The sequence below is a fragment of the Euphorbia lathyris genome, chromosome 3 (assembly GCF_963576675.1).
Source record: "Euphorbia lathyris chromosome 3, ddEupLath1.1, whole genome shotgun sequence".
NCBI lineage: Eukaryota > Viridiplantae > Streptophyta > Magnoliopsida > Malpighiales > Euphorbiaceae > Euphorbia > Euphorbia lathyris.
Genome location: NC_088912.1, coordinates 63,271,799 through 63,415,977, shown reverse-complemented (window position 1 = coordinate 63,415,977; position 144,179 = coordinate 63,271,799). Strand labels below are relative to the sequence as shown.

The 144,179-nt window shown below is 37.5% G+C and overlaps 1 protein-coding gene, 2 long non-coding RNA genes and 1 other non-coding gene across 11 annotated transcripts; 1 reads left to right on the top strand and 3 right to left on the bottom strand.

The window, feature by feature from the left end:
- Positions 1–47,722: 47,722 nt before the first annotated feature.
- On the bottom strand, positions 47,723–50,171 carry LOC136223408 (putative receptor-like protein kinase At1g80870). Its single transcript, XM_066011374.1, has one exon. The coding sequence runs from the start codon at positions 50,002–50,004 to the stop codon at positions 47,872–47,874; it is 2,133 nt and encodes a 710-aa protein (XP_065867446.1). The 5' UTR covers positions 50,005–50,171; the 3' UTR covers positions 47,723–47,871.
- An 11,923-nt stretch (positions 50,172–62,094) lies between these two features.
- On the bottom strand, positions 62,095–62,201 carry LOC136225015 (small nucleolar RNA R71). The gene has a single exon (XR_010686755.1). It is a non-coding gene; the product is annotated as a small nucleolar RNA R71 (small nucleolar RNA).
- A 26,872-nt stretch (positions 62,202–89,073) lies between these two features.
- Positions 89,074–105,584, top strand: LOC136223409 (uncharacterized). 8 transcript variants are annotated; one of them, XR_010685957.1, is made up of 10 exons: positions 89,074–89,345; positions 89,495–89,523; positions 90,102–90,188; positions 91,560–91,997; positions 92,102–92,154; positions 92,652–93,031; positions 93,229–93,419; positions 102,187–104,561; positions 104,648–104,998; positions 105,109–105,584. It is a non-coding gene; the product is annotated as an uncharacterized lncRNA (long non-coding RNA). The 8 variants fall into 8 exon arrangements; XR_010685955.1 differs by having other exon boundaries at positions 91,560–92,154; positions 102,187–103,857; positions 103,935–104,561; XR_010685956.1 differs by having other exon boundaries at positions 91,560–92,154; positions 102,187–104,099; positions 104,172–104,561.
- Positions 93,391–97,386, bottom strand: LOC136223410 (uncharacterized). Its single transcript, XR_010685962.1, has 7 exons — positions 97,122–97,386; positions 96,791–96,880; positions 96,490–96,593; positions 96,330–96,399; positions 96,177–96,243; positions 95,341–95,622; positions 93,391–94,248 (listed from the first exon to the last, which is right to left on the bottom strand). It is a non-coding gene; the product is annotated as an uncharacterized lncRNA (long non-coding RNA).
- Positions 105,585–144,179: the final 38,595 nt, after the last annotated feature.

Here is a 144,179-nt window from a genome sequence, read left to right as displayed (position 1 = left end):
GACTCAGAAGTCGCTTTATGATGATGTCCAAGGGAAGGTAAAGGCTCTTGAAGGCGCTTGTCAGAAGGTTATGAGCGAGAAGGAGGAAGCTCTCAGATCCCTCCAGGCTAAGTCCGAGGAGCTGCAAAAGGTCCTTGATGATCTAAATTCATCCAAGGAGGCTCTGGAGATGCAAAAGAAGAAAGCTGAGGAGATTCTAGCCAAAGATGGTGCTCGCATCTATTGGCATGGGGAGCGAATTCATGCCGCTTATGAGCATGGGCATCCAGATCGAGTACTTAGCCGCCCCAAGGTTCCCATCCCCGAAAAGGATCTAACTGAGAAGTGGGACAAGCTGGAAGCCGAGGATGCTGATATGGATGAGGTACTCTTCTTAGATTGGCAGAACTCTCCAATTAGCTGCGAGATCCTTACTCAGAACGCGGAAAAAGAGGCACCACAAGACCTTTCTCAGCCTGAGCAAGAGATACCGCCCTCTGAAGCGGTTACTGATTCGAGGGTTGAGGATTCGCTTGAAGCAGATCCGCCCACTGGAGGAGATGAGGGAGCCGCTGAAGGCGAGGAGGGCCATAGGGGTGAAGGAGAGGAAGCTGTAGCATAGTTTGATTTATATCTGGACTGTTGTATGTAACAAACTGTCCGTATATATATATTTTCTTTTGCTTGCCGCTTTACCTATACGTGCGATTGTTGTTTTATTCCTTATTGCCCTTTGTTTTCATACGTGACCCTTGCCTTTTGCCGACTCCATATTTGTATTTCCTCGTAGTTTAGTTTCGTTTCCGCTAGGGTGGCCAGACCCTTTTTGCAATTTTTTGAGTACTCGTTAATTCGCTTAATTTTATGCCTTATCTTATAATTTTTCTTTCGAAAATAATATAATCATAAGGTTAATCATAAGGTTTTGCGAGTGATGCGTAATCATGCATCCGCCTTTCTTTAAGAGGCAACACATTTATGTGTTTTTAAGTTTAACCATAAGGTTTTTGCGAGTGATGCGTAATCATGCATCCGCCTTTCTTAATAGGCAACACATTTATGTGTTTTTAAGTTTAACCATAAGGTTTTTGCGAGTGATGCGTAATCATGCATCCGCCTTTCTTAATAGGCAACACATTTATGTGTTTTTAAGTTTAACCATAAGGTTTTTGCGCGATTTACCCGCCTTTTGTTTGTAGATAACACACTGAAGTGGTTGTCCTAAAAAGGATCCGTACTCAGACGCTGTATGCAACAATTGAATATCTTTATTGATAAAAGAAAAGACTTTTTGTTACATTGGTATATGAAATGTGTGGGATCAAAGCCTCATTAAAACCTTTTATCAGAAAACCCAGTGGGAAAAAACTCATAAAAGAAAAAAGAGTACTCGTCATTTCCCTGAACTACCCGGCCCGTTTATATAGGCGCAGATTTTCTAGATTCCAGGTGCGCGGGAGCTTTTTTCCTCTCATTTCTTCTATTTCAAAAGTTGATGGTCCCAGCTTCTTGGATACTCTGTATGGTCCGATCCAGTTGACGCCTAATTTGCCTTTGCCATCTTTGGATTGTATTTTATCCGCTTTTTTCAAGACTAAGTCATTCTCGTTGATTATCACTTTTCGCACCCTTCTGTCATGATATTTCTTGACCCTATTGCGGTATACTGCCATTTGCATGTAAGCTTTTTCTCTTCGTTCTTCAACAGAATCCAATGCATCTCTAATGTTGATAGGATTTTGTGTGTCGCAATAATAAATTATTCGATCTGTAGGCGACTTGATTTCAACAGGTAGGACTGCTTCGGCTCCATAAACCAGCGAGAAAGGTGTTTCGCCAGTTGCTGCTTTTACAGCAGTTCTGTATGCCCATAACATATGGGGTATCTCATCCGCCCAACCTGTTTTTTTATCGCCTAGCCGCTTCTTGATCCCTTGAATCATGGCCCTGTTGGTAACCTCTGTCATACCATTCGATTGGGGATGGTTTACGGAAGAAAAATGATTCTTGATCCCCATGCTTTCGCAGTATGCTTTGAACTTGACACAGTTGAACTGGGTGCCGTTGTCAGTTATAAGCTTTTACGGGATTCCAAATCACATGATAATGTTCTCTCGTAAGAACTCGATCATTCGTTCAGGTGTTTGAGCGGTTACTGCCTCCGCTTCTACCCATTTGCTGAAGTGGTCAACTGCGACTACCAAGTACTTCCTTTTCTTTGTCGTTTCTGGGAATGGACCCACTATATCGATTCCCCATGTTGCGAATGGCCATGCCGTCATTATAGAGATTTGTTCGGCTCCGGGAACGTGCTTTTCATTCGCATGGATTTGACAGCTGTGACATTCCGCTACCATCTTCTGGGAATCCTCCATCACCTTTGGCCAATAGTATCCCATTAGCTTGACTTTTCTTACCAACGCCGCGGATGCTTCATGTGCGCCGCACATTCCTTCATGGAGTTCTCGCAGTACGTAGTCTCCTTCATTGCGGCTAACACATTTCAACCATGGACATGTATATGATTTTCGATACAAAGTTCCATCTCGAATTGAGTATCTCGCTGATTGTCCAATTAGCTTTCTGGCTAGGCTTTTGTCATCCGGCAAATCTCCCTGCTCCAGATATTGGCGGATGGGTATCCGCCAATCTTCATCATCTTCCAGCTCTTCAATGACCATAATCTGATCGACTTCAAATGCCGGTGCGGATCTTATCTCCAAATTGCATGCTTTTTGATTCCATGGTTCTCTACTCGCCGCTGCTTTTGCCCGTTCATCAGCCTTTGTGTTTTGGCCTCTTGGAACATGCACCATTTCCCAGATGACTCCCTTGTGTGTTAACTCCTGCGTCAATCTGCCTACTACCTGATGGTATTTGACCAGATCTTCTTGTTTCACCAGATAGTTTTTTGTGATCTGATTTATCATGAGTTTAGAATCGCTGTAGATCACCACTCTTTCTGGCGTAAGTTCATTAAGCAGCTTCAATCCGCATATCATTGCTTCATACTCTGCGGCATTATTGGTAGTTTCGAATGTTAACTTTGCCGCATAGTACAGGCGAATAACCTCCGGACCTTTGATGACGACTCCTAGTCCAGCTCCATCCGTGGACAATGCCCCATCTGTGAACATGCTCCACTCTTCTTTTTGTGCCTTTGGACGTTCATCTTCATCCCACGTGAATTCATTCATAAAATCGGCAAGTACTTGACCCTTTAGTGCTGGTCTTCCTTCGTAGCGAATATCGAATTCCCCCAGGCGAATTGACCATTCCATTAATCGGCCGGATGCGTCAGGTTTCTGCAGTACCTTCCGCATTGGAATTCCGGTTCTCACAATGATAGTATGCGCCTGAAAGTATGGTTTTAGCCTAGCCGCCGTGGTTATCACCGCGAGAGCCATTTTGTCCAACTTCGAATACCGAAGTTCTGCATCCTTCAAGACTTTGCTCATATAGTACACTGGATATTGTTGGCCCTCTTCTTCTCGCACCATCACAGTGCATATCGCCATACTGGTGACGGATACGTAAAGAAATAAATCTTCTCCATCCTCCGGCCTGCTCATTAAGGGCGGATAGCATAGCAGTCGCTTTATCCCTTCGAATGCTTCTTGGCAATCCGCCGTCCATTCAAAGGACTTAGACTTTTTGATGGCGTTGTAAAAAGGTAGACATCTCCTAGCTGAGCATGATATGAATCGCCCTAATGCCACCAGCCGCCCGTTCAGTCTCTGTACTTCCCTTATGTTCCTCGGTGTCTTCATCTCCATTACCGCTTTAACTTTCTCGGGATTCGCCTCGACTCCTTTGCCACTAACAATGAAACCCAGGAATTTTCCCGCTCTTGCCCCAAATGTGCATTTCTCTGGATTCAATTTGAGGCCATATTTGATTAGCACTTCCAGGATTTCCTTAATGTCCTTCGGGTGGTTCTGCATCTTCTTGCTTTTAATGATCATGTCATCCACATAGATCGAGAAGTTCTCGCCCGATTTGTCTGAAAATATTTTGTTCATCATTCGTTGATATGTTGCTCCCGCATTTTTCAGTCCAAAGGGCATCACCTTGAAGCAATAAGTTGCCTGATGAGTTATGAATGATGTCTTGATTTCATCCGCCTTCTCCATGGGTATCTGGTGGTAGCTGGATTTCACATCGGTGAACGATAAAGCCTCAAATCCTGCAGTTCCATCTACTAATATATCAATGTTAGGCAGGGGATACATATCCTTCGGACATGCTTTATTCAGATCTTTAAAGTCGACGCATATTCTGTACGTTCCATTTGGCTTTTTGACTAGCACCACATTGGCTAGCCACTCCGGATACTTGACTTCTCGAATCGCATCCGATTTTAGCAAATCTGCCACTGCTTTTTCAATCGCCTTCTGCCGCTCTGGAGCGTGTCCTCTCTTTTTCTGTCGCACTGGGGTTGCACCTTTGTCCACATTCAACCGATGGGTTGCTATATCTGGACTTATTCCTTTCAGCACTTCATTCGGAGCGGCGAATGTCGACTCGCATTGGATCAACACCTCAGTAATGGCTTTCTTCGTTTCCTCGGGGAGTCCTGCCGCTATTCGTACATTCTTGTCATTTGAGATGGCGAATAGTTCTGTTTCTCCTAATGCTTCTGCCGGCAACTTCTCATCAACTTTATCATCTTCATCTGGCTTTGGTTCAAGTGACAATGTATAGGCTTGTTGAGACACAAGTTGATCTCCTTTAACTATGACTCGCCCTTGGTGTGTTGGCAAATGCAATGTCAAATGCTTCATTGAGATGAGCGACTCCATTTTCGATAGGAACGGACGCCCTAGAATTATGTTGTAGGCCAACGGGAGATCAACAATTGCGAATTCTAGATCACCTCGCCATTTTAGATTCTTATCGCCCATTTCTGCTTCCAACACCACCTGTCCACTTGTTTGAGATGATTGACCCCCAAAACTAGTTACATCCATGAATGTATGTTCCACTCGCTCGTCATTAATTCCCAACTTGTTGAATGCAGTCCGAGTAATAACATTACAAGAACTGCCGGTATCAATAAGGACCCGTTTAACGTCCGATCCTTCTACGGCCATCGTAATCACCAAGGCATCCGCATGCGGCTCCGTGATTCGCGCAAATAAGTAATTGAAGGCATCCCCCCTATGCGTGTTGCCTTTTCGCTGTTCACGGCGAGCCCTTTTTGTTGGCGGCTCGTAGATCCCGCCAGCTATCACGTTTATCACCCCTTTCTTCTGTTTCTTTTCGGGCCTTGCTTCTCCCTCATGCAGGAGCGTTGTTTTCTCATCAATCGTTTCTTTTCTTACGAATTGGCTTAGCTTGCCCCTCTCAATCAGCTTTTCTATTTCCTTCTTCAGTTCATAGCAATCGTTCGTGTCATGGCCGTTCAATCTGTGGAACCTGCAATATTTGTTAGGATATCGCCCCAAACTAGTTCGGCCTTTCGCCTCGGGGAATCGCACATCCTTCTTTAGGGGGTTCTTTTTGATCCAAAGTAACACCTCCTGGCGAGTCGTATTCAATGGTGTTTGATATCCTCCCCCTTGAAAGGAGCGATCGCTTCTGCGAACAAAATTACCCTTGGACTGGGTCTGGCGCCGATTGTCCGAAGTGGATCTAGCAGCATCTCTCTCTCTCCGGGTTTGAGCTCTATGTTCTCTGTTGACATCGTCCACTTCCATAAATTCCTTAGCTATCTTCATGAGTTCGGCCACTGTGCGTGGCTTGTTGCAGATGATTTCCTCCCGCATGCTCCAATCCGTGGTTCCATCCGCCATGATGTTGCGAATGCTCACGATATCCGGGTTCTGCAACCGCACCAGAATATCGTTGAATGCGACAACAAATTCCCTTAGGGAATTATAGTTCCTCTGTTTGATCTCCTTCAGCTGCCTATCCGTCACATCCGCTGCTTTACAGCCCACGAACTTTGCACAGAAATCACGACTGTATTGATTCCAGTTGTGAATAGATTCAGCAGGTAAAGACCGAAACCAATCAGATGCCGCTCCGCCCAAAGTGGTCGAGAATAATCTGCAAATTATGCTTTCACTCGCTCCGGCAACATCCATTAATTCTCTGTAGTTCCTGACATGAGCCTCAGGATCAGAATTTGGATCCCCATAGTATTTAGGTATCGCCGGCGCCTTTATCCTGTGATCTGGTATAAATTCCCGCAACGACGGAGCAAAAGGCGAATCACTCTGCACCTCTGCTCTCGCCCTAGGCGTGTACCCCATTCGCTCCATCATGTTCCGTAGTTGATCTTCCAACTCAGGATGGGGTATTCGCCGAATCTCCTCCATCCGCTGCAGGTGAACTCTGGGTGACATCCACCCGCCAATTGATGTTGAGATTTGTTCTCGCCGTGGTTCTAGCCGTCGTCCGGTTATAGGATCAAAGTTCCAAGTGTGCCCCTGCCCAGACGTATTCGCCCCAGACGTCATTAACTCTGAATGCCTGCAAACCAAAGGCTCCGTGTGTTGTAGTGGAAGGATTCCTGGTATTCCCGACGTCGGTTGGGATGTTTGCCAGGTCGGATGGATCGTCATACTAGGATCGTGATACGAGTAGTTGCCTGGGTGGCTGTGTGGGTTCATGCGACTACTCTGACCTATCTGATTTGGCTCTCGAGATGGCTGCGGAAGCGCAGATATGGTGGCAGTAGTCGATGGTTGTGTGGAGATGACAACAGGTTGTTGAGGAGCAGCCGCCACGGCGTTATTGTGATCAGCGATTGCGGTTAGTAAACCAATCATCCGATCCCCCGCCGCTTGGCTCATATTTGAAGCCAAGACTTGTCCTGCCATTTGGACGAAATCGCTATTGGACATCTCCATCTCAGTTTGCACTTGGACTTCCAATAATGGACTCAATTGTCCCGAAGGGTTCGTCGAGCTAGGCACCACAGGTTGTGTACTCGCAGGCTGCGAATTCGCAGTCCGTGGACCCCTTGAGTTCATACTAGTTGATCTGGTTGTAACGCCGGTCGTTCGTGATGGTTCTGACATTTTCTTTGTGTACCTTTAACCAAATGTTGGTAAAAAAGGTCCACGCTCACCGCACCAATGATAACTTGCTGAATCCGATTTGATGATCTCCGCCGGAGTTACCTGCAAAACAGAACCGGAGACGGGATCTCCGGGAAAACTCTCCGACGATCTAGTCAGTTCTTTGTATGAAGGTTGGTAATAATAGCATTACGGGGAAAAATGTGAACGTACCTCTCCCCTTTGGCCTTATGGCTTTTTATAAGTGTTCTTAAGTAACCGCCGAGGGCGGTTACTCCTTCCAGGCCACGTTCCGAGGACGGTTACTCCTTTTTAGGCCATGTCCCTTTCGTGGCTTTCGTGGCAACAAACGTGGTATCGTTTGTTCTGAGTGGGAGTTTTGATGCTCCATTTAGGAATTCGGGGCAGTTACTTACTTCACCCGCTTCCTCTATTCGGGCTCTATTCGGGTCCCATCCGATCCTAGACCATGGGTCTAAGTATGGGCTGGGCCCGTGTAATGAATTCGGCCCGGTTTGGCTTCACGGGTCATCAGTAATCCACTGTGTTTGTTCTGCCAAGGATGAACCGCCCTGTTGAATCCCTTAGAACTGCCCCCATACATGTCTGATTAGTCTCTGAGAAGAGTGCCATATCTGAGCAGCATGAGAACGTGCCCAACGGTGGTCTGTGCCAAAGTGAATCACACAGGGAGGCAGATTGAGGTTGTCGAGTTCCGAGTTTCAAGGCTTGTGCCTGCTGCCAGTCCGCTTGGCAACGCATCCCACCATGCACGATTTCAGCAGGTGTCATGGATACCTGACGCCATAGAAGTGTATTTCTGGCACGCCACCAGCTCCAAAGAGTAACCATAAATTTCTCGACCTGTATCCTACCTCCGGACCTGCACATAGCAAAGAAAAATGCAGAAAAATTTTCTGCATCAGCAGCTAATGCAGTGATAAAATGCAACAGTCCCGTCTCTTCCCAAACCTCTTGCAGCTTCGGACATAGAACAGATAAATGCCAGGAATCCTCAATATCCTCAGAGCACATGACACAAGATTCACATACATCAACACCTTTTACTCTCAAACGAACTCTATTAGGTAAACAGTCACGGACAAGACGCCAGCAGAAGTACCGGACTTTGTAAGGGACATTTGCTTTCCAAATGAGGTTCCAATCCCCAGTGATATGTAATTCTGCGTTATCCTCCAACCCCTCTTTAGCTAATCGGTAGGCACTTTTCACAGAATAACAGCCATCTTTAGAACCATGCCAAATGAGTGAATCGAGCCGTCTTGAAACCCTTACTGGTGTTCGTCTGATTGCATGTACATCTTCTGGAGAAAACAGTTCATGAAGCAATTCAATATCCCAATCAGATGAATTGAGGATAAACAAGTCAGCCACCTTCAATCCTTCCAAACCCGCAACATTGGGAGATGTAATTTTCTTTAGACCCTCCCCACGAAGCCAATGATCATGCTAAACTCGAATATTTTGACCATTCCCAATCTTCCACCGAACTCCTTGCTCAAGCAATAATTGGGAGCTCCAGATACTCCGCCAAATATAACTAGGTGAGTGACCCAACCGAGCACTCAAGAATTCTCCCTCTGGGTAGTATTTGGCTTTGAAAATTCTACTGACAAGAGAATCTGGGGATGACATCAAACGCCATCCTTGTTTACCCAACATTGCTAAGTTAAAAGCCGTGAAATCACGAAAACACAAACCTCCATCATCCTTTTGAACACACAATTTATCCCATGCCATCCAATTAATCCCCCGAGACCCATCCTTTTTATTACCCCACCAAAAAGAATTCAACATTCTTTGAAGCTCATCTGCAGTGGAAGTTGGAAGTAGAAAAACGCTCATAAAATATACCGGTATAGCCTGACCCACTGCACGGATGAGAATTGCCCTTCCTGAGTTAGAAATAGGTCTACTTCGCCAAGTTTGTAATTTCTGCCACAATCTAGCTTTGAAGTGGGCAAAGATAGCCTTCTTCTTTCTCCCAACAAGTGAAGGTAACCCCAAATAGCGACCAGTGTTGATTGGGAGGAATACACCAATAATATGAGAGATAGCATCAGCAAAGATAGGGGCAACGTTGCTGCTACAAAGGACTCCTGATTTCGCAAAATTTATCGCCTGCCCTGAAGCAAGCTCATACACAGACAGCAACCTCTTCACTTCCTTGGTTTCATCAATATTAGCCTGAAAAAACAAAAAGGCATCATCTGCAAATAATAAATGAGATATCGACGGGGCCCTACGGCATACCCTGACCCCATGTAATCTGCCTTTATGTTTCGCATCAGATAACAAGGCAGACAGGCCCTCCACACAGAATAAGAACAAGTAGGGAGATAAGGGGTCCCCCTGTCTGAGACCTCTCTCAGGAGAGAACGGGCCAACAAGTTGATCATTCACTTTTACTGAGTACTGAACAGAGGTGACACACATCTTGATCAACTTCAACCACCTATCAGAAAATCCCAATTTAGCCATGATAGCAAACAAGTAATTCCAGTCTACCCGATCATAGGCTTTGCTAATATCAATTTTCAAAGCAACTGCACCTTTTTTGCGATAACTATTCCGCTTCATACTATGGATCACTTCAAAAGCTATGAGAACATTATCATAAATGGATCGACCCTTAATAAATGCCGATTGATTTTCAGAGATAAGTGCAGGAAGTAAAGGTTTCAACCGATTCGCTAACACTTTAGCGATAATTTTATAGACAACATTACAAAGTGCAATGGGTCTAAGATCACGCATAGTTGTTGGTTCCTCACATTTTGGTATAAGAGTGATTATAGTATCATTTAGGCCTTTAGGAAATGTATCTTGCTCCAACCAATTACATCCAGCCTGAAAAAATATCTCGACCTAAAACCGGCCAAAATTTCTGATAAAAGGCCGGATTAAAGCCATCAGGACCAGGGGCCTTGTCAGGATGCATCTCGAACAAAGCACTACGGAATTCTTCAATGGTGAACGGAGTTAGAAGCTGATCATTTTGGGCAATTGTGACTTTAGGTGTAATTAGATCTGATATCTCCTGATGGTTACTTAAACTTCCTGCAAACAACTCGCTGAAGTAATCTTGTGCCATTGAGCATAATTCATTCTCAGCAGAAACCCATGTACCATCAGCTTTCTACAAGCGCCGAATCCTATTCTGTTTCCTTCTTCCGTTAGCAATCGCATGGAAGAGTTTAGTATTTGAGTCCCCTTCAGTGAGCCATAGTAACTTAACACGTTGTTTCCAATGATCCTCATGTTGCACAAGCCGTTCAACCAATTTTTGTCTAGTCAATTCAAACTCTTTCGCATTCAGAAGAGAATCCCCCAACCGTAATTGTTCCAAACGGGTCGAGTACTCTCTTATCTCACCTCTCTCGGCCTTTAAAAGCTCTCTACCCCAAGTGTTTAGGATACCAGCCATTTCAACCAATCGATCCAAGAGAGGAGATCTGACAGACATCGCCCAGCCGTTATTCACAATGGATACCAAAGCTGGTTCACTCATCCATTTATTTTCAAACATAAACCTTTTGCTGGAGCGTGATTGTATCTCAGGAGTTGTCTGAAGGAGAATAGGACTATGGTCAGATAATGGCGCTAACGTATTGAAAGATGATCCAATAGGAAATCGACTCAGCCACTGATTACTAACAAAAACACGGTCAAGTTTTTCTTGAACTTCATTAGGTTTTCCGCGATGTCTGATCCATGTAAACTGATATCCAAGCAAGGGTAATGCGAATAGACCACAATCTGAAATAGCATCCCGAAATCCACGAAAGCACCACTCCGGGTGGTCATGAATCCCATGTTTATCCTCAAGAGTTAGCAAATCATTGAAATCTCCCATAATAGCCCATGGTAACGTAGATGCCGAAGCCAAAGATCTTTCTATTTTTTTATTTATTATAATACAATTAATTAGATTTCTTGCCCATTAAAACCTTATATTTGTTTATCATCAACCATTCCATGAGTCTTAAATTCCATATTCAATTACTTTTAGTTTCCATATATTACATGAGCAATAAAATTTAGTAGTCATGGAATCATTTAGGGACAATTATAAAACTAGCACCTTTTAAAGGGCTAGTTTTCTTTTCTAACTCCTTTTGAGAAACTCACCAAAACTAACACATTTCATTAACTAAATTCCAACCTTGCCCTCATCTCTATCCTTTTATAACGTTGTCTTTCCCCCATTTGCTTCTTTCGCGCTCTCGCTCTCTCTCTCTCTCTCTAAAGAACAAATCGATTTACAGACAACGAACAAGAATCAATCCAACCCACAGTTTGTGCTTCAAGATTTTATACAAAATCATGTAAGTCTTTGATTTATTTACAAAATATAAAGCTTCGTCATATTCAAGGTTAAGATGTAGGATTTTGTTTCTCTAAAACCCAATGTATATTGTTGCTGTTGCATTTTCATGTTATTCCTGTTCATGCGAATCCCTAGAAACAGAGACATTGTTGTAGGAAGATGCATTTCGTTTTGAACTTCACTCATCAGCAATTTTTTACCGAAAAGGTCGATAGCCGTCGATATCTTATTCATAACGACAGACATATCGGCGCGTTAGATGATGAATATCGACGTATATCGACGTATATCAACGTGTGTTTTCCATTCTAAATCATAATATCCAAACACAAAACACATAAAACATAGACAATAACAATATTTTTATATTAAAATAAAGAAGAAATACAGAAAACGGGAAAAAACGGAAAAAAACACACTTAAACACAAAACACATACAGAAAACAGAAACAAACACACAAAACAACAAAAGTACATAAACATGAAAGACAAAAAATACACAAACTAAACATTCAGGTACTCAAGACCCAAAAGGGCGTCAGCGTAGTCCATCTTGGACTTCTCCAACTGCCTTTTGAGGCGCCTAATTGTCCTCCTGAGCCGCCTGTTTCTTTCCCTAAATGACTCTAGATGGTCAGCCATGGACTCAGCAGCGAAAGACATGGTGCTCGCCATGCCCCTCATGAATCGGACTATCTCGTCCGTGTCACCATCAAAGAAGGATTCGCCAAACATAGCTATTAAAGCTTCGAACTCAGGAAGAGGAGGTGGTGGTGGTGGCGCTTCCATTTCTGGATAAACTAGAGTGTTGAGAGTTTTTTGAGAGTTTACTAGAATGAGTATAATATGAACAGACAAAGCGTCTATTTATAGGAGAAAGAACTGTATTGTTCATGGGGAATCTCAATAGACAAGCCTCGTATTTAATACTTAGTGATATTCGAAGAAGAGTGAAAGTCAAAGTGATCATTACATGCATTTAAGGCACCGCTTAACAGATCATTCTAGAAAAACGTCTTTTGATCTTCTGTCGAAAACAGTCGATACATGATCACTATCGACATCTATCACGAGAATGCATCGTAGATATGTGCCGATATGTGTCTATATTTAAGGGGTATCGACATATATCGACATATGTCGACATATATCGACATATGTCGACATATATCGACATATCTTATAGTTTGAAGTGTGTATACCAATAATATATAATTTTCGTTAGCTTTCTTCGTTTAGTTACAATAATATATAATTTACTTCTGTGTTTATGATAATGCAGAAATATGTCCACCCCGAATATTTGTCTGTGTATGCTTTTGTGGGATGGAGAATGGAAAAAAGAGGGGCCCATGGACACTATGATATACGTTGGTGGTCAATCGAAGGTGCTCCATTTTTCAACGCCAACTGATTATCAAACTTTGAGAGATAGAATTCACGCTTCCTTGAATGTTGATGCAGCCTGTTTTGACATACAAATGGCAATGCACACAACATACGGTCCAAATAAAATTTTTAGAAGATTAGCACACATAGTGGATGACAGTGATATTGATGGTTTCGTTGATTTTTGTAGATGGAATAAACCCGATGTGATGCCATTATATATGACTATGACTTCTCGAACAAGTGTTGCGGAAGTAAGGCGACCAATGGTTGCTGAAGTACGTCGACCAAGTGTTGCGGAAGTAAAACGACCAATTGTTGCAGAAGTAAGACGACCAATTGTTGCTGAATTATGGCCACAAAATGTTGCTGAAGTAGAGGCAACCAGAATAAGTTATTGTGTACCTAACATAGCAATTGAGACTCGTGGTCCGGCAAAACATGTCATGAATCCATATACCCAATCTCCTCTTGGGCTAGACGATATTATATTGGATCACAATTGTGGGTATGATAATGTAGTGCACGGGGATGATCAACGATATGGTAATGGGTGTTATAACGATGACCATGGATATGATAACGACTACAATGGATTTGACAATGATGATCACGTATATGATAACGATGATCGCCAAAGATCCGTTTCAGAACCATCGATTGATAATGTTCAACCAAGTTTGCATGAGATTGATAATGGTCCCATATCGACTATATAGACGCCGATATGTTCCCAGCTGTCTTATTACCAACAAACGTCTATCACCAATAACAATTTACATTAATAAGTTGCCAACAAACGTTTACACTTTACAAAAGATTACAATCCAAGAAAATTAGGCCTTGTAATTAGATCATTCTGGTTGAACAATCGTTGGTTGAAGAGTTCCAAGCACACCCGCAGCCTATAGAAACGTCCATCAGACCCGGAGAATCCATAATCCGTACATAATGTCCCTTTTTCAACATAATGCTGAGCAAACAAGCATAGGAAGACACCACAATCATTGGATTTGCGCAGCTGTTGTGGGCACCTGCGAGCCCTCTCCCACTTTATCAATCGATTCAGGCCTCCCACTTTTAGTCCAATAATCGGCCTCTTCCATTGCTCTTGTCATAATACGAAACCGGGGTTCTAGCCATTTGTCTATTGATTCGTTGGATGCATTTGACTCCAGACTATTATAGAACTCCATCCTCATTTCTTCCACGTAGAACACACCGAGTAACCAGTGTTCTCCTTTATAGTTGATGGGTATTAGCACATGTTTAACCTCATACCAAGACCGAGTGTGAAACTCTTCCATCCCATTGATTCGTTGCACAAATGTCTTGGATTGTCCCCATTTTCCGGGTTTGTCATAATTCTTGGTCATATTTGCAAACTCCATAAACCCAAAGAAATTTGAGTCGATGGCAGTCCAATCCTGACTCTGATGGACGTATTTTCCGTTCAATAACCATAAAAATGCATTTACAAGCTGCAACACATGCAAAAAATAAGTACAAACACATACAAAGTGAGCAATATAAACCAAAACATGTAAAGTGAGCAATATCTTACTTGGTTGTCTATGTACTTTCCAGTTATCTCTGCCTCTTCAAACCACGATACAGTCTGTCCCCAATCGGTACCACCTAACTTCCTCAGCTCATCATGGGGGGTACTCTTCTTCCAGTCGTCATATGCCTGTAGAAGGTGTCCTTTTATATGATCGCGACCATCGTGTTGTTCCACGGGGTACTGATCATCATCATCATCAAAATGATATTCCATCCGAGGATCAGTGAATGGTGACTTAACGTCTTTCCCAGGTTTCTTTTCTCGTTGGGGTCTCCCTTTCACTTCTGCTTCCTCCTTGATGTTTCCATCCCTTCCTCTCCCTCTTCTTCCTCCTCTTGCCCCTCTTCCTCCCCTTCCATCCCTTCCTCCTGCATCCCTTACCCCCCCCTCCTCTCCCTCTTCCTCCTCCTCTTCCTCCTCCTCTACCTCCTCTTTTGCCCTTCCCTTCCTCCTCATGTTTAACCTCGATAGTCAAATCTTCTATTTCTCCTTTGTCTTCACGTTTAGGTAAAGATGATTGGACAACTTGGTTAACGAGAAGAGTAAGCTGTCCATGATCTATCTCAGCATCATGGCCGTCATGGCTCTCATCCTGTTAAAACAACAATTAGAAACACAGATTATATCATTATTCTATGTTAAAAGCACTAGATTAAACATTAAAAACAAACTTACATCAATCATTATAACAATTTCCCTCTCCTGCTGTTTATTCTCCCTCTCCTCCTACTCTTTCTTTTCCCTCTCCTCCTGCTCTTTCTTCTCCCTCTCCCCCTGCTGTTTCTTCTCCATCTCCTCCTGCTGTTTCTTCTCCCTCTCCTCATGCTCTTTCTTCTCCCTCTCCTCCTGCTCTTTCTTCTCCCTCTCCTTCTGCTGTTTCTTCTCCATCTCCTCCTGCTGTTTCTTCTCCCTCTCCTCCTGCTGTTTCTTCTCCCTCTCCTCCTGCTCTCTCTTCTCCCTCTCCTCATGCTCATTCTTTTCCCTCTCCTCCTGCTGTTTCTTCTCCCTCTCCTCCTGCTCTTTCTTCTCCTTCGCCTCCTGCTCTGTCTTCTCATTATCCTCCATCTCTTGTCCTCCAATCTCCATCTCATACATATCAACATCCCGTTGTGACTTCAGTTCCTGCACATCACGTTCTACAACGGACAATCTATTTACAAAGGCATTCATTTTCCTCTCTTGCTGACCAAACTGTTCAGTTATCATCTTCTCTTGCTCAGCAAACTTGTCATTCATTTTCTTCTCATGCTCATCAAACATCCTCCTCAGTAGTCGTTCCAGACCAGATTGTTTCTTCTTCTGGACAGGTACTCTAGGTGAGACAATGAAGGCATTTTCATCATTATCAGTCTCAGATTCACTGTCATCCTCTACATCAACATCTCCCCCTTCATATGTACCCAATCCCTCATGTTCCTCCTTTTCCATGCCTTTATCCTCTTGCTCCTCTTTCCCCTCTTCTTCCACCTCTTTCCCCTTTGCAACATCTTGCCCCTTTTCCTCCTCTTGCCCCTTTTCCTCCTCTTGCCCCTTTTCCAAATCGGTAAACACTTGGTCATAATTACACGGCAGACCATCCACATGGTTTACTAGATGTTCATACCATGAGCTTTCTTTCTCCATGTCTTCAGCTGTAAGTTGCGTGGCATTTGGTTTTATACCCGACTAAAAATACAAATGTACAAATAAACAAGTCAGTCAGATGTATAGCACAATAGTGACACATATAGGCACAATGATTGGTCAACTTACTTTAAAAATGGCTAGAACTTTGGGCAATTTAGCGATACTGGTCTTTTTCCATCGTAGCCATCGTGGGATGCGAGTGCCTTTCTTCTCATACCATGCCTGGGTGGCATCCCATACTTCGAACAACCAAGCCTGCAACAAAGTTCCAATTCATTATTTATGCCTATTACCAACATTTCCAGCATACAGAATATACACACATCATACCTGAAATACGTGTGCAAAACCATATAGGTTGTATGAGACACGGTTAGTCCTAAAATTCTCCCTATAAGCGACCAATTGATCAATTCGGTCTTTTCCACCATCTATCCCATTAACAAGAGACTTGTAGGTCACATCCCAGCCACAAACACCCCACGGGAACTCGTTAAACAATCTTGGAAATTCAGCAAGTTCCAACACCCAAGGAAGAGCTTTTTTTGCGGCAGTGTTATCCAACACACAACCAATGGCAGAATACAACATGGCAAATGAAACTGCATCCTGATCAGATTCATCCTTCCAAACAGTTTGCAGCATAATTGTTTCCACCTCTTTAAAGGTTGGTGTAGGGATGCCTGGAAAAAACTTATTCCTAAATCTATATGGCTTATTTATCGCACTGAACCTTTCCAGAAATGCTTCCATGTCTCCAAACCGTAACCCACTTAGGAGTCCAAACTCCCAATCCCCAAATCTTAACTCAACACCTCTAACTTTGAAGCAAAGCTCCCTGGGTTTGAGGTCTTCACGTATGATCTCCCTTGTTAAAAGGGTATGACAAAGGACTCCTGCAAATACTACATTGGTCATATCCAAATACTGGCCGAAGCAACTCTTCCTAAATAGATTTACTTGGTCTACTGTTAAACAATCCTTTATAACTTTTGCTGCTTCTAGGTTACACCTAACTGTAATGACGCTTTCCGTTCCAAATGCTTTTTTGTATTTATATCCAGATTTCTTCTTGGCTTTCTTCTTCGAAGGAGAGCCATGCTCATCTCTCTTCCTCTTGTCTACACGATCATGCTGAAAAATGTTGTAGACATATCATCAGGGAACATACAATTAAGCTAATTATAACGTTGAGCTAGAATGAGCTAGCGTATGCTAAAATAAGAGAGTTATCAGTAATAGTTCGTCGATATGAATGTTCTATCGGCAATATAACGTCGATAGGAATGTTCTATCGGCAATATAATGTCGATATGAATGTTCTATCAGCAATTAAATCGACGATATGAATGTTCTATCGGCAATTAGATCGACGATATGAATGTTCTATCGGCAATATATCGTCGATCTGGATGTTCTATCGGCTATTAGGCTGTCTATGACTATGTACTATCTACAATTAGGTTGCCGATGAACATACACATCGACGAATTTCATCCAAACCAAATGACTTCCTAACACCAGACGAACCCAGAAAAAACCCTAACACCAGAAGAAGTAAACGAAACGAAACGAAATATTCCTTCTCAAACACAACAAATGTACATGCAATACAAGAGAGAAACGCAAATGTAAAGTCAAGTTATTTACCCTCTTTTTCGTCCTTCCTTCTGAATTCGATTCGTTGTCTGAGCTAGGTGTTCTCGCCATGTCCACTCGAAGTAACAGAGATTCGCTGGATGAAATGTACAGAATCGGGCAATGAATCGCCGGAAAGTTAGAGAGAGAGGAATAGAGGGGTGTTAGGTTAGAGTGATGGAAGTTCGAATGTTGAAGAGCGGGAGCGGAGTGTTAGATATGAGGGCAAGGTTGGAATTTAGTTAATGAAATGTGTTAGTTTTGGTGAGTTTCTCAAAAGGAGTTAGAAAAGAAAACTAGCCCTTTAAAAGGTGCTAGTTTTGTAATTGTCCCAATCATTTATGAAAAAAGAATATAAAATTTTAATAGGGCAAGAAAACTAATTAATTGTATTATAATAAATAAAAAAATAGAACTAAATAAAAAGATAATATATAAAGTTAATGGAAAGAATATAATATGATTAATTTAATTATGATGTTTAGCTTAAATTGTATATATTTTGTAAAACGTTAAGCTTAAATTCATATTATTTTGTAAACGTTAAGCCTATATTAGTGTTATTTTGTACGTGAGGTCTAAATTGATTCTATATTGTAAACGTTAAGCCTAAATTGATATTATGTTGCAAACGTTAAGCCTATATTGGTGCTATTTTGAACGTTGAGCCTAAATTGGTACTTCCCCAAAAATCTTAGACATATTTTGGTACTTTATTCAAAAAAAAAAAAAACAGTTTATTAAAGTGCAACAAATAAAAACAAAATCAACAATTAAAATTCGGTCTCAATTAAAATCCGACTAAATTAATAATTATATATAATAAATAGGGCACTGAACTCTAAGATATATTGAATATATTATTTTGCTGGTGTTTAGAGTGTTTTCTTTGGATAATTGCTGCAATTTATTTGATTGAAATATCATTAGCATTAAAAAGCATTAGCAGATAAAGAATCTAGAGAAATTTTTAGAAAGTACTTTTTCATAGACCATACGTACAAATCAGATTAATCAAATAACAAATGGATACAAAGAGACTTGTTTTTGTTAGATCATTTAACTTCTAAGACTTGTTATGTATCGTTTTCTCTTCTCTGTATGATAAAATAAAAATCATAAATGTACAATTAGAGGTACCTATTAACGTTACCAATATTCATATATATGTACAGTTGATAAGCACCATGCTATCATCCAATTCATTTTCATCCTATTTAACCTTAGATAGACACAAAAGTTTTCATATATTCTGCAAAACCCAAAACCCAATTGCTCATGTTTGTTCTAACCAAATGCTAAAGAATGACCATCTTCAGTGACCGCCTCTCTGTGTCTCCTTCCTTCTCCATCTTTAATGATTGTATACCTTGAGACAAAAAGCTTTAAAGCATTAAACTTAGCTAGGACAGTTTGGAATTTTGTTGAATTAAGATTAAGAATAAGCAACATAGTTAAACATACCAGAAAAGTATTCCATGGCACAATAAGATGAAACTTTTTTTTATAATGAACCTTCTTAAAATAATCACTTTTATTATTAACCATTGTTTATTTTTTTTTGCAGAAATAGCTAAAACATAGCTTATGATTCTAAGGAATAGGCACCTATTTCTTTAGTTATAGCAAAAAATCTTCAAATTATTAACACACATCGAACGTACTTGGAATATTCAAGAACTTCATGACCTCAGTTCTGAGACAGGGTATGTTCATATTTACAGGCAAAAGAAGCACGAAAAGGATAAAAGACTATAAACACAAACAAAAAGCAATTTATGAGATCATAATGTGATTTCTATGAAAAATTGAAAGAAAATGATATATATTCAATGATAAAAATGTAGAAGTAGATAACTTTGGCTCCTTAATACAAAAAAGCAATTATATATAAGAGATCATATAGGTATCAATTATGTTAGAATTTATACTTTGCAACCAAAACTAATGTACCAAATAAACAACATTTGGAATTTAAAAGATAGTGATGAAATATATAAAATAATGGAATTAAAAAAACCACATTTATACCTCACCAAAGACACCAACGAAGAATAATCCACCATTAAAGTAGCTCCAGAGGTACTCATCTAAGAAAAAATAACAAATAAAGGAGTTAGTATTTCAGGCTTGCTATTCTCCACTCTTCAAACATTGATAAGTAAAGTATGCATAACCAAGTTATATTTTCAGAAGTAGGGTATGCATATCAAATTTTATCTACCTGCTTGATTACAATTAATAGAACAGAAAACCTGAGATTCACATACAACATTTTCATAGGGTAGAAAATGATGGACGAATTCTTATATACTATTATCTGTTGGAAGCAATAATATCTAATTGTGTAGAAACATTATTTGTTGCATCAAGAGAACATGAAAAGAGTACTTAGAGGTAATATCAAAAAAATATGTGCACCACAAGAACCACTTTCCTTCTTCAATTTCTTCATTATTTGTTCTTTAATCCGCTTTCTTAATTCAAGATATTCTTGTGTCTCAAGAGTCATATTCCTCCTCACCTTCTTCCTCTTGTTCATATCCTTCCTCCTCATATTCATCATAACCTTCATAGTCCTGCATAAAGACAAACATAACTATATATTTATTTAAATCACAGAACCAACTTGATTATAAGTAAAAGACCAACTTTATGGAGCATTTTTTTAATGTTAGATTTAGACATAAAACTTAGGAGACATACATCTTCTTCATACACCAGCGTGTTGAAATCAAACATTTTCTAATTACAGCTACTGGACGTCTGAGATATGAAAATTCACATAAATAAACATACATAAAGATATTGATTTATAGGAATTATTCTTCTGCTACCTTTGGTGCCCAAAAAGTACAGAGAAGAGAATTGAAATGCAACCATATTAAATCATATAAAAAATAACTAATTGCGACAGATTTTGATTTAGAATCCATGAATATGAAAGACATCGATAGACATCCTTCTATAACAGAGAAGCCTCAATCTAACGCAATGAAAGATAGTGATAACTTGCTGAATCCGATTTGATGATCTCCGCCGGAGTTACCTGCAAAACAGAACCGGAGACGGGATCTCCGGGAAAACTCTCCGACGATCTAGTCAGTTCTTTGTATGAAGGTTGGTAATAATAGCATTACGGGGAAAAATGTGAACGTACCTCTCCCCTTTGGCCTTATGGCTTTTTATAAGTGTTCTTAAGTAACCGCCGAGGGCGGTTACTCCTTCCAGGCCACGTTCCGAGGGCGGTTACTCCTTTTTAGGCCATGTCCCTTTCGTGGCTTTCGTGGCAACAAACGTGGTATCGTTTGTTCTGAGTGGGAGTTTTGATGCTCCATTTAGGAATTCGGGGCAGTTACTTACTTCACCCGCTTCCTCTATTCGGGCTCTATTCGGGTCCCATCCGATCCTAGACCATGGGTCTAAGTATGGGCTGGGCCCGTGTAATGAATTCGGCCCGGTTTGGCTTCGCGGGTCATCACATGCCTCCCCCTTAGTTTGGCAAGAGCCCTTTAGGGTCTTTTTATAGGGGACTCTTCGTTTTTGTCTGGATATTCAAAATTCAAAAATTATGAATTTCCTTGTCCATCGTTTCTTTTCCGGCATCGTCGTTTCTTTTCCGGCATCAACCTCTTCGCGTTCATTCTTCTCTGTGTAGTCTTTCATATGTAAGTTTTCCTTTCCACAACTTGTACCTCGCTCGACTCTTTACTTCTGTTCATTTTTCTTCATCAATATGTCGAACCCTGACCTCGACTTCACACCGTTCGATGAAAATTACTTCCGCGAGGTATCTCATGAGGTCGATGAGATGGTTGATGAAGCTTCAACCAGCTCTCCTGGGTCTGATTCTCATCCCGCCGACTTCCTCCACCTAGCGAATACATCCGATGAGGGTTTAGGTTTTGACCCTAAAAAGTTGATTCCGCCACCTGTCCCAAACCCTCGTTTGCTACCGAAGAAGGACAGATCGGGAAGCCTAGTTTGTCAGGAGACAATTGATGACTTGCGGGAGCAGTATTCTTGGCTTCAAGGTCTCGAAGCCCTCATTCCCGGGGAGGATAGAGGACCGGGCGACTACCCAAAGGGGTATTTCACCATTTTCGTCGCCCAGATTATCTGCGGTTTCACGTATCCGCTGGCAGATGAGATTGCCTCCGTCCTTGGCGGTTACGGAATCGCACCTGGTCAATTGCATCCCAACGGATGGGCCGACTTAACTATGGACAAATTTCTGGCGGATTGTCTGGAGGTTCCCTTCTCGCTCAACATTTTCTCCAAGCTTCATCATTTCAAAAGTTCGGCGGGGTATTTCACTTTCATCCGTCAGAGCGGTTACTATGGTTTCGACGAGAAGCTGAATAAGATCCGCGAGTGGGACCGATCTTACTTCTTTATCAAGTTTAATGAAGGGAATCCAAACTTCCTTCGCTGCTGGGGCCGGCCCAATGTAAAGAGTTTGAACTTCGGTTACCCCAGTGAGGAAGAATCCGCTGTTATAAAGTTCTTGAAGAGTACGCCTCCTTTCGTATGGACATATGATCAGGCCTTCCATATGCTAAGGAGCCGAGTAGCGATTGCCTACCGCGAGGGAGATCGCGTTGTCTATATCCCTTATCGCGTTTTTGTTCAAGGTATTTTTTATTTATTTCCAAGTTGATGATTTCTTTTAACCCTTTGCAGGGGTGATCCTTTATCTCAACTCGCTGCAGATCGGGAGGCGAAAGCCTTAGCGAGAAGGAAGAGGCGGATGGCGGGGACCACTTCCGTTGCAGGGGCGAATTCTCCTGGAGGGGCGATTACTTCTATTGAGGCGGCTTCTCCCGTAAGGGCCTCCGTTTCACAAGGTCCAGCTTCTGCTTCTGAGGACCTTCCCTTAACTAGGAAGCGGAAGCATAATGCGGATACAGAGTCTTCTCGTCCTAGAAAGAAAAACACCTCTGTGTCCCTCACTGTTGGCGGCACACCCGTATCCGCCCCGTCCAAAGGAAAGAGCAGTACTCCAATTCACGAGGTATCTCAATCCATTCCCCCCCCCCTTTTTTTATGTTGTTAAATTTTCCTCATGAGTTATCTGATGTTCTCCTGATCTTTCTCCTTATGCATTCGCAGCCGATTCCCGACATCAGCGGGTGGTGGACTAGGACCTTTGGTATGGCCGTGAGCTTTTCTTGTAAGGACATTGTCTCTTCCATATGCAATGTCCTTGGGCGGCTCCCCTCTGCTTCCCGTGTGCGAGAACAAGTACCGCTTCCTACTGCAATGGAGGGGATTGAGAAGCGTGCCATAGAGGTATATTGTTGTTTTGGGGGTAGAGGCTTGTCATTCCCTTTCAAGGATCTTGTGTCCATAGTAATCGCATGTTTCTATTCGCCCTTTTTATTCACGAGCCGTCTTATATGCAGATTATCAATTTCGCGGAGGGCGCTCTCCAAAGGGATGCTGAACGAGCCAAAGAGTTGGAGAACCTTGGTACTGAATTGGCGACTCAGAAGTCGCTTTATGATGATGTCCAAGGGAAGGTAAAGGCTCTTGAAGGCGCTTGTCAGAAGGTTATGAGCGAGAAGGAGGAAGCTCTCAGATCCCTCCAGGCTAAGTCCGACGAGCTGCAAAAGGTCCTTGATGATCTAAATTCATCCAAGGAGGCTCTGGAGATGCAAAAGAAGAAAGCTGAGGAGATTCTAGCCGAAGATGGTGCTCGCATCTATTGGTATGGGAAGCGAATTCATGCCGCTTATGAGCATGGGCATCCAGATCGAGTACTTAGCCACCCCAAGGTTCCCATCCCCGAAAAGGATCTAACTGAGAAGTGGGACAAGCTGGAAGCCGAGGATGCTGATATGGATGAGGTACTCTTCTTAGATTGGCAGAGTTTTCAGAACTCTCCAATTAGCTGCGAGATCCCTACTCAGAACGCGGAAAAAGAGGCACCACAAGACCTTTCTCAGCCTGAGCAAGAGGTACCGCCCTCTGAAGCGGTTACTGATTCGAGGGTTGAGGATTCGCTTGAAGCAGATCCGCCCACTGGAGGAGATGAGGGAGCCGCTGAAGGCGAGGAGGGCCATAGGGGTGAAGGAGAGGAAGCTGTAGCATAGTTTGATTTATATCTGGACTGTTGTATGTAACAAACTACCCGTATATATATATTTTCTTTTGCTTGCCGCTTTACCTATACGTGCGATTGTTGTTTTATTCCTTATTGCCCTTTGTTTTCATACGTGACCCTTGCCTTTTGCCGACTCCATATTTGTATTTCCTCGTAGTTTAGTTTCGTTTCCGCTAGGGTGGCCAGACCCTTTTTGCAATTTTTTGAGTACTCGTTCATTCGCTTAATTTTATGCCTTATCTTATAATTTTTCTTTCGAAAATAATATAATCATAAGGTTAATCATAAGGTTTTGCGAGTGATGCATAATCATGCATCCGCCTTTCTTCAAGAGGAAACACATTTATGTGTTTTTAAGTTTAACCATAAGGGTTTTGCGAGTGATGCGTAATCATGCATCCGCCTTTCTTAATAGGCAACACATTTATGTGTTTTTAAGTTTAACCATAACGTTTTTGCGAGTGATGCGTAATCATGCATCCGCCTTTCTTAATAGGCAACACATTTATGTGTTTTTAAGTTTAACCATAAGGTTTTTGCGCGATTTACCCGCCTTTTGTTTGTAGATAACACACTGAAGTGGTTGTCCTAAAAAGGATCCGTACTCAGACGCTGTATGCAACAATTGAATATCTTTATTGATAAAAGAAAAGACTTTTTGTTACATTGGTATATGAAATGTGTGGGATCAAAGCCTCATTAAAACCTTTTATCAGAAAACCCAGTGGGAAAAAACTCATAAAAGGAAAAAGAGTACTCGTCATTTCCCTGAACTACCCGGCCCGTTTATATAGGCACAGATTTTCTAGATTCCAGGTGCGCGGGAGATTTTTTCCGCTCATTTCTTCTATTTCAAAAGTTGATGGTCCCAGCTTCTTGGATACTCTGTATGGTCCGATCCAGTTGACGCCTAATTTGCCTTTGCCATCTCTGGATTGTATTTTATCCGCTTTTTTCAAGACCAAGTCATTCTCGTTGATTATCACTTTTCGCACCCTTCTGTCATGATATTTCTTGACCCTATTGCGGTATACTGCCATTTTCATGTAAGCTTTTTCTCTTCGTTCTTCAACAGAATCCAATGCATCTCTAATGTTGATAGGATTTTGTGTGTCGCAATAATAAATTATTCGGTCTGTAGGCGACTTGATTTCAACAGGTAGGACTGCTTCGGCTCCATAAACCAGCGAGAAAGGTGTTTCGCCAGTTGCTGCTTTTATAGAAGTTCTGTATGCCCATAACATATGGGGTATCTCATCCGCCCAACCTGTTTTTTTATCGCCTAGCCGCTTCTTGATCCCTTGAATCATGGCCCTGTTGGTAACCTCTGTCATACCATTCGATTGGGGATGGTTTACGGAAGAAAAATGATTCTTGATCCCCATGCTTTCGCAGTATGCTTTGAACTTGACACAGTTGAACTGGGTGCCGTTGTCAGTTATAAGCTTTTACGGGATTCCAAATCGCATGATAATGTTCTCTCGTAAGAACTCGATCATTCGTTCAGGTGTTTGAGCGGTTACTGCCTCCGCTTCTACCCATTTGCTGAAGTGGTCAACTGCGACTACCAAGTACTTCCTTTTCTTTGTCGTTTCTGGGAATGGACCCACTATATCGAGTCCCCATGTTGCGAATGGCCATGCCGTCATTATAAAGATTTGTTCGGCTCCGGGAACGTGCTTTTCATTCGCATGGATTTGACAGCTGTGACATTCCGCTACCATCTTCTGGGAATCCTCCATCACCTTTGGCCAATAGTATCCCATTAGCTTGACTTTTCTTACCAACGCCGCGGATGCTTCATGTGCGCCGCACATTCCTTCATGGAGTTCTCGCAGTACGTAGTCTCCTTCATTGCGGCTAACACATTTCAACCATGGACATGTATATGATTTTCGATACAAAGTTCCATCTCGAATTGAGTATCTCGCTGATTGTCCAATTAGCTTTCTGGCTAGGCTTTTGTCATCCGGCAAATCTCCCTGCTCCAGATATTGGCGGATGGGTATCCGCCAATCTTCATCATCTTCCAGCTCTTCAATGACCATAATCTGATCGACTTCAAATGCCGGTGCGGATCTTATCTCCAAATTGCATGCTTTTTGATTCCATGGTTCTCTACTCGCCGCTGCTTTTGCCAGTTCATCAGCCTTTGTGTTTTGGCCTCTTGGAACATGCACCATTTCCCAGATGACTCCCTTGTGTGTTAACTCCTGCGTCAATCTGCCTACTACCTGATGGTATTTGACCAGATCTTCTTGTTTCACCAGATAGTTTTTTGTGATCTGATTTATCATGAGTTTAGAATCGCTGTAGATCACCACTCTTTCTGGCGTAAGTTCATTAAGCAGCTTCAATCCGCATATCATTGCTTCATACTCTGCGGCATTATTGGTAGTTTCGAATGTTAACTTTGCCGCATAGTACAGGCGAATAACCTCCGGACCTTTGATGACGACTCCTAGTCCAGCTCCATCCGTGGACAATGCCCCATCTGTGAACATGCTCCACTCTTCTTTTTGTGCCTTTGGACGTTCATCTTCATCCCACATGAATTCATTCACGAAATCGGCAAGTACTTGACCCTTTAGTGCTGGTCTTCCTTCGTAGCGAATATCGAATTCCCCCAGGCGAATTGACCATTCCATTAATCGGCCGGATGCGTCAGGTTTCTGCAGTACCTTCCGCATTGGAATTCCGGTTCTCACAATGATAGTATGCGCCTGAAAGTATGGTTTTAGCCTAGCCGCCGTGGTTATCACCGCGAGAGCCATTTTGTCCAACTTCGAATACCGAAGTTTTGCATCCTTCAAGACTTTGCTCACATAGTACACTGGATATTGTTGGCCCTCTTCTTCTCGCACCATCACAGTGCATATTGCCATACTGGTGACGGATACGTAAAGAAATAAATCTTCTCCATCCTCCGGCCTGCTCATTAAGGGCGGATAGCATAGCAGTCGCTTTATCCCTTCGAATGCTTCTTGGCAATCCGCCGTCCATTCAAAGGACTTAGACTTTTTGATGGCGTTGTAAAAAGGTAGACATCTCCTAGCTGAGCATGATATGAATCGCCCTAATGCCACCAGCCGCCCGTTCAGTCTCTGTACTTCCCTTATGTTCCTCGGTGTCTTCATCTCCATTACCGCTTTAACTTTCTCGGGATTCGCCTCGACTCCTTTGCCACTAACAATGAAACCCAGGAATTTTCCCGCTCTTGCCCCAAATGTGCATTTCTCTGGATTCAATTTGAGGCCATATTTGATTAGCACTTCCAGGATTTCCTTAATGTCCTTCGGGTGGTTCTGCATCTTCTTGCTTTTAATGATCATGTCATCCACATAGATCGAGAAGTTCTCGCCCGATTTGTCTGAAAATATTTTGTTCATCATTCGTTGATATGTTGCTCCCGCATTTTTCAGTCCAAAGGGCATCACCTTGAAGCAATAAGTTGCCTGATGAGTTATGAATGATGTCTTGATTTCATCCGCCTTCTCCATGGGTATCTGGTGGTAGCTGGATTTCACATCGGTGAACGATAAAGCCTCAAATCCTGCAGTTCCATCTACTAATATATCAATGTTAGGCAGCGGATACATATCCTTCGGACATGCTTTATTCAGATCTTTGAAGTCGACGCACATTTTGTACGTTCCATTTGGCTTTTTGACTAGTACCACATTGGCTAGCCACTCCGGATACGTGACTTCTCGAATCGCATTCGATTTTAGCAAATCTGTCACTGCTTTTTCAATCGCCTTCTGCCGCTCTGGAGCGTGTCCTCTCTTTTTCTGTCGCACTGGGGTTGCACCTTTGTCCACATTCAACCGATGGGTTGCTATATCTGGACTTATTCCTTTCAGCACTTCATTCGGAGCGGCGAATGCCGACTCGCATTGGATCAACACCTCAGTAATGGCTTTCTTCGTTTCCTCGGGGAGTCCTGCCGCTATTCGTACATTCTTGTCATTTGAGATGGCGAATAGTTCTGTTTCTCCTAATGCTTCTGCCGGCAACTTCTCATCAACTTTATCATCTTCATCTGGCTTTGGTTCAAGTGACAATGTATAGGCTTGTTGAGACACAAGTTGATCTCCTTCAACTATGACTCGCCCTTGGTGTGTTGGCAAATGCAATGTCAAATGCTTCATTGAGATGAGCGACTCCATTTCCGATAGGAACGGACGCCCTAGAATTATGTTGTAGGCCAACGGGAGATCAACAATTGCGAATTCTAGATCACCTCGCCATTTTAGATTCTTATCGCCCATTTCTGCTTCCAACACCACATGTCCACTTGTTTGAGATGATTGACCCCCAAAACCAGTTACATCCATGAATGTATGTTCCACTCGCTCGTCATTAATTCCCAACTTGTTGAATGCAGTCCGAGTAATAACATTACAAGAACTGCCGGTATCAATAAGGACCCGCTTAACGTCCCATCCTTCTACGGCCATTGTAATCACCAAGGCATCCGCATGCGGCTCCGTGATTCGCACAAATGAGTAATTGAGGGCATCCCACCTATGCGTGTTGCTTTTTCGCTGTTCACGGCGAGCCCTTTTTGTTGGCGGCTCATAGATCCCGCCAGCTATCACGTTTATCACCCCTTTCTTCTGTTTCTTTTCGGGCCTTGCTTCTCCCTCATGCAGGAGCGTTGTTTTCTCATCAATCGTTTCTTTTCTTACGAATTGGCTTAGCTTGCCCCTCTCAATCAGCTTTTCTATTTCCTTCTTCAGTTCATAGCAATCGTTCGTGTCATGGCCGTTCAATCTGTGGAACCTGCAATATTTGTTAGGATATCGCCCCAAACTAGTTCGGCCTTTCGCCTCGGGGAACCGCACATCCTTCTTCAGGGGGTTCTTTTCGATCCAAAGTAACACCTCCTGGCGAGTCGTATTCAATGGTGTTTGATATCCTCCCCCTTGAAAGGAGCGATCGCTTCTGCGAACAAAATTACCCTTGGACTGGGTCTGGCGCCGATTGTCCGAAGTGGATCTAGCAGCATCTCTCTCTCTCCGGGTTTGAGCTCTATGTTCTCTGTTGACATCGTCCACTTCCATGAATTCCTTTGCTATCTTCATGAGTTCGGCCACTGTGCGCGGCTTGTTGCGGATGATTTCCTCCCGCATGCTCCAATCCGTGGTTCCATCCGCCATGATGTTGCGAATGTTCACGATATCCGGGTTCTGCAACCGCACCAGAATATCGTTGAATGCGACAACAAATTCCCTTAGGGAATTATAGTTCCTCTGTTTGATCTCCTTCAGCTGCCTATCCGTCACATCCGCTGCTTTACAGCCCACGAACTTTGCACAGAAATCACGACTGTATTGATTCCAGTTGTGAATAGATTCAGCAGGTAAAGACCGAAACCAATCAGATGCCGCTCCGCCCAAAGTGGTCGAGAATAATCTGCAAATTATGCTTTCACTCGCTCCGGCAACATCCATTAATTCTCTGTAGTTCCTGACATGAGCCTCAGGATCAGAATTTGGATCCCCATAGTATTTAGGTATCGCCGGCGCCTTTATCCTGTGATCTGGTATAAATTCCCGCAACGACGGAGCAAAAGGCGAATCACTCTGCACCTCTGCTCTCGCCCTAGGCGTGTACCCCATTCGCTCCATCATGTTCCGTAGTTGATCTTCCAACTCAGGATGGGGTATTCGCCGAATCTCCTCCATCCGCTGCAGGTGAACTCTGGGTGACATCCACCCGCCAATTGATGTTGAGATTTGTTCTCGCCGTGGTTCTAGCCGCCGTCCGGTTATAGGATCAAAGTTCCAAGTGTGCCCCTGCCCAGACGTATTTGCCCCAGACGTCATTAACTCTGAATGCCCGCACACCAAAGGCTCCGTGTGTTGTAGTGGAAGGATTCCTGGTATTCCCGATGTCGGTTGGGATGTTTGCCAGGTCGGATGGATCGTCATACTAGGATCGTGATACGAGTAGTTGCCTGGGTGGCTGTGTGGGTTCATGCGACTACTCTGACCTATCTGATTTGGCTCTCGAGATGGATGTGGAAGCGCAGATATGGTGGAAGTAGTCGATGGTTGTGTGGAGATGACAACAGGTTGTTGAGGAGCAGCCGCCACGGCGTTATTGTGATCAGCGATTGCGGTTAGTAAACCAATCATCCGATCCCCCGCCTCTTGGCTCATATTTGAAGCCAAGACTTGTCCTGCCATTTAGACGAAATCGCTATTGGACATCTCCATCTCAGTTTGCACTTGGACTTCCAATAATGGACTCAATTGTCCCGAAGGGTTCGTCGAGCTAGGCACCACAGGTTGTGTACTCGCAGGCTGCGAATTCGCAGTCCGTGGACCCCTTGAGTTCATACTAGTTGATCTGGTTGTAACGCTGGTCGTTCGTGATGGTTCTGACATGTTCTTTGTGTACCTTTAACCAAATGTTGGTAAAAAAGGTCCACGCTCACCGCACCAATGATAACTTGCTGAATCCGATTTGATGATCTCCGCCGGAGTTACCTGCAAAACAGAACCGGAGACGGGATCTCCGGGAAAACTCTCCGACGATCTAGTCAGTTCTTTGTATGAAGGTTGGTAATAATAGCATTACGGGGAAAAATGTGAACGTACCTCTCCCCTTTGGCCTTATGGCTTTTTATAAGTGTTCTTAAGTAACCGCCGAGGGCGGTTACTCCTTCCAGGCCACGTTCCGAGGGCGGTTACTCCTTTTTAGGCCATGTCCCTTTCGTGGCTTTCGTGGCAACAAACGTGGTATCGTTTGTTCTGAGTGGGAGTTTTGATGCTCCATTTAGGAATTCGGGACAATTACTTACTTCACCCGCTTCCTCTATTCGGGCTCTATTCGGGTCCCATCCGATCCTAGACCATGGATCTAAGTATGGACTGGGCCCGTGTAATGAATTCGGCCCGGTTTGGCTTCGCGGGTCATCAGATAGATATTCATATTTTGCTATCAGGAACATTCAAAACCATAAAATTATCTAAGATCGGTCTTCAATTTCCCGTAATTTAACGAATCCCAAAATTCGATTAGGTCGAAAATGAATGAAATTCAAAAGCTATAAATAACAAAATTAATGGAAATGAAGAGAATTGATGAGAAAATAACAGAAAAATAACTGTGAGGAAATATAAATCAAACTAAAATCCAGGACTTACCTAAATTATTTCCAGTTTCTTCATCTCCATTTCTAATGTCTTCTTCCGTTCTAAGTATTAAATCATTCTCTACAACTAAATTAAAAGAATCATACAGATCACAGCATATTTGGGTTAGAAAAAAAATAATTGCAGAAATTAATGACAGAAGAAACGAAAAATCATCGTGTTGCAGAAAGTAATGACAGAGAAAACGAAACATCATCGTGGAGATTGGCTTAAAATTATCAATTGGAATAAAAGAAATTAAAAGAAAAGGGGGAAACCTGTAATATAAGATGTCTTGAATTATAGTAACTGCTCCGAAAGTGCTTTCTGTCGGAGGATAGATGAAATTGAGAGAATGCATGGAGAAACATGGAGAAAGAGCCATGTGGAGAGGAAGAGAGCATCATTTTTCTAAGATGGAGATGAAAACCGTCTAGAGAGGAGCGGTTAGTTATGAAAACGATAAAAGAACGTGGGAAAATTTTTTGAATTAACAGATACAACATTAAAGGAAAAGAAGCTCTGTTTTAATATAATAATGGAAGATTTTCTAACGCAGACACATCAGCAAAACAATATTATTATCATGCCACGTGTATAATTTGTCTACAGATTTAGTATAGTTTATAGATAGATAGATTTCTTTTATCAAGTTCATTTGTATTTACATTGATCATTGTGAGTCCATTTGATCATTTGATCATTTTTTAATCAAAGAAGTTATTTTCATTCTGATTTTAAATAGTTTTCACTACAATATGCTATGGTGTAACTAAAATAATGATAAAAGCTAGGACTTTAAGTATCAGTTCAAGATTTTGGTTACAACACATCCATTTCATAAATCGATTGAACTAAAAACTTAATCTAATAATTAAAGTTCAAAAATAGTTTTACTATAATATCTTAAGTTACGATTTAATAGGGGGAATATTTATTTTGATAACAAATTGACATCAAGGATTTGCTTTACAGAGTGGAAAGTTAAAAAAAAATAAAAATAGAGGGTATCCATATTGAATGATTAGATATTGACAACATTTGAACATCACTCCATAATTCAATAGGAACATTATTATTATTATTAGCAATGCAATTCTCTTATGTTACGGTGGGATATGATATGATATGATTTGAGTCCATTAAATTATATATACAGCGCCCAATTTAAGTGGATTTTTATAAAGTTTGAAGTGATATCTCTTTTCAATAAAGAAGACAAAACAATGCATGCATGGGCCTAAAAGGTTTATACTTTAATTAGTGCTTAATTACTTTTTTCCTCATTTTAGCTTTAATGTGATTCACACATTTCTACCTATCAAACCCAAATTAAAGGACCAATAATTAACACCATTTAACTTTTTTTTTTTTTTTTTTTTTTTTTTTTTTTTTGTAGAAAATGAAAAGAAAAAACGAACAACAACAAACTACCCAGGAATTAGCCTAGGGAAGCTAACCCCAATCCTATCTTCTAAGAGAAGAGGAGAGATGAAACTAGGGGAAACAGGAAGGGTAGTAACGCCTAACGTCCCTTCATGGCCCGCCGCCGCCAAGTGATCAGCAACACGATTCTACTCTCTAAAAATGTGTCTGAACTCTACGAACTCAAAGGAGGAGCAAAGCCTTTTAATAGCTTTGATGAGGTTGCGACTGTTAAGACCCATAGAATGATTCTCAGAAATCATTTTGATTGCTTCCAACCTTTCTCAAATGCAGGATTAAATTCCAGAAACTCCAAAACCACTGCAACTGGAAGGGATTATCCCTCTACGACTGATGGCTTGAAAGACTCTTACTTGGATTGATAATTTGCTTTCTCAAAGGAGAGGGCCGGTAACTGGTATTGAAACTAGATGCCCTCTTTTCGAGAACTGCATATGCCTAGAAAGAATCGAAGGCTATTAGGAACTAAAAATGGATGGAGGAGGACTAGCAACCACTCGTTCAATGAGAATAGCGTGAGGAAAAAGAGTGCTAGCTTTCTTCTGCTTAGAGAAGATTGGATGCTCTAAAGGGCACTAAAATTAGATCGATAGGCTAGCTTTCGACCAGACGGGAGAGGCGACCAAAGGAAGCTGATTCACCTTCTCTCCTCCGTTACAACATAGGTCGTTCCAATCCAATCCTAAAATATTCCAAAACTGAAGTCAAGGAGAAAGGTCCAATTAAAATGCTTAGGACTGAAAGAAATATGATCCTATAAAAGGAACTATTATCATATCATAGATCGGAGAGCTAATTTGATATCTCACGAATGCAGTGATCAAGCATCAGGCGGGAATGTATTGCTACCTCTTCCTCCCTCCACCATTCTATAAGCAAATGCTTGCGGGTAGGATTTCTCTCCAGAACCATCTTAGACTCCGAGTTCTTCTAACTGATGACAAGTATATCTAACTCTAAAAGACCTCGCAACTTGAAGGCTTAGGCACCTTGCTTCAGCTGCTTTCCTTATTTCCTTACTTAACTTGCCTCACTGGCTAGATACCTTCTAGATACTTGACTTGAATGTGAAGGGATAAAAAGTACATACTTGCTGCTTGAGATCTTTAGACTCCACAGAGAGCCTCTTAACACCCAGCCTTTTAGCAAGATTGATTCCAGTAAGAATAGCCCAGAGCTCCGCAGAAAAGGAAGAACCCAACCCTAAATTCTGGGAGAACCCAGAAAGCCAGGCGCCCCCTGCATCTCTAAGCACACCTCCAGCCGCAATCTTACCGTTACTGAGGCAGGAACCATTAGTATTCAGCTTCACAACCCCCTCTCTTGGCCTGCTCCATCCCACGAGATGGACATCACAACACTGAGAGGCTCTGGCAAGGGACTCTCCTTTGAAACTATCGATAATAGAGAAAAGTTTTTTCGAGAAGAAATCAACTAAGTTTGTCATAAAAACAGTTTTATCTCCAAAAATCTCCTCGTTTCTCCATTTCCAAACTTGGTGACAGATAATAGCAAAGAAAATGTCACCATGCTCCATGTATGGAAGCAACTTTCCTCTAACACCATCAGAGAACCAGTCGACCTTAGAATGTGCCATGAAGGAAGAGAAAATATGGTGTGGGAGAATTTTCCTCCAAACCTCTTTACTATTAGAGCAATCTCTAAGAGCATGGCACAAAGTCTCAACATGGCCTCTGCATCTACTGCAAGCTCCAGAATCAGCCAAGTGCCTTCTATGCCTATCCGAATTAGTAAGAAGCCTGTCCTTAACGCCCAGCCACAGGAAACTCCTAATACGGAAAGGAACTTTAAGGGTCCAAATCGACTTCCACACATCCGAGGGAGGATCAGATCTAAAGAGAGAGAAAGCTTCAAAGGCCGATTTGCAAGAATAAACTCCATTGTTAGTCAGCGCCCAGCAGTGCCTATCCAAGTCTTCCTCTTGATTACTCACCTTCACTCCCCGAATTCTAAGGAGAGTCTCAAGGCTAAAGAAAGTATCAAACTTTGACCAGATCCAGTCCCCTTCCGAGTCAACCACATCGGCAATCCTCCAGTTGTGTATATCACTAGGCGGGGGGGAAGAACACACCTCAATTAACGGTTTATCCCCAATCCAGTTATCAAACCAGAAACTAATGGACTTACCATTCCCCACCTCCAGGCCAACTCCCGAGCAGAACTCATCAAACACAACACTAAGTCCTTTCCAGAGGAAGGAACAATTAGCAACTCTCTCTTTCGGGCCCCCGAAGATTTTGTCTTTCCGATACTTACCACAAAGGAGGCGAACCCAAAGAGAGGAGGGGTTTTACCACATACGCCAAAGGAGTTTCATTAATAAAACTTTATTATTGTCCTTTGCTTTCCTAATACCCAGACCCCTAGAATCTTTAGGCTGGCAAACCTCACTCCAAGGCACAAGATGGATCTTCCTCCCCTCCGCAGCTTCCCCCCACAGGAACCTACGGTTAATCTTGTCAAGATCACTAAGCACAGGATCCGGAAGCTTACAAGCCTGCGTGATGTGATTGGGAGCAGCACAATTAACAGATTGAATTAACGTGAGGCGGTCAGCGAGAGACAGAGTCTTGGCTTTCCAAGTGGCACACTTCGAATTAGCTTTATCCAAAGTCTCTTTGAAGGAGCCTTTAGACACACGCTCACTGTGGAGGGGAACGCCCAGATACTTCCCAAGATAATCAGTAAGAGGAATACCTAAGAGATCACTTAATCTCTTACAGACTCTCTGATTCATATTCTTAGAGCACATCATCCTAGATTTCTGGATATTAAGCTTCTGCCCAGAGGCCGAACAAAAACAATCCAGAATATCCATAATGACTCTCAACTGCTCCTCATTACCCTCAAGAAAGATAAGGACATCATCTGCAAAGAATAAGTGAGTCACCTGGGGACAGAAGTTGTTGATCGCCACAGGGTGGAAACTCCCATTATCAATCGCATCCTGAATCAGGTGAGAGAGCCTCTCCATAGCAATAACAAAAAGGAAAGGGCTCATAGGATCCCCTTGACGGATTCCTCTGCCCGGGGAAAATTCCTCCGACATATCCCCATTAACCATAACTTGAAACACAGGAGAAGAAATACATACCTTAATTAAACTTCTCCAGCTGTCCGGGATTCTAGCTCTCTCAAGGCTCTCCATCAAGAAATCCCAATTAATTCGATCATAGGCCTTCTCTAAATCCAGCTTCAGAGCCACAATGCCTTTCCTCCCCTTCCTAATCTTCATCGTCTGGACCATCTCTTGGGCGATCACCACATTATCCATCATTTGTCTACCAGGCACAAAGCTACCCTGATTCTGACAAATGATCGCATGAAGAATGCCACGGATTCTATTAGCCACAATCTTTGTAACAGTTTTGTAAAGAACATTACAAAGACTGATAGGTCTCATATGCAAAAAGGAAGAAGGCTTATCAATCTTAGGAATCAGAACTAGGAGGGTTCTATTAACCAGCTCAATATCCTTCGAACCAGGAGGGTTCTATTTAACTTTTTTTTTAATCAACACCATTTAACTTTTTTTATTATTAATTTAATTTAATATATCAATCAAACCCTTAATTGTGTTGGGCTTATGGAGACTAATATATATAGGCCCAACTGAAGCGATGGGCCCATCTGCAGCGATCCAACTGGTATCAGACAGTTAGGGTTTCAGGAGTATAAATGTAACCTCTTTCTCTGTAATCCGTATCTCATTCATTATAGTAAATATCCTAGCTTGGTAGTGCCCCCAGACGTAGTCATTCATATTGAGTGGCGAACTGGGTAAACAATTCTTGTGTGTTTGCTTATTTTCGTTTATCGTAATTTCAATTATTCCTAACAACTGGTATCAGAGCGAGGGTAATTACGACGGGAGACGGAAAAACCCCTGTGGAGAAATTCGATGGTTCGGATTTCAGTTTCTGGAAGATGCAGATCGAGGATTACCTGTACGGTAAAGATCTGTACCAGCCTCTAGGTGAGCAGCCGGAGGATATGTATAATGAATAGTGGAAGTTGTTGGACAAAAAAGTGATGAGCGTTATTCGCCTGTAGCTGTCCAGAAACGTGGCGCATCACACGGTGAAGGCAAAGACCACGAAGGAGATGTTGGAGATCTTGAGTTCATTGTACGAGAAGCCTTCCGCGGCAAATAAAATTCATCTGATGCGGCGACTGTTTAATCTGCAGATGACGGATGACGGAGAATATAGCAGTTGCGACGCACCTGAATGATTTTAATATGACAATCACTCAATTAAGTTCTGTAGATATTGATTTCGACGAAGAGGTATTAGCCCTAATTCTGTTATCTTCTTTACTAGAGAGTTGGAGCGGCACAGTTACTGCCCTAAGTGCTTCAGCAAGGAAAGAAAAACTTAGGTTTGATGATGTCAGAGACTTGATTATAAGCGAGGAGATTCGCAGGAAAGAGTCAGGTTCCACATCAGGATCAGCCTTGAATGCAGAGAATCGGGGCAGGTCAGATCGTAGGTCAAAGCAGAATCGTGGCAGGTCTAAGTCCAAAGGGAGAGGGAAACCTGTGAAGGACAAGAGCCACATCAAACGCTGGAATTGTAATGAGAATGGTCATTACAAGAGTGAATGTAAGGCACCGCAGAAGGAGAAGTCAGTGAATTCAACCAGCGAGGATTTTGGTGATGCGTTGATTCTGAGTAATTCAACTGCAGAAACAGTAGCAGAAGCCCTGGTATTGAGTGTAAGAAGTCCTCTGGAGTCTTAGGTATTAGACTCAGGAGCTTCGTTTGATTCATGTAGTAGTGCAGATTTGATGGAAAACTATACCCCTGGGAAATTCGGAAAGGTTTATCTTGCTGATGATGAGCCTTTGGAGATTGTAGGGAAGGGAGATGTTTCGATCAAATCCCCGAATGGATCTGTGATAAAGCTGTCTGGAGTAAAGCATGTTCCTGGCCTAAAGAGAAATCTGTTGTCAATCGGGCAAATGGATGATGAAGGTTATTGTGTAATCTTTGCAAGTGGTGCTTGGAAAATGACCAAAGGAGCCATGGTGGTTGCCCGTGGTGAGAAGGTTGGATCGTTGTACTTAACAGACAACGTTTTCAATAGCATTGATGTCGTGAGGGAGAATGTCAATGCAGATTTGTGGCACTGTCGTCTTGGTCACATGAGTGAAAAGGGGATGAAAGTGCTGTACTCAAAGGGTCTGTTGTCGGGTCTGAAATCTGCTGATCTTGGGCTGTGTGAGGATTGCATCTTTGGGAAGCAGAAAAGGGTCAGTTTCTCTAAGGGTGGCAGAACTTTGAAGAAAGAGAAGTTGGAGTTAGTTCACAGCGATCTATGGGGTCCTGCACCTATGAAATCTCTTGGTGGAGCTTTGTATTACATGACCCTCATTGACGACTCCACCAGGAAAGTGTGGATCTATTTTCTGAGAAAGAAATCTGATGCTTTTGATTCCTTTCAAAAATGGAAGGCCCTGGTTGAGAATGAGACAGGTTTGAAGGTAAAGTGCTTGAGGTCTGACAATGGTGGAGAGTATGAGCTTAGAGAATTCAAGGAATTCTGTGCTGAGAATGGAATTCGTATGGAGAAGACTCTGAAAGGAACTCCTCAGGAGAACGGAGTTGCAGAACGAATGAACAGAACTCTGTGTGAGTGTGCTAGAAGCATGAGGCTGAAGTGCGGACTTTCGAAGACGTTCTGGGCAGAAGCAGTTAACACTGCAGCATTCTTGATCAACAGAGGGCCTTCGAGTCCCTTGGAGAGTGGCATTCCTGAAGAGGCTTGGAGTGGCAAACAGGTAAATCTATCCTTTCTACGAGTATTTGGATGTGATTCATATGTTCATATTGCTCCCCTTGAGAGAAGTAAGTTAGATGCAAAGTCTATTAAGTGCACGTTTATTGGATACGGTGGTGATGATTTCGGATATCGGTTCTGGGACAGTCAGAACAAGAAGATTATTCGCAGTCGGGATGTTGTTTTCAACGAGCAGATAATGTACAAGGATAGTCTGGGTGCATCTGATACTGGTGATGCAGGACCAGAGGTCGTGGAACTAGACATCACGAATTCTGGTGGGAGCAAGGAGGTAGTTGTGGAGGAGACAGTTGTGGAGGAGGTAGAAGAACCCCAAACTCCACCGGTTACACTGCGCAGATCCACTAGAGAGCGTAGAGCACCTGATAGGTACACGCCTACAAGTAACTACATGTTGTTGACAGATAGTGGTGAACCAGAAAGCTACTTGGAAGAATCTCGTGGAGAGGATGCGAGCAAGTGGAGTCTTGCAATAGATGATGAGATGGATTCCTTGATGACCAATGGTACCTGGGAACTTGTTGAGCTTCCAAAGGGTAAGAAGGCTCTACAAAATAGGTGGATTTTCAGAATGAAAGAAGAGGCTGATGGTAGCAAACGCTACAAGGCAAGGCTGGTCGTGAAAGGCTTTCAGCAGAGGTATGGCATAAATTATACTGACATTTTTACTCCAGTGGTGAAGCTGACTACTATTCGTTTAGTGTTGAGTATGATAGCTGTAGAAGATTTGGAGCTGCAGCAAATGGATGTAAAAACGGCATTTCTTCATGGGGACTTAGATGAAGACATCTATATGAAGCAACCTCAGGGCTATGAGTCTGATAATGCTGAGCTTGTGTGCAAGTTGAACAAGAGCTTGTATGGTCTGAAACAAGCTCCAAGACAGTGGTACAAGAAATTTGACGGATTCATGCACGAAATTGAGTTCGTGAGGAGTGAAGCTGATCATTGTTGTTACTTCAGGAAATTGAATGAAGGCTACATAATTTTACTGTTATATGTTGATGATGTGCTGATTGCAGGGTCGAGTGCTCGAGAAGTGAGAAAACTGAAGAAGCAGTTATCTGAGCGTTTTGCTATGAAAGATCTCGGAGAAGCTAAGCAGATTCTGGGCATGAGGATTGAAAGAGATAGGAAGGCTGGAAAGTTGTATCTCTCACAAGCTGAGTATATCAAGAAGGTATTGATTAGATTCGGCATGCAAGATGCCAAGCCAGCTACGGTTCCTTTGGGTAGCCATTTCAAGCTATCTAAACATGACTCACCCAAGAGCAGAGAAGAGCGAGTCCAGATGGAGAGAACTCCATATGCCTCAACAATTGGCAGCTTGATGTATGCAATAGTGTGCACAAGGCCGGATATTGCACATGTTGTGGGAGTTGTTAGTCGTTTCATGGGAGACCCTGGTAAGAAGCACTGGGAAGCAGTAAAATGGATTTTGAGATACCTGAAGGGAACCACTGAACAAGCCCTATGTTTTGAGGGCAAGAAAGTTATGTTGACAGGATATGTGGATGCAGATTTGGCATCTAGTGACCTTGACAAGAGAAGAAGTACAACCGGATATGTCTTCACATTGGGTGGTACTGCTGTCTCTTGGGCTTCAAAGCTGCAGAAGGTGGTGGCTTTGTCTACTGCAGAAGCTGAGTACGTTGTAGTGACTGAGGCTAGTAAGGAGATGGTATGGTTGCAGAATTTCTTGCGTGAGTTGGGAAAGGAGCAGAAGGATCCTATTCTGTACAGCGACAGTCAGAATGCCATTCATTTGGCAAAGAATCCCGCCTTTCACTCAAGAACAAAGCACATAGAGTTGAAGTATCACTACATACGGCATCTCTTGGACAGGAAGATATTGCAGTTGATGAAGATTCCAGGCACAGAGAATCCCCATGTTGACTAAGGTTGTAACCTTAGAGAAGCTGAAGCTATGTATGGCTTCAGCTGGCCTTGGTAATTAAGTTAAAACCATTAGAGGACGGATTTAGTCTCCAGGTGGGAGATTGTTGGCTTGGTAGTGCCCCCAGACGTAGTCATTCATATTGAGTGGCGAACTTGGTAAACAATTCTTGTGTGTTTGCTTATTTTCGTTTATCGTAATTTCAATTATTCCTAACAAATTGTTCTTTCCTTTGGAAAGACCTTAGTGCTGTGTTTTCAGAGTTTTGATCTGGGATTGGTTGGGATGTGGGTAATGGTAAATCTATTAACTTTTGAAATGATATCTGGATTGACAATAAGCCTTTATTGGAGGTTTGTGTGTCCATGCCACCTTTAGACATCCGGAATTGGAGGATTGCTGATGTGGTGGATTCTGAGGAGGATTGGATTTGGTCGAGGTTTGACTCCTTTCTCAATCTGGAAATGCTTCTCAAAATTAGAGGAGTTGAAGTTAGTAGCAAGGAGGAAGACATGATAGTCACTGTTGGTCTTTGACTAACAACGGAGCCTATTCTTGTAAATCAACTTATGAGGCCTTTAGTCAAGGTTTGGAGACTCCTCACCCTGAGTTGTGGAAAAATATTTGGGCCTTGAAAGTTCCTTACCGTATTAGGAGCTTCATGTGGCTTGGTGTTAAAAATAGGCTGCTTACTAATACAGATAGAAAAAGGTGTCATTTGGTGGAGTCTGGTGCGTGTAGTAGATGCAGAGGGCAGGAAGAAACTATTTGCCATGCTCTTAGAGATTGCCCCATGAGTAATGAGGCGTGGAGGAAAATTATCCCTAACCAGCTGCTACCTGCTTTCTTTTCCCACTCCGATCTTGATTGGTTTGCAGATGGTGTTAGTGGGAACTTGTTGGCCAATCTAGAGTATGGTGACATTATCTTTGCAATTGTCTGTCACCAGTTGTGGAATTGGAGGAATTCTGAGATTTTTAGTGGAGAGATTGTTGTTATTCCTAATGTGGTTGAGTTCTTCTCTAAAAAATTCTGTACTATTGCTGATAGCTTTAAAGAAGACCCTCTTGTTAGACCTATCCAGAAGAAGGCTGTTCACCTCTTGGGCTGGAGGAGGCCTATTGAAGGGGTGGTGAAATTAAATACTGATGGCTCTTGCCATAAGGACAGTAAAATTGCTGCTGGGGGAGTTCTGAGAGATGATGGTGGTGCTTGGATTTCTGGGTTCACGCAGAACTTGGGTATGGGCTCCTCCTTTTCTGCAGAGCTTTGGGGGATCTTCTCTAGTCTTAAACTTGCTAGGAGTCTGGGTTTGAGGAAAGTGCTAGTGGAATCTGACAACCTTGAAGCTATAAAAATGATCTCTGATGATATTGCTATTTGTTTAAATAGCCAAAATTTAATCAAAGGTATTAGAAGGATGTGCTCTTCCTTTGAGTCTATCAATTTCAGCCATATCTTCAGAGAACAGAATAGAGTGGCAGATTGTCTGGCGGCAGAGGGCCATGAGAGGATGTTGGGAGTTACAACCTTCTCTTCTCCTCCTGATTTCTTGTCTTCTCTCCTTTTAGAGGATGTGGTGGGGGTTAGCTTCCCTAGGCTAATCTCGGGTTAGGTGGTTTTGGTTTTTTTGTTTTGTTTTTTCTTTTCTTTTCCTGCAAAAAAAAAAGAATGATGGCGCAAATCAAAATGAAAAGTATTTTTCAAATTAGAGTAGTGTATGGACCAATATTTTTCTAACAAAAAGAAATATACGCAAATAGATCTCAATAATAAAAATGAAGAACTAGCTATCTTTTACAGCGCAAATTACCCACAAAAATAGTAATTGAGAAATTGAATTGTGATTTTGTATTACCAATCAAGTAAATCCTATGCTAAATGGATTCGAGTGAAAATGCGATAGAACCACGAACTAAGTGCAATATAAGATAGGAGAGAGCGTCAAAGTATAGACCGCTAGAGATATGTGCGGTTAAGGTTTAAAAATGTGCAGCCTCCTATTTTACCACATAATCTAACCCAGTGCATTTTAGTTAAGGGCGTGTACTTGATTTGACCTGAATATATTTTCTACATTTTTCACTCGCACGTAATGGAACATATTCATTACCGCAGCTAATTATACTTGCAAATAGTTCGTGTGTCGAGACCTCTTAGGGATATATAGCTTCTCATTTAACATGTATCGAAAAGTTGCATGAATTATCTTAGATTACATACCACATATCTAAAAAATTTATTATCACAATTACAGACTTATGTATAATTACTCGAGTAGTGAAACATAGAAACTCAAAGATATGAACATGTGAAAATCTTTCTCTCTTACTATATTTCGTCCATCATAAACTAACCCGCTTTTCTAATTGGTCACTTCTAAGTCAAATAAGTCATGGCCCTTGTAGAGTATTCTTCCAAGATAGTCACACTAGATTGTACTTTCAGAATAAGTTAAGGGTCCTAGGCATAAAATTTTGAATAACCATTGTTTTACGAAGCAAGTCTCACACTAGAAAAGGTTGAGACCTTACATTTTCCATCTTAAGTCGCTAAGCACAAATGGCATGAAATCATGTGTTATAGTGTTCCTTCCTTTTCTTTTGAAAGAAGCGCATGTCTCTCATTAACACCATGAAAAAATGATGGTTCAGATGTGAGAAAGAACATCTAACCTTAGTCCACTTCCTCTAAGGACTACTTTCAGCTATAAGGACAAAAGTTCCAAAGTTTTTCTTAACTTTCCTTTTAGATTACACTTTATCTCTTACATACAAACACTCTTTGCATGTACATGTTTATCTTGCACTTTAGTGAAGTTATTTTCATAGTTTAAGTAAAATGGATCATATTATTATATAAGCTCTTGTTTTGTTATAAATTAATCTATCTTTATCTTTGTCGTCATATGAAATGAGGATAAACACTTGTATGAGTGAGTTACTTATCTGTTTGACATGCATCATAATTATATAATATTCACACTCGTGTATTGGAAAAATTGAAACTTTTTTGAATAATCATGTCCTAAAAAATACATGAAAAAGAAGTATGTTTAGATTCGACAATCCCTATGATCTAACATGTTTTATAAACCTCATTACCAAGTTCAGAGTACAACGAGTACAACCCAAGTGGAAGAAGTATTGTAAAAGGGTCAGTTTAGTCTACTTGCACATACATACGAACTGAATAGCAAAGCTCTATATTACAAAAGGGGGGATGAGTGTTGCCTTTCGGTTGTAATTCACGGTCCAAAGCTCCTTAGCTGTTTTGACTAGTGAAAGGAAATTTGGAATTGGAATGAGAACCACATTTGGAGCTCACAATGCCTTTCGATTCTCCTTTCATTTAGTCAAGACAGCTTAGGAGATTTGAACACCCTCATATTAAGCACAAACAGAGTCGTTTGTGGTGACAGCATCATAACCATCATTACCAAGTTCAGAGTACAACGAGTACAACTCAAGTAGAAGGAGCATTATAAAAGGGTCGATTTAGTCTACTTGCACAGACATATGAACTGAATAGCAAAGCTCTACATTATATTACAAAAGGGGGGATGAGTGTTGCCTTTCGGTTGGAATTAAAGGTCCAAATATCCTTAACTATTTTGAGTGGAGAAAGGAATTTTCGAATTGGAATGAGAACCATATTTGGAGCTCGCATTGCCTTTTGATTCTCCTTTCCCTCACTCAAGATAGTTTAGGAGATTAGGACACCCTCATATCCACTTTGCATACTCCTCAGTCCATATCTGGGTGAGCCCCTCATACTCTTCCCTGTTGCTGCGGTATTGCTCAACAACTGCTTCTTGCCCAGGATATGGCTCCTCATTATGGGGCTGTAGAAGTAGATCATATAGGTGTCACAGACACTACAAAATGCATAGAATAATTAGATCAAAAATATAATATTGTATGTTTATCAAATGAAATATATAAATGGTTGCATTATACCGTGGTAGTGGATAAGTGATGGGTATTAAGGATACGGGGAAGACGAATCAACCCCTGAGGACCCACGTTAGGATGATATATCCTATTCCAGAAGCGAAACTGAGAATAAGAGGAGAGATTTATTAGTGTATGTTTCATGTAGGTGATTATATCTTACTGATCTGAGTTAATATTTACTCTTGCAGGACTGTTTGGGAAATCCGGAGGGTAGCTGATTCTGATTTCAAATACACCATTTTCATATGGAGTGTATTGGGGGCCTTTCATTCTGATCGACCATTTGAAGAAGTTACCATTGAGAGGACATGTACGTTATCATCCAAGAAGAATCATTAGAAATACACAGAAGAAACCAGGAAGAGTTACAGAACAACTATGGATTGACATTACGTACCATCGATGGCCAGAAGCCACTCTGGGTTCTCCATGTACAATTTCTCCAAGTCAGCAATTATCTCTTGTGGAGTTTCAACAAGGGGATCCATTGTTACAGCGTAAGTTTTCTGGTTGTTGAAGGTATGGATTCTGAACAATTATGATGCATATATTTATAGTGATATGATTGTGGTAAGTGAAAGGTCGTGAAAGGGGAAGGGTCTACGTAATTACTGAGTTTAGGGTTGTGTGTAATATTAATGACCTGCTTGGCTTTTGCAGATACCAAGACCTTTGGGATTATAGGCCTAATTATTACTCCAAGATATGGATTGACGTTATGGAAGATTATTGGTTATTTTTTTGTGTTTTAATTCAGAAATGTATTGGTTATTCAAGATATGGATTGACGTTATAGCACAAATGTAAACATATTATGAGTACTGGTCTTCAATAAAATTAAAACCATTGATATACATAATTTCATCTTCATATTTTAGTATGTTTCAGTATTCAGGTATAAAAACCAGAAATTCAAACGAAGAAGAAGGCAAAAAGTGACATTTTAATTTTTAAAAATGTCATTTAAACAGCAATAAAAAAGACATTAAAATAAACGTATCTATCATCTGAAAAAAAATCATTTGACATGATTGATTAAGACATATGCCATCTAAACAGGCTATAACGGTAGAAATTATTATACGAACTGTTATCTCAAATTTAATATGTAAATTTCCCACACGCTAACCTGACGGTTTAAATTATTAGAATGTCATGTGATGACATTAAAGGTGACGACAGTAATAAATAAGTTGCATCGTAACAAGGGTAAGATGACATTAAGCAAATAGGCTAATGTCATGTGTGATGACGAAACATGACAGAACCTGACCGTCGTCTGAAGGTGCAATAGACGGCAGCGAGCCCCGTGACAGATTTATATCTCGCGGGATGACGGTTTTTAACCGACATCTGAAGAGGGTTTTAGCATAGTGGTATGTGAGGTATGTAATTTTCAAGAGTATGTGAGGTATGGTATTGGTTCTATGTGTATATATTTATGCACAATAGGTGTAAAGTTTATATAAATAATGGATACGTAAAGTTATATATGAAGCTTATAGCTTTCTTGTAATTGCAGTAGCACTTAATTCAATGGCAGTATGTACAGGTGCATGGAAGGGGTACATGTTATGCGACACAATTGACAAAAAAGGTATGTCGTCCATTGCAATATAGAATGAGCGCTAAATTAAAAAAAATGTTATATTATGATGCGTGACACGATACCAGGTTAATGAAATACTGTCATGACTAAAACGTTAAGATGACATAAACCAAAAATAACATTGTCGTCTAATAATTTACGTAGTCAAATATGACTAATCTGTGTGACAGTTTATTAAATGAAAATGTCATGTGAAATCCTCTCACAAGACACAAATAGTTAAATAGTCTGTCATCTAAAATACCTTCCCATGACAATAATAAAGATAAAAAAAAAACTATTGTCTTAACTTATCTACAATGACAGATACGAGGATAAAATATGTCGTATGACACGTAAAAGGTCTATTGTTTCACTAACTCCAGTGACAGAATATATATAAGATCTGTCATTAGAATGAATCCAATGTGACGGTTCCAAATAAAACTAACATTATCATAACGTGGAAAAGATGACAGAACGTTAGAAAGCATGTGTCATGTGTTGCTGCTACAGATGACAGAACTCGACCGTTGTCTGATGCATTATCAGACGACAGTGATCCCTGTGACAGATTTATATCTTACGGGATGACGGTTTTTAACCGTCATCTGAGAGGCTATTTGGCGTAGTGTTAATTGAATCTAGTGAGACTTTCAAATCAAATCTCCCGATACGCATTTGTATTGCTTTATTTTGATGAGGAGGTGTCACATACTCTCTATCTCTGAGAGTTGATTCGGGCTTCTACGACGCTACATGACAAAGTTATATTAACATGATATCAAATGTCCATATTACAACTACTTAACATGCATATTCCACTCCTTCATTTTGTGTGCTTCATTTGAGCTATTAGGTTTTTTTGTTTATTTCTTTAGTTTCGGCATATTAGGGTTGTCAAGACTCAAATCCTTAACCGTTTGGTCCAATAGGATCTGATACCATGTTATAGAACTAATTGAACTAAAAGCTATAGTTAAGGCTTAATCATAGATCTTATATTTATTCCTAAATTGCATCATCTGGTAAATTGGGCTTGAAATTGTACCGTTTTGTACGTAAATGCTAAATTTGCTCTTCTCAAAATAACCACATAGACAAATTTGTAATTTATCTCTATTATTGTTAAACTAGCAGTTGTGAAATGAATTTTTGAGACCCATATAGTACTATTATTAAAAGGTGGTGAGTGCAAAAAAAAAAAAAAAAAAAAAATGATGTGTGTATTATTGTAGATTTTTGCTTCCATTTTACCATATTTTGTATTTTTGTTTTTTTATATAGGATTATCTTTAAATTCAAATACGAGATAATAATTATTTATGTGGATAATTTTTAATAATTGAAATTTCACTAGTTGTTGTACTATAATTAAAATAAATTTTATATTTTATATATTTTTTAATCTAAGGCTTCCGTAAATTGGAGGTCCTAGACGGACGCCTAAGTCGGCTCTCCCTAGAGCCGTCCCTGTGAGTGGCAACTCCAACTCCACATACTTTAAGAAATATAAGTTTCAAATTGTTCTAGGATAATATCTTGACCGGTGCGCTTTAACTCAGGTGATGCAATGGACTCTAGTTGGGTAGGAACTAGAACCTGTGCAGCTCACAGTTACCTTTTTAGCCAAAATAAATTCAACAAATTCCTAATTGAACCAAAGTTATTCCAAAACTCCAAATTAGCTTCTAAAATATATAATTCCAAATGTTGTTAATGTTTGATTGATAATATAGACAGAAATTTTGATTGCATAAGCAAAAACTAGTAGAAGTTGAAATAGGTTTATGATGGTGACACAATACCCTAAAAACTGGGAATTTCAAAAGCATCTTCATTATTCTTGTATGTTCAATGGTAAATTGGCTGCATTCTTTAACTTAGAATATGCAATATGGACCCCCTCCTTCCTTCCTACCTAAAGAAGAAAGAAGAATTATTCTGTCCAACTTAACTTCTTCATTGTTAAGAAAGCAACATCAAACTAAAAGAGCCCTATATCCCATCCCATCCCATCCCATTCTACTATGCTTTTTGGATGCAATGCAAGTAAAGCAATTTCTTGATTTTTCTTTTCATTAGCAACATTTTAACTTTATGTACTCTATTCAACCTAACACAAATAAATAACATATGCCAACTCAAGTGAAGTTTCATTTCATATGAAAAATAGAAAAAGAAAATACTGCAATGCAATCTTATATTTAAAAAAATGATCTTGATACGCTAATGTTTGCATACAATTATAGACTATAGATTTACATACATACAACAACATTAATCTCAGATTGATTCAAAATGAAAGAATATGTACCAAACTCAAACTCAGCTACTAGTCTGCATTGGCATTGGCATTGGACTTGTGTCTTCTCCTTGACCTGCTAAACAATTTAGATGGCGGAGAGGGCGAAAACTCAAATGGCAGAGAAGGGAGATCCATCTCCCCTTTCAATATCTTCACAATATCTCCTATATCTGGTCTCAATTCTGGCATCTTTTGCAAGCAATTTAGTGCCAAGTTTATACATAAACTTGCTTGTTCTTTACTGTAATCATCCTTCAATCTCTCATCTACAAGTTCTAACATGTTCCCAGCTTGAGCAAGATGCCTGCACCAACTTATCAAATTAGCTTTCTCTAGCTTCATTGGCGAAGCAAGAACGTGCAATGGCCTTCTACCTGATACAATCACAAGAACCAAAACTCCTAAGCTATATATATCAGCCTTCTCCATCAAGTATCCACACCCACCGTATTCCGGTGCAACATAACATAGAGTGCCTCTCATGCTTGTTGTGCTGCTTAATTCGCGACTAAATAGATCGCCACTCGACATATCACTTCCCGAACAACGTACTTTCTTCTTCCTGCCTCCTCTTCTGAAGCTGAACTCCCCATTTTGCTCTGACTCAATTTGGTTCTCTTCACTGGCTTTCTTTCGCCTATGGAACTGAAACCGGCGACTCAGATGAAAATGTGGAGCTTTAAACTTCTTCTTCCACTTGCTTTCCAGTTTCTTGAGCTTAGTGTTCTTCTTGCTAATCTCATCCAAATGCTCTTCTTTCCACCACTCCTGCATCTTCCTGTTTTTCTTAATTCTACGGTTCTTCTTCCTGCCTCTTGATTCGTTCTCCTCAACCCCAAAATGAGATTCACAAGCGTCTTCTCCTCTATCTACTGGGCCTGAACTGTTCAATTCTGTGTTCTTAGGAGTACTTTTCTTCTCTTCATCCCAATCCGGATTCGTGGAAGGACAAATCTGGCTTCCTATCCATTCCATAACATAATCTTTACTACGTAATTCACCATTTCCATCCTGTCTCCACCACCAATCTTTACCCCATTGCTTAGTGCCATTACAATCATCAACAACAGTTGGAGTACTAAAGTTCAACTCTTTACTATGATCAATACTAGAAGGTTCGTCTTCATAAGGCACAAACTTAGAATTCCAGTCGTCCCCATTAACATCCAAACTAGAAAGCTCCTTCCCTTTCCCATTTCCTAGTGCTAACTTAACATCAGTCTCACTTGCACTTGCAATGCTAGCATTATAATTGAAGGAATTCAAGTTCAAAGCCTTGACATTATAACATGCTGTAGTGTTTTTGGAGGAAGAAGAAGCTTGTAAAGCAAGAGCAAAATCTACCTCATTACAGCTATCAACAGGAGTACCAATTGCAGGAGTCTCCGGTGTTAAGTTCCCTGAAAGTTCTTGACTTTTCCATAAATCTTGGCTAAACAAATCCACCCCAAACTCACCCTCCACCTTAATTCTGGATAACCCAAAATCAGAAATCCTGGCTCTTAGGTCAAAATCAAGCAGAACATTACTGGGCTTAATATCTCCATGAATGACAGGTGGATCACAGCCAAAATGCAAAAATTCAAGAGCTTTAGCAACATCTAGAATGATACTGAACCTTGTATCCCAACTCAAGCCCAAATGGGCATCTCCAAATAGCAATTCTTGCAAACTTTTATTAGGCATATACTCATAAATAAGCAAACGGTTATTCTTTTCAACACAATAACCCAATAATGTAACTAAGAAAGGAGATCTCAAAGCACCAAGAATGTGCAACTCATTCTGAAATTCACGTTCTGATTGTAAAGAAAGATTGTCAAGCCTTTTGATAGCATACAACTTGCCATCTCTAGCAATGCCTCTGAAAACAGTAGCAGAGCCACCTTTTCCGATGATATTTCCGTGGTGAAACTGATTGGTGGCAATTTTGAGGTCTTTGTAGGAGAAACGTTGAAGCTTAAAAGGAGTAGTGGAATCAAAAGGGATAGTTCTAGAGCGATTAAGAAGAGAGTGCCAGAGATGGTATAGAAAGTAGAGAATGGTAAAGATGATGACAAGAGAGGAAGAGATAATGAGGGTAAAAAACAAGATTCTAGTTTTAGTGATGAAACTGGGTGTGGGATGATCGAAATTAGGAGATAGGGGTCTTGAAGGCATGGCTCTGTGAGATTGAGGATTAAGGGTTTTCTAGGTTTGAACAGAGAAGAGGAATATGTGGAGTTTAAGATTCATATTATTTTTCTTAGTTGTTGCAAGTTTGATTGCTTTACAGTTGTTTGGGACGCATACTTTTAAGATTACGCCTACGAGGTCGAGGTTGACCTCAAGGTAAAGGTAAGAAAACATTGGATTCGATTTATTCCTTCTTCGCTAAACTTTTCATTACCAAAAAAAAAAAAACAGTTAGTTATTATTGAGTTTGGAGTAATTAAAATTAAGTAGTAGTAATAATAAGGATGAGTAGTTAGTTGTGTGATTGTGATTAGGAAATGAAGATAGAAGAGGATAGTGGTGGGGTGGGGTCCCATCCATAAGGTACTTTTTTGACTAAAGATATTTATTTTTATTCTTTTGTTAGTTTATTTTGATTCTTTTTAACCGAATGCATAAAGAAAATGATTGTAGGAAGAAGATAACATAGATTAGTGTGATAGTGGGGGGTAATTTTATTACTAGTACTACTTTACGCGCGCAACGCGAGGTACTTTAGTTTTGGACAATTCATTCATTCCTTCAAACACTCACCTCTCAGTGATTACTACTACTAATTCATTCATTATCAGAAAAGCGAGCCTTAATACATGGTGCGTGTCTAAACTTGTTTTTTTCAACTTTTAGAATGTTTCGATAGTTTTCTGCATAAAATATTTATTTAATTTCATAAATTTACATAAAATATAATTAATTAATCATTTGATCGTAAAAATATATTAAATATGAAAGATATATTATAAGTATTATTATATAATTCACAAAATAAATTAAAGGTTTAATTATAAAAATGGATTAAATAGAAGGCTCATTTATATATTTAACTCATTTATTCAACCTACTACATATTTAGACTGATTTTGTGTGATATTCTCATAATACTTTCACGGGGTGTTTGTTAGAAGGGATATAGGAGGTGAGATAGGGATAAAAAACACGAGATAAGTTATCCCGTGTTTGTTTGAGAGATAGAAAAGTGAGATATACAAGGGATAAACCTCTTGTCCCTCAAATCTTATACCCAAGAGGGGGTGGTATAAGGAGGTGGGATAAGCTCCTGCGATTTTAATTGGATGGAAAAGTCCGTCTTATCCTTCAAATTAATGTTACGTAGTTTAAATAAGGTTAAAATAGTAAAATGTATTATTTTATCCCTATCCTTATCCCACATACCAAACATTGAATAATAATTCTCTACTATCATATTTTTATCACTATCCTAACCATTTATCCTTATCTCTATCCCAATCTTTATCCTTATCCCTATCCCAATAGAATACCAAACGCCCCGTCAATATTTACGTGCGTCTCACCCCCTCCCGTCTGACTTTGCAGATTCCATATTATACGAAGCCTGCGAAGCTAGTGTTTGGGTTTACTTGATGAATTTAATTAGCATATGCGAAACCTGCGACACCAATGTTTGGTTTACTTGATGAATTTAATTCGCATATGCAAAGTCTGGATGTGTTTTGAAACTAATTCGCGAAGTGGTATATAACAAAAAATGGCAAACAACAACGGATTCTAACATTAAAATCATAACATTATCAAAATTTACAACAAGATTGCCACAATAACAACATTAAAATCATAACATTATCAAAATTTACAACAAGATTGCCACAATAAACTCCTAACAAAGCACTTCAAAGTGAACATAACTAATCTGGTACCAATTTTGAAGCGGATGAGTAATCTTGGTGTACATCATGGGACACATCCATCCCAAAAGGTCTGGACTTCCATTTCTCATCCAAAAAGGTCTGGACTTCCAGACCTTTTTGGATGAGAAATGGAAGTCCAGACCTTTTGGGATGGATGTGTCCCATGGTGCACACCAAGATTGGCACAATCTCTCCTAACCAACCATTTTAGGAGTGAATGTGCCAATCTTGAGGAAAATTTCTCCCTTTACAGGAAGGAAAGTTATCTCCCCTGCAGCCCAATATGTCGCCTTCTAGAAAGGGATGTTATGTAATCAACCACCTTCAGAAAAAATTAATCGTGTTAGGCAGGGAAAAAGAAGATTTTGGCTTCGCGAAATGAGGATTAGCGAAGCATGCGAATGTAAATGTGCAGGGAAAGAGGTGATTTTACTTCGCTAATCGATGTTTTCGCGAGGTATGCGAGGTCTGAAACGTGACGATCTACGTCGCATATCGATGCTTTCGCGAAGTCTGCGAGTCAAATCATGAACTTTTCTACTCGTAGACTTTGAGAACTAATCGATTCGCGAAGTAGATCCACACGTTTCAGGCTCTTTCTCTTCGCAGATCTTCGCGAAATCATTGATTCACGAAGTAGATTGTCACGTTTCAGGCTCTTTCACTTCGCAAATCTTCGCGAAATCATCGACTACGCGAAGTGTATTCATGAAAAAACGCAGAAAAAACAACAGATACTTACATTTTTCGTGCTTTTCACCCTTAAAAGCGACAATACAATATGATAAACTGGGAAAAACGAAAGAAATAACGTAGAATAACCATTTCTTTGATGGTAACAAGAAGAAAGAAACCAAGTAACTAGCAGGAACAAGAAGATGAAGAACCATGGCTTCGTTTTCTAGGATTAGGAAGTTGCAGAATCAAAAGATGGAGAGAGGAAAAAGAAAAATTCATTGTAATTTGGCGAAATGATGCAGATTTCGTGCAATTTAAAGGAAGATAGGAAGATCAAAAATCTTCAAATCATTAATGGAGGAGCAACTTTTTGCGTAACCAAGGAAAAGGGGGGAGCGACGTTCGCGTTGTGGGAAGGGGAAAGGTTAGGGGTATTATAGGAAAGTCACACAAAATCAGTCTAGATATGTAGTAGGTTGAGTAAATGTGTTAAATATGTAAATGGGCCTCCCATTTGACCTAGTTTTGTAATTTTCCCTAAATTAAAACATATAAAAAATATAAAACATTTTGTTTCAAAAAAAACTATAAAACGTTTTCCTCTCTAATATTCGAATCGCATACCCTGACATCAGGGTCGGTCCTGGGCCTAGGCCAGGAGTGCGGCGGCCTAGGGCTCAGGGCTATAGGAGGCCTAAAAAACAAATTTAGGAATATAAATATATAGAGTAATTTTTTATATATACATATATTAATACTATTTAGGTTTTAAAGAATCCAAATAATTGACATTTTAGACTTCAAAAGGGCCCTATTAATTTTTTTGAATATAAATTAAGAGTTAATTTAAAAACACTGTGAAACATTTTCATGATTTTGGATAAATAGAAGTATATTTTGGCGAACGTAATAATACATACCGTATAATTATTAATTTATTGAAATATACTTTAGATTTTTACGTACAATGTTTTTCACTAAAGGGATCCGTATTTCTTATTTCGCCAAGGATCCATAAATTGTCAGGATCGACCTTGCCTGACATTAGTCATTTCACTTTTTTAAGATACGTGCAACATATCATCCGTATTTTACTTATTTTTTTTACAACTGAGTGGTTAATTAATTACATTTTACGTAAGTTCAGAAGACTAACTGAATATTTTATATTTAAAAGTGTAAAAGACCAATCAAATTTTTTAGATAAATGCAAGGAACAGCAAATGATGTATTAAGAAAAAAAATATATCTATCGTCCTACTTTTAATGTCCGAATCAAGTTGTTGCCCACCAATTTCGTCCTAAAACTTTACTTATTGGAATATCACTCTTCAAACTACTTTATTCTATGGAATTTTTGGCTGGATATCCTAACCACACCTATAGAATTCTAACAAAGGATTGACCGGCCCTTACTAAAAGTATTTTTAAACCATTTCCAATGGCGAGTATTTAAAAAACATATTTGGTGATGTGGTTATTGTCACGACAACTTTCAAAGAGTGTCATCTATTAAACTAAAGGTTGTTGTTTAGTAAAGTTGTAACTTTTTGGAAACTTTACTTCAAAGTTGCCAAACATTTTTTAATATAAAAAAATAATTTATTTGATTACTATTTTTTTAAGGAAATACTTGATTACTATTGGTGCACCTTTTTTAAGGAGTCTCTCCTTTCATTATTGATAGACAATATTTATAATTAAAATAAATTATATATAAAATAATGATTTGTTGGTAATTGTGGCAACTTTTTAAATTTACTTATTATTGGAGCATTTTTTAATAGAAGTTTACAAGAATGGTGTGAATGATTAAATTAATAAAATATTTTAATTTAGTATGATATATTAAGTTTTGACACCTAATATACTTTTTTAAATAAAATAAATAATTTTTAAAAAAAAGTTGTGCGCAATGCACTTATATTAAACAAAAAAAATTCACATCAAAGACAAAAAAAACCCTCAACTCATCCCATGTGATTTGAACCCATAACCTTTAGGATCATAGGTAAGTTTTCAACCAACAGACTAAGAGTTCCAATAATGTTTCTCATACTCACTATTTATTTATTTTTTATCATTAAAACTAATATGTATTGTTATATTTACCAATAATGAAAAAAATAGAGTATTCAATAATAAATTATTAATGAAAAATGAATTTAGAATGGGAGTAAGAGTAGAGAGAGACTCATCAATAATAGAAATGATGAGGAGACTCTCAGTGATTTGAGGAACGACTAAAAGTTTATTAAAATTGTTTTTAACCCAAATTTCTCAAAATTTAACTCAAAAGCTCAACATTAACATTAGTCTCTTGGAAATGCTCTAAGATATTTTGAACTGAACGTTAAACATTAAGATGTAAATCAATATTCAATACATGACTTATCTAAATACTTAAAAATCTTCAAACATATGTTTATATTGATGGCAAAAGAATGTGCAGGATATATCTAGAGAATGCTAGCGTGAACACGGTGAAAGAAAGGTAATACACGTGAAGACTTCTTATTGAGACACAACTAAGATAACCAGCCGAATTGAGACTGTGCCTGGGTAAGTTTAGTATGGGCTCGTTAATGTCTCAAGTCAAGCTTTGACCGAACCGAGTTTTTAGCGAACCAAGCTTTTATCGAACTTTAACCAGATTGATCATACATGCATAGAATAACTAGTGTATGCGACAAAAAATACTTATAACATACTCCAAATGAGTTTAAAAAGTTTATATATATATATATATATATATATATATATAGAGGAGTTTTCAATGGTGAGTCTCCACCCATGGTAAGTCAATAGGTGACCTGCTATAGCAGGTTACCAAGTTACCTAAATACATATTTCTCTCTCCATGATAAATACCATTACGTTTTTTAATAAAGGCTATTACGTTTTTTTAAAAAAGGTTTCTCTCACCACATTAAATTCTTCTTCTTCACCATCGCTATACCTCTAGTGTCTGGTTCTATAATAATTTTTGTATTAATCTTACTCATAGATACTAAATCCATATCTTTCTTTACGGTCTTTTTATGTTAATTTTTCTGATTGATTCGAGATCCATATCGTTATAATAAATACATATCATTCTTGTTAATTTTTTCTGGCTGATTCCAAATATATATCGTTAACACATCTGATTCGAAATATAATACATGGAAGGTATTTCGATTTCCTTTGATTCATAAATCGATTTTGGTTTCTGATTACGACCACCATTTTTATTAGTAACTTCATTCAAGTTCATAAAGTTGAAGATAAGCTTATGGATTTAAGTTGATTTATATAATTATGTATTCGGTTAATTTCTGATTTGGGATATACAATTAGAATTGGAAATTTGGGATTGGAGTATGATCAAGAAGATGTCTACATGGAAGTGATAAAACTATGGGTATATAAAGGTGTTGATGCTTCAATTATGAAAACTGCAACAATTTGTAACGAGGAATATGATCAAGAAGACGTATACATATTTTGCAGAAATTTGAAACATAAGTATAAAGAAGATGTCTTCTTATGCCATATATATCAGAATCGTATAACTATCAATAAAATCTATATACTATTTTAACGATGTAATCTCTTTATGTAATATGTCTCACTCAATTGTTCACAATTCTTTCTGATTTGAGTATGAGTTGCAAATTGTTTAATTAAATGAAAGATATCATTTTTTTTGTATTGTTTTTTTAAGTTACTAAAAAAATAACAACCATGAGATATAACATTGCTAAATTATGTTGTAGCTAATATTAAATGAGCAATGAAAAGGTACAACAAGTAAAGATTGACATTCGATGAACTAATCAATATTGCTATCAGAGTTCTCTTCCAAATCGTCATCCTTAAATTTATGACAATTCCTTGAATCATGACCAGTCCGACCACACGTTTTACAATGGTTAGGAGTATTTCTTTTTCTTTTGGTCTGGCCTTTGTTTTGGGGTTTTGATGAAGAAGCAACCTGCTTTGATTTCAGCGTAGTAGCCACGGTAGGTCGACCCCTTGGTTTGCTAACAGTGGAGTCCAAAACAGGATCATGAAACGTTCCTTCAGCATTTTGACGATGTTGGGTCTCATCCTCTGCGGGGTATTTGGACAATTCCACATTCAATGCAGATACAACTTGCATAGCCCTTTGAAAAGATTTGTCTGATTTTGAAGCAAGGTATGAAGTTATACCACAATTCTTTGAAAGTGATCCGTACCTCAAATTTCTAGCTGATTCTGGATGAGGGTACTTTCTTTCCTCATGGTTGGTTAAATAATCAAAATGTTTAGCATCTTTCAGCCAACGACGATTGACCAAATAATCAGGGAAATTCAGTATCTCCAAAATCTTCATAGATGCAAAAATATGTCTGCATGGAATTCCTTTCGTCTCAAATGAATAGCAATCGCATTGAATTGTTGCTCGATCATCGAAAATCGTAACCGTGCGCTTTGCCACTTTACCCCCGAATGGTTTTACATTACAAACAGCTTGATTCTCATCACGTTCTATGATGGTAACATATTTTTCCGAGCGTTGCATCTCCCGCTTTATCCTTTTATAAATTTCCCTGGTGAAAATTGAAGAAACATCATCCTCCACACTTGGCATCGAAGTTTGGTTGGGCAATGTTTCGGTCATATTGGTTCTATAGTGCTCTTCCATCTCGTTGAAGTGTAACATTGACAGAGAAAACTCAAAGTGTTTGAAAAACTTCCACAATGATACTTTGTTATCCAAGTCTTTTTTCAACAAAGAATTCATTCACTCGCATCGGCCCGTAGCTTTTGCACCTCCAAAATAATGACCACGAAGAAAAGTGTCTGCCCACTGCTTTCTAGTTGTATAATGTGCCTCTATCCATGCATTGGCTTCCAAATTGTATTCTTTTACCACCCCATTCCATTTAATCTCCCATTCGGCCTCTTCGTAGTATCTAGTGTGTTACAAAAAAATATAAACCGCGTTATCAGTATTGAAACCAGTAATGAAATTAGTATCAAAGGGATCGTAAACTTAAAGCCATAAATATAATTTTTTACCTGAAAATAAACTTTCTAAAATCTGTATTGAAACCTGAGGCTTTAATATGTGCAACTGCATTTTTCAATATGTGCCACGAGCAAATACGACGTGGAATTCCTGGCATTATAGCTTCTAGTGGTTTACTCATTGATCTGCAACCGTCCGTTAGTACTGTTTTCGGCATCTTGCCATCCATACACCCTAAAAATGTTTCCAATAGCCAAACATAATTTTCTGCTGTCTCATCTTGGAGGAGTGCAGATCCAAACACACATGTCTTGTCATGATTGTTTGATCCAAGTAGAATAACCAATGGTTTTCCGTACCTGTATGGAGTATTATGAATCAGATACAAAGAAGAGATCCAATAGTAAAAACTTATTAGATTTTATTGTAACTAAGAAGGGGTTTATGAAAACATACCTGTTAGTTTTGTAAGTAGCATCAAAAGACAAACAATCGCCAAACAATTTGTAATCAATTTGGCAACTCCCGTCAGACCAGAATAAATTTCTTAGTCGTCTATCCTCATCTACCTCATACTTGTAGAAAAACTTATCATCTGCTCCTTTTTTTTATTCAAGTAAACACATCGCTCTATTTGTGTCGGTATCATCCAAATTTGAATTATCTTTTGCAATTGCCCTGTACAGGTCTTTTTTCAGGAATCCTAAATCTTTCCAATTACCATTTACTTCTACAAAGTAATTGTAACATTGAAATGTATTAATTCCAGCTCTCTTCATTGAAAATGCTTGCTCCTTAGTAGGATCATCTATTTTTCTGTGAGACCTCAGAAATATTTTTTCGCTCGATACTGCTAGTTTGTGTGTATGGCTGGTATTGAAGCATTTAACTATCTAATTTTTATTTACCTTATCGATATTAATTCTGAATTCCGCTGCACACATCAATCTTGTTACAGGACGTACTTCCCGAATCCTATTTTCTGTATTACAATATTTTGGTTCTCGTTTACCTTCGCACGAGCAAACCCAACTTCTAACAACTATATCATTGTTTTTGACTTTCCTTTTTAACTTTTTCCTAACACTAAACCCCACCAGCTTTGCATATAACATATAAAAAGACTCAGCTTGTTCAACACTTACAAGTCTCTTGTTATCGAAGTCTGATAACTGTATATCCATTGGATCTTTGTTGATTTCCAGAAAATCGAGCAGGCTATTCCACTCTTCAATATCTGGTTCGATCCATTTTCCGTCCGCCCCTGTTTCTACAACCAACTCATCTTCGTTGACATCGGTCGTCTCTTCCTCATGTCTTCCATCATTACTATTTTGGACATTGCGGTCTTCACAATCAGCATGCTGTTTTGAGCTCTCCATATCCTTTCAAGAATTATATTTGAAATGAAATTTGTTGATAAAATGTTTACAGTAATCCAATTTACCGTTTGTGTTTATTTTAAATTCAAATTTTCGCGAGCCCCAACGTTATTAATCGACAGTTGTGTCGACATTAATTACATATTGTAACCCCCCCCCCCCCCCCAAAACACCTCTAATATTAGTATATGTAGAACGATTTCAATAATTTGAATTGGATGGGTTGGTTTGAGTTGTTTCAATTATAAGAGAGAGGTTGGGGTTTCGAACCCCCTGAATCTCATTTTATTTTTTGAGTCATTTATATATATTTGAACGTATATTTTTAAAAAGAATATGAAATATTAAATTGTGCTTTTATATAAAGACGACTTTTTAGAACGGTTTCTCTAATTTGCCTCCTATTTATGCAAATAAACTAAATTAAGACATACAAATTGATGTGGGTAAATTATTAATGTTATTAGTCTCACTAATATTTCATTAACATATTAAAAAGAACGGAGCGAGTCGTTACAATGTTTATGTTAAATATTTTTTATTTTCAAATAAGTGTATTTATTTTAACATAATTGAATTATTTAAGTAGTGGGGAAATAAGACTTGGCAATTTGTGATGCATTAAGAATAAATAGTAAAAAAAAAACATATATCAAAACGATTCCAATTATACATACTACCAATTAATTCGCACGTTGTAATTCATGCACAATAGCTTACAAAAAAACACAATAACAATTGTAATTTATATAAACGATTGTGCTTTTTCTAATAGTTCGGTTTTCCTCTTATTATAGTCCGACTTCGCAATCCACCAAGCTATTCGACATCTTTCTTTATTGGAGTTGAACTACAAAACAAACGGAAGAAAAATAGAATTAATAAAGTGTAGTGTATTTAAAAAAAATGAATTCTCAATGACTATTATAAATATTACCTGAAAAGTACTTGAATCAACCTGACAATGCTTGATCATAAATAAAATCACAAAAACTCCACAGTCGAAATTATTTGGTTGTCTAGGAACATTTCTTCCACGGACAATTGCAAAGCTAGCGAAGTTGTAATTTGCGGGTTTGCTTTTTAGTTGTTCCTTGAAGCCCATGTCTAACGCGCGTAACTACATTTATTAATTGTTAAGCCCAAAATATACCTAAAATATCATCAATAATTACATCAATATTACTACGAATTTATGCTATTCATACCTATTTAGAATACTTTTACTCTCAAATATGTTTCTTTCGTGCAAGGTACATAAATATTTGGTAAAATCCAAATAGGAGTAAAAAGAGCTCAAAAATAGAAGAAAAGCCCTACAAAAGGAGTCGAAGACGATGAAAATTAATAACGCCAAGTCGAGGACACGAACGAGAGATGAAAAACCGAAAAAGCTCCGTGCCGCGACCGCGGCCCCCCTATTCACGGTCGCGACACGCGTCCTTCAGCCTTTTTTCCCTTCGTCCGAAGTACAATTGATGCTCCCCCATTCTCGGTAGGGAATTTAATAATTCTCGGTACGAGCAGGAGATTTTAGAGCCTAGTTATACACTTTCGTTTTCGACGAAACGCGATCGTTCGGGTGGATAAAGACGTCATTTCGCAGCGGACATGACACTTCAATCAAGACTCTTCAACATCTATAAATAAAGAGTTGATGGAGAGTTGAAGCGGATAATAATGATAGAATGTTATATGCGTAGAAGAGAGAGATTAGTGTAGAATTTATGCAGAAATTCCGAATCAAGTGATTCAGAAGTTAGATTTCGATTCTGTTCAAAAGCAATATGATGTACACACATTGTTTACAAAATAATAACAAAATCAGTAGCGTTTAGACATTGTTCCAGTTTAGTTTACATTTTGGTAGTGGACCGACCCAGTCTCTATTACGAAGATTCAGCGAGAAGATTGAGTAGAGGATTCGCCCCTGAGCCTGACAAACTCTAACGAGACCCAAGGAAAGGATTGACAACCCGTTCACTTGCATGCCGTCGAAGAATTCAATGCTCCATGTTCTCAGTAAACTTGTATCAATTTATATTTCATCTAATAAAGTCCGTTCTATTCGATAGATTTTTATGCAGTACTTATGGTAACCAATCCACTAAAGTGACTGCTGGTGTTTTCATTAAAACGTATTTAATCCAAAACCTTTACAAGGAAACTTTGTTGAACACTTAGGCAAATTATTATCTCGGTAGAGTTTTAATTTGGTTAAGGGCAATTATCCCGGATAAGGGTTTTGTCGCGTTCAAAGCCAATTAATTAGAGGTTCCGTCATTTATTTCATCTTTATAATTCGTACAAAGTTTAAAGTTGTTTTCTTTGCTTAATGCAAACGAACATACTTGTTTACTTCTCTAAAGTACTAAAACGTTCCTGTTTTGCAAATTCATTATTAATCAGATACTTTCTAACGTCTTCACATTCTAATCTAATTCTCATTCTAGCAATTTCAAAACCAAAACCGATTAAATGATTCTCCATATTATAAACCTTAAAAGTAAATTTAACCGATTGTAAATAAGTTTTGTTAAAAAACGTTCCCTGTGGGATCGATATCTTTTATTACTACAAGCGTATACCGTGCACTTGTGGAAATCGCTCAACAAGTTTTTGGCGCCGTTGCCGGGGAACGCCAAAATTTTTGACAAAATTTTAAATTTTTCGTGTTTTATTACGAATCTAGGTTTATTCATACTTATTCAAACTTTTATATTTTTAATTATTTTCAATTACTAACATATTTATTTTTCAAATTCTGTTTTATAGGTAGTTTCGGTTCGTGCGAAATTTCAAGTTCATGCGCAGTTCTCGAAGTTCGGGCACGTCACCAGATCCTATTGACCCAGAAATTGAAAGAACCCTTAAAAAGAACAAGAAAGAAAAGAAAAAGAAAAACAAAACCCCAATAAAAACTAAAATTACCGAGCCAGAAGTTATGGCCACACTTATGGATTACGCTAGGCCAGGAGTGGCCGGTGTAACAAACAGTATAGTTAGACCCCAAATTAATGCAAACCAATTTGAAATTAAGCCTGCGTTGCTTAATATGTTGCAAAATAATGTAACATTTTACGGGTTACCTAACGAAAATCCTAATACCCATTTGACAAATTTCTTAGAAATTTGTGACACTTTTAAAATTACTGATGTAACTGCAGAAGCAATCAAACTTCGCCTTTTTCCTTTTACTTTGAAGGATCGAGCCAAAGAGTGGTTAACTTCTATGCCAGCCGTATCAATTGAGACTTGGGAGCAAGTAGCCCAAGCATTTTTATCAAAAAAATTTCCTTTAGCAAAAACCGCAAGAGTCATTAAAGAGTTAACATATTTTTCTCAAAATGATAATGAAACTCTTTATGAGGCTTGGGAACGTTTTAAAGAACTTCAACGTTTATGCCCACACCACCAATTGCCCGCTGAACTTTTAATGCAAACATTTTATAATGGACTAAATCCTACAACTAGAGGTTCATTGGACGCTATGTCTGGAGGGTTATTCATGAAGAAAACATCTGCCCAAGCAAGAGAACTTTTGGAGGAAATGGCAATCAACAGCAGTATGTGGCCCGCGGAACGTGGACACATACCAGTAGCGAAACCATCATCCTCAACTACATCATCAGTTAAAGGTATAGTGAATCTTGATCCAGTAGCGATGTTGCAAGCTCAATTTTCTGCCTTGTCGCACAAAATTGATAGGTTTATGGCACCGTGTGATCCTAATGGTCAACCAATCCGAACGGATGTGGATTACGAAGGTATGAGTGAAATTGAACATGTAAACTTTGTCCAAGGACAAAACCAAACTAATAACCCCTATTCCAATACATATAATCCTGGATGGAGAAATCATCCTAACTTTAACTGGAGAGATAATAACAATAATAATGTTAATGCTAATCAAAATCGTACTACTAATTATCAAAATCAATCAAGAGATTCGATTAGCACTTTATCTTCTAAAATCGACAAATTCATTGATGCGATGAGAGGAAAAATAAGTAATCACGACGATGGTTTTAAACGGATCGAGAATAAATTCGATCAGCTTATTAAAAACCAATCATCTAGCATCCATAATTTGGAGATTCAAATTGGACAACTCGCTAAATCAATTCCATCCCGCAAAGAGGGAAGTCTTCCAAGCCATACGGAAGAAAATCCGAAAGAGCATGTTAAGGCTATCACTCTTCGTTCAGGGAAAAACTACTTAGGCCCGGAAATGCCCGGAAATTCGACCTTACCTGGAACTGATTTACCAAAGCCCAAAGAAGATACATTAAAACAAAAAGATGCACCGATTGACTCTAGTACAAAAACTTTTGTACCCAAACCACCTTTTCCACACAAAGTCTGCAATAAGGACTATGACAAACAACTTTTAATATTTTTAGACAAACTTAAAAATTTGCATATTAATTTAACGTTTATGGATGCAATTACGCAAATTCCCAATTATGGTAAATTCCTCAAAGATTTAATTTCAAAGAAAATCAGTTGGGAAGGAATTTCATCCATTTCACTAACTGAAGATTGTAGTTCGATTGTGTCAAGCAATTTGCCTACTAAACTCAAAGATCCCGGATGTTTTACCATTCCGTGTAAATTGGGAGATATAGAATTCCCAAGTTGTCTTTGTGATTTAGGAGCAAACATTAACTTGATGCCATTATCTATTTTTGATAAGTTAGGCTTAGAAGAAGACATCAAACGTACCAATATGGTTTTGCAATTAGCGGATCAAACCACTAAAAGACCATACGGTATAATTGAGGATGTTTTAGTTAAAGTTGACAAATTTATTTTTCCTACCAATTTCGTTATTTTAGATTTTGCTTATGATGTAAATTGTCCGCTAATCTTTGGTAGACCGTTCATGAACACGGGAAGTGCTCTAGTTGATGTGTCGGAAGGGAAAGTAGTTTTACGAATAGGAGATGATAAGATTGAGTTTGATATGAACCAAGCGATGAAATATCCTATGGAAGATTTCGCTTGTATGAAACTTGATTTAATTGAAGAATGTGTAAATGACATTGTTCAAAAAGAAGAAATAATAGAACCTATAATGAGCGAGGAACTAGAAGATAAGGACCCAGAACCTTTGATTCGAGAAGATGGACCAGTTCCGCCTTCAATTGTAGTTCCACCTAAATTAGAACTTAAGGAATTACCAAGTCATTTGAGGTACACTTTCTTAGGCGAAGGCGATTCTCTACCTATTATTATCTCTAACAAACTAACACAAGTTCAAGAAGAGAAATTGAAAGAAGTTGTTAGAAATAGGATAGGAAGTATGGGTTGGCAAATTTCAGACTTAAAAGGTATTAATCCAAGTATTGTAATGCATAGAATTCACTTAGAAGAAGATAAGCCACCTAAAGCGGATAGGCAAAGACGCCTAAATCCGAATATGAAAGAAGTAGTAAAAAATGAGATTACTAAACTTCTGGACAATGGAATCATCTACCCTATCTCGGATAGTGAATGGGTTAGTCCAATCCATTATGTACCTAAAAAGGGAGGCATAACTGTTGTAAGGAATGAAGAAGGTGAATTAATACCTACGCGAACCACCACTGGTTGGAGGGTTTGTATAGATTATAGAAATTTAAATAAAGCAACTAGGAAAGATCATTTTCCTCTTCCTTTCATTGATCAAATGATCGAAAGGATAGCTGGTCATGCTTTCTAATGTTTTCTTGATGGTTACTCCGGATTCTTTCAAATATACATTTACCCGGATAACCAAGATAAAACAACCTTCACATGTCCTTACGGAACATTTGCATATAGAAGAATGCCCTTTGGTCTATGTAACGCACCTGCAACATTTCAACGTTGTATGACTGCGATTTTTAATGATTTCATTGAAGATATCATGGAAGTTTTTATGGACGATTTTTCAGTTTATGGAGATTCTTTTGATTCGTGCCTAGAAAATTTGGATAAAGTTCTGTCTAGGTGTGAAGAAACAAATTTGGTATTAAACTGGGAAAAATGTCATTTCATGGTTGATGAAGGAATTGTTTTAGGTCACAAAATATCTGAAAAAGGATTAGAAGTAGATAGAGCAAAAACCTCAGTAATAGAGAAATTACCCCCTCCAACTTCTGTTAAGGGAGTAAGATCATTCTTAGGACATGCTGGTTTTTACAGAAGATTTATTAAAAAAAATTTTGTAATTTCCAAACCACTTACTAATTTACTCATGAAAGATTCAACCTTTGATTTTAACGAAGAATGCGTTAAAGCATTCGAAACATTGAAAACAGCTTTAGTCAGTGCACCTGTTATTGCTAAACCCGATTGGGATCTACCATTTGAAATTATGTGTGATGCAAGTGACTAAGCTGTCGGATGTGTTTTAGGACAAAGAAAGGATAAGAAACTTCATGTCATTTATTATGCAAGTCACACACTGTCTGGTGCACAATTAAACTACACCACAACAGAAAAAGAAATGTTAGCCGTAGTTTTTGCATGTGACAAGTTTAGGTCATACTTATTAGGTTCAAAAGTTATTATTTACACTGATCATGCAGCATTAAGATATTTATTTGCTAAAAAGGATGCAAAACCACGTCTAATTAGATGGGTTTTATTGTTACAAGAATTTGATATAGAAATTAAAGACAAAAAGGGAGTTGAAAACCTTGTCGCCGATCATCTATCGAGACTTGAAGATGAAAACGGTCCTACAGGTGAAACTACCGGTATACGAGATGATTTCCCTGATGAACACCTCTATCAAATAAAAAGTGCCATGTCACCTTGGTATGCAGATATTGCTAATTATCTTGCAGCCAATATTGTTTCAGAAGGATTAGACTTCCAACAAAAGAAGAAATTTTTCTTCGATATTAAACAATATTTTTGGGAAGATCCCTTTTTGTTCAAGACTTGTGGTGACGGGATAATTAGGAGATGCGTTGGTGAAAATGAATACGAATCCATAATGTCGGAATGCCATTCTAGTTCTTATGGAGGACATAATGGAGTTAACAAGACAACAGCTAGAATATTTGAAAGCGGTTTTTTTTGGCCTACGATGTTTAAGGACGTCCGTTCATTTATTACTCGTTGTGATAAGTGCCAAAGAACAGGAAATCTAGGAAGGAAAGATGAGATGCCCCTAACAACCATATTAGAAGTTGAAGTCTTCGATATGTGGGGAATAGATTTCATGGGACCTTTTCCCCCTTCCAATGGTAAAACTTACATATTAGTCGTCGTTGATTATGTTTCAAAGTGGGTTGAAGCAATTGCAACCCCGACGAACGATTCTAAAGTTGTCGTTAATTTTCTTGACGATATATTCTGTCTATTTGGTTGTCCAAGAGTTATCATTAGTGATGGCGGTACTCATTTTATAAACAAGAGTTTTGAAACACTTATGAAAAAATATGGAGTACGCCACCGCGTATCAACGCCGTACCATCCTCATTCAAATGGCCAGGCGGAGATATCAAATAGAGAACTCAAATGGATTCTCGAGAAAACAGTTTCATCTTCTAGAAAAGATTGGTCTTCTAAACTCAATAATGCATTATGGGCATACCGTACTGCATTTAAAACGCCAATAGGAATGACTCCGTACTGTTTAGTGTATGGTAAGGCATGTCATTTGCCAGTCGAATTAGAACATAAAGCCTATTGGGCTATTAGAGAACTAAACTTTGATTTGCGACAAGCAGGTAAGAAACGTTTGCTCAATTTGAATGAGTTAGATGAGTTACGTCATCTATCTTACGAAAATGCAAAGATTTATAAAGAAAAAGTGAAAAAATGGCATGATGCCAAAATTAAAGTCAAACACTTTAATGTTGGGGATAAAGTGCTGTTATTTAATTCACGACTTCGTTTATTTCCAGGAAAACTTAAGTCCAGATGGTTAGGACCATATTTAGTCGTCAAAACATTCGATTACGGTTCTTTAGAACTGGAAGGTCCTACCGGAGTTCGATTCAAAGTTAATGGTAATCGATGTAAAATCTATTACGAAAATATTTCCCAACTAGGAATTAAGTTCGTAACAAGATTATCTGATATATGAATTATTCAGTTTATTTTACACAGTTTATTTTATTTTATTGTTTTTATGATTTTGTTTATTTTATTTTATTTTATTTTATTTTTTTTTCAAAATTCCATTTTTATAATTAGATGACTTTATGTTATGATTTAAATGCATAAAATATTTAGATTTCATGATTTTAGATTTAATTTTTAGGAAATTAAGATGAATTTGAAGTTTCAGGCAATTCTCTGCCGAGAATTTAAATTCCCTGCCGAGAATCCCTTTATTTAAGAATGTCACAAACAGGTTCGGATTTCTCTGTTCATACCGAGAATTTTTAAATTCTCTACCGTGAATCAGAAGGTAGCTTTGATGCCTGATTTTCGCAAGGAAATCAGCATGTCGTGACCGCGGCTTTGCCATTCGCGGTCGTGACACGCGTGTTTCCTGCACTATCAGGTCTGAAACACTCTAACCTTTTCAACAAACCTCTTGGCAATTGAAACATTAAGTTTCTTCATTCCCGAAAGGTGCAATTTATACCTTTTCATAATTAAAACAATACCTCTTTTCATCTTAAACTCTTATAAGTTAATCTTAGAGGATTCAGGTTCTGTTACAATTCTTTTCATCTTTGTCAGAACTCTGATTTTTCTTCGCAAACACCGTTCTTTGCTAAAGTAACACTAACTTTGCACCATGCCTACCAAATACAAATCACTTAGGCACAACGCTGCCTCAATCAACAAACGCCCAGACTTATCCAAGCGATATGGGGCGCCTTTTCCTATCTTCAATCACGATGAAGGTAGGCGTTATTGGAATCACCGTTACAAATTCTTCACCGGAATGTTGTATATGGATGAATTCCTTAACAACCAACTTGGAATTACTGATGACATGAACCGCTATATGGAGCGCCTAGGGTGGACAAAATTCGCCCAAATGCGATTTCCAATAATAGGCGACTGGATACTCGAATTCTTCTGTACCGTGCATTTTACTAATAAACGACGAGTACGTCTCAGTTTTCGTCGAGAAGGTGAAATCTTCACTTTCGGCTATCCTGAGTTGCATGCTTGGTTTGGTTTTCCCCCGAGGGATACAATCAAACGTCATCCTGGACGAGACATGACATCCTCGAACATTTGGAGAATGCTCACTGGATTCTGGCGATTCAATTCAAAACTCGCCTATAATCACTCTTTTCGCTCCAACTCCATGCTGTATTTACACAAATTTCTGTGTCACAGTTTATTCGGGCGCACATTCAGTAGTGTGGTCCGTGACACAGATTTATATGTTCTTGGAGATATATTCCAGGGCAATGCAGTGGATTCTTCCAAAATTCTGATGGAAGGTCTTGTCGCCGCTTCTCGATCCAAAGATAAGAAGATTGGGTTCGGCAATATAATCTGTGGAATAATTCTCGGTTCAAAGGGTACCATTGATGTTCCCTGGAGTGATGATGAATTCTTCCCGACAATTGACTATGAATTTCTCGAGCACGAAGGACTTGTGAAACGTGTCTTTCGAGCAGGGCCTCAATTTTTGTCTGCACCGGAACGTGAAACTTTTGTGCAGTTTCAAATTGATCGTATTAAGGCCAGAAATATCCCGTTAGATAGGGATGAATATGTAGAATAGTTTCTGTTTTTCATTTTTGTTTTTATATATATTTTTTTGTTTTGTTTTAATTATTGGTTTGATTTCATTATTTGTACATATGTTACAATAATAAAAATCTTATTTAGTTCAATTCTTAATTTTTATCCATTTGATCCATTATCTATACTTAGCATATTTCATATGGGTACTTTCTAATTTTTCATATTCAAATTAAGATAAAAATGATTCACTTGAACAAATATGGTTTTCTATTTTTCCACACGTATATCTACATTTTATTTATAACTCAATTTATTTTTAATAAATTAAGTTATCATTTAATCTATTCAATTCATGTATTACATATGTATTACCATGCACTTATTATGCATTTAATATAGTTCTCTTAACTTATATGCATAAATGAACATTTAAGTTTCATTAATTACTCATAAATCAAATTTATTATACTTTAATTCAATTTATTAAGGTAAACCCTTTGGTTTTCCTTGGAATTAATGACATTTATTTAAGTTTTAAGTGCAGGAACCCTTCATATTAAGTTCAGGAACCCTTTCCTTAACAAAATTGCACAAACCATGTCAAAAGGCACCAAAATAGGCCATTTTTACCAATTCTCTACCGAGAATTTATTAATTCTCGGTATGAGCAGCAACTTTGGCAAGATTTCAGGGCGAATATTGCCTGAAATTCGCGTGCCGCGGCCGCGGCTTTGCCATTCACGGTCGCGACACGCGTATCTATTCCCCTTTTCCATCCGATTTTACCACCAAATTTTGCCTATTCCTATTCCACCTATTCACCTACCTATACAACACTATATAAACCTACCTCTTACACAAACCTCACATCACCTCTATTTTTACCCAATCCCTTACTCTTAACTCTTCCCCAAAAATCTACTTTTTGTTTTCCCAATTTATTCACTCCAATTTCTATCCTCTTTTCTATTCAATCAATCCCATATTCCAAACCCCAAACTCATCTTCAAGCTTTGCTTTCTCTCTCAATTTCTTCTTCTTCTTCTTCTTCTCACACCCTAAATACACAAAACACCATCACCATGGTTCGGACTAAGCGTGTTGGTAACAAGCCCGCTGTTACGGAAGCTAATCGCCTTCGGGTTCAATGCAGAGCTTATTTTGACATCTATTCGGAGGAAGAAGCCGCTCGTTTCAAACATTTTTCTCAAGCCGACCGCCAATTTGTTGATATGCACTTCTTAGACTTCCATTCGGTAAGAACGTTGAATTTCTCTACTCGAATTGATGCCTTTATTGAAGCATTGGGTTGGCAAGCGTTCGTTAATATGCGTTTTCCGCGTATCAATGAATATGTGGTGGAATTTTTGGTCACTTTGTCCATGAACAAGAAGAAAACTTCAATTTCTTTTAAGAATAATGGTATCCCTTACACCATTAACTATGAAGCAATGGGAAACATGTTTGGTTTCCCTACTTCTGATTTTTATGATAAGCCTAAAGATTTTGATAATGATGCGGTTTGGCAAACTCTTTCGGACCAAGATTATTTTAATTCAAAAAACACTTCAAGCAAGTTGATTAAGGACAATTGTGTGTTCTTCTTTCATAAGTATTTGAGTTTCTCCTTGTTTGGTCGTGTTGAGAGTTCAAAGGTTCAGGTTCGGGATTTGTATGTTTTGGATAGTTTGCTTAAAGGTTTGAGGATTGATAGCATTGGCATAATGTTTGATAATTTGTTCCGTGCTTCGAGGGCTAGTACAATTCAGATCCCTCTTTGTAATTTTATCACCGGTATTGTGTTGGGAGCTCGGGGTGAATTGGCTGACTATGACATGTCCACCTACCGTGGGTATGTTCCACTTTTAGACATTTCGGCTCTTGAGCGAGCTCATTTATTGCTTCCACAAGGACCTCCCATCTTTATTTCATATGCTACCCGAATTGCCCATCTTCGTGGCACTATGGGTGGTGGCGCTTCAAGTTCTCAATTTGTAGGTACCGAAGGCGGCGGAGATGCAGAAGGTGAGGAGGATGAACCACCGGCTCAAGCACAACCCCAAGCACCTCAAGCAGCGGATGATCCGGTAGATTTGCGGAGGATTTTGGACCAAATCAATTCCAACAATCGTCAAATGAACTTGAGAATTGATGATTTGGTTGAAAACAATATGGTGATGAATGACAACCTCAACCTTTTGAGGCGTGAACATCGTTCGACTCGGCATCGGATGCTTTCCTTTTTCCGACGCCGCAATGTGGAGACGTCACCTACACCTCCCGATTCACCACCTCAAGCTTAGGTTGTTTTCCTTTATTTTATTTTTATCTTGTTATATTTGGTACAATTTTAATTTTCATATGTTTGGTACATTTTCTATTTTTACTTTTATGTTGAATGTTTCATTTCCTACAATTTCAATCTTTGTTTCGTATGCCTTATTTCGTATTTATTTTTTATTTTTTATGTTTTCTCCATTTTTGCACCAATGAGGACATGGTCCAATTTAAGTGTGGGAGGAGATATACATATATCATTTCCATATATACGAATAAATGCTACGAAAATATTATTTTGCAAAACAAATAAATGCAACGAATACTTTTATACAAATGCAACACATTTTATTTTACAACACTAATATATTGCAACACATTTTTTTTTTCATTTTTCATATGTTCATAAATTAACCATAAGTTAATATGATTATTTGTTTAGGTTATTATTATCGTTAGAAATTATATTTCTATACGGGTAATATTTTTCAAATTTTTTTTTTACAAATCTCCGTTACGATTTTAAATAAAATTATCTCGAGTGAATGTATTTAAGTAAAAAAATTCTTTATTCAATTTCTATTTTTATATCATGCAAATCATGATTCAATAAATCTTATTTTAAGTTTTCAATTAGGTTTATAGGCATTAAATTGAACTAACAATTTTTAGCTCGGTTTGATTTCGTCTTACATTAACACCAATTGAAGTTTTTAAGGAAACTTTAGCCATAATACATGTTGAATTTTAAGTCAATATAGGATGAATGTGCTATTTTTCTTTTTCCCAAGTTATAATTTTATATTTCATATTAATTAATCAATTAGTTGAATTCTTAACTTTTGGCCACGATTGAGACCAACCTTATCACAATCGAGGTATGAAAGGGAAGAAAATTAAGTACCGTTTACTTTTGGCCACGGTTGCGACCACCCTTATCACAATCGAGGTATGGAAGGAACGTTAAAAAAAATAAAAATTAAGCGTGTATAAGTTTAAAGTAACGATTGCGTCCACCCATTGCATGGTCGGTACCTCTTAAGCAAACACAAAGCAATAAAATACGTATAAGGTTACGGTTGAAACCACCCTTATTTCGGGCGTAACCAAGCAAATAAAATCAAGTACTTATTCATTTTAATATATCTTATATATTAGTTTAGGTTTGGGAAATGAAATTTTGTGCTTTGAAATGCCTTGAGACGAAAGACTCAATAACATGCGTGCTTATATCGTCCCGAATGCTTCGATTCAAAATTGAAAATACAAGACAAATGATATATCATATTTATACTAAGTTAGTTTGATATTTTGCGTATAAATTTGCCATGCGAAGCTAGTCTTTTCGGCTTAACTAATTTAAAAGGTAATACAAAGATATATGTTTTATTTTCATAAAGAGATTAGTTAAAGAATAAATTCAGTGAAGTTTTGCTCGGGACTAGGAAAAGATTAAGTGTGGAGATTTCTTAAGCCCAAAATATACCTAAAATATCATCAATAATTACATCAATATTGCTACGAATTTATGCTATTCATACCTATTTAGAATACTTTTACTCTCAAATATGTTTCTTTCGTGCAAGGTACATAAATATTTGGTAAAATCCAAATAGGAGTAAAAAGAGCTCGAAAATAGAAGAAAAGCCCTACAAAAGGAGTCGAAGACGACGAAAATTAATAACGCCAAGTCGAGGACACGAACGAGAGCTGAAAAACTGAAAAAGCTCCGTGCCGCGACCGCGGCCCCCTATTCACGGTCGCGACACGCGTCCTTCAGCCTTTTTTCCCTTCGTCCGAAGTACAATTGATGCTCCCCCATTCTCGGTAGGGAATTTAATAATTCTCGGTACGAGCAGGAGATTTTAGAGCCTAGTTACACACTTTCGTTTTCGATGAAACGCGATCGTTCGGGTGGATAAAGACGTGCTTTCGCAGCGGACACGACACTTCAATCAAGACTCTTCAACATCTATAAATAAAGAGTTGATGGAGAGTTGAAGAGGATAATAATGATAGAATGTTATATGCGTAGAAGATAGAGATTAGTGTAGAATTTATGCAGAAATTCCGAATCAAGTGATTCAGAAGTTAGATTTCGATTCTGTTCAAAAGCAATATGATGTACACACATTGTTTACAAAATAATAACAAAATCAGTAGCGTTTAGACATTGTTCCAGTTTAGTTTACATTTTGGTAGTGGACCGACCCAGTCTCTATTACGAAGATTCAGCGAGAAGATTGAGTAGAGGATTCGCCCCTGAGCCTGACAAACTCTAACGAAACCCAAGGAAAGGATTGACAACCCGTTCACTTGCACGCCGTCGAAGAATTCAATGCTCCATGTTCTCTGTAAACTTGTATCAATTTATATTTCATCTAATAAAGTCTGTTCTATTCGATAGATTTTTATGCAGCACTTATGGTAACCAATCCACTAAAGTGACTGTTGGTGTTTTCATTAAAACGTATTTAATCCAAAATCTTTACAAGGAAACTTTGTTGAACACTTAGGCAAATTATTATCTCGGTAGAGTTTTAATTTGGTTAAGGGCAATTATCCCGGATAAGGGTTTTGTCGCGTTCAAAGCCAATTAATTAGAGGTTCCGTCATTTATTTCATCTTTATAATTCGTACAAAGTTTAAAGTTGTTTTCTTTGCTTAATGCAAACGAACATACTTGTTTACTTTTCTAAAGTACTAAAACGTTCTTGTTTTGCAAATTCATTATTAATCAGATACTTTCTAACGTCTTCACATTCTAATCTAATTCTCATTCTAGCAATTTCAAAACCAAAACCGATTAAACGATTCTCCATATTATAAACCTTAAAAGTAAATTTAACCGATTGTAAATAAGTTTTGTTAAAAAACGTTCCCTGTGGGATCGATATCTTTTATTACTACAAGAGTATACCGTGCACTTGCGGAAATCGCTCAACATTAATATACATTATTTCATAAGAAGATAATAATTGTTTTTTGAACTGAAGTAGTATTAAAAATCAAATAAAACTTACAATTCCAACAATCAATGTCTTATGATATATTGGTGTGTCGGGATGAGCAAACGAGTCCCAAACTTCTACTACTCCCTTGTCAATCATAATCCGGGATAGAATGAAGTGATTTTTATGTAAAATAGGGATATAAATCTGATAGACATCTTCTACATTAGAATTTATATAAGAATTATATACAAAATTTGAACTTATATCTATGTAGTTGCTTACTTCATTGCACTCGTCAAGTAGACCCATGTAGCGCTCGAAATATCTCATACGTTCCCAAGATTTGGACAATGGTAGATTATTTTGAGGCAAGTGCTCTTTCTGTGTTTGGAGAAATATAAAAGGTTGATACCAACAATGACATGTAAGTGTATCACAACAAAAATAATAAAAAAAAAGCCTACCGTAATTCTTGCTGGTAGATACCAGTTTATTTTACCACCATTTTTTGAGGCTGACCTTGCATGTTCTGTCAATATTGATGACACCATTGTAACAACCTGTTAATATGTAAAAAGATCAGCATCATATCTTGTATGCAATATTTTAGATATTTATTTACAAATAATACCTCAACTTCCAATTCTTCATTTGGTCCGAGAAAACGAAAACCAAACCGACTTAGTGAACAAATATCGATTTGAGCTATAATTTCGCTGTATTAGATGAAATTAAACCTTTTTTAGAAAACCATAACAACTCCAATGATTAATGTAAAAAGAAATTGCAAAAAGAGTTTTAAAATTATACCTGGAACTTGCATTTGAGAAGATGTATTCCAATAAAGGTATTTCTTTAGGAGATGTTTTGTGTTTTAAATTAAAATCTGAAAATGTCACAACTCTAGGAACTTCTGTCTGAAGTTTGTTGTTTACAGCTTCATTAGTAACTCCATCTATTTGAGAATCACATCTTTTACGGTTAATTGTTGCTTTGATTCGCCTACTCAAAGGTGACACCCTCCTTTCAACTGAACTTTGCCATTTCTTGTCATTAGCCATTTTCGAATTCTTACAAATAGGTATGTATGGATTATGTGGATGAATAGGTATGTATCTATATGTTTTGGTATTGTATATGGTTTGATTCCTTGTTATTTTAAAAATAAGAAAGTTTTAATTGCTAAAGTATTGATTGAATAAAAAAAATGCACAACTTCCTATATATGAGTTATTTACAGCCTTTTTTTTTAATGTGACTCTTCGTTTTTCTTGGTTACATTTAGGCAAAAAATCGAATAGTATTTGAAAGTTGGTGGTTAATTTCACAATTATGATAAATGGAGTACATCTTTATAAATTTTCACATTTACCAATAAGAAGGCGTCTTCGAATTTATATTTATGGCACCACATAAAAAAACTGCACTCATAAAAGTATGTTCGGTCAAATTAAAAGATAATATTAGGAAAAAAAAAGATTTGATAAACAAGCAACTCGAACATGTGATCTGACGCTTAGAATTAGTATGTATTAACAGCTGAACTGGGGACAATTATTGTCTAGGTTGCATTTAAGAAGTATAACATAAGATACACGAGTACATCTAAAACAGAATTACAACAAAATAATGGAATTAAGTTTAAGATAATATAGTTAGGGTGTGGAATTCAAAGTATTAATTAAGTAATAATCATGTGCAATTAATGTCTTATTGCCTTCTATATAAAAAAAAGGTTTTATTTCCTTGCATAGGTTTAAATAACGTATCATAACGTGAATAATTAAGTAATAATCACTAGCTCCACGCAAAAGTCCATAGGGTTTCTCAGCTCGTTAGTCGAACGATTGTATTTTATATTCATCCAATAATATTGTTTTTTTTTAAATTTTGAGATCATGAAACCTTATCGTAACCTAACATCGTCGGACTTAACGTATCTTTGTGTGACTAATGAAGTAAAATTAAATCAATCTCCATGCAAAAGTCCCTAGGGTTTCTTAGCTCGTTATCCGAACGATTGTGATCAATCATTTATCTAATAATATTTTTTAAAAAATATTGAGGTCATAAAAGCTTATCGTAAACTAATGCCACCGGACGTAACGTACACTACAAGAAAATAACAGGTTACTAACGACATTTTACAAACGACACTTATGTCGTAGTTATTACCTACGACATACATACGATTTACATACAAAACTATTCAACCAAAATTATATATGAATATATCAAGATAATACCCACGACATGCCAACGATAAATATTACAAACGACATATGTCGTGGGCAATTGCAATGATAATAGATGTCGACACAATGCCATTGGAATTAGGGATAATATACCAACGACATACCAATAATTTATCTCAAATAATTAATTAACAACAATTTACCCACTACAAAAAAAAATCCCTCTTCCCGCTAATTCTAAAATTTTCCCTCTAAACGAAAAATATTCCAATTTTTTTCCCTCTTAATAATTTACCCACTATTTTCCACTCTCTCACTCACTTACTCTCTCTCTGCTTTTCAATCTCTCTAATCTAAACCCTAAATCAGGAGACAACAGAAATTGAGCGATAGGAACCTCTCGGATCGCGCCGCCCTCTTATCGCTTTCCTTAGGCACATGTCTTGAAGTCTTGTAGAGGAGCTAGACACTTGATGAAGACGAGCGGAGATATCACATATTCCAGCTATGATTTCCCCAATCTTTTGCCCTACTTCATTTTCCCCCGAGCTCTTCGCGATTCGTAGGAGAAGTCCTCTTCTTTCCAAGGTGCTTACAGAATGCTCATCTGACTTCGAGGCAAGTTTTTATGCAATTTTGTGAATTCCACATTGACCCGGTTCATTTATAGTAATCGATTCTAAGGTAGATCTATCTCGATTCCATGTTTGAATTTGCCTCGGAGATAGGTCAGCCTAAGAATTGATTCTACCATAAATTAACTAGGCCAATTTGGAATTCTCGCTTCTTCCATTTTGAATCCCTTGCCCTGTATACTTTATTTAGAAAGAACAAGTGAAGATTCTTAGACAGAGATATCTCGATTTCATGTTTGAATTGGTTCACTCTATTGGATCTAATTATTTGTTATAACCACATATTCAAGTGGGAAAACTGTTGTGGTTGTTGCATTTATCATGATTTATTGAACTATTTGTTTGATAATCGCGTAATTTTGGTGTCTGGGTTGTGTGGTTCAAACTTGCTTCTAGCTTTGCTTGATGATGTTTTTACTATTATATATCATTCCCTTTCGTTCAATGATATTTTTAATCTCATCCTTTATTGCCAAAATTTATGTAGTTGTGGCTAGTAAGACAGTTTGGCTAGACAAAATTGGAATTCTTCCTCATCATGATCTTCTTGAGTGGAGAAAGACGGTATCATCTTACAAGGCACGTTGTGGCCTCCTCGTTTCTGTTAAGCCATTAAATTCTAAGTTATCCTTTCAACTTCAAGGTTAATCTTTTTCTTCCATTTAATTCTAGCCAAGGGACTAATCCGTGGCTTTATGAACTTTGACTGGTTGGAATGCCATGGATAATAATGTCAGAGGCATGATTTTGTTCTCTTATTTCTTTCCTCTGGTTATTCTTGATGGAAAATGTGTAAGTTAAGTTTGTTAAAAATTATAGTAACTAATTTGAAAACCTCATTACGAGTTTAAAGTTTAGGGGTGAATAGTTATTTAATATGATATCAGTCAGAGCTTTTTTAGAGTTAGAGGTCTGAACTCTGAAACTTGAACCCTTACAGCCTCAGATGTTTATGAATTTTAGCATAAGATAGGGTGGACCTAAGAAGCATTGGTATTAAACAATTATAAATATGATGTTGGGTGAATTTTATATACAAACTAAATGAATTTTGAGCAAGAATTGGAATTAACAGAGTGGGAGTTGGAGTGAATAGTGAAAAGGGGAAGATAATGGAAATACGTGGGCTGTGGAAGCATCAAATAGGAGATTGGAGAAGTGGTAATTGGTGGGAAAATAGATAAGGGTTGAGCTTCTTGAAGATCTTGATTCAAGGAAAATTGAAGCACATCTCATTAATGATGTTTTTCTCCAAGTAAGAATTCCTAAAACTGTTGATCTGAACATCACTAAATAATTGAATTCTGTATAAACTACATGGTATTTTATGTAGAAGGGAAATATTTTTTCTGAATTACAACATATATTAGGCGAGAGCGAGCCTTGGCGCAACGGTAAACGTTGTTGTCGTATGACCGAGAGGTCACGGGTTCGAGTCTTAGGAGCAGCCTCTCGCAAAAAAATTGGCAAGGGAAGGCTTGCCCACAGTACACCCTTGTGATGGGACTCCTCCCCAGACCCTCGCTTAGCGGGGACGCGTAGTGCATCGGGCCGCCTTTTTTTTTCTTTTACAACATATATTGGGTGATGAGACCATTTGTTTGAAAATTTACAACATATATTGGGTGATGAGACCATCTGTTTGAAAATTTACTTCAGTTGTATAATTTCAAATAACTATATATTACATTAGCTATATGTTTGTAAAACTGATTACTGAATGGAGGAAGAAAATGCAGATTAAATTATATGTAAAATGACACGTTAAGCACAAGAATTAGAGAGAAGTAGCAGTTGTGTTACAAACAAAAGCAGCCAGATCCACAACAAAAACAATGAATCCATACAACAGAGTGTCATAGTTAGTTATTCTCTTGAGTTAAACCAATTTGCAATGCAGAGAAAAGCCTCTCCACCAATAATTGAGGTATTTTGCTCTCCATGTCTTAATTAATTTATTATTGTAACGTTTTGATCTTTATTCTGCTTATTAGTTAGCTGAGTCACACAATATCCATCTTTACCACTTCATACAAATGAACATTCGCTGTGTATGTTTTCAAGCACACAATAAGTAGACTACCCATATTCAAATTCAAGTTTGTGTATTGACTTCATATTTTAATTTGAGATTGAGATTAAATTAGTTCAAAATGAAACTGTGTTAACATGACGAAATGATATTTGTCAAATAACTACTTATTATACGTTAATACCCCGTATTTTGGGTTGATTTAACCATATATGTTAAGTTGAAGGGCCAGATAGATATTTAAACTTGGTTTTGGATAAAATTATCATATTTGCCCACTTTAGGAGCTAAACCTATCCTTAATTTGACCTTATGTGTATAACGGGAATAGATTTTAAGTATTATTTAACCACATAGAGGAGTAACTAAGTTCTACACTTGATTTGTAGAATTAATTTAATTCAAAATTAATTTTAGATATCAATTTTGTTGTTCAATTTGGTTATATGAATATATAATTATGGACTAATTTAACCACAGTAGTTTTTCATTCCTAAACTAGTAGAGTTTTTCATTCCACTCCTTGTTGGCACTGAGTTCATTTGTAGTTTATGGGTTTTCTTGTGTTTCAATGCACTTAAATATATCATTTTTCACACAAATGTTGAAACTACAGTTATTGACAGTTTTGAACTTCACTTTAGTTGTTAGTTCTATGATATTTTCTATCAATAAATGTTGTATCTTTCCAGCTTAATGACCATAGTCTACTGCCTACTTAATGTTTCTTAGGCAGTTTAGTCAAATTGCATTTTTGGTTATATTGGTATATATTTTAACTTTGCTATTTATGCTAAATGACCAACTCTGTACTTGAATTTTGAATTTGTAGTAACAATATGGCAACCTGCAGCAAGAAGTAACTCACACGAAGACTTAGATTAGCGGAATGAGGAACGACTTAAAGAATTGATTTGAGAGATGCTTCCTCATGCTTCTACAAACCAAGTTGGACAGAGAAACCCGATCTTAATAACCTATTGTAACTTTCTTTTTTTCTCATCTATACTTGGTCAGTTGATTATCTTATCTTTTCAGGGCCTTAGTATTGTGTGATTTTAGATTAGTTTAGTTTACTTTCAAGATTCTAGTCCTTTTGGATGTATCTTAATGTTTGCTTACTTTTAAAACTTATGTTTAACAGCAGGATTATTTTGATAAATGCAATAAAAATATTCAGTATTTTTTTGTTGTCCGTAATATTATTTATTATGTATCTGTTATAAAATTGATAGAATATAAAAGTTTATTAATTTATGAGGTAATATATATATATATATATAATAGTTTGTTAATTCTTATTAAGCGACCAACGACTTACTAATGTTACAAATTACAAACGACATAAAGACGACACCATACAATTAGTGTGTGCAAAATGCCAACGACATACCGACGATGTAACATTTACCAACAACTTACCGACGACAACAGTCGTAGCTATTAACAAGAATTAGTAAAGCGACTGGATGGTTGCCTACAATTTACCAACGACATTGTCGTCCCAAATACCAACGACATAGATTTTGTCGTCGGTATTTATTTTACCGAGAGGCGATATGCCTTCAACATATGTGTCGTCGGTATGTCGTCGTTAATGATGATTACCAACGAAAATGTGACATTACCGACGACATTCTGTCGTTGGTAAACTGTTATTTTCTTGTAGTGGTATATTGGTGTGACTAATTATATTAATTCAAACGATCTCCATACAAAGGTCCCTAGGGTTTCTCAGCTCGTTATCCGAACGATTGTGATCAATCGTTTATCTAATAATATTTTTTAAAAAATTTGAGGTCATAAAAGCTTATCGTAACCTAATGCCACCGGACGTAACGTATATTGGTGTGACTAATTAAGTAATAATCACAATCTCCATACAAAAGTCCCTAGGGTTTATCAGCTCGCTATTCGAACGATTGTGTTCTATATTTATTTTATCGATCATTTATCTAATAATATATTTTTTTTAAAATTTTGATTTGAGGTCATTAAACCTTGTTGCAACCTAACGCCGTCGGACTTAACGTATCATAATGTGACTAATTACTTTATAATCATGATCTCGATATATAAGTCCATAGGGTTTCTCAGCTCGTTATTTGGATGATTATGTTCTATAATTATTTAATAATTATTTTGTTTAATAATACTTTATTTATTTTAATTTGAGGTCAAGAACTCGATATATAAGTTCATGTAAAAAAATAATCAAATGTATATTGTACCCTCCTCATATTCAATAAAAAAAATTAAAATTTTTTAAGTCAAATAGCTAGCATGGTTGGAGGAAATCATAATTGTAGATAAACTAATTATAGTAGTAGCATTTTATTTAGGTTTTCTTAGCTTGGTTTGTTAATCAATTGGTGTTACTATTAATTAATTGCTCCCTTACCTCAAAATTCGAATGCATTAATTTCACAAATACATTAAATGCAAATCAGAACGCATCCATATGAAACGTGCTCATTAATTAGTAAATGAAGACGTCTTATACTAAAGAGTGAAATATAATGAAACTTGGGAAAAAAAAATTTGCCAACAATGGGACTCGAAACAGTGACACACAGATTCATGAGGACGTGTTATACCAACAGATCTACGAATAATTACTGTTTTACAATACGGCGGAATTCATAACAAGGCAAACCATAATTCATACAATTAGAAAGATATTAGATTGATTCAATTGCAATTAAGGTTCGTACTCTTTTTTCCATTAATATTATTATTTCATATGAAAAAAAGTTGCATACATTTTGACATTATAGTTGTTCAAATTTAATTAAATTCATTAATTACAAAATTTGCTGAAAAGGGAAATCGAACATATGACCATAAGATTCAAGGTGAGTCGCTATACCATCAGGACAAGGAGCTATTTCTATTAATGTTTACACCAACTTATGTAAGATGACTTTCTAATACATTTTGTTTAATAATATTTTCTTTATTTCATGTGAATTAAGGTCTTATTGCCTTCTATAAGATGACTTGGTGTGACTAATTAAGTAATAATCATGATCTCCATACAAAAGTCCATAGGGTTTCTCAGCTCGTAAAGTATTAATTAAGTAATAATCATGATCTTCACACAAAAGTCCCTAGGGTTTCTCAGCTCGTTATTCGGACGATTGTGTTCTATATTTATTTTATCAATCATTTATCTAATAATATATATTTTTTTAATTTTGAGGTCATGAAACCTTATCGTAACCTAACACAATCGTACTTAACGTATCTTTGTGTGAATAATTAAGTAATAATCATGATCTCCATACAAAAGTCCCTAGGGTTTCTCAGCTCGTAAAGTATTAATTAAGTAATAATCATGATCTTCATACAAAAGTCCCTAGGGTTTCTCAGCTCGTTATTCGGACGATTGTGTTCTATATTTATTTTATCAATCATTTATCTAATAATATATATATTTTTTTAATTTTCAGGTCATGAAACCTTATCGTAACCTAACACCGTCGTACTTAACGTATCTTTGTGTGAATAATTAAGTAATAATCATGATCTCCATACAAAAGTCCCTAGGGTTTCTCAGCTCGTTATTCGGATGATTGTGTTCTATATTTATTTTATCAATCATTCATCTAATAATATTTTTATTTTAATTTTGAGGTCACGAAACCTTATCGTAACCTAACACCATCGGGCTTGACATATCTTGGTCTGACTAATTAAGTAATAATCACGATATCCATACAAAAGTCCCTAGGGTTTCTCAGCTCGTTATTCGGACGATTGTGTTCTATATTTATTTTATCAATCATTTATCTAATAATATATATTTTTTTTTTAATTTTGAGGTCATGAAACCTTATCGTAACCTAACACCGTCGTACTTAACGTATCTTTGTTTGAATAATTAAGTAATAATCACGATCTACATACAAAAGTCCCTAGGGTTTCTCAGCTCATTATTCGAACGATTGTGTTCTATATTCATATAATAATATAGTTTTTTTAACTTTTATTTGAAGTCATGAAACCTTATCGTAATAATCAAGTAATAATTAAGTAATAATCACTAGCTCCATAAAAAAAACTCCCTAGGATTTCTCAGCTCGTTAATTGAACAATTGTGTTCTATATTCTACATTTATTAAACATTTTTTGTATCATGATTTATAAAAAAAATTTAATTGAAATTTAATCACTGTGAATGTAAAAAATAATCAAATGTATATTGTCCCCTCCTCATATTCAAAGTTAAAAAAATAAATCTAAAAAATATTAAGTCAAAGAGCTAGCATAGTTAGAGGAAAACATAATTATAGTAGTAGTATTTTATTTAGGTTTTCTTAGCTTGGTTTGTTAATCAATTGGTGTTACTATTAATTAATTGCTCCCTTACCTCAAAATTCGAATGCATTAATTTCACAAATACATTAAATGCAAATCAGAACGCATCCATGTGAAACATGTTCATTAATTCATAAAGGAAGACGTCTTATACTAAAGAGTAAAATAATATAAGTGAACTTAGGAGAAAAAAATTGCCAACAAGGGGACTCGAAACAGTGACCCAAGGATTTATGAGGACGTGTTATACCAACAGATCTACGATTAATGACTGTCGTAAAAAATAGCGCGGTATATAACAAGGAAAACCTTCATACGTACACTCACAAATATATTAGATTGTTTCAATTGCAATTAATGTTCAAATCTTTTTTTTTCTATTAATATTTATTATTTCGGTATATGGAAAAAGTTGCATACATTATGGTTGTTCAAATTTAATTAAAATAAAAATTTATAAAATTTGCTGAAAAGGGGAATTGAACACATGACCTTAAGATTTAAGGGGAGTCACTATACCATCAGGACAATGAACTATTTCTATTTATGCTTACACCGATTTATCTAAGGCGACTTTTTAATTCCTTTTGTTTTAATAATATTTTCTTTATTTCATGTGCAATTAAGGTCTTATTGTCTTCTATATAAAAAAAAGGTTTTATTGCCTTGCGTAGGCTTAAATAACGTACAATAATGTGAATAATTAAGTAATAATCACGATATCCATATAATAATATAGCTTTTTTAACTTTTATTTGAAGTCATGAAACCTTATCGTAATAATTAAGTAATAATCACTAGCTCCATAAAAAAACTCCCTAGGGTTTCTCAGCTCGTTAATTAAACGATTATATTCTATATTCATCTAATAATATTTTTATTTTAATTTTGAGGTCACGAAACCTTATCGTAACCTAACACCATCGGGCTTGACATATCTTGGTCTGACTAATTAAGTAATAATCACGATATCCATACAAAACTCCCTAGGGTTTCTCAGATCGTTATTCGGACGATTGTGTTCTATATTTATTTTATCAATCATTTATCTAATAATATATATTTTTTTAAAATTTTGAGGTCATGAAACCTTATCGTAACCTAACACCGTCGTACTTAACGTATCTTTGTTTGAATAATTAAGTAATAATCACGATATACATACAAAAGTCCCTAGGGTTTCTCAGCTCATTATTCGAACGATTGTGTTCTATATCCATATAATAATATAGCTTTTTTAACGTTTATTTGAAGTCATGAAACCTTATCGTAATAATCAAGTAATAATTAAGTAATAATCACTAGCTCCATAAAAAACTCCCTAGGGTTTCTCAGCTCGTTAATTAAACGATTATGTTCTATATTCATCTAATAATATTTTTATTTTAATTTTGAGGTCACGAAACCTTATCGTAACCTAACACCATCGGGCTTGACATATCTTGGTTTGACTAATTAAGTAATAATCACGATATCCATACAAAAGTCCCTAGGGTTTCTCAGCTCGTTATTCGGACGATTGTATTCTATATTTATTTTATCAATCATTTATCTAATAATATATATATTTTTTAAAATTTTGAGGTCATGAAACCTTATCGTAACCTAACACCGTCGTACTTAATTATCTTTGTTTGAATAATTAAGTAATAATCACGATATACATACAAAAGTCCCTAGGGTTTCTCAACTCATTATTCGAACGATTGTGTTCTATATCCATATAATAATATAGCTTTTTTAACTTTTATTTGAAGTCATGAAACCTTATCGTAATAATCAAGTAATAATTAAGTAATAATCACTAGCTCCATAAAAAAACTCCCTAGGGTTTCTCAGCTCGTTAATTAAACGATTATGTTCTATATTCATCTAATAATATTTTTATTTTTATTTTGAGGTCACGAAACCTTATCGTAACCTAACACCATCGGGCTTGACATATCTTGGTCTGACTAATTAAGTAATAATCATGATATCCATACAAAAGTCCTTAGGGTTTCTCAGCTCGTTATTCGGACGATTGTGTTCTATATTTATTTTATCAATCATTTATCTAATAATATATATTTTTTAAAATTTTGAGGTCATGAAACCTTATCGTAACCTAACACCGTCGTACTTAACGTATCTTTGTTTGAATAATTAAGTAATAATCACGATATACATACAAAAGTCCCTAGGGTTTCTCAGTTCATTATTCGAACGATTGTGTTCTATATCCATATAATAATATAGCTTTTTTAACTTTTATTTGAAGTCATGAAACCTTATCGTAATAATCAAGTAATAATTAAGTAATAATCACTAGCTCCATAAAAAAACTCCCTAGGGTTTCTCAGCTCGTTAATTAAACGATTATGTTCTATATTCATCTAATAATATTTTTATTTTAATTTTGAGGTCACGAAACCTTATCGTAACCTAAAACCGTCTGACGTAATTAATTAATAATCATGATCTACATACAAAAGTCATTATGGTTTTTCAGCTCGTTATTTGAATGATTATGTTCTGTAATTATTTTCTCAATTCTTTTGTTTAATAATATTTTATTTAACATAATAATTATAATAACAATTTATAAATCATAAGGGTTTTTTTTTAACTTATAAATATAAATTAATTGGTGTGAATAATTGCTCCCTTACCTCAATTTCGAATTCACATTATATATAAAAATATACTGCTTGGATTTGAGAAATACATTTAATGCAACATGGATCGCATTTACATGTATAACTGGAAAATTAAAACACATATGAAGGCGTCTTCTAATTGGCGAACGCTTACCATATTAAATTAGCAATTCATTTATTTTAATGCCACATTAATGACATTCATAAATAGCGCGGTATATAACCTTCATACGTACACTCACAAATATATTAGATTATTTCAATTGCAATTAATGTTCAAATCTTTTTTTTTCTATTAATATTTATTATTTCGGCATATGGAAAAAGTTGCATACATTTTGACATTATGGTTGTTCAAATTTAATTAAAATAAAAAATTATAAAATTTGCTGAAAAGGGGAATCGAACACATGACCTTAAGATTCAAGGGGAGTCACTATACCATCAAGACAATGATCTATTTCTATTTATGCTTACACTGATTTATCTAAGACGACTTTTTAATTCCTTTTGTTTTAATAATATTTTCTTTATTTCATGTGCAATTAAGGTCTTATTGCCTTCTATTAAAAAAAGGTTTTATTGCCTTGCGTAGGCTTAAATAACGTACCATAACTCCCTAGGGTTTCTCAGCTCGTTAATTGAACGATTATGAAATATTCATCTAATAATATTTTTATTTTAATTTTGAGGTCATGAAACCTTATCGTAACCTAACACCGTCGGGCTTGACATATCTTGGTCTGACTAATTAAGTAATAATCACGATATCCATACAAAAGTCCCTAGGGTTTCTCAGCTCGTTATTCGGACGATTGTGTTCTATATTTATTTTATCAATCATTTATCTAATAATATATATTTTTTTTAAAATTTTGAGGTCATGAAACCTTATCGTAACCTAACACCGTCGTACTTAACGTATCTTTGTATGAATAATTAAGTAATAACCATGATCTTCATACAAAAGTCCCTAGGGTTTCTCAGCTCGTTATTCGAACGATTGTGTTCTGTATTTATTTTAGGGCAAAGTACAAAAATAAGCCTTGTGGTTACACCTGTTTTCGAACAACACCCATGTGGTTTAAAAGTTTGCAAAATGATACATTGAGGTTCATTCCGTTAGCAAACACATACCAAATTGACTAACGGTGTTAAAAGTCAAAGGGAAAAGAGTTAGTTTGATCCTTATATTTATTTATTTTATAAATTAACCTCATTTACTATATAATTATCACAAATAAACCCCAAACTAAAAAATAAAAATCAATTATATCATCTTCTCCATCTCTTTGATTTCTTTTTTTTTCTTCTTTCCCTCTCTTCTTTCTTAATTTTTCTCTCTCTAAAATCAATTGAACCACCAAACAAACACCCTATTGTTCCTCCTCATTTTCTCTTTCTAACATCAACATGAATGAATGCAAAACAAGATTCTTAATCTTGGCAACAGAATCAGGATTAAAATAAATTAATTGAGATTAATGATAAATACAACAAAATAAGAACAACTGACATATGATAATAATAACGAAATTACCTACATCTTCTCCAGGTTTGCTTCCATCTCGAGTATCAAACGATAGAAATGAAACAGTTTCTCCATGGATGTGATCAAACGATAGAAATGAAACAGTTTCTCTGTAACAAGAGTACAAAGATGAGGAATTAGCATTGTCTCCATGGATGTGATCAAAGCTGGATTGCCTAGGGTCCAGATGATCAACAAGACGGCGAATTGTGCCGCTGCTGGTGCCCAAATTGTCACCAATATGGCCATTATCGTTCAGAAAATTAGCTTCTTTGGCTTTTAACAGCCAGTGAACTCGCAGAGGATCAAGCAGGCGGCACGTCTTGATTTCCCCATTCAGCTTCTTCTTTGTCACTTGAATCATGTTCCTGTTGACTAACTCTATCAAGCATTTAAGTGCAACATGCTCTGGTGAATGTTTCACATTCTTTTGATGCCCCAAATCCACTGCAACCCACAACCCAATTAATCTTCTCACCGGAATCTCAAAGTGTTGAGGGAAAAACTGGAAGTAAAAGAGACATCTCCTCAAATACAAAGGCAAATTCTTGTTGATCTCCTGCAAGGTTCCAGACCAAGACCCTTCATCGTTATTGAACTTGTCAATAACTCTAGACCAGTCCTCTGCAAATGTATTTTCCCTAGCTAGAAGCTCTGCAAGTTTGACAATTGGTTTTGGCAATCCACCACAAACTCTTAGGATTTCCCTCTTCTTCAATTCTAGCAGCTCCAAAGGAATGTTCACATTCAGAGAACGTGCGAACAAGGACCAGCTCTCCTCTTCTTTAGGTTATTATTATCATATGTCAGCTGTTCTTATTTTGTTGTATTTGTTTTAGAGAGAGAAAATGAGGTGAAATAATGGGAGTGTTTGTTTGGTGGTTCAATTGATTTTAGAGAGAGAAAAATTAAGAGAGAAGAGAGAGAAAGAAGAAAAAAATTAAGAAATCAAAGAGATGGAGAAAATGGTATAATGATTTTTATTTTTTATTTTGGAGTTTATTTGTGATAATTAGATAAAAAGAGGTTAATTTATAAAATAAATAAATATAAGGACCAAACTAAATCTTTTCCCTTTGACTTTTAACACTGTTAGTCAATTTGGTATGTGTTTGCTAACGGAATGAACCTCAATGTACCATTTTGTAAACTTTTAAACCACGTGGGTGTTGTTCGAAAACAGGTGTAACCATAAGATTTATTTTTGTACTTTTCCCTTTATTTTATCAATCATTTATCTATAAATATATATTTTTTTTAATTTTGAGGTCATGAAACCGTATCGTAACCTAACACCGTCGTACTTAACGTATCTTTGTGTGAATAATTAAGTAATAATCACGATCTAATACAAAAGTCCCTAGGGTTTCTCAGCTCGTTAATTGAACGATTGTGTTCTATATTCTACATTTATCAAACATTTTTTTGTATCATTATTTATAAAAAAAATTTAATTGGAATTTAATCACTGTGAATGTAAAAAATAATCAAATGTATATTGTCCCCTCCTCATATTCAAAGTTAAAAAAATAAATCTAAAAATATTATAGTAGTAGTATTTTATTTAGGTTTTCTTAGCTTGGTTTGTTAATCAATTGGTGTTACTATTAATTAATTGCTCCCTTACCTCAAAATTCGAATGCATTAATTTCACAAATACATTAAATGCAAATCAGAACGCATCCATATGAAACGTGTTCATTAATTCATAAAGAAAGTCATCTTATACTAAAGAGTAAAATAATATAAGTGAACTTAGGAGAAAAAAATTGCCAACAAGGGGACTCGAAACAGTGACCCAAGGATTCATGAGGATGTGTTATACCAACAGATCTACGAATAATGACTGTCATAAAAAATAGTGCGGTATATAACAAGGAAAACCTTCATACGTACACTCACAAATATATTAGATTGTTTCAATTACAATTAATGTTCAAATCTTTTTTTTCTATTAATCTATATACTTAAAGCTATTAACATTTTGCTGACATGGCAGCTTCTCACTATTTTTAAATTTATTTTCCAATTATTTTAATCTTAGTTTACGCTATGTTGTAAGTGCTCCTTCCCACCCCCTCAAATTGCGCCTCTCTTAGGCTTAACGTGCTTCCTCAACTTCAACCTCTCTAACCATTCTCACAACTGCTTCGAATGGCAGTATCTATGAAGTTCTAATTTTTATCTCTTCTTTTCTCACCCAAACACTTCATCTCCACCCTCAACCGTTTGCCTTCCTTGCTCTCGCTCCTTTCTGTTTTCTAGGAAATGGCTTACCCTCTTCCTTTGTGTGTCAGACGGTTTCCTCTCCTTCTATTCTCTTTTGGAACAATTCATCATTGGTGAGTTTTATTCCTATTTTTCCTTGCTACCTCTCTTTTTTCCAGTGATTTTGTTTTTCCTTTTTGCTTAAAGTTCATTTTTCTTGGATTTGGGTTACTCTTACAAGGTAATTTGATGGGTTACTCATTTTCTTTCCTTTTCTTTTCAGTGCGTACATGAATTTCATCTTCATCTTCGGTGAGTTCCTTTTTTCCTTCTCTTCACTTACTTTTCTTTTCCAATTTGATGTCCTATAATAGGTACTATTACATCTCCTATCATTCTACTGCTATTAGGCGAAATATTTGGATGTCCATGACGTTCTCTGTGATTAGGGTTCGATCATGCATTTCTGATTCCTTTCTTTTCTTTTTGTGTTCTGTTAACTTAAGTTCGGTTTGTATAAATTTAGTTATCTTTCCTATTCATTTATTTAGTATCATTTTATTTCTGATTGTTTTCATTATGATATTTTATGTTTTTCAAGTGGATTTCTTTTGTTATTTCATTTTACATTATATTCAATGTTATATCGATCATATCCAATTGTTTTTCAAAGTTGTTTGTATGAGTAAAAGCAATTGTTGCTGATTTGTTTTGGATTCGATTTTTGTTCTCTAGGTTTGTTATAAGGAATTCATACACAAGTTCATTTGCATTCAGCCAAAAGAAATTTGACGGTTGAGAGAGTCATACATTTATTTACTTTTCTGTTCAAAACAACTACTATGATATTTTCTTTTCTATTTAAGATTTAACTAAAGCTTCTTCTGCAGCTCTGCTTAGAATCATCATATACTTAGAATATTATGGGGTTACTCAACAACTATATTCTGGAAGCTCTCATTCTCCCTGACCAGTAAGTAAGTTTGAATCTTGTGCATATTGTTGTTTAGTTAATGCATCAATCTGGTATTTAGTTATTTTTATCGTAGTTTCATTATGATTCATTGATTAATTTACAACATTTCATTGTACCAGATAAGAAACTATTTGGGATTTCCTAATCTATACATATGGTAATAATTGAAGAGACTATAATTGTGCATATTAGTGAATGCTTAGTTCTTCTTTTGTAGTTTTACTTATATTTCCTCCTGGAACTTTTAAAGATACGATGTTTTTCTTTATGTATGTTTTTTCCTTAAGCTCTGTGGGAGCTTCAATATGTTCCTCATTTTAATGTTTACAATGGAAAAAGAAAGGATTAGATCTTCAATACTTTTTAATATATGAATAACACTCATATCATATTATTCTCTCTCTCTCTCTCTCTCTATATATATATATATATAACTCCAATTAGTTCAAATACAAGAACACCACAAGCTTTTAAAATTAAATTTGATTGCATGCATTCTGGTAGCCATATTTTCGAAATTTGCTACATTTACATCATGATCACCCTACAACAGGCCCTCTATTCTTTCCGAAAGCTTCAGCCCATTAAGACCGATTTTTATAGTTCTTTGCCAAAATAATCAAGGCATTTAATTAAGCCTTCTTTTTTCTTTCTACTTCTACAATCGTTCATGTGTACTTAAAGCAATGTTCTTCTACCTAGAGTTGATAATGTGAATGAAGTTTGATGGAACACACAGATGAATCACTGGTATGAAAATTGACAATTGCTTGATGGCTACTGAAGGACTGAAACGGGAGGAGGAATATAAGACACTGATCGATAAATGAATGAAGGAGTGCAATTTAGAGTCATGTTTTAAAGACATGTGATAAGAGAATTGCAAGTATTGTAGTTTATTGAGTTAGAATTTTGGATGGCTAAAATAATTGTTGATATTGGATAAAATTGTTGCTTCTATCAAGATGTTTCATTTGGTTGTATAATTTTGTGCACATATTTAACGGAAGTTGTTGATATTTTTGTTGTTTGAATGATTATCTATAGAGTAAGTTTTGGTGCAATTTAATCTCATATATTGGTTCAAAGAAGTTTGGAAGGATATATATTTGCATCGAGATGATTAGAGTATGCTTGGATGTCATAAGTATTAATTTTTCTATAGGAAAATATCGTGAGCTCTATATGATAACTACATAGATTGGGTTCTCAAGAAAAAAAATATATGTGAATTGTGTGTTTCTTTGTATTAAATTTGATTTTTCAATCAGGTCTTTGTTATGGCATTGTTATTTTGTGTTTTCATGTAATTACTGGTTTCTTTATTGTTGTGATCTTGGTGTGAAGTACTTTTTTTTATTGAAATTTGCAGATACTTTGGTTTCTCTCTTATACTGAATGCATTTTGCATTATGGCATATAGCTCGAATAGACAAACTTACTTGAGGCGGTATCTTGTTTAAGCGCAAGCCCACAGCTTCCAGTTCCTTTGTCAATATTTGACGATGTCCCTCACTCTACAATAATTTGCAGACAAATATTGATGTAAGCACATAGAGGAAATAGTGAATGCAGCATCAGGGAATAAATGGACGGCTGATACTTTATAGTATTGAGTAGAATGTAAAAAGAAAAATCATCTCTGGCAAGTTTGAACTGAAGAGATAAAATTTCAATCTCATTAGAGGGGAAAAAATGATGACTCAAACAGAAGGGAAATTCGACCAGAACATCTGATAAAGAGGCTGAACATGTTAAACTTAAGGCTTAGGTATCCCCAATTCATGTTTGTCTTCCTCTTCTTTCCAGGGTAAACTTTCATTTCCTTTCTTTATAAAGATTCAACATTTGTGTTTGTTGTAATGTTTGTAATTACTAAATCTTCCAAATCCTCTCTTCCATATACCGATGAAGTTCATCTCTAAATTGGCGGCAACCACTCATGTAATTCGAATCTATTCTCTTCGGTAATTTTTTTTTTCTATTATTTACTGTTTAATGGTTCTAAATTATTTTCTTTCTCAAAATCCTTAACCAGCTGCTCTGTTCTAACAACAATCTACTTTATCATTTAGGCCATTTTCTATGTTTCTATTTTAGTTCACTTTCTATGCTAATAAATAGCTACTTTGAACATTTTTATGAAGATTTTGTGCTCTTATTTGGATAGCATAGAAGGTCTTATGTTTTAATTTTTGAAGCATATCATGTTTACTTCTCTTTCCGCTGATTTTGACAAATTTCCATGGAGAAACCTTATGGATCATAGTAACCCCTCAGTGCTCGAATGTGATGTCCTCATTTCATCAACTTTTGCTTTAGTCATAAGTTATTCGATTATATAAATTGCCCTTCCTTGCAAATTTCTATCTGCGAATTGTGTAAAGTTTACTCATTTGCTGCTTTAATTGGATTTTTCATACTGGAATTAAATTCATTACTAATTCAATTTGTGGACATGCAGGGAAGGACTTAGCAAGAGATATATAGCAGGCTCCGATGAAGTTTGATCGATGCAACCCTACTTCTACCTCCATCAATTGTGTTTTCTGGATTAACTATTTGTCACGGCGGAGCTTTTTAATTTTTATGTTTTGGCAATTTCTCTAATGATATGCCTTTTAAATTAGGCTTTTGGTTTCATTTGGCTACTGCGCTTTAGATTCATATCTTACCAAATGAATTTGCTTTCAATCGGTGTGGTGTGTAACTTATAGTTGGTTTGGTAATGAAACTGATTCAAATGGCCTATTTCTCTCCTTTTCTCAGTAGCCTTTGTTTTTCTCACCTCCCACTACATTTTCTACATGTGTTTGAGTTATAGATGAAGGATATGTCTTACAGGTGAGTTTACCATGCTTAGTCATTACTCTTGCTCCCTTCTTAATCATTAAATGTCTGCTTAGTCATTACTAATTCATCTGCACTTTCTTTAATAGAAAAGAACTTACCAACCACTTTCTTTGCTTAGTCATTACCAATTTGCCTCTTATGCGATGTGTCACAGTGTATAAATGATGAATTTGCTCAATTGATTCCAGATTCAGTAAGCAATTCCATTCCTCATAGAAAATACATATGCATCTTCCATCTGCGTCAAATGTTGAGTTGCTGCAATTTTCGTTGTTCTTTTCTGTTCTTTTTATCCCGCGGATTGGAAGCAAACTGACCAGTGAGTAATCATTCCAAAAGAGAATAGAGGGATATGGAACCAGTGACATGGAGGAAGAGGGTAAGAGGTTTTCTATCACTAGTACAGAAATGGCCTACGACGACGGTCGTTTACCCTCATTAGCCACGGTTTCGCGACCGTGGCCATAGGGGGCGTGGCAAATGCTTGGCATCTTTAGCCACGGTTGTTCGACCGTGACCAAAGGGGCATTAGAGTCGGTTTTTACATAGAACCGACTCTAATGCCTTATGTTTTGGCCATGGCTGTTACAAAAAACCGTGGCTAAAAAGGTCTTTAGCCATGGTCTCTCGTAACAACCGACTCCAATGCCTTGATCATTAGAGTCAGTTGTAGAAAAAACCGTGGCTAATGTCAATTATATATTACAAACAATAAACCCTGTTCAAAGTAAACCTGCTCTATTTTTTTGAATTACTGTAATTAATGGTATGTTATCCTCTGTCGTTTACCATAATCGAAATTGATCCTGATGTATTACTGAAATTAAATGAAAAATGTATAAAAATGTACACAAATAATAGGGTACTTAATTAACCTGCTATATATATATATATGTATATATATATATATATATATATATATATATAATATTTGATTCAATATTCACAAATTTACAGTATTTAACCAGTTGTATATTACTGCAAATACAAAAAAAAAACTGAGATAATACTCATTACTACTCCATGATACTACTCTCTACAACAGGATGTTAAACATAAATAGGCATAATCAAAATAAATTTCAATGAGCTTCAAAAGATATAACTCCCTTATCATATTTGGAGTTGGAAATGCTTTAAATGAGCTTGAAAAGATATAACTCCCTTATCATACTTGGAGTTGGAAATGCTTTAAAACTTCTATTGGACCTGTTTAGAGATAATAGAAAACAAAAAGTATAAGAATAATACAAATATCATCAAAAGGTAGGAAGATGTCAAGTGAAGTAGCTAACAACCAAAGTAAATCATCCAAAGTAGAAAGAAAAAGCATTTAACTTATATAGCAATATTCAAACAAAGTTCATTCTTGGCATTTAAAGCAACATTCCAATTTGAAGTAACATTAAGAATTGGTCCAGGGAAAGTCCCACTAATACCAATCACCTATAATAATGTTTCAGACAATGACAAAAGGCAACTAAGAGCAAAAAACGTAGCAACAGAGACAATAAAGATCATTTATTGGACATTCTATTTACAGCCCTAGTAATGCCACAAAATCATCTATTGAAACATACTTCGACTAGTTTCCTCTCTAGAGTTATAAACATCAAACAACAATTTATTACCACAGGACTAAAACCAGAGCAATGATAATCACGTTTATCTGCTGATGTGATATTGTCAATGTCAATTTGTAAGCAAAAACCACAGGAAGCCAAACAATGAGAAGAATGAGAGATTTAGAGTCATAACCGTAAATTACTCATAATATTGATTTCTAAAGGTCATGTGAAGAGTTTACCTAAGCATTCAGCTCTCAACCAAAGAGGAATCTACTTGGGAAAATCATATAGTAAACATCAAAATTTACCAACCAATCACTGCACAACAAGACCTTGCTAGTAACCATGTAAGCAACTTAACTTCCTCTGCTCGTAGCCAATTCTAAGTTACAGCACTAGGAAATTAGATATAAGTTGGAATCTAGACAAACATACAGAGCATCAAAAGAAGTCCATATGAACATAAACATTCCCATATCCACACGACATATTATACTCATTTTTCTATTCAGCCAAAACAATTGGTTAACTGTGTAAAAATTAATTAATTCAGGAAAAAAAATTCGAAGAAAAACGAAATATAATTGATCTTCTCCAAATAATGAATAATATATGCAATTGGCTTGTAAAATGAAGTCTGAAAAATCAAATTGACATTATTCTTTTCCACCAGAGAATTGAAATTAAAAGCAAAAGAAAAAGGGAAATACAGAATAGGGAAACAATGAGAAACCTGAGGATTTGAAGATCTTCAAGGTTACTAGGCAGCTTAAGGAAGCTATAATCAGATGCATGAATGGTGAGGTAAACCAGATGAAAGTTACCAGGAAAATAGATGAAAACGAGATGGCCATGGAATTTCAAGCAAATATGCATGATTTACCCATGACATCATTACTTATTACCCGAAGGGGATCAGAAAAACTATGCACTCCATCACCTACGGACAGCACATTTGCCAGGTGCATAGGGAGTCAAGACGTAATCTGCCTTTGGTCACCAGTTATTCTAAGTCCTGCATTAACATAACATTTTCAAAACAACTGATACTAATCATATTCAATAATATTATCAAGTGTTGACAACACTAAATCTCCAATCAAAACTCAAAACCCAAGCAACAGAACTTGAGCTAGTTGGCGGAGACCTCAGGGTGATTTCATCTCGATTGCTAGTTGGCTGCCAACGCCAAACTTGAGCTTCTACAATGTATATTATATTGTTACAGATAAGCATGCAAGAACAAAAATAAAAAATAGTAACAAGAAGTCCCTATATCCCCATAATAGATCTTTAGGCACATAGAACTAGGAGAACATGTTAATCCTTATTTAATTTGACACAGGCAAGAAACATGAGAATATAGAAAAGAAAACTCAATTGTTTGGTGTCAAATGTCAAGCATGAAAAATTGCATCTCTCATTACACCAAACAACGAAGGGCATTACACCAAAACAATGAAAAAGAGAACTCTCTCTTTTAGCTGAGTTATAATTCCATTTGAATAACTATACTTATAAATTACATATTTGTTTGGTATTTGTTGTGTTTTGAACATAGCTAAATACCTATAAAGAGCCTTGTTCTTGTCCTGGTTGATTAGACGAATTCTCACCCTGTAATCGGTCTTACCCTCTAAACAAAATCAAACAGAAAAAATAATCAATAAGGAGAGAATGGATAATGGAAGCAAACTTATGAGAGAACATACCAAAAATTACCTCGTCTTCTCTTGTATTTAACTTCAAAACGCTTGTAGTGAGCTTTTGACTTCTGGGACTTAACGAACACCTGCAATAAACAAAAAAAAAATTCTTTCATTTTCGCAGAAAAAAGAGAGCAATACAAATTAGATTGGTGTTGTGAAGCCGAAAGGCTTACCATTGATGATGCAGATGCCCACAGTAGCAGTTGTTATGCTTGTTATTGTAAGAGGAAGAAAAGGGGCATGTGTTGTCTGCTCTATTAAATACTATAATAAAGCCCTGAACAACAATTAAAATTGTTTTATTAGAGATATTATGGTTTACACTACAAAAAGAAACTAATAAGTTAACTCAATTCTCACAAGTTTTAGTGAAAGCAAGCATATAATTTATGAATTTGACAAATTAGCTTACTATAAAACCAAGCAACATGCTTCAACATAGTCAAATGAAATGCATTCGAAAGTCACTAATACCTCAATTGTTATCAAGTCAGCTCTAGTGAATGGCTCATCTATAAGGAGGTCCTTCCAGTTCTTGGTCTTGATGTTTAATTCTTTAACTGCCTATGAAATCAAAAGCAAAGAAATCAAAACTTACATCAAAGAAATAACTAGTGGTCCTATGAATCAGGTATAGATTAAACCTCATAGCAGAAAACAAACGAAACCCAGAATGAAACCAGAAACCTAACCAAACCTAGAAACAAACAAAACCCAGAACGAACGAAAGGAACATAAACAAAGGAATGAAACCCAGAATGAACAAACCCATATTTTGATTTTGAAAGATAATTAAATACCCTACCCGCTTTAGCTTGAGAAAGGTGTCAATTCTGATTGACTGTACTCCAGTATTTATAGTAAGAAAGAAGAGAAGGCGAAAGAAGGTTTTCTTTGAGTGCTACTCCCTTTGCTTAAGTCGACCGCTCTAACTATAAGAGTTGTAAAGGAGACTAGACTTCCCACACAGAGTACAGATAAAGCCACTTAACTTTATGGGGATCAAATTTATCCGCCGGAACGCAAGTAATTTGTTCTTTACCTTGACTACACTACAGCAAAGGGTTGACCATAGCTACGGTTCCTATAGCTAATTAAGCTCGTCTCTCCCTGGTGTTCTTGTAGTTCCAAACCCGCGATAAGAAAAAAAAGTTATAAGACCTGATTCTCTATTTATCCACTACGAGTTGATGTCAATGGGAAGCCCAAACCTCCATACACTGAACTAGGCGCTCTAGGAGGATATGATTCTAGCAGTCGATTAACAGGGCTGCACGCACTTGTTAGACGAGGTGCCGCGGCCTAATCTCCCGGGCGGACCGGGGGTGGACAACCTCATGACGACATAAGCGGTGATTGGCGCCGAAAGCAACCAATCGTGGAATCAAGCTGCTCGGCAGGACCGGAGCTCGGAGATATGGAAGAGTCGCCACCCACGAATGGGAAAATAAACACCGATCCCTTGCGGGAGACCGGTGTGGGTTCGGGAAACTTAGGTACGAGCTGAGAAGGCTAGCTCCTTTTCGGAGAAAGGCTACTAGGCACCCCGACATCGCCCGGTTATGAACCACCGGCCTCCTACTCAGCATGTTAGGCGATAACGGACTAATCGTATACTTCTTTAAGTTTAAAATTCATTTGAAACCCTTTTCTTTCTCTTTTTGGAAACCATTTTGAGCATATGATATTGAAAAGCCACATCAGTAAAGAATCACCCATTTATGTTTATACATACACAGAGAGGGGGAAGAAAGAAGTGATTTATTTACAACCGTATTTAAATGTTATGTTGTGTGTGTATTCTACATTAACTTATTTCCCCAAAACGATGTTTACATGGTTCGCACCTTAATCGCCGTTGGAACGATTTAGGTGCGTTTTAAAACCCCGTTTGATGAAGCTTATCCGAATCGCCGTTGGAACGACTCGAGTAATTGAAAACGTTAAAGTAAAAGCCTTTTAATAAGAAAACGTGTTTAAACATACAAGTCAATTTTATTTTGTACAAATTCATTAAGAAAGCGATTCAAAATCTCCATTATTAACAAAAAAAACGATTTTGATTACAATGTTCGCTTAATCCGTCGTTGGAACGGACTAAGGTTTTAAAACGTGGTGTTTTGAAGACGATTTGAAATATCAACCAAAATGACTCTATTTATCTACATTAGAGATCTAAGAAAGCTCATTAGCTTAAATAATTTAATTGAAAACTCTCTTTTTGTGACTTATTTTCTCCACTTATTTAATGGACTCTCTAACTATTATAATTACATCAATAAACACACTTAGGCCCAAAAATTAATTTTTCCAAGTGAAGCCCATTTGAAACATGAACTTATAAATGACCAAAAGAAATAAAGAAAATAATATAGATATATATTTACACATTTTAGCCCAAAAGACATAAAATAAGAGTAAAAGAAAATATACTATCTAATACATATATGAGAAAGAATAATGAAAATAATACATTTATACTTTAAACATAAGAAAATAGTGAATGAAATTCATAAATAAGAAAATAGCATTTATCACTCAAAATAATTTTATTTAACAATAATTAAGATAACCCAAATATACCCCAAAACTATATATATACATAACTAATATAATCCTAATGTCAAAAAGACTATATGTTCATCCCCCAATATCTACTAATTATCTTCAAAAATGCCCAAGTAAATAACATTTAAAATAGAATTTAATGTAATTTAAATGAATAATAATAAAAAGAAAGTAACATGTACATATACAAAAAATTAGAATAAAAATGGAATACCAATCTCCTAAAATAATTATATATGTTAAAGTTTTAAAACAATTTGAAAAGAATATATTACATAATTATATATATATATATACTAAGGATTAAAAGTCTAAAAGTTAAGAAAAAGGGACCGAAATGGCATTTTTTACATTTTGGCAGATTTACCGACGGAAAATCCGTCGGTAAACAGCATTTAGTGACAGAATTGGCAGATTACAACAACACTCCAATATTTTTCAGATTTATTCAAAAGCTTTAAATTAAATCTAATTCAATCGTTTTGGACTTCCGAACTACCAAAGATGGATCATAGTCAAACACGGAAGTTCCTAAAACGATGTTTTTATTTTAAAACGTTATTTGGAAACTTCTTTTAAATAAAAAATTATAATTACAACATTTTCGATACCCGAACTACATTTTTATCGGATCACGGTTCGTATTGGGATATCCAAAACGAGGTTTTTATTTTAAAACAAAACCGAATTTTATTTAACACGAAACGAAAATTAAATAAATACGTTAATTAAATAAAACGTGACAAAATAAATAAATAACTAAAGGAATAAAAACTATAGCATAAAAAAAATAAATAGAAGGAGAAAATAAATTAAATAAAATAAAGAGTCTAGTCCTCGGATAATACCTTTAATTCGGTATCTGACTGTCGAAGCCGATTGATTCCACGAACCGCGAGCTCCCGTTTTTTATAAAAAATTTAGTAAAAATTGAACTTAGGAAATTTAGAGATTTTCAATTTTAGGAAAGAAAAATGTTTTTTTCCCAAAAAATCCACTTCCTCTCTCTAGAAAAATATCTAGTGTGAGAAAGCTCTCCCAAAAAATCCTCCTCCTTCACATTGGGATCCGTGCCCTTATATAGGGAAACGGATCCCGGAACAATGGGCGACGCCCAAAAAAAATTGGGCGTCGCCCATTGTGGTTGGGCGGCCGCCCAACCTAGTGTTGGGCTACCGCCCAACCTTGTTGGGCGGCCACCCAACAATGTTGGGCGATCGCCCAACGGCGTTGGGCGATCGCCCAACGGCGTTGGGCGAGCGCCCAACGCGAGGTTGGGCGCCCGCGCCCAACCCTCGTCGGGCGTCCGGCCGACGCGTTGGGCGTTCGCCCGACGTGGTTGGGTGCCCGCCCGGCGACCCTCGGGGCGTGCCCCGCGCCGTCGGACGCGTGCACTCCGTGGCCGCCGAGCGCGCGTTCCGCGCAGCTAGACGCTCGCATGTCGCGGCCGCCGAACGCGCGCCTCGCGCTGCCAGGCACGTGTGCTCAACGGCCCACGAGGGCGCGCACCGCCAGCGGTCCCAGGCATTGCTCGGGCGTCGAGAGCGTGCCACTCGCGGTGCGTCCGACGGACGCCGCGCGCACGTCTCGAGCCGTCAAGCGGGCGTTCGACCATCGTCGTCCGCGTGCGGGATGCCGTTGTGTGCCCGCGCCGTGCCGTTAATTTTCCTCAGCTTATTATTCTTTATATATTTTTCAAAACTTCCGGAATCAATCGCTTCGACCGTCTTGTTTCAGGTTTTCGTCACAGATCCTCCGACTCGGTGTCTACAGTTGCCCCTACTTTTCTATTTTGACAGTGATGTGTGTGGTTTGAAAACGTTTTTGCTAACGTAACACATGCAATGTAAAACATATAAAAGTAAAAGACACGTAACGAGTAGGAGGAAACATACCTGACCTTTGCGCCGCGCGCTCCGGCGTTGCTCTCTGACTGCATCAGACTCTGCTTCGGGCTGCACCCTAGTTCACGACCGCGGGGATAATGGCTAAATAGCTACCCTAGTTTATGACCGTGGGGATAATGGCTAAACAGCTACCCTATTTCAAGATTGCGGGGATAATGGCTAAACAGCTACCCTATTTCAAGATTGCGGGGATAATGGCTAAATAGCTACCCTGATTTACGACTGCGGGGATAATGGCTAAATAGCTACCCTATTTCAAGATCGCGGGGATAATGGCTAAACAGCTACCCTATTTCAAGATCACGGGGATAATGGCTAAACAGCTACCCTATTTCAAGATTGCGGGGATAATGGCTAAACAGCTACCCTATTTTAAGATCACGGGGATAATGGCTAAACAGCTACCCTGATTTACGACTGTGGGGATAATGGCTAAACAGCTACCCTATTTCAAGATTGCGGGGATAATGGCTAAACAGCTACCCTATTTCAAGATCACGGGGATAATGGCTAAACAGCTACCCTATTTCAAGATCGCGGGGATAATGGCTAAATAGCTACCCTGATTTACGACTGTGGGGATAATGGCTAAACAGTTACCCTATTTTAAGATCACGGGGATAATGGCTAAACAGCTACCCTGATTTACGACTGTGGGGATAATGGCTAAACAGCTACTCTATTTCAAGATTGCGGGGATAAATGGCTAAACAGCTACCCTATTTCAAGATCACGGGGATAATGGCTAAACAGCTACCCTATTTCAAGATCGCGGGGATAATGGCTAAATAGCTACCCTGATTTACGACTGTGGGGATAATGGCTAAACAGCTACCCTATTTCAAGATTGCGGTGAAGATGGCTAAAAAGCAACTCCGGTCAACGACCGTGAGTCAGATGGCTCAAAAGCAACTTCGGTCCACGACCGAGAGTCAAATGGCTCAAAAGCAACTTCGGTCCGCGACCGAGAGTCAAATGGCTCAAAAGCAACTTCGGTCTGCGACCGTGAGTCAAATGGCTAAAAAGCAACTCCGGTCTGCGACCGTGAGTCAAATGGCTAAAAAGCAACTTCGGTCTACGACCGAGAGTCAAATGGCTCAAAAGCAACTCCGGTCTGCGACCGTGAGTCAAATGGCTAAAAGCAACTTCGGTCTGCGACCGAGAGTCAAATGGCTCAAAAGCAACTCCGGTCTGCGACCGTGAGTCAAATGGCTAAAAAGCGGGGGCTGTTTCTGGATTTTCTTATCACACTGTTGTCTATATTTTCTCACTGGAGCTATCATCTCGAAGATTCGATGGGCCCACGTCTTAGTCCGAAATGACATAGACTACTGATTGTTTTTCTGTTGACTGTCGTCTGTATTTTGACTGGTGTCATTGTTTTGTAAAAATTAGATGTTGTCTGGAATTGATGTTTTGACGATGTTGGTTACTGTCTGGGAGAAACGCAGGCTGAAACGGACTGCAAATCGAAGGTCTGTGCCCCTGGTAATTAATTATTTACTTTTTACCTTTATGTCAAATCGTACTTTTTCACTATTTACGGGAATGCCATTCCCTTTTCCTATATAAGGTGGTGGGGTTTCATTCCAACCCCACACCTTCTCTCTCCTCTTTCTCTCACTAGACTTCAATTTGGATTATTCTCGGGATGGATTTAGATGAATGGGATGACACCAGAGGCATGGACGAGGTTTACGTAAACCTGGATAGAGTGGATACCTTCCACGACCCTACGACACACTTGAGCAGGACACGCTGCAACGAGGTAAGTGGTTTCTCACTTTTATTTGATTTGAACTCTAGGCTTTAGCATTCCTATACGAACATGATTTGCATGCTAACTCTTAGGCTGCCTTAGAGGACTTTAGCTAGAAAACGTGAATTCCTTTATTTACACGTAACACCTGTTTGTTTTTGTAAGAATGCGCGCTATATGCATGTGAATAGTACACTACGAATTTATGCATGTTAACAGTAAAAACGATGTGAATAGTAAAAACGTGAATAGTAAAAACTTAGCTAACGCACGTGAATAGTGACAACGTGAATAGTAAAAACTTAGCTAATGCACGTGAATAGTAAAACGTGAATAGTAAAAACTTAGCTAATGCACGTGAATAGTAAAAACGTGAATAGTGCACGTGAATAGTAAAAACGTGAATAGTAAAAACGTAGCTAATGCACGTGAATAGTAGAAACTAATCTATGCTCCTCGTCACCGCAGACGAGGGTGGATTAAAGAATTGACTAAACCTTACATGAATGACCCTACAGGAGAGATTTTTACAGAAAATTGGTCCTAACTGACCGGATGTCTCTAGGTTAGATAATGAAAGAATACCCGTTCTTGACGCGTTCTTATCAAATGCATGCTTTAGGAGCCGTATTTAAATTTTCTTTTTTTTTTTATCTTGTTCCTCTTTAGCTCATCGAGATTTCGGGGACCACCGCCGAGATTCACTCATGGTACGATAGGCTAGGCGCCGCGTGCGCGAGTTGGGCTTCGAGCCCTTTATTGCAGCGCTGCCCCGCACCAACGGGGTATGCGATCCTTTTGGCCTACGGGCCTTATGCGAGCGGTGGGTTGACTCGACCCACACCTTCCACCTTTCCTTTGGGGAGATGACCATCTCGCCTCGAGATTTTTCACTGTTGACAGGATTGCGAGGGAGCAACACTTCCGTCCCCTTCCACTTTGGTATGATGCGACCACGGGTCGACCCTGCTAGGCTTGCTACCTTGATTGGACCGGGAGTTCGTCTGTGCGCCAAGTCTACTCCGGCGAAGTTTGTCTCTACCGCGAGCCTCTTGAGTAGACGTGATTTCTGTGAGACTGACACTACCGACCTGGCGGTTCGTAGTTTCTTAGTATATGCTCTGAGTGAGACGTTTTTCCGCACGAAGGGCGGAAAGGTACACGCAGGTCTCATTCAGGCACTTAGCGATCTGGATGCAGCGGCTTCTTATGATTGGGCAGGGGCAGGCTTAGCCTTTCTTTACAAGTTCTTGGATCTGACTTGCCGGAAGCGCAAGGACTTCGGCGGTTATACCTTTGCCCTGCTGGTACGTGACGCCTTCTTGACTTATCCGTCTTGTCTTTTTCGCATTTTTCACACTCCTAGTCCTCATTTTTACCGCAGGTGTGGGCGTACGAGAGACACATCCTTCCCAGCCGGTCTCGATCTCGACCGAGAGTACCAAGGCCGCCCTTCATGACCCGATGGAGGGATTTTGACTTGAGCGCCGAGAGGAGTCGGACAGTGTCGAGGCTTCTGGATTGGATCGACTCGCTGACCCTGGGACAGGTAGATTTTGCCTAATCATGCTAGATTTTTGTTTGAGTCCCTCTGACTTTCTCTTGGTGCATTTTTCTTTAGATTAAGTTCAGGTGGGATGATCTTGACTTCGGCCCTGATTATGCATACGCATCGATGATCCAGGAGCAGTAGTGCGTGCTCACCGGCCCTTGTGTGCGGGCGTGGTATTTGGGAGATCGAGGCATCACCGGAGTGAGTGATGTTCACTGGACGCCGGGGGAGATTCCCGTTTCCATATTTGCTGGGCGGACTCTGCCCTTATCGACCATTCGTCGAGATCTGACCCGTCGTTTTGTCGGTAGAGTAGTCTGGGTTCACGCCGGGGGCCGCGAGCCTTATTTGTCTACTTTACTGAGCGCGAGGGATGCCCCGGCGGCAGCGATGGAGGTAGATCCGGTAGCGGACGTGTTTTCGAGAGAGGCGGTCGAGGCCGTCTTTGGTCAAGCGGAGGTTCCGATAAGCGATTCCGCCCTCTTTTCATTTTATTCATGATATGCTCGGAGGTTTTATTGTGTTTTTTTTTTGCTTTTTTGCAGGAGGGATCCTGGCGGAGTGCCCACCTATCAGATTTTTTCGATGGCACTCGGGCTCAGACACCGGTGTGCGAACAGCCCTATTTTGTCGGTGAGTCCTCCAGTGCAGCTCGACCGGAAAGGTCGTCCATAGGCGTGCCTATACCAGACTATGGGAGAGATTATGCTACGATCCACTATGACGAGTCTGGGACACCTTATGCGGGATTTGAGGCGGCCCCTCCTATCTTCTCCTCGAGGGTCCCGTTTGATCCCTCGGACGCTTCACTGACCACTAGGGAGACCTGTACAGACTACGTGGATCTATCCGGCTTCCTACGAGATCGCCTCAGCTTGCGCTGCACCGACCACCTGGTATGTATCATTACTGTACTTTAGTGTAGTGAAATGTATGCATGTATGTATGATTTATGTTTTTGCCTATGCTGCCTTTTATCCGTGTTTTTTTTTTCTTTTTTCTGTAGAGTGATCTTCATGCCCATGCGCGGAGACAGAGCGAGCTAGTGCGGGAGGCTGATGCCCGGTTGGTCATGTGTATCAAGAGAGGAACGACCACTGGTCGGGGATGATGCGACGGGAGACTGAGGTCGCCTTGCCGTCGAGGAGAGGGCGCGCGATGAGTCGATCAGACGCCTTGCTGCAGAGGAGAGAGCACGAGCTGCTGATGAGAGAGCACGGGTTTCTGATGAGAGAGCGCGAGTTTCTGATGAGAGAGCGCGTGCTGCCGAGGAGGCACTATCTGCGGAGCGGGCATCTCACCTGAGAGATTTTGAGAACTATTGGGACTTCCCTCCGTATTAGGCTCGTTATGTATTGCTTTGTAGCTTTCATTGTTGCTTTGTAGCTTTTATTAGAGTTTCCCCGATGTATAGCTGATGTATAGGGAGTGGGGTGGATAGTAGGTAGGCTTTTTGTGAAAAGTAGGATAGGAAATGTATAACCCGTGATTCATATTACCATGCATTCGGTAGATTATAATGATTCCAATCATTCTCGTCAAATATATTCATGCCTTTACTTATTTACAAACAACAGAAATACTTAGTCTCTTATACATTGTTTTTGTAATTGCTCAAGTCATAACTATTGTTACCAGGACCCGCCTTTCGGTTTTCGGATCCTGGTGATTTTTCTCCTCTCCTTTTACTATCCCGGAATTTTTAAATGAGTGCCCTTTCGGGTTTTCACCCAGTGGGATTTCCCTTATTGTTGCATAGGTCGCCCTTTGCGGGTTTTCAACCTATAGGGAATTTTCTTTATTTTTCTTTTTTTTTTTTTTTTTTTTTTTACGAAACGTATTTCTTAAGCCTATCCATATTGGTAGGCTCGGAGAATTCCATGTCGTCCATTGTGGTTAACTTCACCGCTCCTTTGCTTATTATCTTCTTTACGACGAATGGTCCTTCCCAGTTAGGCCTGAACTTCCCCCTCGGGTCGGTGTGCGTCACACGGATCTGTTTCAGCACCAAATCTCCTTCTTTGATAGGACTGGTCTTGACTTTTTTATTGAAAGCCCGAGCCATCCTTCTTTGATATAACTGTACATGGTAAAGGGCTTCCATCCTTTTCTCATCAACTAAAGCCAACTGCTCACATCGCCTCTTCACCCATTCCGTTTCGGGAATTTCTGCTTCCACTGCGATTCTCAACGATCGCTTTTCGATCTCAATCGGCAGGACTGCTTCTGTTCCGTATACCAAGGAGAATGGCGTTGCCCCAGTCGAGGTTCTGACTGTCGTGGGATAAGCCCACAACGCGAGTGGGAGGTGCTCATGCCAATTCCGATGTGATTCCACCGTCTTTACGAGGATCCTTTTAAGGTCTTTATTAGCTGCTTCTACTGCCCCATTAGCCTGTGGACGGTACGGAGAAGACCTGTGATGTTCAATGCCATATTCTCGGAAAAGATTCCTTACTTCCCCCTGAAACTGGACCCCGTTATCCGTGATCATGTGATGAGGCACTCCGAACCTGGTGATCAAGTGTTTTTCAATGAACTTTCTCATCTGCTTGGATCCCAGTTTGCTAAACGACTCTGCTTCTACCCACCTGGTGAAATAATCGATGGCGACTGCAATAAACTTATGTCCATTTGAAGCATTAGGCCTTACTTCACCGATGATGTCAATGCCCCAGGCAGCGAATGGCCAAATAGGTGCTAGCACATGTAGTTCCATGGCCGGAAGATGACTGCAATCGCCGTGGATTTGACAATCGTGACATTTCTTCGCATACTCGTTACAATCTCTTTCCATGGTGAGCCAATAAAAGCCTTGCCTAATAATTTTCTTAGCTAGTACTGCTCCTCCCATATGGGCTCCACAAATTCCCGAATGTACTGATTCCATCGCCTCGCGGGCTTCCCCCGCATCCAAGCATCTTAGTTGTAATCCGTCAATGTGCCTTTTGTAAAGCGAGTCGTTATGGATGACGAACTGACGAGCTAGCCTTCTAATCACAGCTTGATCCCTAGGTTCTGACTCTGTCGGATATGTTCCATCTTTCATGAAGTTCACGATATCGAAATACCACGATTTTTCATCTGCCCCTAACAGCATTACGTCTTCGTAGCACGGTTTGTGAGATCTTCTCAATACCAATGGTTTCGAAGCAAGGTTCCGGGGGTTGTCCCAAACTGACACCAAAGTGGCCAAGGCATCCGCGGCCTGATTCTGAGCTCGAGGAATGTGATAAAAGCGACATTCTTGGAATCTCAATGTCAACCCTTCTAGCTGATCTAGATACGGACGTAGCCTTTCTTCTCTCACTTCCCAGTTTCCTTGTGCCTGTTCGATGATCAACTTGGAGTCACCCCAAATTTCGACATATGACGCTCCTAGTGCTGCTAATGACTCCAAACCATAAATGCATGCTTCGTATTCGGCCATATTGTTGGTAAGGGGGAAGGATAACTTCTTCGCCATCGGGATTCTTTCTCCTTCCGGGGAGATAAGTAGTACTCCTACTCCGGCTCCATTCGAATTAACTGCTCCGTCGAAGAACATTTTCCACGGTATAACTTCGATTGCATTCAAATGTTCATCGGGGAAATCATAGCTTATCTCTTCTTCTTCTGTATTCAGGGGTTGATTAGCCAAAAATTCTGCCACGACTCTTCCTTTGATAACCTTCTTCGTCACATATTCAATGTCAAACTCGGACAAAAGCAACAACCATCTGGCTAACTTCCCCGTCAAGGATGGAGTTCGGTATAGATACTTCACGGGGTCCATCCGAGAAATAATGATCACTTTATACGATTGGAAATAGTGCCGCAGTTTCTTCGTCAACCACACCACTGCCACACATGTCTTTTCGATCATGTTGTATTTGAGCTCATACTCTAGGAACTTCTTACTCAAATAATACACCGCGTGTTCCACACCGGTGTCTCCCTCTTGAGCTAACATTGCTCCGATAGATCGCTCCTCAATTGCTACATAGAGGAGAAGTGGCTTTCCCAGTTTAGGCGGTCTCAACACTGGCAGATTAGACAAGTAACTTCGGACACTCTCCAACGCCTGTTGACACTTATCATTCCAAACGACGGGTTGGTCTTTCCTTAACAACTTAAAGATTGGCTCGCAGATTGTGGTGAGTCTTGCTATGAACCGACTGATATACTGAACTTGCCCCAGAAACCCCCTCACTTCCTTCTCATTTCTCGGCGCTGGCATTTCCTTTATAGCCTTTACTTTATCAGGATCTACCTCGATTCCCTTATTTCCGATTACGTAGCCTAAGATTTTCCCCGACGAAACGCCGAAAAAGCACTTCTTCGGGTTTAACCTTAGCTTGAATTCTGCAATTCGGGCCAAAAACTTCTCGAGTGCGGCAAAATGCCCTTCTCTTGTCTCTGATTTGACCATCATGTCATCCACGAAGACTTCTACCTCCTTGTGTATCATGTCATGGAACAGGGCTGTGGCCATTCGCTGGTAGGTTGCCCCGGCATTTTTCAAACCAAATGGCATCACTCTGTAACAGTATGTTCCCCACTCTGTTGTGAACGAGGTTTTCGCTTTGTGCTTTTCGGCCATCTAAACTTGCATGTAGCCCATGAAACCATCCACATTCGTGTGTAAGACGCTTGACGCTGCACTGTCGATCAATACATCGATATGAGGCAAGGCGAACTCATCCTTGGGGCATGCCTTGTTAAGATCTCTGTAATCCACGCACATCCTCACTTTGCCATCCTTTTTCGTGATGGGCACTACATTTGCGACCCAAGGGGGATAGTCGATCACTTCGATGAATCCTGCTTCTAACTGCTTCTTCACCTCCTCTCTGATCTTATCTGCCCATTCGGGTCTCATACGTCGGAGCTTCTGCTTTACGGGCCTCGCCTCGGGATATGTTGGAATACGGTGAGTTACGATTGATTGATCGATTCCAGGCATGTCTTCGTATGTCCACGCGAATACAATTTCGTATTTTTTAATTATTCTCTCAAATTCTTTTCTCTCTTCAATAGTTAATTCTTGAGCAATTTGTATAAGTTTAGGATTTTCATCCGTACCAAGATTGAAAGTTGACATTTCTATTGTATTGATTTCAACGGTAGGCATGTTATATGAATGAGAATGCATGGAATGATCATGATCAACATCAAGCAAGTAAGCAAAATCAGAATTCATTTCATTGATAGCGTGGGTGATTACATCATCAGACTCAAACAAAGCAGTAATACAATTTTCATCCTCAATATCTTCGGACTTCTCATATACTCTCGAGGTACTAGGCTCAATTTCAGCTCCTGTAGCCGCTTCAATGGTAATGACCTGCTCCTCGGCATTTGAATCCAGCATCATGATCTCCTCGACAAAGCAGCTTGCCTTTCCTTTGCCCCAGTCGGCGACATCATTGAAGATTTCAAACCCTGGCAGAATCTTTCCTTCCGTGCTAGTCCACGACTCGGAGGTTCCCGAATATGGCTTTCCATGCCCTTCGCTTACAAAATGCTTCCTCAAGCCTATTTTTCCTTCTGCACTCATGTTGGATGGACTCCCCTGCTCATATCCCAAACCCCTCCGGGTTTTCTGACTTTTAAAATCCGAAAACTCCGACAACCCTTGATGGTGTGCTCCTAATCCCATTCCCGGGATGAAACCTCCTTTCATCATCTTCACCACATCGGTGGTCATGCTCGATTCGTAAATCCCGGAGACTTGGAATCCGGAGAAAAGTTGTGGCTCAATTCCCAATGCTGCCACCGAGCTCAGTTTCTCAGCTCTAATTGTTACTATCTCCTCCCCGAAAGGGAACTTAATCATTTGGTGGAGCATGGAGGGCACACCTCCCAGCTTGTGGAACCAAGGGCGTCCCAACAACACAGCAAAAGTTACCGGGATGTCCAACACTGTGAATTCAGTCTCTTCCTCATGCGGCCCTACTTTCAATTTGGCCTTGAAGACTCCTTCAATATGCCTACGGCTGTCATCGTATGCTCTGATCACTATTTCAGAAGCTGTCAAGTCTCCTCTCTCCACTCCCAACTTCGACAAGAGTTTCAACGGACAAACATTAATGGACGATCCATCATCGACCATAACACAGCTAGTCTTCTTCCCGTTAATTTCCGCTCGGATATACAATGGCTTGTTGTGAGCCTTCCCCTCTTCTGGGAGATCCTCATCGGTAAACGTGATCTCAGTCTTTTTCCGGGCCATTATTGCCCCTACTAGCGCTGCCGGCTCAGTGTCGGTGGAAATAACCAAATTCTGCAACTCCTTCATCAGGTTCTCACGATGGTACTTAGAATGGCATAAAACTTCCCAGACCGTAGACTTAGCTTGCGTCTTCTTCAACTGTTCAAGAACTTGGTCATCGGGCTTAGGAGCCGACCCTTCTCCAATCTCAATCTCTACCATTGGTGCCTTTCCTTCGGCCACACGACCTGATCTCGTCATTACCGCAATTTCCGGCTCGTCATCCGACTCGTCCCAAATGTTAATAGGAACCCTTCGATTGGCATCCTCCTCGTCCGAGGAACTCGCCCAAATGTCTACGACCATCAAATCCATGACGTGAGGAACACTCGGATTCAGGAAAAAGGGATCTGCCGATCCATACAAGGCCCAACCTATCAACTCATCATAGTCACAGAGGGACACCCGGCTCATCCTCCTTGCGGCCAACGGAATAGCGCCTCGTTGTATGCACATAAGCTGCACCTTATCGCTCATTGTCTCATTACACTGCTCATAACGGTGCCTCCACCTTCTAGCATAATCCACAAAATGTTCCTCGGGGAATTGCCTAATCCTGTCCAGATCATCCAGGGATCCCGTCCATGGAATGTACATTTCATATCTCGCCACAAAGGCATTTCGGAGCGGTATCCAATGGCACATTTCTTCCTCTGACAGACCCTAATGCCACAATAAGGCTTCTCCCATCAAGGTTTCCGGAAAATGTTCATGCAACTCACACTGTGGGAATCCAGCGTTATACATATGATCGCGGAATATCCTCGCATGCTCTACAGGATCCCGGTATCCACCATACCTAGTCATTGCTAACACCGCATCAGGTGTTTGGTAAGACGGGAAATCAGGAGTTTGCTCTGCTAGCATCCATACCGTATATTCCTTGATAAATCTCTTCGTCATAGCTGCCCAATCGGTCTTAACATACATCGGCAGCGACATGTACCACATCAGCGGTTCACCCATCAATGAATTACAAAACAAGCTAGTGATCTCTTCCTCTTTGAAACCCAAGGCTGTCATAGCCGACAAATAGAAGTGAAGGTGCTCCATAGGGTCCTTATTGCCATTATACTTGCTCACCCTTGGCAATGGACGCTTGATGGGTCCAATCTGCATTGCAAAGTGCTCCGCGGTTCTATCCTCAGCTCTCTGATACTTTTCAAGAAACAAATCCGACAACCGATCCCAATCGTGCTTGCAAGAGTCGGGCAATGAATGGAACCATTGCAAAGGCTCACCTACCAGCGAATGGTGGAACCACTGAGCAATTTCATCTACCCCGAAGGATTCAATAAACATGTCGTGCATATACTCATGCAAGTGCACTTCGGGATCCCTTCCTCCACTGAACAAACCCAAATTTGGCACGATAGTCCGAGACGCCCCTTCACCGGTCTCTTCGACACTATCCTTGTCATATGGTGCTCCACCATCTGATCCCTCCTCCATTGGTTCTTCCTCTTGTTCCTCACCCAAGAAGGACACATACAAACCATTTCCCACATTGCTTCTTTCGACGGAGTCCAACAACTCCTCTACATCTTCCTCAAAAGATTCCATCACTACAGTTTCTGTCAAACCGACTCCGATCACGCTCACCCTATGATTAGGCAATGGATTGCGCCTAACGGAAGGGTTTGCTGACGAAGGATCAGCTATCTTCTTCTCCTCAATCAAATCTTGGATTTCGTGTTTCAGCCTCTCGCAATTCTCAATCGTATGTCCATAACTGTTGTGGAATTCACAATACCCTCTAGCCTGAATCTGCGGAGTAGGTTGAGCTTTGTTATACGGGGTAAGGGCTTTCAACAACCCCTTCTTCTGCAGACGTTCAAAAACTTTCGCATAGGTCTGATAGAACTTGGCGAACCGCCTCTTTTCGATAGCATTAAGATCAACCACTTTCACTGTCGCAGATTCCGTACTCGCGCTAGGCCCTCCGGCACTATATCCAGACTTCGTCCACTTGGTATAAGCTTTCTTCGGCTCCCCATCGCCTTCGACAGTCAAAGCACAACTATACATCTGATTGAAATCTGTGAACGTCATATATCTCAACTCATTCTTAATATACGGCAACGTATTGCCAATCACCATTCGGATCTGATCTTGCTCAAGCAGCTTCTGTTTCATGACCGCGGCCTTAGCCCTCCATCTCTTCACGAAGTCTGAAAGGGATTCCCCAGTCTGCTGCTTAGTGCTCTCTAACTCTTTCAAAGTGACTTCCAATATGGTGTTAAAACTATACTGAGCGATGAATGACTTCGCTAACTCCTTCCAATCTTTCTTTGTCACCATTGGCAGCACATGGAACATGTGAGGGCAGCCCCCTCCAGGTAAGTGTTAAACAGCCCCAAGACTTGATCCTCGGTCAGGATCGTGTGCTTCATTACCGCAACGTACTGATTCATGTGAGCGGTGGGATCTCCAGTTCCATCGAACTTTTTCATGTCAGGGAGCCGGAATTTCAGAGGCAAAGCTGTTGCTGTCAAGCAATTCTTCAAGTTATAGAAATCCTGACTTCCGGAGCTTCCTCCGCGCAAGTCCTGCACTTCCTGTGTGATGTGTTGCCTCCACTCCTCTTCCTTAGCTTTCTCCTTCTCTAACTGTTTTCGGACATAATCCTGATAATCCTCCTTATTCCCAAAGCGAGGGCCATCGTTCACCTCATTCTCAGCACGCTTACTACCACTCTTGTTGTCCTTCAGTGCTAACTCAGCTAGCTGGGCCAAGATTGCGGCCAGCTGGTCGTTGATATTGTTCACAGAATTCTCCAATTCAGCCACCTTCTCGTCGGTTGCAGACATACTGACGGAAGACTGAGTATACTCGGATGAAGATGATTCAGAAGCCACAACTACTGATTCGGGACTGTCTACTCGCAACTGATCAAACTGTCTGACAAGCCGATTACTCTCGCGAAACCACAACCGCTTAATGATGACGTCTCCGCGAACGGTATCCATTAGTATGTATGCATGATTTCATATGCATGATTCGTGGTGTGTGCGTTTATTTATTTACGATTATAAGATAAGAAGAACAAACGTTAGTTCTAATTACACGTATCACAACATCTCTCTTCCACCCTTATTCCTCCACACACTCGTTGGTCCAGGTCTCTTTCCTAGGATTTTGGTTTTTTGGCTCACATTGCGGTCCAGGGGACGCGTGATGCCGTCGATTATTGCGGGAAAGTAAATCAACCATCAGACAATACCGTTCGTTTTGACGTATCCATATTCAGTGACTAAGAAATCGAGCAAGCTGGATTGTCCTTTCAGAATAACTCATCTTTCGTCCTTTCGTGAGACGCATTAGTTCGGGTCTTGACTCCCTTTGAGCGCATCTCAGTTTTTAGACGTGGTACGAGTTATTCTTCTAGTCCAATCGTTCGTTATTGTCAATGACTCGTTCCCTTTTATTCGCGTGGGTTCATGTCTCGATTTTTGGATTACAACGGGATCTTTTGGATCTATCGAGAGACGTAACCACGTGTTTATTTAGTGATGGAATCACTTTTGGATTTTATTTTATGGAACGGACTCATCGCGTAACGCGTTTGTTCTTAGCGTCGAGGATTCGTTTGCTCATTTTGCTACGTGAAAGACGGTGAGTCTTATTTTGAGCGCACGGTAACCTTTCGGCTAGCAACAGTTCGTTGTTTTTTTTTTTCCAATCCACGGGATATATCATCTTAGTGTGGTTATAGAAAATCAATATTTCGTTGAATCGCATGCTTATTCAAAGCGAGGACATCACCGTTCTCTTTCCTTTAGGCGCGAATTTAAGCAAACACGTATATCGGGCCATATTTCTTGCAGTTTTGGTAACGGTTGAAATGATCGAGTCGTTAGTCAAAACCCGCAGTCTCGTCCATATGACGCAATTATATGGTTTGGCTTAATTCGGCTTCGAGATTTTAAACGGGGTATACTCTCGTCCGAGGCACGTATTCAACGATATTGGTTTATTTTCTTTAACTACTCGCGGGATTAACATATATCGTAGATTCAGAATGATTTTGGTCGTTTAGTTCATTTTTCTCTTCTTTGTTTTCTTAGTCACCTTTTGCGGACACGTCCATTTCTCCTAAGAATGACACAAGGCATAACGTAAAAGCTCGTCTTTTATTCGGAAGGGACGGGCTACTTGTGCGAAACTTTTCACGTTACAACAAGGTCGTTCGAAACAGAAATGTTCTTCGTTTTCGTTTCGTCGTGATCTCGTTTTATCCTAATTTATTTAAAGAATGTGAATAACGGCTACCGTTAATATAGTCTTTTGTATCGAAATGTAATTATCCTTAACACCGAACCGATTCATACTAATACGTGCTTACGTCATAACGTATTTCCTGAACACGTGTCTTCGTCGGGACACCGAAAGGGACAAGGCGGGTCGCACATGTTCATTCATATGAGATGACTAAGTCGTCTTTAGTTCAAATCGTTTCGATGTTTTAGGGTAATTAGTATGTCGATTCATGAGTATATATCAACGCATCGTCTCATTTTCTTTACATAATTTAGGATTTAGACACGTATCATGGCGGTTTGAAAACACGAACTGATTCATTTATCACATCAAAAATAGTAACGGGTAATCCTATGGAAACTTCTAAGGCTACTATATGCTGACACGGCTGACCACGGGACCTCACAGGACCGCACAGATTCGCCCCTAACGAATGGATGGGGACCCTCTGGCGCCTTACTGTAAGGGGGAACTTACACTAGCCTCTTTCGAGCGACGAATGGACTCTCGCTAGAGGTTTCGCGGAAATTACCCAAAGGGTTTGCAATAATGCTCGTGAATGCATACGAAAAGAAGTAAAACGATCCGTCCCCGTTAAGGGCTTAGTGCATGCCTTCCGGAATCAAATTTCTCGCTTCCCCAGCAGAGTCGCCACTTGTTAGACGAGGTGCCGCGGCCTAATCTCCCGGGCGGACCGGGGGGTGGACAACCTCATGGCGACATAAGCGGTGATTGGCGCCGAAAGCAACCAATCGTGGAATCAAGCTGCTCGACAGGACCGGAGCTCGGAGATATGGAAGAGTCGCCACCCACGAATGGGAAAATGAACACCGATCCCTTGCGGGAGACCGATGTGGGTTCGGGAAACTTAGGTACGAGCCGAGAAGGCTAGCTCCTTTCCGGAGAAAGGCTACTAGGCACCCCGACATCGCCCGGTGATGAACCACCGGCCTCCTACTCAGCATGTTAGGCGATAACGGACTAATCGTATACTTCTTTAAGTTTAAAATTCATTTGAAACCCTTTTCTTTCTCTTTTTGGAAACCATTTTGAGCATATGATATTGAAAAGCCACATCAGTAAAGAATCACCCATTTATGTTTATACATACACAGAGAGGGGGAAGAAAGAAGTGATTTATTTACAACCGTATTTAAATGTTATGTTGTGTGTGTATTCTACATTAACTTATTTCCCCAAAACGATGTTTACATGGTTCGCACCTTAATCGCCGTTGGAACGATTTAGGTGCGTTTTAAAACCTCGTTTGATGAAGCTTACCCGAATCGCCGTTGGAACGACTCGAGTAATTGAAAACGTTAAAGTAAAAGCCTTTTAATAAGAAAACGTGTTTAAACATACAAGTCAATTTTATTTTGTACAAATTCATTAAGAAAGCGATTCAAAATCTCCATTATTAACAAAAAAAAACGATTTTGATTACAATGTTCGCTTAATCCATCGTTGGAACGGACTAAGGTTTTAAAACGTGGTGTTTTGAAGACGATTTGAAATATCAACCAAAATGACTCTATTTATCTACATTAGAGATCTAAGAAAGCTCATTAGCTTAAATAATTTAATTGAAAACTCTCTTTTTGTGACTTATTTTCCCCACTTATTTAATGGACTCTCTAACTATTATAATTACATCAATAAACACACTTAGGCCCAAAAATTAATTTTTCCAAGTGAAGCCCATTTGAAACATGGACTTATAAATGACCAAAAGAAATAAAGAAAATAATATAGATATATATTTACACATTTTAGCCCAAAAGACATAAAATAAGAGTAAAAGAAAATATACTATCTAATACATATATGAGAAAGAATAATGAAAATAATACATTTATACTTTAAACATAAGAAAATAGTGAATGAAATTCATAAATAAGAAAATAGCATTTATCACTCAAAATAATTTTATTTAACAATAATTAAGATAACCCAAATATACCCCAAAACTATATATGCACATAACTAATATAATCCTAATGTCAAAAAGACTATATGTTCATCCCCCAATATCTACTAATTATCTCCAAAAATGCCCAAGTAAATAACATTTAAAATAGAATTTAATGTAATTTAAATGAATAATAATAAAAAGAAAGTAACATGTACATATACAAAAAATTAGAATAAAAATGGAATACCAATCTCCTAAAATAATTATATATGTTAAAGTTTTAAAACAATTTGAAAAGAATATATTACATAATTATATATATATATATACTAAGGATTAAAAGTCTAAAAGTTAAGAAAAATGGACCGAAATGGCATTTTTTACATTTTGGCAGATTTACCGACGGAAAATCCGTCGGTAAACAGCATTTAGTGACAGAATTGGCAGATTACAACAGCACTCCAATATTTTCCAGATTTATTCAAAAGCTTTAAATTAAATCTAATTCAATCGTTTTGGACTTCCGAACTACCAAAGATGGATCATAGTCGAACACGGAAGTTCCTAAAACGATGTTTTTATTTTAAAACGTTATTTGGAAACTTCTTTTAAATAAAAAACTTATAATTACAACATTTTCGATACCCGAACTACCTTTTTATCGGATCACGGTTCGTATTGGGATATCCAAAACGAGGTTTTTATTTTAAAACAAAACCGAATTTTATTTAACACGAAACGAAAATTAAATAAATACGTTAATTAAATAAAACGTGACAAAATAAATAAATAACTAAAGGAATAAAAACTATAGCATAAAAAAAAAATAGAAGGAGAAAATAAATTAAATAAAATAAAGAGTCTAGTCCTCGGATAATACCTTTAATTTGGTATCTGACAGTCGAAGCCGATTGATTCCATGAACCGCGAGCTCCCGTTTTTTATGAAAAATTTAGTAAAAATTGAACTTAGGAAATTTAGAGATTTTCAATTTTAGGAAAAAAAAATGTTTTTTTCCCAAAGAATCTACTTCCTCTCTCTAGAAAAATATCTAGTGTGAGAAAGCTCTCCCAAAAAATCCTCCTCCTTCACCTTGGGATCCGTGCCTTTATATAGGGAAACGGATCCCGGAACAATGGGCGACGCCCAAAAAAAATTGGGCGTCGCCCAACCTAGTGTTGGGCTACCGCCCAACATGAGTTGGGCGGCCGCCCAACAATAGTTGGGCGGCCGCCCAACAATGTTGGGCGATCGCCCAACTTTCGTTGGGCGAGCGCCCAACGTGAGGTTGGGCGCCCGCGCCCAACCCTCGTCGGACGTGGTTGGGTGCCCGCCCGGCGACCCTCGGGGCGTGCCCCACGCCGTCGGACGCGTGCACTCCGTGGCCGCCGAGCGCGCGTTCCGCGCAGCTAGACGCTCGCACGTCGCGGCCGCCGAACGCGCGCCTCGCGCTGCCAGGCACGTGTGCTCAACGGCCCACGAGGGCGCGCACCGCCAGCGGTCCCAGGCATTGCTCGGGCGTCGAGAGCGTGCCACTCGCGGTGCGTCCGACGGACGCCGCGCGCACGTCTCGAGCCGTCAAGCGGGCGTTCGACCATCGTCGTCCGCGTGCGGGATGCCGTTGTGTGCCCGCGCCGTGCCGTTAATTTTTCTCAGCTTATTATTCTTTATATATTTTTCAAAACTTCCGGAATCAATCGCTTCGACCGTCTTGTTTCAGGTTTTCGTCACAGGTCCTCCGACTCGGTGTCTACAGCACTCTTATTAGGATAGGAACGCATGGCTAGATTAATTGGCCGATCTTCAACTTCAGAAGAAAGAACGAACGAACGATCGAAACCCATAATACGAACAAAATACACAAAACCCATAATCTTTCAAACAAAACCCAAAACACGAACAAACAAAATCCAACACAATCTTTCAAACGAAACCGAACAAACAGAGCATCACATCGCATCGCACCGCAGAAGCAATTTTGCAAATTAAACCTAAACTCAAACGATTTTACAAATGCAGAAAACCCACATTAACCACTTACCTCTTTTCTGGTTCCTCTGTTAGACTCGGAACACGAACCAAACACACCCTCAACATAGAGACGAACTTCAAACTCGAACTTAAAGCATAGAAATAGGTCTAGAAGAAAGGAGATGTGTGTTTGCACAAAGGAGAAGAAAAGGGAACGACTATATTTCTTTCTTATTATCAGGTCATTAGGGTCGGTTATATTGAGAACCGACTCTTAAAGGGTCATTGGCGTCGGTTACACAAGAAACCGATGCCAATTGACCTTTCAATTGCTTCGGTTAATTCAAAACCGACCCTATTGTTTAGATCATTAGTGTCGGTTTTTTAAAAACCGACGTCAATGACCCTAACCTCCCTAAATTTTTGACATTTAGAGTCGGTTTTAACAGATAATCGAGGCTAATAAAGTTTTATTGGAGTCGGTTATTTGAATAACCGACTCTAATGACCTTTAGCTACGGTTCTTATTAACAACTGTAGCTAATAAGGAGTAGCTATAGGTCATTTCTGTACTAGTGTATATTAGATAGCGAATTGATAATAAGGAAGGCAAGAGGTTGACGGTGGAGATGAAGGGTTAGGGGAAAAGAAGATGAGACTATGTAGATTTATATGTTTTGATTCTTAGGTTTTGGAGTATGACTATATAGATTTTTTTGGTTTCTGCTCTCATTATAAATGTTATTTTTTGAAAGGTAAGAGTCTGTTAATGATGCATAGTGATGTGGGGTTTCCTATATGTCTTTTCTCCTATTATGCTTGATCCTTGATCCTTGATGCTTTGTTATTATACTTTCAAATTGTACATCGGCATAAGGTGACATAAGGTAGGTAGTGCTATTGAACTCTTTGGTTTAATCTCATCTTGGTTTTCCATGCCACATTGTACAAGTGAGAATTATCATTCATTTTTTTTACTGCAATTTACCTTTTTCTTCCATATTGATGAGAACTATGATAATGAATGCCAATTAAATTAGAGGTTCTTTTATTATCTTGATAAGAATAAAGTATAAGGAAAGTCATGAGAATATCTTCTGTCTTCTCGAGTTGCAAAATTACACGGGTTTTTTTTTGGAAGTCTACTTCACTACCTTTTCAGTAGTTAAAATGTTTAGTACCTTATTTAGTTTCTTTGGGATTGTAATTTGAAGATTAAGGTGATCTACTTTGAAAATTGTTTCATGAGATTCTTAACTCTGCATCATGAACACTATTTTTTATTCAGATGAAACCGTAATGTTGCAAGTTCCAGAACTGAAGCTTTAATTAAACCAGAATCCATTTTTTATTTGTCAGTTTGCACAACTAGGTACTCGTGTTATAAGTTGAATAATCTTCCTATTTATAGCTATTTTGTTGATTTCCATTTCGCAAAGATTATAAACACAAATCAGCTAATGGGAGTCAGAAAAATTATTTAATTATTGCAGGTGGAGAAGACAAGACAATTTAATTAACCTAAAAATACTTTGAGTTGTCATTGGTATATTTACTGTTATTCAATGAGTTTACTGAAGTGTTGAAATCTTTTTTAGTTTAAAGCAACACAATAGCATAATGAAATTTCATATAACTTGTATCTTGTGGCATAAGATTCAATGCGATGCGAGGCCAGATTGACAATGCTTTTGCACGGAATGTCTTAATATACGATGATTATTTTATTGGATTTTTATATGTTCCTTTAATAAGGTTCTACAATATCAATATAGTTCGTCAATTACTTTATAGCCGTCTTCTATGCTTACTTTGTTTTTAACAAAGTAAGTCTTATTTTATGTTAAGAGTGTCGGTTTATACTTTCAGGACTTAATATATCATTTGTCTTCTTAATTTATAAAAAAGCTTGAATGATCTTTTTAGACTATCAAAATGTTCTGATAGTCCTCTCAGCTTACATAAAATGTTAAAATATTTGCTTAAAATGTAATCAATTTATTACTTGGTTGCAAAAAAGATAAATTACATACGAAAAATGTGTTGCACGCACCTTAAAATATTATTATATAATTTATAAAATAAATTAAAATATATTAAAAAGGAGGTTATGACTGATTAATTGATTATATTTTACACAAGTCGGTCAAACTTTTTAAACAAATTCAGGGTAAATGATGTATTAAGCCAATTTTTAACATTCAGAGACTCACACTCTTTAGTGGTATCCATATGACGTTTCAAGAGTTAAAAGCAAAGAAAAATAAAGATTAACTGTATTTTTTAAAGAAGTAAATTTAATAATTTTATTTAAATTTATTTCACGATTAGCATACAAATATAACTACTAAATTTAAAAATATTTACATATTGAACATTTGGTTGGAAAAGCGATAAAATAGCTATCATTTGAAATACCCAGTTTTTATTTGATTTTCTCATTGATATTATTTGAGATATGCATTGCTAATTAATATTTTAAAATTAAAGGTTGTTGCAAGTTAAATTAGATTTATTATATTCAAATTATATATTAACATTTTAAATAATTGTTATAAATGATCAATTAAACAAATTATTTATAAAATTTGTAGATTGCAATTTTTTTAGTTTGTAAATTTTATTCATGAATTTGAATTTTATTTTTTACTATAATTTTTAATAAAAGTTATTTAGTTTTCTTTTTTTTTGGAAGAAATTTAGTTTTCTTATTTTACTTGAAAATTATAATAAATCCCCAATCCCGTGCATTGCACGGGTGTTTTCACTAGTATTTATTATTTCGGCATATGGAAAAAGTTGCATACATTTTGACATTATGGTTGTTCAAATTTAATTAAAATAAAAATTTATAAAATTTGCTGAAAAAGGGAATTGAACACATGACCTTAAGATTCAAAGGGAGTCACTATACCATCAGGACAATGAGCTATTTCTATTTATGCTTACACCGATTTATCTAAGACGACTTTTTAATTCCTTTTGTTTTAATAATATTTTCTTTATTTCATGTGCAATTAAGGTCTTATTGCCTTCTATATAAAAAAAAGGTTTTATTGCCTTCTAAATATATTACATTAATTCAATTACAATTAAGGTTCCTTTTTTTATTATTATTACTAATATTATTATTTCAGAGTATCTTATATTAAAAAAGTTGCATACAACTTTGACAATATGGTTGTCCAAATTTAATCAAAATCAATAAACAAAGAAATTTGCTGAAAAGGGGAATCGAACACATGACCATAAGATTCAAGGGGACTCATTCTACCAACATGACAATATGGTTGTCATATTTAATCAATAATTTATTTAATAATTATTATTATTATTTACCTCACGTAACCTTAGCCTAAACTAATAATAATAGTAGTAAATTAGTTAGATTTTGTTATATTATTGGTTTGTTAATCAATTAGTTTTAATAGTAATTAATAGCTCTATTTTCGAATGCATTGACTTCACAAATACATTAAATGCAATTCGGAACTCATTCATATCAAACGTGCATATTTACGGACATAGGAAGACTTCTTCTCATATATTGATTCAACTATAATTAAGGTTTCAATAATAATAATAATAATAAATACATACTTGTTCGAATTAAAATAATACTTGCCAAAATAAGGTGACTCGAACACATGATCATTTATTTCAAGGGGAATTTGTTTTACCAACTGGACAAGGGGCTATTACTACTAAGATTAACAACAAATTATTTGAGATTATTGTGTTGTACATAAAAATACCTAAAATGGGAACCTTGGTTATGAGGGGAATTGAAGTAGCATGTTCAACTGCTAACATGGAATCAAAGTGGTAGAAGACATCCAGAATACGTCGGCACCCCTTTCGACCAGATAAACAAAACCCAAATGAATAAATAATCAATAACCCGAAACAAAACCCAAATGAATAAATAATCAATAACCCAAAAAAGAACATAAGCAAATTAAAAGAAAACATGTTTAAATGCTAACATGGAATCAAAGTGGAAGAAGACATCCAGAATACGTCGGCACCCCTTTCGACCAGATAAACAAAACCCAAATGAATAAATAATCAATAACCCGAAACAAAACCCAAATGAATAAATAATCAATCACCCAAATAAGAACATAACCAAATTAAAAGAAAAGCAAAGATGAAATCAACTGATGCCAAAGCTCCCTGATGAAATCAACCGATACATAAATGTTTGCTCAACTGATGTCAAAGCTCCCTGGGGGTACAATTATACAAATGAGTAACTATTGCAGCCCAGGAAGTTTAGACATTAGTTCTTCAAACATTTTTTCTTCTCTTGAAGGTATATATGTCTCGCCTAATTTGTGGATTCTCCACAAGTAGTTTAATAGTTTTTTTTAGAATACATAACACAGAAGAGAGTTCCATTTCAGTTATTTATATGTAAATGTCAATGCAGTTGGAGACTCTTCAGTTTCCCATCATCAATGAAAGGAATATCAAAAAAAGGCTGCAACTCTTTACGTATAAAAGTGGTAAAATAATTGAGGATGACCAGTTACATCAGTCATCTCCCATTCTCTATTATTGAATATACTAGTAATAACTTAAACAAGTAATATAGTAATAATAATTTAACTAGAAGATATGATTACACGATATCCATAATGAATCTATATTCAATAATTCAGACAGATGCATCATATAAAGACAGAAAATAATTAAAAGACGTCTTCCAGTATTCTTTCGTTTCAAATTTTTAACTTATCATGCATTTATTATACTGTCACATTAATGGCATAAAATCGACCTTGCATTTATTATTGTATGCAAGAAATTTGAAAAGAATTTTTAGTAGTAGTATAAATAAGCTTGAATCGATGGAAATCATTTAAAGTATAACATTGGCTATCAAAGTTTATCAATCATTTATCATTTCATCTTCAAATATAATTCATATTATATGGATAAGTCTGAAAAGCAGATTGGAAACATTATGGGAGAGAAGGATGATGTTACTGATACCGATGCCACAAAAGCATTGGCTGATTTTTCAAACATGATTACAAGTTTTAATGATTCATTCGTGGAAGGAGATGCAGATTCAATAATAGACTTCATGCAGGTGATTGCATCTGCCACAAAATTGATGTATGAGTCAGCGGCTAAATATATGAAATCCGAATTGGAAGAGATTGAGGAGTTGAAGGATGAAGTTGAGGAGGCGAAGGAGACGTTGAAGGCTTTTAACAAGATGAACAAAGTATTGGATAAGTTGGAATAGTCAACTACACATGTTATGTTTGCTTTGTTTAATATTGTTGTTTTGTGAGATACCGTAAACACAGTTTTTATTTTAATGCAAAATAATTTCTTATCTACTGAAGTTTATATTAATAATTGCATTTAAGAGTATATTTGATTTGAGTATTCTCTATTTTATGTGTAGTGAGGCAATAAAATTTGTAAATATTTAAAATATCCGTTTTTTCATATTACATCTAAAAACTTGTAATTTTAAAGTACGATTTGCATAGGGATAATGAAAATGTGTTGGTGCTTAAATTGTTAAATTAATTGTGTAGTGAAACAAGTATAATTTGGAAATACCTAAAACATCTGTTACTTCATATTACATCTAAAAACTTGTAATTTTGAAGTACATTATAATTTCGTGATATAGTCGGTTTAACATGAAAAGTTTAATTATATTTAATTAAGATTTGTAATAATTAATATTTAATAAAGGATATCGTAGGTGTAATTTTATGGACTAATTTTTTTCCGTAGCTCAATTTTTTTTTTGGGTTGTCAAAATATTATTCTACTCAAATATAATTTGGAAATACCTAAAACATCTGTTTCTTCATATTACAATTCGTTATATAATCGGTTTAACATGAAAAGTTTAATTATATTTAATTGATTTAACATAATATAAACCTTAATTTTGACATCAATAATTTACAGTTAATAAATATAAAAAAAACATAATATTTCAATATTAGTGAGATTGTGATGATAGAGAAAACCATAGTACTATTATTGAAAATGAAAAAGAACTGTGTAAACATAAGTAAAACAACAAATAAAAGATCCATAAAAAAAACAACAAAATAAAGTAAAAGACAAAAACATCACAGTTTATCTATTCTTAAATCCACATTCACATTATGTGCAGCATTAATTTTTGCCTTCAGATCTTCCAGCTTCTTCACCAATTTCTCCTTCTCCTCCATTTTTGACTCAAAATAATCAGCCATTGAATCAGAGAGAAACACTAATGCAGATGAAACAACTTTTATGAATTTTAGGATTTCATCCTTGTCTCCACGCTTGAGTGCAACTTTTACTCCATTTAGAACACTTTCATAATAAACTCCCAATTGAGTATCATCACTACCCTCACTATCTTCGCACGTCTTTCTCTTTTTACCTGAGGACTCACCTGCCACGTTACCAAGATTCTCTCCTGACATATTTATCAGTGATTACAACACTTTGATAGTGCTATGTGAAATGGTATGCATGGTAAGAGACTATTTATATAGATTAACACACCTTTTCAAATGCACACTACATGTAACTGAAAACTGCTTTTATTTCACGAATACATTGAATCCAATACGATATGTATTCAGTTACATTTACCATACCAACATAATGGCATTTAAAAAAGTATTAATACATTGAATACAAAACGGATACATCTAATGAAAAGACGTCTCTGTATTTAAGTGTGATTATGAATAGACTTTACAAATTAAGTACATTAATTCCGAAATTTTCTATATAAATAGGAGTATGTAAGGCTCTCGAAATGTTATACTCGCTCTTAAAATATGGACTTGGTAATACTGGACGATTCAGCAGAGCCTTCCAAAGAGCCTTCCAAAAATGAAGACAATTTCCATCCATGCCTATTTGAAGATGATCCTAAGGAATTTCTCCACTCAAAAAAATAAAAGTAGAAAAGTCTAAAAAAGAATCAGTGGGGCCTTCGTCGCAAAAGAAGAAAAAGGGTCAGCAAAAGTTGGGTGTGAAGGAAGGGAATACATCCAGGAAGCTTATTATTGGGAAGACTGATGACAGTGTTAATCCGTTGGGTGCTACTCCATTTCCGATAAATCAAATTGAAGATGCTGTTCAAAAGTGTGTCAAGAAACATATGCGTCAACATACAGCTGAATTCTTAACATGCATCAAGTCCATCGCCGTATCCTTAGATATTTTGCATGATTCAATGCGTCTTTGTTTGGAGTCGGATTATCAGGAGATGGAAACTAGTGATGAGAAGCTGGATAAAGGGAAAGACAAGAAGATGTAGATCCACAAAAGCATTTGATTGTGAAAAATGCTTTAATAAGTTTCATATTCTTAATTATGTGTGTCTTGACTTACTGTAAGACATTAAATTTCAATAATATATATGAAACATTGATTTTCAATATTTTATTTCTTAGTTTTCAAGTAATACATAGGTTACATATATTTCAATTTGTATTATAATGATAACAATTGCTAATTTTTACAAAAAATTAACCATTCATATAATACCAAATATTAATTCATAAAAAAATACATTTAATATCAAGGTGCCTTCTATGGTTACTTTGTTTTTGACAAAGTACCATTACTTGGTGTGTTTTCACCATTGGATGATGGATTAGAAAATTAATCCAATGGTAAAAACACACAAAGCAAGAGTTACCTTGTTAAAAACAAAGTAACAATAGACTTTACCTTAATTATCAAACTATAATTTGCAAGTAATACCTGAGTTGAATGAATTATAAATTAATGCATTAAAATAAACTGTATATAAACAAGACGTTTAATTAATTAACAAAATAATTTGAATATAAATACCCAATTCGAATGATTAAAAGTGATAATTTTCAAATAGTAGCTGATTTGGATGCATTATAAATAAGTACAAATAAGAAGACGTCTTCTGATTGTTATTTCTTTTTAAAAATGCATTTAAAATAATTTTTAAAACCAATTTAAAAAAAATACCACTGGCCGGTTTCGAACACAGGACCAAATGATTTTTACGGTAGTTGCTAACCAATTGATCTACAAACATTTACTGATGCAATTGATAATTAATATGTTTTAACGTGTTTATATAATAATCTGCGAAAAAATACAAAAAGGAGCGCGACGTTGGGGTCGAAAATGGGTCGGCTTGTTTAGATCACCAAACTTACCGCTACAGTAGACCGTCTTAGTGATACTTCTCTCGAATTAAATTGTAACACGTGTTATATGAGGTTTGTTTAATCCTGGAGAAATAGGAACGCCATTGTTTCCGATCAAAATCCTCGACAAATTCCCAATACCGAAACCTAACTTCATCACCGGCGGCATCGATTTTTCCTTACCACTACACAGATTTTCTTATCATCCTTCATTTCTAAATCTTCAAATTTCAAGCTCCAATTTCAAGCTCCAATGGCTAAGACAAGACAGAGTACAGCTGGTTCACGAAGCAAGGGGAAGCAGACATTGCAACCTAAGAGGAAGAACAAGGCTGTAAAAAGGCATAGAACTTGCAATGCCGGAACATCTAGTACCAGAGATAGAGTGGCGAAGCTGGATAGTATGCATGTGCTCAAAGGTATGCCCGTTGATATTGAATCCCTGAAAAAAATCGATTTTGATGTTTCTCCTTACATTGAGCATTTAAAATTGAGGAAATTGTTGACTCTTAAAGTCAACACATACGATGAATTGGTTAAGGAATTCTATAGAAACCTTCATAGGAATAACAGGGAACAGAGATATCTTCTAGTGTAAAAAACGTTAAGATCAAAATAGACACTGCTTTGTTAAATGAACTTTTTGATATGCCTTCGGTTGAGGATGGGTTTTGCATTAAAAACCCAGCTGATAAAAAAATAGAATGGGAGGGGTATAATGATACTCATTTCATAAAGGAAGTCCTACACGAGTCTGGTTTACCCCTTGCCACGACAAACATGACGGCTCATGCCCGATTTTTACATCAAGTGGTGATAAAGACACTGCTACCTAAGTATGGTAGCAGGGAAAAATGCTCATTAGCCGAAAGGATTATTTTGTGGCATCTGTTAAAGGGGAAACAGATGAATTTTGCTCAATAGATTATCTATAACATACTGAACAGGTTCAGAGCGGTTAAGAAAGACCATCAAAGGAAAATCCATCTACCTTATGGTAATCTTTTGACGGTAGTCTTTGAACATTACAATGTTCCTGTGACTGTGAGGGATAACCGGTCAGTCAATACAAATCTCATGGATGATCTATACTTGTTAAGTATGGCAACTATGATGAGTAATAGAGGCTGGATCCTTTCCAAATTTGTCAGAGCTGAAGATGAAATTGTGTTTGATAAAAAAACATATTTAAGGAACGTGGGGAATGATGGAGAGGATGTTGAGGTTGAGCTGGAAGGTGATGGGCCTGTGGATGATGACATAGAAAGTCTGGATTTTGGGATGGATTGTTTTGATTTTGAAGATGAAGATGTTGGGATGGGTGGTGTGGAGATGGAGGGTTCAGAGGATACGTTAGAGGCTGATGAGCCAAGACCCGAAGAGTCTGATGAAGAAGGGGAGGATGAGTATGAGATTGTATTCCGGACGGTGGAGCAGCCATAAAAGGAGAAAACAATGGAGGAAAAAGTTGATGATGACAGCAATGTTCTGATGCTGTTAACTTATCCTGAAGCTGAACTACCGACACCCTCTTGTCCAATGAAGAAGCTTCTGATTTTAGACTTGAATGGGGTACTTATATGCTCGTGAACCGGTCGCCATCGCCCACATATCACTCCATTCATGAAATTCTGTTTTGATAATTTTACGGTTGCAATTTGGTCATCAAAGATGAGGTATTTTTCACATTCTTATAAGGTTCATTGAATTCTAAACATTTGATCCTCTTTTTACATTCTTCTTAAGTTCATTGAATACTTTATAATTATAGTGTCTTCTTATGTGTTTTCCAGGAAAAACATTGACAAGATTCTTCCAAAAATTAGAATGTCATTGGCTGATGAAGTTCAAATGTTGTTTGTTTGGGTTAGACAATTGTTTCCAACTTTTAGGATTCTTTTCCGTTCCAACATCAACTATTGAAATATTCATGTTTCCTATATAATAGTTTACTACACTGTTTGATTTTCAGGGTCAAGAGCATTGTGTTGTAACAAATGTCACATTTGGCGCCCGTGATAAAAAAATGTATAATGTTTAAAGATTTGAAGCATGTTTGGGATAGCTATCCACAATTCAATGCTTCAAATACTGTGTTGATAGATGATTCACCATACAAGTCACTACCGAATTCTGCAAGTGTACCATCTTTATTACAATTACCCTATATTATGATGCATTATAATTTCATTTGTTGGATTCTGTAGCCAAACAATTTCATCTACCCCACAACATTTGATTCAAAGAACAGATTGGACAATTATCTAGGTAAAGCTTCCTGTCAATATCTATGTACTTTATTTACCAAAATGTTCATCTAACTAAAATAATGCAATTTGCAGAGCCAAATGGAGGTTTTGTAACCTATTTGGAAAGACTATCACGCGCACAACACGTTGCAGAATTCATCCAGAGGGAACGAATCGGTCAAGATCCCATTCGAGAGGATGATGGGCGAATGGCTAAACTGCAACAAGCTATAGATTATGCTATGGCATATGGAAGATGGCAAAAAATACTTTGTCAAATGTAAATATATATTTTGACAAACAGTAACTAGATATTTTTTGCATACTATGTGAAAACAATTGTTTCGGCGATCAATCTGTGTTACAAATTTATGTTTGTTTAATTATCATTTGGTTGTGTCAATTTCGACAGGCTGTGTTAAACACAAATTTATAACAGTTTGTATATATGAATTATTCCATAGAAGACATCTTCTTTGTAGTATTTAACACATAAGAAGACATCTTCGTTTGACAATATATTCTATACGCTAAAAGGTAACACCAAATTATAATACATCATTTTTTTTGTTTTACATTGTTTACTTATCACAAATATTTACTCATATCCAAATGACACAGATGACTGGAATTTTGGCTATGCTTCATATTTGATTGATAATAAGACAACCTCTTATGTATATTCTCTAATATGATATCGAAACAATATTTTTTACATTGCATTTTCAATCCATTTATTTATCAATGAGGATTGAAATAGAGTGGTAAACGATTAATCTAAAACTAAGATTAGTTCTGGTCGAATAGAGGCTGCCTGAGATTAATTCCGATCATTTTGACACTGCCTGAGATTGATTCCGGTCGAAAAAAGTCTGCCTAAGGTTGATTTAGCATCGTCAATGGCTGCCATGAGAGAGAAATCGTATTCCTTTGGTTGCACAATTCAACGTTATGCATTAATTTGGAAAGAGAAAGAGAAGATGATATTAATTGATGAGAGAGAATTCGGTTTTTAAAATGCACAAGGTTTTAAATTACAACCTACATGTCAGCAGGTAAAACCTTTTTAATATTAAATGCCAACTTAAATTATGGACCATTAGATCTTGATCCAATGGATATTAATTGCTCACCACCCATGGAGATAATTTAGTGCTCACCATTAAAACCAACCCCATATATATATATATATAACATGTGAACGAAGAAGCAAATTAATTAGTTTTTAAGGTTTATATTTTGAACTTTGAATTCCTAATTTTCGGACTATCCCAAACACCAAAGCACCAATTAAGTGTTTTTTTATGAGCCTTGTGAGTCGTGACTAGTTGAGAATTAGAGTCGATTACTAATTACTAATTTTCTTTCTTTACTCATGGTCATTAATTATTGTATTTTCAATTAAAAATTAATGAAATGTATATATTAATTAATAAAATTAAGCTTGTTTGCGAGATTTTGAGTCAAACTTAAGGAAGCTCGGAATCTGCTCGTTGATGTCTTGACTCGAGCCAAACCCTATCAAGCCAAACTTTGATTGAATTTTTGACAGAGCCGAGCTCGAATAGTTTGCTAACTACAATGACTCATAACACCCCTAGACATAGTGATTTTCCAAAAAAAAAAAAAAAAGACACCCAACAACCTATAGATAGAGGATTTAATGAGATGTTTCAAGTGTACTTAAAATCCCAGTCTTCATTAATTTTTCACTATTCTTAAAAGTTAGCTAACTTAAGAATTATAATGCTTATGTTGGGGACCTGACACCTTCCCTAATACGACTCTAATGTCTTTCCTCAGATCAAATCCATAGGATCCATCGACAAATTCTTTCAAAGGGTGCATGTGAACATTAGTATTTAGGATGCTAACACCTTCTCAATAGTGTTAGCAAAAATAGCTTCACAGTTAGAAAAATTGGTATTGCTCCCCTCTAGATCTACCTACCTCATAATGTGCAGACTATAGCTAGTATGAGTATAGTAGGATTGGGATTACATCCGAGGATTTTATTCTTTAAAACAATGAGGGATGTGAATGGAAGTTTAAGAGCAGGTCCCACCACCACTTAGAGTGGACAATTGATAAGTAACCCTTCAGATGTATGATAGGGGGCAGATAATTACCCCAACCTTAGTGGCATCAGAGATGGCGATTGTGGCCATTGAACCAACAATTAAGCACCTCATGCCCACAACAGAAGAATCACAAATGATATACCAACTTCAATCATTTCGACATATAGACATATATATGTGATGTCCTTCAACCTATGGATTCATAGCCCATGTGGGCTACCACTGTCGCTTCGACTTATTCCTGGAATGTTCGAGGAGACGTATTCTGAATGTCCTGAATGATAGGTTCAGTTGTGCGAGTTGATATTCCTAAAATAAATGGGACAGAAGTCCATGTAGTGATAACATTAATGATCCATGTTCAGGGGGTCTGGTAGACCTTCAAATGTCATTGTATTCATGGTGGAACTCTAAAAACTTGAGAGTTCACGATCACCGCACTAGTTGAAATTAGTGAAATGTAGCTCTTGCTAGAGACCTTCCCTATGAGGTGCCATTGGATCGATGAGGGAAGCTTTGATGCCAAAGTCAGTATCGATCTATGAGAATAATAGTAATTCACAAAAGCACTGTAGTAAATCAGAAAAGCATACCTCGAATACATTGGATTGAAGTATTTATATGGATTCTGTAACCTCTGGTTATGAATGATATAGTATATATGAACAATCTAACTATCAATGCTCTTTAACATATTGATTACTCTTTCTCTCGATTTGTTCGTTCATGCCATTAAGACCTTTAATGGCATTAACCCTTGGTTATCCCGGAGGACATTCTAAACAGTTATAAAGGCGGATCCATGTCATTTTGGCGGATCTGAGTCCACGCTCTATTTGGCGGATGCCCATTCCAAGTGGGTCTAGGTCCACGCCACGTGACCAGGCATTATGCTAATAAATACCCATTTCTTTTTATTACATTTCCCTATATTAATTAAGCAGTCCGGTAAATTTTGTTATCATATATAGGGAAAAATTTACCGTACTGCTTAATTAATCCATCATTCAATACAAATATTAAATGATTCTGAATTCTGAATAAAAACCAAAACATGTAACGCTTCAGGATTTTAGTTCGAATAGATATAGATAATAAATTTAATTATTTAAAAGGGATAAAGATCATTTTTTTTTGGTAGGATATGAAAAGAAAAACAACAAAAGCCGCTTAACCCGGGATCAGCCTGGGGAAGCTGACCCCACCACATCCTCCAAGACCATAGAAGAAATGAAGCCCGGAGGAGAAGAAAAGATAGAGAGACCCAACATTCTTGAATGCCCTTCCACCGCAAGACGGTCCGCTACACGATTTTGCTCCCTATAAATATGAGCAAATCCAATATCATCAAAGGAGAGGCCAATCCTTCTAATGCCTTTGATTAAGTTCTGGCTATTTAGGCAAATAGCATTGTTTTTAGAATTCATTTTAACCGCTTCAAGGTTATCTGACTCAACAAGAAGCTTCTTCACCCCCAGATTTTTAGCTAGCTTCAGGCCAGAAAAAATTCTCCAGAGCTCCGCAGAAAAAGACGAACCAATACCCAAATTCTGACAGAAACCAGACACCCAACTGCCACCATCATCTCTTAGAACCCCTCCTGCGGCAATTCTACCATCCATTAGACAAGAACCATCAGTGTTAAGCTTCACCACACCTTCGCTCGGCCTACACCAGCCTAAAAGATGGATCTCCTTCCTCTGAACAGCCCTAGCCAAGGGGACCTCAACATAGCTATCAACCAATGTGCTAATCTTTTTGGAAAAGAAATCTAAGACATTTGACAAAAACACCGTTTCTCCTCCAAAAATCTCCTCATTCCTCCATCTCCAAATCTGGTGGCAAACCACCACAAATAAAAGAACACACTGATTTAACTCAGCCAGAAGTTTCCCATTAATCCCATCCACAAACCAATCATTCTCGGAGTGGGCAAAAATGAAAGAAATCATATTCCTAGGGAGAACTCTCCTCCAAACCTCTTTACTTTTCTCACAGTCTCTGAGAGCATGGCACAAAGTCTCTTCATTGCTCCTGCATCTTCCACAAGCTCCAGACTCCACCAAATGCCTCATTTTCCTATCTGAATTAGCAAGCAACCTATTTTTAACCCCTAGCCATAGGAAGCTTCTAATACGGTACGGCACTTTTAAGGCCCAAATCATCTTCCACACCCCTAGGGACGAGGTATCCAACTCCTGATAGAACGCCTGAAAAGCTGATTTACAAGAATAGGCCCCGTTGTTCGTCAAAGACCAACAGTAACTATCATTGTCTTCAATTTTACTACTTATCTGAACTCCTCTAATTCTAAAGAGCGACTCCAGACTGAGGTAGGATTCAAATTTTGACCAAATCCATTCACCCTCAGAATTCACCACATCTGCAATCCTCCAGTTCTGAATCCCCACAGGCGGCAGGGATAAAGATCATTTAATCTTAAAGGAAAGTGCAAATTTAACTTTAACGTCTGAAATAGTATTAATTTAATCTTAATAATTCCAATCAAAATCAATTTTAATTAGTCTTTATATTAACGAAAATTAGAAAAAATAGGTTGAATATTATTTAATTGTCACTTCTACCTTCCAAAAATCAAGTATGGCTAAGATATTACTTACAAAATTACAAAATTTTTATTAATGTTACATATAAGTTAATCACAATTTTTTTTTTCAAATTGTTTAATGTATTTATTGTGTTATTAATATATTTACAAATAGCTAACAAAAAATGTACAAAATTGTTTCAGTTTATGGACAGACTTGTTTGGAATGTTCGATGCGGTAGTTAAATAACAGTGAAACCAAAATTTTCAAAGTTTCAATAAGATGACTAAAATTAATCTCGCTTGGAAACACTAAAATTAAATTTACATCGTTTCGTATGTTAGAATTAAATCTATATTTTTTTTTTTTTTTTTGAAATGTTGGGATTAAATTCGACGCCTATTTAGAAGTATAAAGAAAGAAGGTTATGAAAAGATGTGAACGTGATAATGGTGTCTATATTATATAATAAGAAAAGGAAGATAAAAGAACAGCAGTGGTTGTGGGTGTGGGGTTGAGATTTCAGATTGGATGTCTTTTGTATGTGGAGTGGATATATATATCTATATGCATATTATTATAGGGAAGGGAAGGGAGGGCCCTTCAATCATTTTATATATATAATACATTTTATATTCAAATACACATCCTAACTCTTTTCCACTACAATTTCACTTCTTCTAACTATTATTTAATTCAAACAGAATTTCAGTTTACTTATCTAAATTTCTTACATTATTTTATCTAAAAATTACACTCTCTAATTTTAGATACATAATAAATTTAAATTTCACTTAACTCCTATATTAGTCAGGGGCAGAGGCGGAACAAAAGGGGTTGGGGTGGGCTCGAGCCCCGGCAGGCTTGTAGCACCCGTGTCAAAAACCGTTTTATTTAATTAATATTTAACTATAATAAACAGTTAAAACATCATTAAAACAAACAGTTGGTTTGAACACGCCGATTTATTAATTGATCAAAACTTTACACCTTAAAACTTACAATAAGTCTATATTTTTAACTATAGATTGCAACATAGTTTAACATACTGATCATCCTTGCCGCTAGTCAATTATTACTTTTAACCTGAAAAGAAAACTGGTGGAGAGTGGGGGTGAGCTTGGTGGGCTCAGTAAAATAGCTAATTATATACATAACTCAACCACACGCGCATACAATTCAGTTTACATACATTTAATAACTAATAGGTGACCAAGCATCAAAATATGACCTTTATTATTTATTTATTAGTATCTGTTTTAAGGGCCCCACTTGTCACGATGAGATATACTCAATGGTTCATCGGTCAATTCAAACAATCACAATCTCATCATATTATTATATATCAACAGCACAGGATACCATTCCACGTCAGGTATCCCCACACCATCATTCCGGTGCGTAGCAAAAACAGCACAGAATATCTCTGCATCCCGAGATACTCCGACACTAGCCTCAAGGACAAGTGCCTAGCAAACCATATATCCACTCAACCATATATACCATCAATTAACCATTGATTATATCTTCGTCATGACAAGCTATAATTATCCTCTTTTTCTTTCTTTAGCAAACACCTCTTACATTCGTTTTTCTCAATAATAATTATTTCATAACATTTAATATCACACTATTATTATATGCCTCTAGCATATTAAGTAAGCAAATCACAACAGTCACGTAGTTTCAACCATCATCATTATCATCAACAACAAAAAGGCATAGATGTCATCAACCGTTTCATATTCACAAACTTAACACATCAATCAACAACCCAATATAATAATTATAAACTTAGCAATCGGATACAATGAATCTCTAAATAAACATTATTATGTATATAATTAACCACTCACCTCCATTTCAAAACGGAGTGCTAAATTAGCAAGTGATGATCATCTATCTTCAATTGATACATCGTTTCCTATCTAGAACAATAAAAAGAAATTTTCCAGAGTATCAATGTGGTGGTTTGCGGCCTCCCCTCTCTCCTTTTTCTCAAAACCGATTTCATCCTATGTATCCATAAGGAAAAGAGTTGTAACCTAATTAAAATTGATTTGTTTTTAAATATAATTATTACTTATCTTCTAATATAAATATTTATTTGTGTTATATTTCAATACAAACACATTATACTCAACAATTAGTAATATATCTTAGCACTAGCCTATTACTCTTTCAACAAATAAAAATACTGATTTATTACGAATTTTTCATATTGATTTTTTTTTAATATAACTATTTAATATTTTTTTAGATAAATAATAAACCTTAATTAATTAATTTAGAAACCCAGCTTCTACGATTTAAATGTATGAATATAATATTGACCCTTTTTTCCCGGCGTTACAAGGCTGCCGGAGAATTGCGAATTATTTTTTTTAGTAATGGTGTTTGATAATATTTTGACAAGAATCATGCTGACTCTATGTAGTATTATTTCAATGTTTAAAGGTAGATAAGATGGTTAAGAATATTTACTTCTATTTGAGAGGTTCTATGTTCAACTCTGTCCAACCTCATTTTTTTTTAAAAGTTTTTATTTATTTTAATTTTATTTTTTAAAAATTATAATAACATGTTACCATTATTAATTAATTTAAATGGACTCATTATTTTTATTTTGATAACACTTTTGAATTCATTTTTAATATGTCTTTATCATTAAAAAAAATAAATATATTTAATATTCATTTTTATTATGTCTTTACCATTAAAAAAAAGTAAACATTTTAATTTTCTATTAGTTCAATGCTAATTTCTAAAAAGTGATAACATTTTTACAGTTTTAACGCGTTAGAGGCTAAATTTTTTTGTCTACCGTCAACCGCATGGTTAAAATTAGCCCCCCAAATTATTGAATTTTACGTGATATAATATTTTTAACGTTATAAAAATTTATTATTAAATATTAAACCCCGGCTTAGTTTGGGTTCTAGTTCCGCCACTGGTCAGGGGTGATGAAACGTGGATTGAATGTGTTATAATTGGGATAACTTGCACATGGTTTAGCGATTAGGATATTTCTAGTTTTTTTTCCGTTTTTTTTATTTACATCGCCTAAGTTAATCTCATTAGATCCTTATAAAAAATATACATTTCTCTTTTTTTTTGGATAGATTTATATTCTCTTACAATACTTTTTTTTCTCTTACCATTTCATTGATTTTCGCATTGAAATGTATCTAAGCGGCCCACCCCAACACATCTCAAACCACTAGACATCAAGTCAAGGGTTGAGCTCTTGGACGTGGCTCCATATTTAGTGCGCTGACCGTGAATCCTACTTAAACAGCTTTCAAATCTATTCTCTCAGCTCGACCAATCGAGAAATCCTCTCACAAAAAGTCCTCATATGACATAACAGAGAACACCATCCAAAGTTCTCGACAGAGATTTGGTGAACACCCTAAAAACAACCATGAACCTAAAGACTTCTGGCCCGCCAGAGAAGAAGGGTTTATGCCTTCTGATGACAACAACAACAACGACCATAACCATAAAGAATTTCTTCAACCTCACGAGACAGACCCCACCACGAGCTTCACAACTATCATACACAAGTTGCAGGAGTCCCACACCGAGCTAAAGCAAGCTCGGTTACAGTTGCATCAGAACAACCACTAGATATGAGAATACCTCAGCATGGAACAATCCCCCACACCGGTCAAGCGAGACAGTAGTCCCTTAAGCACCCCAACAACAACATCAACAACGAGCGGATCGGGGCCGATGTTGGACCTAAACCAAAGGAAACTCCCAATGGTGAAGCTTCAGAAAACCATAACATAGCGAGTAAGACTGCCAAGCCTATAACGGATGGGCCATAGGAGGTTTTGTTACAAAGGTTCCTCGATAAAAGAGTTCTCAAATGTATGGTAGGCTATCAAATACTTTCGCATACTCCTTTGCCCCCAAAGAATAATAAACACTCTATTCCCAACACATTGGAAGACACCTCGAATACCTCATTACACCGAGATAGAGGACCCCAACAAACATTATGTTGCTTTCACGAGCATGATGAATCTATACACACAGGGTGATGTTGTCATGTGCAAGATATTCTCCACAACTTTGATAGGAACATCATATGAGTGGTATAGGGAATTACCGACAGGGTTGATCAACACTTTCAGGAACTTAAAAGACCTCTCCGCAGCCCAGTTTGTCGGAGTTGTAAAATCTAGAAGAATCAGCACTGATCTACATGATATACGTCAAAGGAGTACTAAGTCCCTACGCGACTACTTGACTAGATTCCATAAGATTTCCTCTTATGTGAAATCTCTAAACCTACACTAACCCTCCTGTAATTTTGGATAATTAATGGCTATAGGTTAGAGCTTTGTCACTAGGACGACAGTAAATGCCCCGCAAACTACGTGGAAAATGATAGGGACAAAGCTCAGAAGGAATCACAGCCAAAAGAAAAGAAAGAGCAAGTTGAGGGCGGAAAAGACACTAGTGAGCACAAAAGAAAGAACAGGGTTCCGGATGATGGCAATGACACAGTATGAAATCTCATACATGAATCTAGGAAGATATCAACTGAATCCTCATCGTGTTCACCATGCCCTTTTAGATCCTCAATAGCCTCCATTCCTTCCTATAGGATATCACAATCTTGATCTATTTAGGAAGTTTATGAGCATGCACATTTTTCTCCTACTTTTACGAATTCATGTCTCATTTAATGATAATAGAAGTGAATAAATCTAGATTAGGAACCGAGTGGTGAGATTCGGTTTGGGAAGATACCAATAAGATTGCATCAGACACTTTTAGATCATCTTAAAAGGCGTGATTCCTTTCTAAACAAGATATCACAATCCTTGTCTATTTAGGAAGTTTATGAGCATGAACGTTTTTCTCATACTTTTATGGAGTCTTGCCTCACTTAGGATTATTTTCCTATTTAGATAAAGTTCAGTTTATTCATATTCAGACTAGGAATCTCCACTCTTATTTAAAAGGTTTCACTCCCTTAAAAATATACGTTTAACTTCTCTATTTGCAATACTTGTTCTCTTGATATTGCTCTTTTTTAAGATCAAAACTGACTTGAATGTCGAAGAATCGCCGTTAGGAGCCGACAACCTCTGTTTTCATTGTGTTTGTCTTGCATGATTTAGAAACTACTCTCTGACCGAATCTTGTTTGAAGTCATCTGACCGGACCTCTTGAACACTTCTTTTTAATAGTTGTCAATAATACTAAAATTGTCCGTTTAAATTGTCTGTAAAATAAAAATAAATTTGATTTTATTTAAAAATATTAAAATTGAAATTTTACAATTTTATTTGTGAGCTAATAGATAAATCTACCATTTTCAAAAACAATACCAAATAATCAATTTAGATCTTATCCTTAAAATAATAAAGCTTGATAAAGTTAAAAAATACACGTAACTTTAACAATAAAACAATTTTAGTCCTAACATTTAAATGGAAAATTACAAAATTGTCATTTATATTTTTAACACACTTATTCAACATCATACTACATATTTAGACTATTTTTGTGTGACTTTCCTAAAATACCCTTACCTTTTCATCTTCCCCCTTCCTCATTCTCTTCCTTACACGAACGGTTGCTCTTCCAGACTTTTGATCTTCCTCTCTTCCTTTAAATTTCGCGAAATCTGCACTATTTCTCCACATCACCATGTATTTCTCTTCTTCCTCTCTTCATCTCTTGATTCTTTATTTTTCTAATCCTAGAAAACAAAACCATGGTTCTTCATCTTCCTGTTCCTGCTCGTTCCTTGGTTTCTTTCTTCTTGTGATCATTGTAGAAATGGTTATTCTATGTTATTTTCATCATTTTCCCAGTTTATTATATTGTTATTGTCGATTTTAATGGTGAAAGGCGCGAAAAATGTAAGTATCTACTGTTTTCTCTGCTTTTTTCCAAAAAATCACTTCGCGTAGTCTAGTTTCGCGAAGGTATTCGATGAGAAAGAGCCTGAAATGTGACGATCTACTTCACAAATCGATGGTTTCGCGAAGTCTGCGAGTAGAACAGATCATGATTTTTCACTCGCAGACTTCGCGAAATCATCGATTCACGAAATAAAATCACCATCTTCCCTGCACATTTATATTCGCATGCTTCGCGAATCCTCATTTCGCAAAGCCAAATCATCCTTTTTTCTGCCTAACACGATTAAATTTTTCTGAAGGAGGTTAAATATATAACATCCATTTCTGGAAGGCGGTGGTGCCATGAGAGGCATCCATACCAAAATGTATGGACTTCCATTTCAAGATTGGTCACGTTCACTTTAAAATGATTAATTATGAGTTGTTGTGCCAATCTTGTTGTGTATCATGTGATACATCCATCCCAAAAGGCATGGACTTCCATTTCTCATCCCAAAAGGCATGGACTTCCAATACACGGAGAAATTTCCGTCCAAATTCATCATGTTCGCTTTAAAATGATTTGTTATGAGTTTATTGTGGCAATCTTGTTGTAAATTTTGATAATGTTATGATTCTAATGTAGTTATTGTGGCAACCTTGTTGTAAATTTTGATAATGTTATAATTTTAATGTTGGAATCCCTTGTTGTTGTGCCTTTTTGTTGTTATATACCACTTCACAAAAACTCGTTCGGACTTCGCATATTGAGAAATCTGCGAATTGAAATCATCTAATAACCCAAACATTATCTTCGCAGACTTCGCATAAGGTGAAATCTGCGAAGTCAGAAGAGAGGGAGACGGGCGCGACGTAAAATTACAAACATATTAAGGGTATTTTGAAAAAGTCACACAAACATAGTCAAAATATGTAATAGGTTGAGTAAATGAGTTGAATATATAAATGAGTCTTTCATTTGACCCAATTTTATAATTTTCCCATGTTTAAATGGTGCAATTTTACACGAGCTTGGCAACTAGGCCAATTTCAATCATCAATCTCTTGCTAGGTTTTTTGAGAAATTCTACTATGGTCCAGATCCTCCGAATAGAAACGTGATAATTGTGTACTTTTTTTTTCCTTATACTGATCATCTTCGAATGAGGGCATGATTCCTTTTGGTTGTGTCCATTGCACCGAGTAGAAGTTCTCGGATTTCTTTGGTGTTAACTGTTGCAAGTCAATTAAAAGAAAACCCTAGAAACCTAATTTTCGTTTTCTCCTCGTACAGAATCTGCGCCCCCTCCTTCAACTGACTTCTCCCTGACCAGTAAGCGCACTGTCACTACCTCAGAGGCTCTGGCTCACCCCCTTCCGTTCAGACCAGCGTCGTTCCACGGGATTTTCGCTTTTGTATCAAGTCTATCACCGTCGGCGCCCATAATCGATTAAGGGTCCATCTTGTTCTTTCTGCCTGCTTCAGGTAAATTTATGATCCAATTGCTTGATTTTTGTTTATATTGATGAGGTTTGAAGCTCAAGTTTCATTCTTCAATGTTTGAATTGATTTCATTGTGGGTTTTTTTTCTTTATTCTGGGTGGGTATTTATTTCTTGGTTGCTAATTGGCAATCTTAATCACAATGCACCAAAACGGGATAATTTGGAATGCAATTACAAGAATTAGCTGTTAGGATTTGGGACTCAAACATATTGAAACACCGGTATTAGGGACGAATAAGTATTTTTTGGCCCTTCAATCAATTGCTCTGATAACAGAGGGGAACACTCAATCAGTTCCTTTGATAGGCAACAGTTTTGTATTGGGATAATTAAAACAACCATTTTCATTTGTTTGGATAGTTATTTCATTTGGCTTTATTATTTTCCGGCTTATGAATAGTGAACAATTATAAAGCTTAGCATAATTTGTATGTAATGTAATAGTCGGTAAGTAACTGTGTGATTGGTATGGAGCTTTCAGGCATAGTTGTCAAATCCAGATTCTACTCGTGTATTGAAATCCTCATTTTGTAAATCTTGACTTATGAATCAAATTGAATAGTAAGATTCGGTTCAAATTCATAATATTCTAAAAAATAAAATATTTACTATGTTGAACATAAAATATTAGTCTAAAAATGCAATTTTAATATCACAAAAGAAATCATATCAACCAAGTAGTTAAAATTCAAATCTAATGCAAATGCAATCTTAATAAAACTAATTCACAAATTGGATTCTGTTTAATAACTTAGTGGAGATGGACGAGAGTTTGAGTTTCTGACTCTGTTTTCTTGCCTTGTTGTTAACTTGATAATGACGGAATGAAACTAGTTTGAGTTGATAACTTGATAAATAACAATCGGACTAGAGGAGATTGAGTTTAGTAGTTAGTGTTGTTGAAGTTTTTGATGAATGGTGACGAAGATAATTTGCTTCGGATCATCTGTTGTTGCACCATGAGAAAACAAAGTGCCAAAGACGGTTTCTAAATGGGATGAGATGGGACTTGCATATTCGAAATTGAAAAGCATATATGTTAATGTGTTTTGATTTGTTAAGGATCAATTATATTCTTATTTTTTTTTATTCTGATTGGTTCTTTCGCACTAGTAATTTATTTCCTTCCTTCATTAGAGACTTCTAGTTTCCCTAAACTAGAATTTGGAATATGCTGCAGTAGTTATTATCACAATTTTTTTAGCATATTTCCTGAATCGGTGGAATCGGCCGATACACCACTGATTCCAACGATTCACATCTGATTCTGTCATAATTTAAGTACGCCCTATAGATTCGGCTCAAAATAGAGCTAAATTGAATCGAATGGTATGGTAAGATCCGAATCTAATAACAGTGGTTTCAGGTTAATTCAATATGCCGAAAAAGAAATCTTCAAAGACCAGTATGGTGGCAGAAGAAGCCATTGCTTTAGAACCTACAAAGCCCTCTTCAACACCAAAGAAACCTAGCAGTGACATTGATGACATCTTTGCTGGAAAGAAGAGGAAGAAACCTGAAAAGGAAAAGAATGAGAATGAATCCGAGAAATCAAAATCAGTGATAAAGAAGAAGAAGAAGAGTAAAGAAAACGAAGAAGGAAGGTTTAGTGATCCACCTTCTAGATCTCGAAAGAAAACAGAAGATGGCTTCACTGTCTATACAGAAGAGGAATTGGGTATTAAGTCCAATGGTGGAGGTACCCGACTTTGCCCTTTCGATTGTGATTGTTGCTTTTGATGATTTTCTAGTGTAACCGTTTCTTCTATTTAGCAAGTATTCTCATTTGGGATTTGCAGAAAATTATTGGTCTCTTTGTTTATTCTAAAATGAAATTATGGTCATACACCCAGGAGGTTTATAATAGGACTCCAAACTACATATTTTGCAGCCCATTACTCCATTACAAATTCCAAAAGAAATATTCATTGCAACGAAGAATATTTTATTGTTATATTAATTTCACTTGCTATTTATATTTATTTCAGTATTTACGTTATATCATAGTTGTTAAAGTTGCGCCTTAAGCTCGCCTCCATGTGCACAAGGCATTAGGCCGAGTGTCTTAGAACTCCCAAGGCAACGACAAGGTGCAGTTTTGTGCTTCTGGCCTAGTTATAAAAGGCTTATGTTATTGATTCAAATACTAGGTTATATGTATATTTTTGAATTGATATAATGTTGTAATATTTCCTTCCTTTGGATTGATATAATTTCTTCCGTCTTGCTTTTCAATTGAAGAAAAAATAAATTTATGGTAATGCCGATTTTGCTGTTGAAATACTAGTAATATTAGTTCTCTTTAAAGGTTAATTTGGCTCGTGCATTGTAAATAGAGTTTTGTGCTCTATTTTGTTTACATTCAAATTTAGCATGTAGTAGTATGTTATTTTGATGAGTTTTAGCTGTTGTTTTAAATGTGATTAGCACTAATGTTGAGTTAAATATTGAAAAAACAGTTTTTCCATCATTCATTTTGGTTAATTGGTCAACGTTATTATTTCCACTAGCAGTTTTTCAAGTATATCTGAGCGGGATGGTTTTTCTTATATGTTTAATGGCCACTGCACGTACCAATTTCATCAATTTTGAACAACTATCCGCAATTTTTTGTTTTCAATAATCCCAGAGGAGCAAAGGACTCTCGTTCGTTCTTCGTTCCGTGATACCTTTTTCAATATCATATCATAAGCTAACAAAATACTTCTAACATTTTTAGAAATTCCATATATAAAATAGCATCAATATAGATTTAACTTTTAAAAATGAGAACCAAATTAACCATTGATATCAAAATATAATACATTATCCATATTATTCCATTAAGTTCTGATTTCTCTTTCCACGTGCCATTAGCAAAATTTAGCGGAGTAATATGAATAAAATGTCACGTTCCGTTATCGATGTCTAACTTGGTACTCTTTTTTAAACATTAAACCTATATTGGTGTTATTTTATACGTGAGACCTAAATTGATGTTTTCTCAAAAATCATAAACCTATACCTTATTCCTTTTTTGAGGAATTGATAGCTTATTCCTAAAATCAATTTAAAAACCTTCCAAAACCTTCATCTTTATCCAAGCAAGATGTTTCAAAGGTTAATTATTTAATCTCACTCCACCTAATCTCATCCTCCTTCCCCTTCCATTAGTTAACCTCCTCCAACCTCTATCCACAAATATCCTAGCTGACATTTCAAACCATCCCAAACCAAGAACACCGTTAGAGATTCTCTTTGCTAACGACGTGAA

What these genes read in the sequence shown, in the direction of transcription:
- LOC136223408 (XM_066011374.1), bottom strand. Translation starts at nt 50,004, where the DNA reads ATGCCTTCAAGACCCCTATCTCCTAATTTCGATCATCCCACACCCAGT.